Genomic DNA, 142,687 nt, shown 5'->3' on the forward strand with positions numbered 1-142,687 from the left:
GCTATAATGTATCTTAATTAAAACTATATTTAGATAGGTTTTTTTCCCCTCAAAAAGCATTTCATCAAAAAAATCCATTTAAATAAAAAAAATCCAATTTTTTTTATTTAAAAAAATAATAATTGATTTTTATCCACCCTGATTATGTCTTTAAAATGTGTTTGGCAAGCAGTGCATCAGCCAGCCTGCCCTAGCCAAAGGGATGGGTATCTGCTTGTCTGACCAGCCTGGCTGTCGGGCAGAGACAATGAATGGGCATTCACATGAAAGGTAAACAAAGCTATCAAGTTAATGAGGGGAGGGGGTAACAACTCAGCTATCACCAGTCTGCACCAGGCCGCACATTGTCTCTGCCCAGCAGGGGAAAAGGAACTTTATCTGAGACCACGTCCATGGCTTACTGGGCTACAAAGACAGGGGGTCTGAACCTCAAGGATAAGTCATTGAATCAGCTGATTGCCCACAATATTACTGTGCTATAGCTGTGTATTGAGCAAGGTCTTTTATGAAAGCTATTGACACCTTAGTGGTTACTATCCTGGTGAAATGTCTGTATTAACACTAGCTGAAGACTTAGAAAGACTCCCTGAGCTTCTGCTTTCCAGTCTGTGAGCAAAGCAAGGGAGACAGGAGAGAAGGCAGCTAGCTCCCTGTCTCCAAAGAAATGAAGCAAGGTGGGACCAAAACCAATGGAAGCCTTATTTCCATAGGGAACAGCAGGGGGTGGGAGGTCCAGAGGCAGAGAGGACCAGCATGGGGCCATCCTGAGGCTGGGGGAAAAACAGTGAGTTTGGGACGCTATGAGGAAAGAGAAGAAGCCACCTTTGGCATCCAGCACTCGAGGCCAGAGCTCTTGCAAGCTGAGCAGGATGGGCCGTTCCTGCAAGAAGGGAAGCGAAGTGACGTGAGAAGCCTGTTTAGGCAAAGCACTTTCACCTAGGATAGGGTTACCATACGTCCGGATTTTCCCGGACATGTCTGGCTTTTTGGGCTCCAAATCCCCGTCTGGGGGGAAATCCCAAAAAGCCGGACATGTCCGGGAAAATCGGGATATGCGGTGCCTGGCCGGGGGCTCGGGGGCCGGGCCAGCGGTGCGGTGCCGGGGGCTCGGGGGCCGGGCCGGCGGTGCCGGGACGGGGGCTCCAGGGCCGGGCCGGCAGTGCCGGGCCGGGGGCTCGGGGGCTCGGCCGGCGGTGCCGGGGGCCGGGCTGGGGACCGGCGGTGCGGTGCTGGGGCCCGGGGGTGCTCGGCCAGGGGCCCGGGGGCCGGGCCGGGGACCAGCAGTGCTGGGCGGGCCGGGGGTGCTCGGCTGGGCCCGGGGCCGGCACCCCAGGGCCCGAGCCGACCCGGGCTGGAAACGCCGGGGGGGCCAGCCTGGGCCGCGCCTCCTCCCCCCACACCTCCCGTTACCTGCTTCAGGCTTCCCGTGACTCAAATGTTCGCGAGAAGCAGGGGAGGGGGCGGAGACTTTGGGGAGGGGGCGGAGTTGGGGAGTGGGCGGAGTTGGGGAGTGGGCGGGGCTGGGGGCGGGGGCGGGGCCCCGTGGAGTGTCCTCCTTTCGGAGGCACTAAATATGGTAACCCTAACCTAGGAGGAGATGGGAAGCCTGTCCCTTATAGTTCTGTGGAAGGCCTGCCTGAGGGAAAGTCGGCCCCAGCTGGGAAGAAGGAAAATTGGTAAGAAATCTGCCTTGAACCAAGTCTGTAGCTTGTGTCAAAGTTAGACTCCAGACTCACAATTTTGTCAAGACCACTCTGTTTATTAGCACAGCGCTCTGCTAATACATGTGAGCCCCCATGCTAGATTCAAACAGTCTTATTTATACAGGTAAAAGGGTGCAAACTAAACAAAGGGACAGAGAGAGCAAAATTGTAAAATTTGCATGGGGCACAATATGCATATCCTGCTTCCTTATTAACGTTAATCGATCTAAGGCTAATGCTTCACCAATCACCCTTAAGTGGAGCAATTCATTAAGCAGGTAATGTATACTTTCCTGCCACCTGGATTGCAGCATTTGTCACTTAGACTTAAAGGCACATACAGCATTCTTTAACTCATTCTATTTCTTTAATATAATTCATTTCACTTTCACACTTGTTAAGTGTGAGCCACCAGGAAGCGTATTTTACTTTTAGAATCATAGAATCATAGAATATTAGAGTTGGAAGAGACCTCAGGAGGTCATCTAGTCCAATCCCCTGCTCAAAGCAGGACCAACACCAACTAAATCATCTCAGCCAAGGTTTTGTCAAACCTGACCTTTAAAACCTCTAAGGATGGAGATTCCACCACCTCCCTAGGTAACCTATTCCAGTGCTTCACCACCCTCCTAGTGAAATAGTGTTTCCTAATATCCAACCTAGACCCCCCCCACTGCAACTTGAGATCATTGCTCCTTGTTCTGTCATCTGCCACCACTCAGAACAGCCGAGCTCCATCCTCTTTGGAACCCCCCTTCAGGTAGTTGAAGGTGTTATCAAATCCCCCCTCACGCTTTCTTCTGCAGACTAAATAACCCCAGTTCCCTCAGCCTCTCCTCGTAAGTCATGTGCCCCAGTCCCTTAATCATTTCCGCTGCCCTCCACTGGACTCTCTCCAATTTGTCCACATCACTTCTGTAGAGGGGAAACCAAAACGGAACGCAATACTCCAGGTGTGGCCTCACCAGTGCCAAATAGAGGGGAATAATCACTTCCGTCAATCTGCTGGCAATGCCCCTACTAATGCAGCCCAATATGCCATTGGCCTTCTTGGGAACGAGGGAACACTGCTGACTTATATCCAGCTTCTTGTCCACTAAAATCTCCAGGTCCTTTTCTGCAGAACTACTGCTTAGCTAGTTGGTCCCTAGCCTGTAGCAGTGCCTAGGATTCTTCCATCCTAAGTGCAGGACTCTGCACTTGTCCTTGTTGAACCTCATCAGATTTCTTTTGGCACAATCCTCCAATTTGTCTAGGTCACTCTGGACCCTATCCCTACCCTCCAGTGTATCTACCTCCCCCACCCATCTTAGTGTCATCTGCAAGCTTGCTGAGGGTGCAATTAATCCCATCATCCAGATCATTGATAAAGATGTTGAACAAAACCGGCCCCGGGACCAACCCTTGAGGCACTCCGCTTGATACCTTCTATGATTCTATGATTTTACCTGCTGGCTATGAGTGTCCAGACTGTGAGCCTCAGCAGCAGAGCTTTTAAGGCACCCAGAGTTACAGGGCAGGCGGTGACACAACCCCTCACCCCCAGAACGTGACTGAGGCATAAGGGCCTCAGTCTATGTACTGGTTGCTGAGAAAGTTCAGGGGGATATCACAGGGCTGAGGGATCTTTAATCCATAAGACACAGACAAAGCAAGCTGCAGTGGCTGGCGGCTACAGCTGAACACGTTCACAGGGGCATTCGGATATGCAATAGGCCCCAGGAGGCTAGGGCCAAGCTGACTCGGGTGCCTAGTGGGATGAAGGGGTGTGGGAGGTAGTGCTGGCAGAGGGCACTCATGCCAGGCAATGCTCGTGGCACTGGTCCATCCCGCTAGGCTGGAGCCATGCCTTCCCATGGTCTGTGTGAACCACGGCAGACAGTTGTCCCTACTAACTCAGCCCAGCTCCCTGCGGTTCCATGCTCTGCTTTATTCCTGCTGGTCGTTCCTAGCGTGAATCCCATGGGAACGCCTCCATCAGCCCCCCCATCCAGTCCTGGTAGATCCTGTCGAAGGCCTCGCTCTGTGCCACCGTGAAATGGTTCTTCCAGTCCCCACAAATGCCTGTGAAATTGGGAGAGGCATCAACTCAGGATTTGCACTGTGGCCATTGAGGGGGTTGGGTCAGCGTGTCTCTCTCCCCACCCTGTGCATCAAGGGTAGAGTATCAGAGGGGCAGCCATGTTAGTCTGAATCTGTAAAAAGCAACAGAGGGTCCTGTGGACCCTCTGTTGCTTTTATCAAGGGTAGAGTTACCATCCGTCCGTATTTCCCTGGACATATCCGGCTTTTGCGTCTTTAAATAGCCATCCGGGAGGAATTGGTAACAAGGTTAAAAGGTCTGGGATTTTTCCCCCTCCCCTCCCTCCCTCCCTCCCTTCCATGCAGAGTGTGGCGCAGCTGATTGGGTGGCTGGGCCTGATTGCGCCACTCCCATTTGCCTCCAGCAGCCAGAGCCCTTCCCCTGCTCCCCCCCTGCTGCCTGCAGCCGGGTGTAACGACACAAACAGCCCCACCAGGCAGTGTGTTTTGCCTACACGTGGAGCCAGCATCTGACTGGCAAGGGCATGGTAAGGGGAGTCCCAGGGGATAGTCAGGGAGCAGGGGGAGGGTTTGATGGGTCCCCGGCCTCCACCTGCCCCCCTTCCGTGCATACACCCCTGCGGGTCCCTCCCCCGCCTCTCCCGTCCTGGCAGCAACTGCTGTCTGCTGCCCCAGGGTCCTAGTGCCCCCTACCACTAATGGCAAGGCAGGCTGCCCTTATCCTGCCCTTTCACCCTAGCCCTGAGCCTCTCCAACACCCCAAACCCCTCATCCCCGGCCAGAGCCCTCATCCCCCTGCATCCTAATCCTCTGCCCAGCCCTGAGCCCCCTCCTGCATCATGAACCCCTCATCCCCCGCACCCTAATCCTCTGCCCAGCCCTGAGCCCCCTCTTGCATCATGAACCCCTCATCCTCAGCCCCAACCCTCAGCCCCCGCACCCTAATCCTCTGCTCCATCCCTGAGCCCCCTCCTGCATCATGAACCCCTCATCCTCAGACCCACAGCCCTCACCCCTGAACCCCCTCCTATCCCCAAACTCCCTCCCAAACCTCCTCCCCCTTCCCACACACACCCTCCTGCCCTCAAACTCCCTCCCAAAGCCTGCACCCCCTCCCTTTGCACTGCCTCCCACCCCCAAACTCCATCCCAGAGCCTGCACCCCTCACCCCCTCTTTCACACCCACCCCCTGCCCAAGCCCGGAGCCTGCACCCAGCACCCAAACTCTATCCCCGAGCCTGCACCCCTCCTGCACCCTAGTCCCCAGCCCAGGACCTGTACCCCAGACCTCCTCCCCCCACCCAACGCCCCCTCCCAGAGCCTTAGGCAGGTGGAGGGGGGGCGGGTTCTGGGCACCACCAAAATTTCTACAAACCTGCCATCCATGCAAGTGGATAAGGGTCGGGGCAGTCAGGGGACAGGTAGGATCCTAGAGGGGAAGTTAGGTGGGGGGTTCTCAGGAGGGGGGAGTCAGGGACAAGAAGCTGGAGGGTTGGGGGTTCTGAGAGGGCAGTTAGGGTGTGGGAAGAGGGAGGGAGTCGATGGGGGCAGGGCAGGGGCAGGGCAAGGCCGGGGCTCCCCCCCCCAGTGTCCTCTTTTTTGATTGTGGAAATATGGTAACCCTAATCAAGGGGAGCTTGCTCCCAGAAGGAGGGGCTGAGCCCACCCAGCTCCCAGCAAGCACTCCTGGCTCTGCTCCCTGTCTTATCCCACTTGAGGGCTGCAGTGGGCTTACCGGAGCCTGGCTCCCCACAGATGGGGTCAACCTCATTGGGCTGGCTCACAGCAGTTCCCCTCACTGTCACTACTTGGGGGCCCAGACTCACCACACCCAGCAGCTTGGGGGACAGTGCCCCAGGGCACACATTCCTCACCCTTCCTCAAGAACGTGCCCTTCTTCTGATCCATAATGTCCCTGGGGAGCAGCGTCGAGTTGCACATCTTGTTCTCTTTCATGGCCCTGAAGGATGCATTCTCCACCACCGAGTTGATAGCTCTGTCATCCAGCTCCTGCTCCAGGAACTGGCAGAGTTGCCGCACGCTGCCCCTCAGGTCCTGGTGGAAAACAACAGCCTCAGTAACCATGGCACGGCTTGGCAGAGCCCCCATGCTGCCCTGGGCAGGCGGTGACTAGGGTTGTCAATCCTCCCGATTTTGCCGGGACTCTCCCGGAATCGGGCTCTATCTCCCAGAGGCTACAAAAGCCAAACCGGAGATTTTAGGCCACTAAAAGTGCAGTGGCACAGTGGAGTAAGGCAGTCTCCCTGCCTGCCCTGGCCCCACGCCACTCCCGGAAGTGGTGACATGTCCCTGCGCCCCCCGGGGGGGGGGGGGCGGGTGTCTTCGCGTGTTGCCTGTGCCCTGAGCACCAACTCCATAGCTCCCATTGGCTGGGAGCTGTGCCAATGGGAGCTATGAAGGTGGTGCCTGGAAAGTGCAGAGCCTCCTGCCTCCCCAAGAGGCCGCAGAGACATGCTGGCTGCTTCTGGGAGCGGCGCAGGCCAGGGCAGGCAGGGAGCCTGCTTTGCCCTGCTGCCCCCCAACTGGGAGCCACCCGAGGTAAGTGCCGCCTGGCCGAACCCTGCACCCCCTCCTGCACCCCAACCCTCTGCCCCAATCTGGAGCCTCCTCCTGCACCCAACTCCCTCCCAGAGCCCATACTCCTCACCCCACACACCCCAATCCCTTGCCCCATCTCAGAGCCCCATCCCAGAGCCTGCACCCCAACTCCCTCCCCCAGCCCTGAGCTTCCTCCAGCACCCAAATTCTCTCCCAGAGCTTGCACCCTGCATCCCCTCCTGCACCCCAACACTCTGCCCCAGGCACAGTCTGGAGCCCCCTCTCACACTCTGAACCCCTCAGCCCAAGCCCAGAGCCCTCACCCTCTCCCACACTCCAACCCCCTGCCCCAGCCCAGTGAAAGTGAGTGAGGGTGCGGGAGAGCGAGCGACGGAGGGAGGGGGGATGGCGTGAGCAGGGTGGGGCCTCAGAGAAGGGTTGGGGCAGGAGTGGGGCCTTGGGAAAGGGAAGGGGCAAGGGTGTTTGGGTTTGTGTGACAGTAACCATGGCACAGTCTGGCAGAGCCCCGAACGTTGCCCCTAGCAGATGGGGACTGTGACAGTAACTGGGGCAGGGCCTGGCACAGCCCCCCACACTTCCCGGGCAGATGGGGACAATGACAGCAACTGGAACAGGACCCAGCAGAGCCCCTGCCCCCACTGCCCGATCAGACAGAGACCGTGACAGTAAGCAGGACAGGGCCTGGCAGAGTCCCCCATGCAGCCCCCATCAGTGACAGTAATGAGGCAGGGCCCCCCCACACTACCCTAACAGACAGGGATGGTGACAGATACCAGGATGGGGCCCAGAAGAGCCTCCCCGCCCCACTGCCCAGGCAGACAGAGATGGTGACAGTAACTGGGGCAAGGCCGGGAAGAGCCCCTCATGCTATCCGGGCAGACAGTGACTGTAATGAGGCAGGGCCCGGCACATAGGCATGGGGACTAAGGGTGTGGGGGGTGCTGCAGCAGCCCAGGTTCTTGGTTGCCGGCCCTGTGCCTGGGGATCCTGGCTGCTTGCCCCACATGCCCGTGACTCCGCCTGCTGCCCTGTACACCCAGGGCTCTGCTACTGCCCCGCGGCCAGGGTCTCAGTTGCCAACCCTGCACACCCGGGGTACCGGCTACCAGTCCCATGCACCCGGGGTCCCATATGCCATGCCACATGCCCAAGTCTTTGCTCCTGGGCCTGAGCCGCTCCCAGAAGCAGCCAGCATGTCCCTGCGGCCCCTTGGGGAGGCAGGAGGCTCTGCACTTTCCAGGCACCACCTGGGTTGTACAGGGGCAAGGGGGCTGGCTTTCAGCACCCCTACTATTAAAAATGTTCCAGTGCCACTGGCCCAGCAGAGCCCCCCCCCCGCCCTAGCAGACAGGGACGGTGATGGTAACCGGGGCCCAGCCCAGCAGAGCCCCCCCTCCCACTAGCAGACAGGGACAGTGATGGTAACCGGGGCCCAGCCCAGCAGAGCCCTCCCCCACACTGTCTGGGCAGAGAGGACAATTTCCAAACCCTGTGTTGTGTCTGCACTGAAATGCTGTGAAACATGGATGTCAATGGGGCAGCAGGACAGGCATGGAGCCGATTCACCCCCTCACTCCCACTGGTTCACATGGCGCAACCTACTGGACCTTAATGGGGTGACTCCTGATTTACATCATGATGAATTAGGGGAATCAGCCTCATTGACTCCAGTTTAATTACTACTGATTTACCCCAGCCGGGAAGCTGGCTGATTGATTCCAGTCGATCCACGGCCAGTCTACAACGGCGGGGGATGTGGCTGGGTTACTTTACCTGCTGCAGCTCTTCGTAAGTGATGAAGAAGAAATTCTCTTTGCCCTTCATTTCCATCCAGCCTCTGACATGATCAAACCAGGACCCATGGGGCACTGCAGGGGCAGAGAGCAGAGCGGTGTGGGGCTGTGAGTGTCAGCCAGAGAGTCAGCACAGAGGGGACTCTCATGTGGGCAGGGAACACTCCTGCCAGGCTGCGAGGGGACACCCCGATGGAGACTCCTAGAAACGTTGTTCTGGAAGGGCCCTCAAGAGGTCATCACGTCCATCCCTCTGTGCCAAGGCAGGGCCGAGTAACCTCAGATCAGCCTTGGCAGGGGGTTGTTCAACCTGTTCTTGGAAACCTCCAGTGACAGGATCCCACAGCCTCCCTAGGTCACCTGTTCCAGAGTTGAGCTACCCTTAAGAACATAAGAATGGCCATACTGGGTCAGACCAAAGGTCCGTCCAGCCCAGTATCATGTCTTCTGACAGTGGCCAATGTCCGGTGCCCCAGAGGGAATGAACCTAACAGGTAATAATCAAGTGATCTCTCTCCTGCCATCTATCTTCACCCTCTGACAAACAGAGGCTAGGGACACCATTCCTTACCCATCCTGGCTAATTAATGGACTTAACCTCCATGAATTTATCTAGGTCTCTTTTAAACCCTGTTATAGTCCTAGCCTTCACAAGATCCTGAGGCAAGGTGTTCCACAAGTTGACTGTGAGCTGTGTGAAGAAGAATTCCTTTTATTTGTTTTAAACCTGCTGCCCATTAATTTCATTTGGTGGCCCCTAGTTCTTACATTATGGGAACAAGTAAATAGCTTTTCCTTATTCACTTTCCCCACACCCTTGGAAAGTTTGTCCTACTATCTAACCTACATCTCCCTTGCTGCACTTTGAGCAGATTCCTTCTTGTCCTCCCCTGGGTGAACACAGAGAACAGAGAACAATTGATCCCCATCCTCTTTACAGCAACCTTTCCCGTATTTGCAGACTGTTCTCCAGTCCCCCTCGGCTCCCTCCTCTCTGGACTAAACACACCCTATTCTTCCAATCTCTCCTCATAGGTCAGGGTTGCCAAACCTCTTAGAAGTTTTGTTGCTCTTCTCTGGCCTCTCCCCAGTTTCTCCCTGTCTTTCCTGAAGACACAGTCCCCCAGCTGAGGCCTCAACAGTGCTTAGAGTGGGACAATGTCCTGGCAGACCAACACTCCTGTTAACATCCCCCAGAACAATAGCAGCCTTTTGTGCAGCTGTCCCATTGCTGACTCACATTGAATTCATGTGGCACTCTAACCCCCAGACCCTTTGCAGCAGTGCCACCCCCTAGCCAGTTATTCCCCGCTATGTAGCTGTGCAGTTAGTTTGACATGGGTGAGGGACTCGCTGCTCACGTCACCCTAACGGGATGAGACTAAAGAGCCCCAATACCATGAGCCCCACGCCCTGGGACACAAGGACAGACCCCCCAGGGAATGGCTAGGGGCAGGAGCTGGGACCGAAGAGCTCTGGTGAATACCCCCACTCCCAGCACACACACACCACTGCCCAAGGCTGCAGAGTGATGGGATTGTGGAGTCATTGGGATCCGCTCTCTGCCTTGGCAGCAATGTAGGGCAGACTGTGTCTGGGGCTGACCAGGCTTGGATCTGGTATTGCACCTCCCATGTCCTGAGATGTCCCAGGTCCTGAAGCTGCACTCACCGTCCCCACTCAGAAAGTCCTGCAGGAACTGCTCGAAGGACTCAGGGTCCTCGTATGAGCTGCACATCTTGGAGAAATAGAAGTAGGAGACCAGGACATCCTTGGGATTGCGGAGTGTGTAGACCACCTGGAGGGGACCGAGACGTAGGCTGGGGGGGAGAAAGGCAGGGACTGGCACAAGAAATGCTGTTCTGCTATTACCTCTCCTATGGGTCAGGGAGCCCCTGAAGCACTCTGCAGAGCAGAGCTGCCAGCATCACCCTCCTGGCCTGACTGTCCACTGGCATCCAGCCATTGGCTCCAGATCCAGGTAAACACCTGTGGCTCCACGGGGGCAGGGTTAAAGCCCTTGGAATTCAGGCACAATCTTAAGGCTGTCCTTTGTTGCACATGCCCCAAACCTACTCCCTATGCGTGACACTCTGTGCCCCAAAGAGACACTCTGCACCCATATTCACCATGGTGATAGGATTAGGATAGGTTTTGTACAAAGCATGCCTTGTGAGGTGTCATTCTAAAAGCCTTAATCTGTTGAACATTACTATCCTATTAAATTGTATGTGCTATGATTGTATGTGAAGTTATGAAGTTTGGCTATGTACGTGCTTCTGAAACATGTTGTGAGGTTAGGGACACCCACAAGCAGCCTTTGAGGTACAACAATAAAAAGGCCAAACAATGTTGATGGCCTATTGAGGCAATACACACACACACAAGAATTACCCCAGGAACCATGTAGAATAGAAACCTCTCAGAGCTAGCACCACACAATGGAAACTGTTTGACCCAGGTCACAGCAAAAGAGCTTTCCAGCAAGTTGGTAGAAGATATAAAAGGGGGAAATGACATCATGACTGGACCTCACTCTCCCTGCAACACAACACCTGAGAATACCAGAGAAAAAGACTGACTTGGGGGGCAAGTGCTGGTGCCAGGCAGGAAAGAAGAAAGCCCTGTCTCTGTATGAAACATCAGCAAATTGCTTGTACTATGTAACAGGGTGAGACACTGCATGATTCAAATCTTATTTAGTATATTAGGCTTAGATTGCATTTTTGTTTTATTTCTTATGGTAACTATCTTTCAGGTGTACTTGTGGCACCTTAGAGACTAACAAATTTATTAGAGCATAAGCTTTCGTGGACTACAGCCCACTTCTTCGGATGCATATAGAATGGAACATATATTGAGGAGATATATATACACACATACAGAGAGCATAAACAGGTGGGAGTTGTCTTACCAACTCTGAGAGGCCAATTAATTAAGAGAAAAAAACTTTTGAAGTGATAATCAAGCTAGCCCAGTACAGACAGTTAAAGAGTGTGAGAATACTTACAAGAGGAGATAGATTCAATGTTTGTAATGGCTCAGCCATTCCCAGTCCTTATTCAAACCGGAGTTGATTGTGTCTAGTTTGCATATCAATTCTAGCTCAGCAGTCTCTCGTTGGAATCTGTTTTTGAAGTTTTTCTGTTGTAATATAGCCACCCGCAGGTCTGTCACTGAATGACCAGACAGGTTAAAGTGTTCTCCCACTGGTTTTTGAGTATTTTGATTCCTGATGTCAGATTTATGTCCATTAATTCTTTTGCGTAGAGACTGTCCGGTTTGGCCAATGTACATCTACGCAAAAGAATTAATGGACATAAATCTGACATCAGGAATCAAAATACTCAAAAACCAGTGGGAGAACACTTTAACCTGTCTGGTCATTCAGTGACAGACCTGCGGGTGGCTATATTACAACAGAAAAACTTCAAAAACAGATTCCAACGAGAGACTGCTGAGCTAGAATTGATATGCAAACTAGACACAATCAACTCCGGTTTGAATAAGGACTGGGAATGCATCCGAAGAAGTGGGCTGTAGTCCACGAAAGCTTATGCTCTAATAAATTTGTTAGTCTCTAAGGTGCCACAAGTACTCCTGTTCTTCTTTTTCCGGATACAGACTAACACGGCTGCTACTCTGAAACCTATCTTTCAGGTGTTTGCTATCACTTATAATCACTTAAAATCTATCTTTCTGTGGTTAATAAATTGATTTTATATGTTTTACCTAAAACAGTGTGGTTTAAGTGAAGTGCTTGGGGAAAAATCTCAACTCAGTTAACAACGGCTTTGTGCATATTCCTCTCCAAATTGAGGGAGGGGGCAGACTGGGTAAGAACTAATATACTGTTCACATTTTTGACTAGGGCAGGATGGTACAGCTCCGGAGTCCTAGGCTGGGGCATATTTTGGCTGAAGCCTCTCTATTGTTGGCCGGTAGAGCATTCATGAACACAGCTGGGTGTGGCCACTGGCTGTGGATGTTGCTGTGAGTGCAAGCTTGGAGGGCTTTGCAGATGTTGCCACAACATCACTGTGTGAGAGGGAACCCAGATTGGTAAAAAACAGAGGTCTCGGCTGTACTCCAGTTCCAGGTGGCACCCTGTGGGGGACCCCTCACACTATGGATCTGCATCTTAGCCCCTGCCCCCCCCCCCCGGCTCTGTATCATAACCCTGACCCCCCCCCGGCTCTGCACCAGAACCTGACCCTTCCCCCCCGGCTCTGTACTGTAACCCCCATACGCAGCCTGCCTGGCCCACCTTGGCCTTGGAGCCAAAGAAGGATGTGGGGAAGAGCTGGATGGGGAGGTGGCAGGTCAGCAGGCGGGGTCGGGAGTAGCTCAGTGCAGTCTCCAGCCCCAGACGGGTAGTGAACCAGGGCACGCGGTTGGAGATGAGGACGGCTTGGTTCCAGGCTGGGTCCCCGCCGCTGCGAATCAGGCTCAAGATCTCGATCATCCACACTGTGCCTGGGGGACAGGGGGCTCTGTCACAGGTGCCTTGCGGGGTTTGGAGCTGTCTCTGGGCACAGCGTGCCTCCCTGGGCCAGTGGGGCCCACAGGACTGAGCCCCACCACCGCCCCTATAGTCATCTCAGTCTTCTCCTATAGCCCTCCCCTATAGCCATCCTCCCCTATAGGCATCCAAGCCTCATCATCCCATCTCCTATAGCCATCCCAGCCCTCCCTGCCATCCTTCCCTAGAGCCATTTCAGCCTTCTCCTATAGCCCTCCCCACCATCCTCCCTATAGCCATCCAAGCCTCCTCACCCCTCCCCTATAACCATCTCAGTGCCCCCAGCCATCCCCAACTCCCAATAGACACAATCAGCCCTCCCCATCCACTCCCTGATAGCTGCACCGGCCACACCCAGCCCTCCCCATACCCCACATAATGGGGTTCCAGGATAACAAGTTGCCCACCTCCTTTCCAAGACCCTCTCCCACCACCCCAACCCGGGATGATCCCCTGTCCATGCCCGCAGCGCCCTACCTGATTTGGGGTAGGTGACGTTGAAGACATCATCGTCCTGCACCTGGAACTCCTTGTGGGCAAAGTGCAGGCTCTGCTCAGAGTTATACGCAGGGGGGAACTTGATGCCCTGGTATGTGACGTACTCCACTGCCATTGCCTGGCCTCACAGTGCCTGAGATGACCAGCCCTACAGGGAGATGCAGGAGCCTGTCACCACGCGCAAGAGCCTGCATCTACCTGACTGCAGATCTACCTCCCGTCCTCCTCCTGCCCAGCGCTGTGCACCCCACCGAGGGGCATTGGGCCTGCATCTACCTGACTGCAGAACTACTTCCTGCCCTCCTCCCGCCCAGTGCTGTGCACCCTGCCAAGGGGCATTGGGCCTGCGTATACCTAACTGCAGAACTACCTCCCCCCCTCCTCGCACCCAGCGCTGTGCACCCTGCCAAGGGGCATTGGGTCTGCATCTACCTGACTGCAGAACTACCTCCCCCCTCCTCCTGCCCAGAGCTGTGCACCATGCCAAGGGGCATTGGGCCTGCGTCTACTTGACTGCAGATCTACTTCCCGCCCTCCTCCCGCCCAGCACTGTGCACCCCGCCAAGGGGCATTGGGCCTGTGTCTACCTAACTGCAGGCCCATTGCTCCCTCCTGGCCCATTCCCATAATACAAGAACTAGGGGTCACCAAATGAAATTAATAGGCAGCAGGTTTAAAACAAATAAAAGGAAGTTTTTCTTCACACAACGCACAGTCAACGTGTGGAACTCCTTGCCTGAGGAGGTTGTGAAGGCTAGGACTATAACAGCATTTAAAAGAGAACTAGATAAATTCATGGAGGTTAAGTCCATTAATGGCTATTAGCCAGGATGGGTAAGGAATGGTGTCCCTAGCCTCTGTTTGTCAGAGGATGGAGATGGATGGCAGGAGAGAGATCACTTGATCATTACCTGTTAGGTTCACTCCCTCTGGGGCACCTGGCATTGGCCACCGTCGGTAGACATGATACTGGGCTAGATAGACCTTTGGTCTGCCCCAGTATGGCCATTCTTATGTTCTTATGTTCTCCCCCTTCACTGCCTGGGCAGCGCTGGTATGCAGCCCTGTAGTGGGGCAGCTCCCCATTCCTATAGGCAGGGGTTAAAAGCAGCCCTGGAGAAGGCTGTGGCTGGGAACAGGAGTGAAAGCAGCAGAGGGAGTAGCTGATCACAGGTGTGGCCAGCCCAATCAGGCCACAGATGGCCCTATAAAGGGGCTGTGAGCCAGGAGCTTGAGGAATCTGAGGCCTGGTCTACACTACGGGTTTAGGTCGACTTTAGCAGCGTTAAACCGAATTAAGCCTGGACACGTCCACACAACGAAGCCCTTTCTTTCGACTTAAAGGGTCCTTTAAACCGGTTTCTTTACACCACCTCCGACAAGGGGATTAGCGATAAAACCGGCCTTTGCGGGTCGGAATTGGGGTAGTGTGGACGGAATTCGATGTTATTGGCCTCCGGGAGCTATCCCACAGTGCTTCATTGTGACCGCTCTGGACAGCACTCTCAACTCAGATGCACTGACCAGGTAGACAGGAAAAGACCCGCGAATGTTTGAATTTCATTTCCTGTTTGCCCAGCGTGGAGAGCACAGGTGACCACGCAGAGCTCATCAGCACAGGTAACCGTCATGGAGTCCTCCCAGGATCGCAAAAGAGCTCCAGCATGGACCGAACGGGAGGTACGAGATCTGCTCGCCATATGGGGAGATGAAGCAGTGATAGCTGAACTCCGTAGCAGTAAAAGAAATGGAAAAGTATTAGAAAAGATCTCCAAGGCCATGAAGGACCGAGGCCATAACAGGGACACACAGCAGTGCCGCGTGAAAATTAAGGAGCTACGGCAAGCTTACCACAAAGCCAGAGAAGCAAACGGAGGGTCCGTGGCAGAGCCGCAAACTTGCCGCTACTACGCGGAGATGCATGCGATCCTAGGGGGTGCAGCCACCACTACCCCAACCGTGTGCTATGACTCTCTCACTGGAGAAACACACAGGGAAGACGGTTCGGGGAATGAGGAAGATGACGATGGAGGTACTGTAGGTAGCTCACAGCAGCAAGGAAGCGGAGAAACCGGTTTCCCCAACAGCCAGGATATGTTTGTGACCCTGGACCTGGAACCAGTAACCCCCAAACTCACCCAAGACCCTCAGGGCACACAGGAGACCTCTGGTGAGTGTAACTATGTAAATATTTGTAAACATTACAAAAAAAAAAGCAAGCATGTTTAATGATTAATGATTAATTTGCCCTGGCAATCGCGGCCAGTACATCTACTGGAAAAGTCTGTTAACGTGTATGGGGATGGAGCGGAAATCCTCCAGGGACCTCTCCAGAAAGCTCTCCTGGTTGAAATGCGGTGATTTTATTAAGGGGACATTCAGAGGCGCCCGTTCCTGCTCTTCTGACCAGAAATGTTCCCCGCTGGTAACCACGGGGTGGGGGGAGGGGTGAAGTGATCATCCCAGAGAATCGTGTGTGTGTGTGTGTGGGGGGGGGTGGTTTACTTGTGTTTGTGCCGCATGTTAACCGGGAAACTGCAGCCCCTCCTTTTACATTGAAACCCCATTTTAAATGGACAACCCAATTCATCCTTGATATGGGAAATGCGCTGCTGTTTGCAACCTTTCCCGCATGTTAAGAAGGTTAAAAAAGCCAAAACACTGTGGCCTACCATGGCTGCCTGCAAGCCAAAATATGCGTCTTTGTAATGAAAGAGTGTACCCATTGTTCTCTAAAATGTGTCTTTTTTAACCACCTCTCCCTTCTCCTCCACCAGCTGCAAATGTTTCTCCTTCGCAGAGGCTCGTGAACATTAGAAAGAGAAAACGTAGGATGAGGGATGATATGTTCACGGAGCTGCAGATGTCCTCCCACGCTGATAGAGCACAGCAGAATGCGTGGAGGCAGTCAATGTCGGAGATGAGAAAAGCGCAATATGAACGAGAGGAGAGGTGGCGGGCTGAATCGCGGGATGAACAGAGCAAGTGGCGGGCTGAAGATGATAGGTGGCGTCAGATTGCTGACAGAAGGCAAGAGTCAATGCTCCGTCTGCTGGAGCATCAAACTGATATGCTCGAGCGTATGGTTGAGTTGCAGGAAAGGCAGCAGGAGCAGAGACCGCCGCTACAGCCCCTGTGTAACCAACAGCCCTCCTCCCCAAGTTCCATAGCCTCCTCACCAAGACGCCCAAGAACACGGTGGGGGGGCCTCCGTCCACCCAGTCACTCCACCCCAGATGATCGCCCAAGCATCAGAAGGCTGGCCTTCAATAAGAGTTAAAGTTTTAAAATGCAGTGTGTCCTTTTCCATCCCTCCTCCCCCACCCATCCCAGACTACCTTGGCAATTATCCTCCTACTTCTGTGAGGAACTAATAAAGAATGCATGAATGTGAAAAAACAATGACTTTATTGCCACTGCAAGCGGGAGGGGAGGGTGGGGTGGGGTGGTTGGTTTACAGGGAAGTAGAGTGAACTGGGTCGGGGGGGGAGGGTTTGGAGGGTTCATCAAGGAGAAACAAACAGAAGTTTCACACAGTAGCCTGGCCAGTCACAAAACTCGTTTTCAAAGCTTCTCTGATGCGCACCGCGCCCTGCTGTGCTCCTCTAACCGCCCTGGTGTCTGGCTGCGCGTAATCAGCGGCCAGGCGAGTTGCCTCAACCTCCCACCCCGCCATAAAGGTCTCCCCCTTACTCTCACAGATATTGTGGAGCGCACAGCAAGCAGCAATAACAATGGGGATATTCTTTTCGCTGAGGTCTGAGCGAATCAGTAAGCTGCGCCAGCGCGCTTTTAAACGTCCAAATGCACATTCCACCACCATTCGGCACTTGCTCAGCCTGTAGTTGAACAGGTCCTGACTCCTGTCCAGGCTGCCTGTGTACGGCTTCATGAGCCATGGCATTAAGGGGTAGGCTGGGTCCCCAAGGATCACGATAGGCATTTCAACATCCCCAATGGTCACTTTCTGGTCCGGGAAGAAAGTCCCTTCCTCCAGCTTTCGAAACAGACCAGAGTTCCTGAAGACGCGAGCATCATGTACCTTTCCCGGCCATCCCATGTTGATGTTGGTGAAACATCCCTTGTGATCCACCAGGGCTTGCAGCAGCATTGAAAAGTACCCCTTGCGGTTTACGTAGTCGGTGGCTTGGTGCTCCAGTGACAAGATAGGGATATGGGTTCCGTCTATGGCCCTGCCACAGTTTGGGAATCCCATTTCAGCAAAGCCATCCACTATTGACTGCACGTTGCCCAGAGTCACTACCCTTGCTATCACCAGGTCTTTCATTGCCCTGGCAAATTGGATCACAGCAGGCCCCACTGTAGATTTGCCCACTCCAAATTGATTCCCGACTGACCGGTAGCTGTCTGGCGTTGCAAGCTTCCACAGGGCTATTGCCACTCGCTTCTCAACTGTGAGGGCTGCTCTCATCTTGGTATCCTGGCGTTTCAGGGCAGGGGAAAGCAAGTCACAAAGTTCCATGAAAGTGCCCTTATGCATGCGAAAGTTTCGCAGCCACTGGGAATCGTCCCACACCTGCAGCACGATGCGGTCCCACCAGTCTGTGCTTGTTTCCTGGGCCCAGAATCGGCGTTCCACGGCATGAACCTGCCCCAGTGACACCATGATTTCCACATTGCTGGGGCCTGTGCCTTGTGAGAGGTCTATGTCCATGTCAATTTCCTCATCACTCTCGTCGCCGCGCTGCAATCGCCTCCTCGCCTGGTCCGGGTTTCGCCTTGGCATGTTCTGGCTCTGCATATACTCCAGGACAATGCGTGTGGTGTTCATAGTGCTCATAATTGCCGCGGTGATCTGAGCGGGCTCCATGACAATATTGGGCAATTGGCAGTAAATAGTATATTACGACTGGTAGCCATCATCATCGAAACAGTAGCATGTCTGCCCAGGTGGCCATGATTGACAGCCATACCAGTATGACGACGATGGGTACCAGTCACAATATACCATCTCCTGGCAAGGGGCTGGTGCAATGCAGCCCTACGGCTGCCAGCCCCATGCCTATCACTCATGCTACACCGTCTACCGCCAAAAGGCAGTTAGCAGCTGCTGCTGTGTAGCAATGCAGTCCCACATCTGCCGGCACCCAGAGGACATATGGTGACGGTGAGCTCAGCTGAGCTGAGCGGGCTCCATGCTTGCCGTGGTATGCTGTCTGCACAGGTAACCCAGGTAAAAAGGCGCGAATCTATTGTCTGCTGTTGCTGTGACGAGGGGGGAGGGGCCTGACGACATGTACCCAGAACCGCCCGCGACACTGTTTTGCATCATCCGGGCATTGGGATCTCAACCCAGAATTCAAAGAAAAGGCGCGAAAGGCGCTTCTCGGCTCTCTGAGCTGTGGCGCAAACGTAGTATCTGACGGACTAGGGGAAGGAGGGAGGGCGGGCCGAGTGACAACATGGCGTACAGGTACAGGTACAGGGAATTAAAATCAAGAAAGGTGGCTGTGCATCAGGGAGAAACACAAACAACTGTCACACAGAATGGTCCCCCCAAAGATTAAACTGAAAACCCTGGGCTTAGCAGGCCGTTGATTTGACGGAGGGAGGGGGAAGCAAATGAATACAGAGCAAATCTCTTTTTTACATCTTAAGATGATGGTGCAGCGTGACTGATAGCCCTCGGCATCTTTCTGGGTGCTTGGCAGCAAATACGGGGCGGTGTATGACAATGGTCTTCAGGCCTATTGCACAATCGGCTGCTCAGGGAAGACTCTGCTAACGTACGATGACCCGACTTGTAATAGGACGGCTAACAGTCGTAAAACACCATCTACTGCCAAAAGGCAAGCCCCACGGCCGCCAGCACCCAGATCGCCGATGAAGGCTACCAGTCTACTGCACCGTCTACCGCCAAAAGGCAGTTAGCAGCTGCTGCTGTGTAGCAATGCAGTCCCACGTCTGCCGGCACCCAGAGGACATATGGTGACGGTGAGCTCAGCTGAGCTGAGCGGGCTCCATGTTGTCTGCACAGGTAACCCAGGTAACCCAAGTAAAAAGGCGCGAATCTATTGTCTGCCGTTGCTGTGACGGGGGAGGGAGGGGCCTGACGACATGTACCCAGAACCGCCTGCGACACTGTTTTGCATCATCCGGGCATTGGGATCTCAACCCAGAATTCCAAGGGGCGGCGGAGACTGCGGGAACTGTGGGATAGCTGTGGGATAGCTACCCATAGTGCAATGCTCCGGAAGTCAACGCTAGCCTTGTACTGTGGACGCGGTCCGCCGACTAGAGCACCTAGAGCATTTTATGTGTGGACACACACAATCGGCTGTATACAACCGATTTCAATAAAACCGGCTTCTATAAATTCGAACTAATTTCGTAGTGTAGACATACCCTGACTCTAGACCTAGAGGGGAAAGGGTTAGCTGCCTGGGAGCAAGGTATAGCTGCTCCCTGACTTATGCAAGCATTCCGTAAGTCAAATTTTGTGTAAGTTGGGAATGTATACCTGACAATTATGCCAAAAAAAAAAAAGCGTACGGAACTTTTCCCGTAAATCTGGATTTGCGTAACTCGGGGAGTGTCTGTACCTGAAGCAGAGCAGTGCTGGGGAAAGGGAAGGGGAGCTTCAGTCTGATAAAACCCCAGGCTGCAGGCCTTGTTGAAGGCCCACAAAGGTATTGGGGCTGAGAGGGGCAGCCCGGAGATAGACAGAGGCAGCAGATCCAACCCCCTTGCCAATGATGAGTGGCCATTACAGACTGCAGTCTGCCCAAGTGAAAGGGGATTAGATGATGACTGGCAGTGGCCACTGAGGCAAAGTGGGTTTTAGACGGTTGGGTGTTCCCCTGGGAGGGGAGACCCAGAGTGTGGGGGTACTGCTGGAGCAGAACTCTGAGGTAAAGGGCACCAGGGTCTGTGAGGGATATGGGCCTAAGGCAGACGAGACACCGCCAGTAGGAGGTGCTCCAGAGCTGGGAAAGAGCTAATTCCCAGATGACCAGCAGGAGGTGCTGCGCCAGTGAGTTGTTGCTTTGCTACAAATCCCCATGGGCATCTCCTACCCATCCCTGAGCATGCCTCACCACTGCAGTGGTGCCCCAGGCACATCTCCCTGTTGGGGGTCCCTCTCCCCCTGGTTACCCTCTGCCTGGTCCCCTTCCTGCTTGGCCCCCCTCCCCCTGGTTACCCTCTGCCCAGTCCCCTTCCTGCTGGGCACCCCTCCCCCAGGCATCCCCTGCCCTGCCCCTCCCCAGAGAAGAGCTTTCCCCCTCACAGGGATTAATGGCTCACTGCATTGGGGAGTGCTTGCTCCAGCTCTGCCAGGCCCCTGGTTATAGCCTCCCTCCCACCACAAGCCATGTACCCACCTGCCCAGATGGCTCTGCCTGGGGGTATGGGAGGCAGCAGTCAGAGTGTGAGGTCCGTGGGAGCTCAGGGGATTGACATCTGCCAGGGAAGAGAGGCCAGAACAGAAGCTCTCTCTGCAAACCCCTGGCCTGGCACAGCTCTTGGAGATGTGGGTACGAAGGTCTGCCATGGGGAGGGATCAGGGAGCTAGGCCCTGCCCAGTCCCTGAGGCCAATGATTTCCAGGAGAGACAAAGTCCAGGTGGTCAGCCCCTTCCGGAGCACAGAGGTGGAGACACACATAGGGACCGAGTTCCCCACCCCATTCTCTGCCTATGCACCACAGCCTGCCCACTAAACCAGCTGAGGGGGTGGGTGTGTGGGCAGGGGGCGAGAATGAGAAGGTGGATGGGGATAGATAGATAGAAGGGGTGTGTGGGGCGAGAGAGATAAGAAGGAGTGTATGGATACAGTCAGAGGGAGATGGCAATAGACAGACAAACAAACAGGAGTTGCTGTGGCTGTAGTGGAGGTGGTTGCTGTTCCCATTCGGAGCTGGCAGGAAGGGCCGGGAGAAGATGAGTGCAGAGCGTTCTCTGTCTGTGTGCTCAATAAAAGGTTGAAAGGGGTTTCAATGGTGATTCTTCTCAGGGGACTCGGCAGGACATCCCAGACCACACTGAACGGGTTATTGTTGTAACAGTGAGTGACCAAGGATTGGTTACCACTGTAACCCTCCTTGGCCCTGGGACACCCCTGTATCGACAAAGCTGGCTCCCCCTCTCTCAGGCCCCTTTATGCTGCCAGAGGCACTGAGTGTCACCAAGAAGCCGCCCTGGGTGTCCGGTGCTAATTTAGGAAGCCGTCACTTGCTCCCTGGCTGGGGTGAGTCTGGGAGAAACAGAGGAGGATACGGATGCTGCAGAAGCAGGGACAAGCCAGGCATAGCACAAGCAGGTGGCAATGACAAGCCGAAGAGCAGTGAGGCCAGGTAGGGCCCAGACACCTCTGCCCCACTCTCGTCTACACATGCCTCCACCTTCAGCTCCCCTAGTGGGGGTTCGCTGCCAGGGTCAGGACAGCTGTCTGCAGCCATAGAGCAGGGAGAGAGGGGCTAAGGGGTGGATTTTCAAGGGTATTTTGGTGGCCAGAGATGCAGACAGGTGCCTTGCGAGATTTTCAAAAGCACCTTGGCACACCTGGGCACCGCTCTACATCTGCAGGTGCCTAAAAATCAAGCCCAAGGTGCTTTGCTTTGTTTGTGTAAGGTCTTATGTAGGGTCTTGGCCACGTGCAGGTGTGAGTGTGCACATGTCCAGCACCTGGCACCACAGGCACACAGCCGCTAGTGCTACTGCCAGGGAAGTATTAAATAACAATAAATGAGCCTTGCTCAAGGGGTGGATTCAGGAGCGCCGGCCTGAGCATGAAGGCTCCTCCAAGTGTGGAGGAGACAGAGGAAAAGGGGACCCCTGGCTGGGAGCAGTGGTGGATTAATCTCTGGGCTGATGGGGGGTCCCTGGAAATAATCCGCCACCAAGCAGTGGAAGCCTGGAGCCCTGACCACCTGGCAGGCAGGGCAGGGGAAGCCCCACACCCCGACCCCGCTCTGCGGTAGCAGACCAGGGCAGGGGAAGCCCCCACTTTTGGCTCTCCACCCATCCCCAGCAGAAGCCACAGGGTGGCAGGGCAAGCCCCCATGCCCAACCCGCTCTCCGGCAAAAATACCAAGCAGGTGAAGCAGGAGAGGTTCCAGCGCCCCAACCCTGGTCCCCAACGGAAGCCCCAGCACCCAGACCCCCACTGCAGCCCTGGGACTGGAGGAGCTCTCACTCCCTGCTGCGCCCCAGGCCATGGTACAGGGACAGAGCTTCTCCAGTCTTGGGGCCACAGTGGAGGGGGTGGGGCAGAAAGGCGCAAAAGGGGTTGCAAGGCTGCAGTGGGGGGGCGGAATGGGGGTCAGTGTTTCCTCTAATTGTTCCCACACATTTGCGGAATGAATATTGTTACGTGAACACATCACCTCCATATTGGTGCACATAACAAAATTCATGTGGTGGGGCTGGGGCCGAGGGGTTTGGAGTGTGGGAGGGGGCTCATGGCTGGGGCAAAGGGTTGGGGTGCGGGGGGTGAGGGCTCCAGCTGGGGGTGCGGGCTCTGGGGTGGGGTTGAGGATGAGGTGTTTAGGGTGTAGGAAAGGATCCCCCCAGCTCTCTCTCCCCCTCAGCAGCACCTGGGCAGGGGTGAGAGAGGCACCTCTCCCTGCTACGGCAGGTCCAGGCTGGGGCTGGGTTGTGGCTGTGGGAGGGGCACATCTTCGCGCTGTGGCAGGTCCAGGGATGGGGAAGAGGCATCTCTCCCCATCACAGCCCTGAGTGCCTTTGTAACATTTAGTACGCTGCTGTGTGGCCACGCGGCCATGCAGCTTAGAGGGAATTTAGGGGGGAACCCTGGGTGGAACAGGGGCGGGCCTGAGGAAGGGGCAGAAAAGGGTGGGATATGGATAGGACCGCAGGCGGAAGGGGCCGAACTTGGGAAGGGCTGCAGCAGAAGGGGTTGGGAGGGGCCCCCACTTGCTCTGGCCTAGGGCTCCAGGGAAACTTCATCCTCCTCTGGCTGTGAGGGCCAGGATCTCCAGAAGGGCTCAGCACGGAAGGAGCCCTGTGGATAAAGCCATACCTGTGGGTGCTGAGCCCTTCTGGAGACCGGGGTCTCTCTCTCTCGCCAGTTCTGCTCCCCCACCAGCAAACTTGGCTGGCCATGCCCAGGGACCTGTCCGGGAGCCCCAGGGATGAGCTAGCTGCTGCATCTGGAGCACGGCCATTCCCCAGGTTCCGTTCCATCCCACCGCCCGCCTCCCAGGTCCTTGGGAGAACCGGCCCCTTGAGACACTTAGTACAATGCTGGTGATGCCGCAGCTGTGATGGGCAGCCTCTGCTCTCCCTGCAGCCAGAGTCTGAGCATCACCAGAAGCCACTGCCAAAAGTCACGCTTCATACAGCGAGGAAACGAGCACCAGCGACATGGCTCGGCCCCCAGCACAGCGGGGGATGAACTCGGCAAGGGAGAGGGGTTTCACCAGGCACCCAAAGGTGCAGTATCCAGCCCGGATTGTTCTAGTATTGTGCAGAGGAAGCATGTTTCTGTGTGAAACACTCCAGGAAATGCAGCGGGTGGGGTCTTTAAACAGCCTTGTTATTGTTTAATTCTGCTGTTGGCAGCTGTGCAGGAAGCCAGGGGTGGTGCCCGAAAAGCAAGGACTTCACCTAGAGTCTGCTCGGCCCAGCGCAGCAAACCACAGAGCATGCAATAGAACAGCATTGCTCAGGCCTGCTCTGCACTACAATCCCCACACTTCCCGCCATGGACTCAGCTATGCCTGCACACCCCTGTCAGTGTCCTTAATGCTGTAAGGGGCAGGGGTGTAGCTATGGCGGCAGTGGAATGCCCTCTGTCAGCTCACACTGCATCTCCACTGCTGTGTGTTGCTGGCGTAGCTAGAGCATCCAAGGCTGTGTAGTGTAGACGAGCCCTCCGACTGCAAGCAGGGAGGAATACGCCCCCGCCCAACCAACAGAGCCCTGCTGCTGGGGCTAGTGAGTCACGGATGTCGGGATCCACGGAGGGACTTAGGCGCTGTGACGCGGAGGGTTGCAATGCTGGCCTTTTAGGTGCCTAGAAAAATCACAGATGCACACACTGCGATTCCACAAGGCTAGTTCAGCACTTGCACCCCCTGTGCGGTGTGTGGGGAGAGATGGCAGCTGGGAATAGGATCCCCGAAGCCAGCACCCGGAGCGGCTCCCTGCCTACGGCAGCCACAGGGAGATGCTGATGAGAGGGGTGTGAGCTAAGTCCTGACCATCTTCCTGCGTTCAATGCCTGAGTCCTGGCTGCAGGGAGGGGCCTAGTGCAGTGCCCCTTGGCTAGGCTCTGCCCTCCCTCCCTCCCAGTTTCGTCAGGTCCCCTTTCAGGATTTCAAAGGCCCAACAGCATCATGATGGATCCCACAAGACAGTGGGGGCAGCAGCCGTGATGGTGAAGCTTGCTCCTTCCAGTCTGCTGCCCCCTGTCCCTGCACTCCAGTGGTGCCCCCGACGGGCCAAAGGTACACACCAGCCGGCTGTGGGTGGCTGCCACATCCCATTGGCACAAACCAATCAGGCACATTTTGGTGATTTTGAATCCCATTTCCAGAATCTCTGGGCATGTTGGCATGCCAGCCAGGACACCGTATCTCAGCCCTTCTCAGGAACACAAACCAGACCATCTGCCACCCTCCCACCTGGCTGTCTTTCATAAACAGGGGCTGAGCTGGCCTTTCACTCCTCAGACAGCTCAGTGCAGGAGCCTTGGCAAAGCGAGCCTGGCATGAGGGGTGTGCCCTGCCCTGTGCCCAGCCCCTGACTGGGGGGAACACAGGGGCATGGCCAGAATGCATTGCATAGTGGCCTTTCTCTGTCCCTAGCAGCCACATTCACAGACCACAATGTGAATTATTGCCACCCCAAGGCTGCTCTACAGGGAGCAGGCAAGGGAGCACAAAGGTGGCTTAGAGCAGTGGTTCTCAACCAGGGATATGTGTACCCCTGGGGTTACTCGGGTCTCCCGGGGGGTATATCAACTCATCTAGACATTTGTCTAGTTTTACAACAGGCTACGTAAAAAGCACTAGTGAAGTCAGTACAAATTAAAATTTCATACAATGACTTGTTTATACTGTTCTATATACTATACACCAAAATGGGAGTACAATATTTATATTCCAATTGATTTATTTTATAATTATATGGTAAAAATGAGAAAGGAAGCAATTTTCCAGCAATAGTGTGCTGGGCCACTTTTGTATTTCTATGTCTGATTTTGTAAGCAAGTAGTTTTAAAGTGAGATGAAACTTGGGGGTAGGCAAGACAAATCAGACTCCTGAAAGGGGTACAGTAGACTGGAAAGGTTGAGAGACACTGGCTTAGAGCCCCCAACCTTGTGCCATCCCCAAGAGCAGAATCCCTGCGGGTCAAGGCATGGAGCCAGGCTGCCCTTCACCCAAGAGACCTGCCTTCACCGGACCCCATAAGTGCGTGTCCATCAGCAAAGCCCCACTGCGTTCCCTAGCTGTTGGATCAGGCCCTTCCCCATTTCTGACAGCCCAGTCGCTGGGGTATGGGACATTCCCAAGCACTTTCCCCAGTGCTCAGCCCCCTTGCCGTGCCCCAGGGTGGACAGACGCCTTGTCAGAGCCACTCCTCTCAGCAGGCTGCTGATGGCTCCTGCCACACATAACCCAGCCAGGCAGAGGAGCAGCTACAACCATTAAAGGAGCCCCACAGAGATACAGTGCGGTTGTGCCCCTTTTGGGGTGCTGGGCACAGGGGCCTGGCAGTTTTGTTGATGTTTAAAGGTGTCTCTCTCCTTCAGCTTGTTTTTCCCACGAGGGCAGGACTTTTCTACCCGTCTGCATGCCTGGCAAGCTGCAGGGCTGGCAGGGTCCAACCACCACCGCCAGCTTGGAAGTGCCGCCAGGCCAGGGAGAGGGGCGTGGGTGTTACTGGATCCTTTAGAACGCGTTGGTCTGACTGGTGCCTATTTGACTCGTGAAAGACTCAGGGCCCTGCCTTGCAAGTATGGGCTGAGTCAGCTCACGGTCCCCTCCTCAGACTCTCCCAGCCCCACTCTCCAGCAACAGTAGGACAGATGAGTCTTGAGACCCCTGTTATTTCTAAGCTTAAAAAATAAGGAAGGACACCCGCCCCCCACCCCCTTTATAACACAGCAACAAAACCCTGGCAGGCTCCTGGAAGAATGGTCCTGCAGGAGGAAGTGAAAATCATTTCCTTTATTTTTAACCCAACTTTAAACAGGCAGCAGATGTTTCTCTTTGTGGGTCTCTTGGAAGCCTTGTCTCGGCAAAGGGGCATTCTGGGCCACAACCAAATGAAGGGCGACCAGCTTTACACAGATTGGCTGCCTCTCGTCTTCAGTCCCCAACTGTCGGGCTGGGGGCAGGGATTGCCCGGTGCTGTTCCCAGGTCAGACTGGATGGTCACAATAGGCCTTGGGGCCTCACAATTTAGTGATCTGGCTGGGCAAAGGCAGCCAGAACTGGTGAACTAGGGATCTCTGTTTGGGGCCACCTCAGCTCTCCTGCGGGTACGTCCCCAGGCAGCTGTGAGGATGCCTCCCAGCCTGGGTAGACAAACATGTACTAGCACGATAAATGCAGCAGTCCTGGGCAGCGGCTCAGGCTACATACCCAGGGTGGCTGGCTCCTCCTGCAGCATAGGCCTCTGTGGCCACACTGTGGGTAACTCAAGCAGAGCTAGCACGTGTCTGTACACTTGGGATGGGAAAGAGTCACTATTTACTGGAGTTCCCACCCACGGCCCCCTCGTCTGTCGCACTAGGTCATTCCTCTGTGCCCTCCAGGTTGGCTGCATGGGCAGCGTAGGATGGGCAGTGGTCTCTCTGCTCAATCTGCACTTTAATGATGGACTTCTTCTGGTTGGACATGGTGGCCGTCACCTTGATCTCCTGGCTGGTCACCTCCAGCTCACCATCCTTGCCATCAGTGAGCCTCCTTTTCTGGAAGGACTCGCACATGTAGGGACGGTCGAGGCTGTACATGTAGTGGTAGAGGCGCTCCATGCTGTGGAAGTGCTTCCTGCCAGTGAAGAGCTCGAGGGCAAACTCCATGTCATAGAGCAAGCGGTCGAAGGGGTTGGAGAACATGATGGCCAGGGTGAAGGCGTCGGACTTGTAGCTCAACACCCCGACGCTCCCGCGGGCTGTGTATCTTGTTTTCACAAACAGGAAGCTCCCCGAGGAGCCGGGAGGGATCTGGGGCACAAGCTCTATCATGCACCAGCCGCTGAAACAGTAATTCCTGGAGGAAAACACCACGTGGTTCCTTCATTACACAACATCCTGAACAATAATTAATAACTGCATCCCAGCATCAGAGGAATCCTGACCCTAGGGGCTGGGGTGGGTCACAGACCAGCTGCTTTTCTGCAGAGGGGACACACAGGTCACTGGACAAGAGAGCACAGCCCCACCTCGGCCAGTCCCCAGAGCAGAGGGGTCTTTCCTGCATGACCAATGCACAAGATGGTACCGGTTCCTAGCTGGTAAAATGTTATGTGGTCATGCACATTATGTTGTTAATTACAGTTTAGAGGTCATACACAGTCAGACAGACCTACCATACAGCTGCATAGGAGTGTGCGTATGTGGGTATATGTGTGTGTACATGCAGTATGTGGAGTTGGTGAACTAAATACACTGAACACCTTTACAATTAATCACACGCCTATCGCCATGTCACCTGCCCCCAGTCCATCTCCCTGGGACTTACTCGCCAACCTCCCAAGTGGCTTCCAAGAGCCGTTCCCTCTCAAATCAACTGGCCAGGGAAATGTTTCCCCATGCCCTGAAAAAATGTGTTTTTTCCCCCTAAAATAGCCTCAGCCCTAGTCCTGGACACACAAAATATCCTGGCTTGAAGGTCCAATATAATCTTGTGCCCCTGCAGGGATAGACACTTCCAATTTAACCCAGAGGGCAGGGGGATTTGTGGTGACCCAATGGGACATACAGCGCTGACCTAATATACAGGAATGTACGGATGGGGTGTATGGGAACGGATAGACAGATATTCAGTAGCAGACACATACCCCACGCCCTGGCACATCTTTATAGACACTAGTCACGGGCTGACTTGGGAAGCCGTGTGGAGGGGGTTATGGGAACCTGCTTACCTGGGGAATTCAAGGGTCACGTCTCTGGTGTTGTTGGTTATCTGGATGCCCACACACCGGCCTACATCCACCTCCTGAACCAGCCTTTCAACGTTAGTCATCTCGCAGCAATGAGGGATTGTTCAGCAGCAGCTCCCACAGAGCACCCCAGCCCCTCTCTGGGCAGAGCCGACTCACTGAACTCCCAGCCCCTGCCTAGCACCAGGTCCAGCGCTCAGCGTGTGCTTCCTGCTAGCTGAGGTGGAGTCCACGCTTTGCCAGTGGGGGCAGGGCTGTGGACAGGCAGGATGTGGCGGGGAAGGAAGTGTGGGTGGGGGCTAATCTGCAAAAGGAAATCTGGGCTAATCAATCTTGGGGAGAGCAACACAATGGTTGAGGAGGCTTGTTGCCAGTTCTCAATAATCAGTTTGTCCTGCTCCTTACAGGGATCTACGTGACCTGTACCAGTGCAGGCCGGGGACCTGATTGGGCAGCTATGGGCACACAAAGCAAATCTGGTGCTGGAGGGGCATAGGGAATGGGACGGCCGTACCAGGAGCCTGTGTGCAGAAAAGGACAAGAATGGTCCAGGAGTTGGAAAAGCTCTCATACAAAGACAGCTTGGAAAGCCGGGGATTGTTACCTTAGATGGGATGGAGGAGAGAGGACAGGAAAGAAGATCCATATATAATGAAGGGTCAGCAGAGAGATGATTGGGAGCTTCTGGTCTCCCTGTCACATCACAGAGGAAGGGGACTCTCAATGCCACTAAAAGATGGGAAATTCAAAACCAAGAAAAGGAAATCTTTTATCACATGACATGCAATTTGCCAGTGGAACTCACTGCCACATGAAGTCATTGAGGCCAAGAATTTAGCAACATTCAAAACGAGATTAGAGGAAGTGTCACTCAGTGGCTATCACATTGGAGAGGAACTCAGGAGTCCTAGGCTGTGCTCCTGGCTCTGCCACTGGCCTGCTGGGTGACCTTGGGAGAGTCATTTTGCTGCTCTGTTCCTCAGTTTCCTCCACCGTGCAATGGCGAAACTATCCCTCTGTCCATCCCTATATACACCTCTCTACATATCTGCCCATTCCTCCCCATACTGACCCATCTAGAGTCCATCACTGTAACGTGGCGCAGTGGCTCAGCTCTCCACGTGGGCGGTGGGGAGGGTAACTTGGCCCCTCTCTCACCGGGTGCTGTGAGGCTGTAACTCACTGTGGGACCCTGAGGTGGAGCACGCCGTGGCCCTGTGAAGCAGCAGCAGCAGCTGTACAGACTGTTTATCTGCATGTATCGTTTTTCTGGGAATGTTGACCATGTCTCTATTTCCAATGTGCTGCATTAGGTAAGATCAAACAATGTTAGTGGCTTATTGAGGAAATGCACACAAGCATAAGGATTACCCCAGGAACTGTGTGCAATAGAAACCTCTCGGAGATAGCAAACAGTTCCCCTTGTAAAAAGAACAGGAGTACTTGTGGCAGCTTAGAGACTAACAAATTTACTAGAGCATAAGCTTTTGTGGGCTACAACCCACTTCTTCGGATGCATATAGAGTGAAACATATATTGAGGAGATATATATACACACATACAGAGAGCATGAACAGGTGGGAGTTGTCTTACCAACTCAGAGGCCAATTAAGTAAGAGAAAAAAACTTTTGAAGTGATAATCAAGATAGCTCAGTACAGACAGTTTGATAAGAAGCAAGTGTGAGAATACTTACAAGGGGAGATACAAACATTGAATCTAATGGCTCAGCCATTCCCAGTCCTTATTTAATCCTGAGTTGATCGTGTCTAGTTTGCATATCAATTCCAGCTCAGCAGTCTCTCCTTGGAGTCTGTTTTTGAAGTTTTTCTGTTTTAAGATAGCCACATGCAGATCTGTCATAGAATGACCAGACAGGTTAAAGTGTTCTCCCACTGGTTTTTGAGTATTATGATTCCTGATGTCAGATTTGTGTCCATTAATTCTTTTGCATAGAGACTGTCCGGTTTGGCCAACGTACATGGCAGAGGGGCATTGCTGGCACATGATGGCATATATCACATTGGTAGATGTGCAGGTGAACGAGCCCCTGATGGTATGGCTGATGTGATTAGGCCATCACATCAACTCTGATTTTACAGAGATGATTTCTACCTTTTTCTTTAATTAAAAGCCTTCTTTTTAAGAACCTGATTGATTTTTCCTTGTTTTAAGATCCAAGGGGTTTGGATCTTGATTCACCAGGAGTTGGTGGGAGGAAGGAGGGGAATGGTTAATTTCTCCTTGTTTTAAGATCCAAGGGGGTTGGATCTGTATTCACCAGGGAATTGGTGAAAGTTTTTCAAGGCTTCCCAGGGAGGGAATCCATTGGAAATGGTGGCAGCGGAACCAGAGCTAAGCTGGTAGTTAAGCTTAGAAGTTTTCATGCAGGCCCCTACATTTGTACCCTAAAGTTCAAAGTGGGGATACAGCCTTGACATGTTCCCCTTGTGTCGAGCTCCTTGAAAGCTAGGGCAACTTGTGCCTTAAGAATCTGCCAGCCTGTTTATCACTCAGGGAGAGAATTTGCTAATTTGTATCCTACCTATCTAGTGTGTTAAGCTCAGTTTGCCGCTTTTGTTTATTTACTAAGGTAATCTGTTTTGTTCTGTTTGCTATCCCTTTAACCACTTAAAATTTATCTGTGGTAAGAAGAGGGTCTGAAACATAAGGCCATGTATCAGAGGCCTGGTATGGGGCCTGAGGCCTGGGCTAAAGTAGTCAAAACCTTGCTGATAAGAAGGAAAGTTAAATTGGGAACAAGAGGCAGGCCCTGCTCACAGAATTTGGCAAGCACAGGACTGGTATTGCAAAAAAACATATTCCTAAGAAGTGCTAGGCACAAAGCACTCACACAAGCACATTCCAGAAAGGTGGTACCAGAACACCCCGATAAACACAGTCCCCAAAGATAACAGGAACACGCCAACCCATCTTAAGGATAAGGTCAGGATAACAGCATGATGAATAGAGATGTTTTGATCAAACCTACAGGTACAAGGCAATGGGTGGCACCCTGATACATCAAGGGTGATACGTAACTTGTTTATATTGGTGTGTTAAAAATGTATCTCAGAAGGAGTGTCTTTGTCCAGCCAAGGGGGCAGTGGAAAGTCCTGCCACTGACTGAGCTGTGCCCATTGTCATGGGCATACATGTGCTAGTGTATCTATAGACATTGACCCGGAGAGCTAGGATTGTGCTTTGCTGACAATAAACCTGACCAGGCACCTTCGCACCTTAATGGATTTTGTGTCCTTGGGTGGTTTGCTCAAGATCTGATGTTCCAGCTATCTGCACAGAGATGGGACTAGATGGGACCCCCACAAACACACACACACACACACACATCTGACAAAGCTATCTTTCGTAGTTGTTAAACTTATTTTGTTGATTATTAAGCCCAGTTTATGTAATTTCTAACTGGGGGGGGCAAGAAGTCGTGCACATCTCTCTTCACACTGAGGAAGGGGGCAGATTGTTATGAGCTTGCATTTGTGCAAGACAGTATTATTTTGGGTTTATCTCCCAAAAGGGCTGTGCATGTGAGTGCTGGGGGAATCCTCTCACACAGAGCTGACTTCAGCCTCTGCCTAACTGAAAGCCACAGGTCCCCATGGCTGGGGGGCAGGAGGGATGTTTTCAATGTCTGAGGACATTATCCCAAGTATTATCTGTCAGGAATTTGCAGCTAAGCGAAAGACTGACCTGCTCTAGAGAGCATAAGGAAGTGTGTCATAGAGGGAACTCCAGGAAGGTGGGGGGAGGGGAGAAGTTTTTTTGAAGAGGACAGGAAACTGTATAGGGAGGCTCCCATGGGAAGGAACAGTTGGTTGTACCAGCCAGCACTGGGGGGAATTAATACTGCGGGTAACTTGGGGGTACAGAGGATGTATGGCAGGCTAAGCAGGAATTTCTACTGGCCAGGAATACAGAATGATGTGAGCGATTATTTCAGGCCTTGTGTGGTATGTCAGAAGAGCGAAAAACCTGTAGGCCCCCAGAGGGCTCCCCTGATTTATAGAATCATAGAATATCAGGGTTGGAAGGGACCTCAGGAGGTCATCTAGTCCAACCTCCTGCTCAAAGCAGAATCAATCCCCAACCAATCCCCAGTCTTCCCTTACCTGTCATACAGGAGGCATTCCTGAGGGTGCCAATGGACATTGTGGGTCCAATGCCGTGCCCCACTCGGAGAGGGAACAAGTATATCTTAGTGGTGGTGAATTTTACCACTAGATATCCTGAGGTAGACGCTCTGTCCAGTATAGAAGCTGAGACAGTGGCAAGAGCCCTGCTCACTATATTCAGCAGAGTTGGCTTCCCTAAGGACATTTTGTCTGATCTGGGGGCAAACTTTATGTCGCAGTTGTTCAACGAGCTATGGAAGGTGTGTGGTGTGAAACAACTTATGACTGCCCCTTTCAGCCCCCAGGCCAATAGGTTGGTGGAAAGGTTCAATAGGATCCTAAAATCCATGCTGGGAATGTATGCCAAGAAAAGAGGCCACAGTTGGGACGAGTTATTGCCATTCCTGCTTACAGGGAGATACCCCAAGAGTCCATGGGGTTTTCTCCATTTGACCTTCTATATGGAAGAAAAGTGAGGGGACCAAAACACCTCCAAGAAAGTCAGGCCAAACAAAAGGTGTGGTATGATAAAAATACTTGTAAATGCAATTTTGGCATAGGAGACTTGGTGATGGTATTCAACCCTGCGAAAAGGTTCAAAATGCAAAACTCCTAGGAGGGGCCCTACGAGGTGGTAGAAGTTGCAAATGAGGACACGTATCAAGTTAAAAAGCCCCACAATGATACTGTTCCCCAACTTGTACATGTGAACTGGCTCAAAGCCTTCCATAGTAGAGAGGCTGGAGTAAGCATGATCTGTTGAGTCAAAGGGGAAACTGAGGCACACCCACTCACTGATTTGATGAATGAATGACGAGATGGGTCAACTCTGGAAAGTATAGAAATCTGTAATGAATTAACACCAGTCGAAAGGCGGGGAGGTGTTGTAAGTGCTGCAAGGGTAAAGCAAGGTATTTTCCAACTAGCCAGGGAAAATGCACTTGCTGTCCCATAGAACCCTCACAAAAGGGACACAATCCCTTCCCCCCCTTCCAGGCCTTGCAGGGCCACTGGTAAGGTGGAAGATCAAATTCGTACAGAGATACAAAATATGTTGGCCATGGGAGTAATCAGGGAATCTGACCACTCGTGGGCATCCCCTGTGGTCTGGTCCCCAAAAGGGATGGCACTGTAAGATTTTGTGTGGGCTATAGAAAACCTAATGCTGTTACTGTAACAGACGCATACCCCATGCCAAGAATTGAAGATATGCTGGATGTGCTGAGCCAAGCCAAATATCTCAGTACTTTTGATTTAACTAGAGTTACTGGCAGATCCCTCTGGAGGAAAAGGCAGAACAGAAATTTCCTTTTATCACTGATATAGGGCTCTATGAATTCACAGTGTTACCTTTTGGTTTGGTAAATGCTGGTGTAACCTTCCAGAGATTGGTCAACAAAGTGTTAAATGGTTTACAGAACTATGGAAGGGCATACATAGATGACATCGCTGTATTCAGCAACACCTGGGACCACAAGGAGCACCTGGGAGTTCTGCTATCAAAATTCAAGGAGGTTGGTCTAACCATAAAACCCTCCAAGTGCAAGATAGGGGCAGCCAAAGTCCCTTATCTAGGATATTGGGTCAGGGGAGAGGGGCAAATATCCTCCAACTCTCTTAAGGTGGAAGCCATTGTCAAGTGGCCTGTGCCACAAATGAAGGTCCAGTTCTTCATAGGCTTGGCAAACTATTACAGGAGTGTGGTAGTAGAGAAAAGGATAAAGGGAATTTGAACACAGATATCTTAGTTTCTAGAAATAGAGGAAGAGTCAGGCTAACACTAGCTCTAATAACGTGAGATTTCAGGCAAGGCCTGGGCAAGTGGAAAACAAGTGTCTTGTGTTAGATAAGAATGGAACACAGACTGTAGCAGGAACTGCTGAGAAAAGTAAGATATCAGAAGGAATATGTAAACAAGATGCGGCTGTTGATCATTATTGTCTGTAACAGAAGGTATAAATGCTTGCTCTAATTGTTTATCTAACGGAGACCTGCCCGTGTGTACTCTCCCATGCATATTGCAATTGCTGGAAATAAAGCTGCCTCTGGCTTGTTGCTTCAGACTCAGAGTGAGGACTTCGTTTTCCTCCACAGGAGGTTTGGGAGAGTTCAGCAACATTGTATCTCCAATCACAGACTTATCTAAAAAGCACCAACCTACTCAGGTGATTTGGTCAGAGGAGTGCCAGAAGGGTTTTGATAAGGTAAAGGCACCCTTGTCTGCAGAGCCTGTGCTGGCCAGCCCTGACTTTGATAAGATTTTTGAATTGTGCACCGATGCATCTGACACTGGGTTGGGTGCTGTACTGATAGACAGGGCCGGATTAATTTTTTGTAGGTCCGGCACCAAACATATTGGTGGGCCCCCATGTGGTTGTGATGAACCCCTTCCAGATATGGTCCTAGCGTGACAGCATCATTGATGCCATAGTAAATGTGGTATTGCCGGGATGGGAATGAAAACATTTATTCAAACTCAAAAGATATTTGAAGCCAAACCGAGACCTCCACTCAGCCCATAGAGAACAAACTGGGCTAACATCAATGTACTCAGAACACCACTGAATTTGGTTTGTGTGGGAGTGGGGTTGTTTGTTAGTTTTGTCTTTTTTCTTTAAACACTCAGGGCCTGCTTAGGGCCCTGAACACAAGTGCTTAATTAGCACAGTTATGAGCCATATTAAGCCCGGATGCAGCAGTCAGCGTTGTCACACCTGCATCTCCCCACCACCACCTCCTCCATCCAAAGTTATGTTTCCTAAATCCATTTTTTGAAAGCTGCATTTTCTACTTTGGTACAATAAGGTTTACAAAACTTTGGGGCGGGGTGTGGGGAGGAAAATTGCTAGTGCTCATCTTTTGCAGGGAGAAAGGGCCACTGAAACACACACACTTTACCACAAAGGCTACCACAATCCAGCCTCAAGTTCCTACCCCAATCTTCACACCTGGACTCTCCTCCCATCCCTCCTACTGTCCCCATCCCATACAACTAACCCCCTAACAAAGGCTCTCCTCAATCTCCCTGCTACTGCCCACTCCCTACACACTTTCACCCTAGGGCTGTCACCTCCCTCTCTTCTACTACCCCCTTCTACACACACACACACACACTGAGCCAACCCCCACCTTCAACCCAGACTCTCCCCTCCCTCCCCCTGCCACACCAACCCCCGCCTTAACACCCTGCTTCTCCTACGTCCCCCACACGGAGTCACTGCCAGCTTCCCCATCGCACCCAGACTTGCCCCACAACTGCCCCTTTCCCCCAAAACTGGACTGCACCCCCTCCCCTCCCCGGGGTGCAGGGAGGTAGTTTCTGGGCATTCCCACTGGCAGGGGGCAGGGCAGCCAGCACTGACAAATCCCGGTGTCACTGCCCCCCCCTGCTCCCAGGCACCACAGACAATCGGTGTGTGAGGGGGTGCTGAGGAGGTGTGAGGGGAGTGCAGGGTCAGGGCTGGGCCAGGGGCTCAGGGAGCTGGGGGGGTGCAGGGTAAAGGTGGGGCGACAGGTGATAGGGGCGGAATGAGGGAGGGGATCCGGCCAGGGCCAAGAGCTCTGCCGCGGTCCCAGCAGAGGAAAGAGCTAGCTCTCATCCCTCACCCCATGGCCCTGACCAAGCTCTCATCACCTCCCGCCCCGGCCGGAGCCACGGGTCAGGGGCTGAGAGTAGCCAGCAGTGGTGTGGCCTCAGCCGGAAGAGGCTGGGCAGGGTGGGAATCAGGCTGAGCTGGCTGAGGGGTACATGCCTAGGGCGGCAGAAGAGCTGGCGGCACTCCTGTCTAAACCATAATTCATGGCATTGAGGGCTAGCTATTAAAAAAAACCAAACAGTATATTATGCAAAACTTCACAAACATTGGTCTCCCATTGTGTCGTCAGGGCTGGCATGAGTGGGAGGAGAAGTGCCTCTCAGTGCCCACCATGGAGCAGGTTGGCCCACAGCCTGGGTGAGCCTTTGTGTGCTGGGAGACTCTCAGGTTATGTCTACACTGAGCCCTGATTCTGACTCAGGTTTGATCCCAAGCCCACCATCTGTCCACACACAAATCACATCAGCAAGGACTCAGGACCTGGGTCCTAGGACCCCGTTGGGGGATGTGTCAGAGCCCAAGTCCCATCCAAACTCTGTCGTGTCACAGTTTGGATACAGGTCAAGCCACAGACCCAAGGCAGTAGGTCTGCATAGTGCAGTACGGACATATTAGCATGGCTATGAGACATGGATCCAGCAATTGTAAACTCGCACAGCCCACACACCCCTCCCCACTGGCTCCACTCATTCTTATTGTTACTTATTTTCTGATTCCTTGTAACCAGTAAAAGGCCCAGTCATTTCTCAGGAAAGCTTGACCAGCTTGTGTGGGCAGCGTGCCACCCACCCAGCCAGGGGCATGAGATCTCCAGACACTCAGTCTCTACAGACTCCCTTCTCTCCCCTCTCTGTCTCCCCCTTTTTCCACCCTCTCCTCCTGTCCTCCTCAGTACAATCCCCAAGCACCTGCCACTCCTAGCTCTCTAATAATCACAACAACCATGTTGCACCCATGTGAATTGCAGAGGGAACGGCTGTTCAGCTTCCTTGGGGCTCCTCAAGCGAAGTCCCCCCAGGGTCAGTCCTGGGGCCGGTTTTGTTCAATATCTTCATTAATGATCTAGAAGATGGCGTGGATTGCACCCTCAGCAAGTTTGCAGCTGATACTAAACTGGGAGGAGTGGTAGATATGCTGGAGGGTAAGGGTAGGATACAGAAGGACCTAGACAAATTAGAGGATTGGGCCAAAAGAAATATGATGAGGTTCAACAAGGACAAGTGCAGAGTCCTGCACTTAGGACCGAAGAATCCCATGCACTGCTACAGACTAGGTACCGAATGACTGGGCAGCAGTTCTGCAGAAAAGGACCTAGGGGTCACAGTGGACAAGAAGCTGGATATGAGTCAACAGTGTGCTCTTGTTGCCAAGAAGTTTAATGGCATTTTGGGCTGTATAAGTAGGGGCATTGCCAGCAGATCGAGGGACATGATCATTCCCCTCTATTCAACATTGGTGAGGCCTTATCTGGAGTACTGTGTCCAGTTTTGGTCCCCACACTACAAGAAGGATGTGCAAAAGTTGGAGAGTCCAGCAGAGGGCAACAAAAATGATTAGGGGGCTGGAGCACATGACTTATGAGGATAGGCTGAGGGAACTGGGATTATTTAGTCTGCAGAAGAGAAGAATGAGGGGGGATTTGATAGCTGCATTTAACTACCTGAAAGGGGGTTCCAAAGAGGATGGAGCTAGACTGTTCTCAGTGGTAGCAGATGACAAAACAAGGAGTAATGGTCTCAAGTTGCAGTGGGGGAGGTTTAGGTTGGATATTAGGAAAAAAAATTTCACTAGGAGGGTGGTGAAGCACTGGAATAGGTTACCTAGGGAGGTGGTGGAATCTCCTTCCCTAGAGGTTTTTAAGGCCCGGCTTGACAAAGCCTTGGCTGGGATGATTTAGTTGGTGTTGGTCCTGCTTTGAGCAGGGGGTTGGACTAGATGAGCTCCTGAGGTCCCTTCCAACCCTGATATTCTATGATTGCATCCAGCTTCCCTCACTGCTGCACTTTGCACCAGCTGGTAAATGTAGCTACAAATCATGGGCTGCATGTAATGGAGGCTGGGAAAGGCTAAGCCTCACCAAACCTCATGCTGCCAGGGGGAGGGGGCAGAGTGGCAGATTTGGGGCCCTGGAAAAATCTTCCCCCAGCCATGGTCCCAGGGCTGGAGGAGCTCTTGTCCCTGCTGCGGCCCCAGGGCCGCATCAGGGGCACAGAGCTTTTCTGGTCTCGGGGTGCCTGGGGTGAGGGTTGCCAAGTGTCCAGTTTTTGACTGGAACCTCCATTTGAAAAGGAAATTGGGCAGCGTTCAGGCAGCACAGCTGACCTGGTGCTGAAAGTCCGGTTGGCTGCAGTAAGGAAGAGCAGCAGTTGCAGCTGGAACCACATGGAGGAGCTGTTCTCTGCTCAGCTGCTAACGCCTGAAAGCGAGCACTGGCTGGCTTGCGGACCAGGCTCCAAGAGGTAGGTGCTGTCCAGCCCCCCTTCTGTCCCGCCATGCCCTGATTGCCCCGGCCTTGGCCCCTTGACACCTGGACCGACCCCTCCCAAGCCATGCCCCTCGTTCCGGGGACTTACCCCCGCTGTGTCCCGCTGTGCCCTGATTGGGCAGGCTCCGCATCAGCTCCTCCCAGCCTGGTTCTGGAGGCAGCAGGTGAGTCCAGGGAGAGCTGGAAGTCAGCGAGGTGGGGGTGAGGAGTGAGTGGGGGGCAGGGCCTCAGGGGAAGAGGTGGGGCAGGGTGGACAAGGGTGTTCAGTTTTCAGCCATTAGAAAGTTGGCAACATGGAAGGGGGGGGGAAGTAGTGAGCGAGGAGCGGGGCCATGAGGGAAGATGCAGAATGGGGTGGGGCCCTGGGTGGGGCCACAGGTGATAAGGGCGGAATGAGGGAGGGGATCCGGCCAGGGCCAAGAGCTCTGCCACAGTCCCAGCAGAGGCAAGAGCTAGCTCTCATCCCCCCACCCTATGGCCCTGACCAAGCTCTCATCGCCTCTCGCCCTGGCCGGAGCCACGGGTCAGGGGCTGAGACTAGCCAGCAGTGGTGTGGCCTCACCCGGAAGAGGCTGGGCAGGGTGGGAGTCAGGCTGAGCTGGCTGAGGGGTACATGCCTGGGAAAGGCACCGGCACTTTGCACTTCCGCTGAGCCCCGGTAGGAGGCTCCCTTTAATAAATGAAAGGCGGGTAGCTCCCTTTTATGAACACCCAGCTAGCCAGTTAGCTATAAAGTCCCTCTTGGTGGCTGTTTTCTGCTTGCTTTACCTGTAAAGGGTTAACAAAGTTCCCCAGGTAAAGGGCACCTGACCCAAAGAGCCAATGGAAAGACTAGAACTTTTTAAAATGGGAAAGAAACTTTCCCTTTGTCTGTTGTTCTCTGAAGAAGGGGACGTGGAGCAGCAATGCTATACGCAGGAATGCTGTGTAAGGCTTGAACCACGTATGAAAATTTATCAGATCGTATCTAGAATTACTTATTGAAACCCCCCAAATATGTAAGTAAATTAGGAATGTTTAGCTAGACGTGATCAGGTTTATTTTTTTATTTTGACTTTTGGGTCTTCTCTTTGCTAACCCCAGGTGCTTTTGTTTGCTTGTAACTTTTAAGCTGAGCCCCGAAGAAAGCTGTTTTGGGTGCTTAATTTTTGTAATTGTTTCTTTTAAGATCTAACAAAAAGTCTAAGTTCCAGATGTATTTTTTTCCTTTTTATTTTTAATAAAATTTGCCTTTTTTAAGAACAGGATTGGATTGTTGGTGTCCTAAGAGGTTTGTGCATGTTGTTTGATTAGCTGGTAGCCACAGCTAATTTCCTTTGCTTTCTTTCTCAGCTCTTCCCTGGAGGGGGTTGAAAGGGCTTGAGGGTACCCCACAGGGAGGAATTTCCAAGTGCTCCTTCCTGGGTTCAAAGGGGTTTTTTTGCATTTGGGTGGTGGCAGCGTTTACCAAGCCAAGGTCAGAGAGAAGCTGTAACCTTGGGAGTTTAATACAAGCCTAGAGTGGCAAGTATTACATTTTAGAATCCTTGTGGGCCCCACCTTCTGCACTCAGAGTGACAGAGTGGGGATTCAGCTTTGACACGCTCGTAGCAGGAAAAAGAGATGGGGATGGCAGCACAGCTCCACCAGTCAGGGTGTGGGAAGCCCGCTGAGTCCCGTTTCTTCCTTGCCCACAGCCACAGTGACCACTGTTCGGCAGTAGGTGTCTGACTCTGAAGCATGCACAGGACTGCGTTGAATCTGCAGCAGGAGGGGATGGGAGAAGTGAGTGGGGGAGGAGCTGTGAGGGAAGTGGGGACAAGGTGGTGCTGGCTTGGAGTGGGTGTGAAAAAATATACCTATACCATAGAACTGGAAGGGACCTCAAAAGTTCACCAAGTCCAGCCCCCTACTTTCACTAGCAGGACCAAGTACTGATGATTTTGCCCTAGATCCCTAAGGGGTCCCCTCAAGGATTGAACTCACAACCCTGGGTTTAGCAAGCCAATGCTCAAACCACTGAGCTATCCCTTCCCCTGTATGCCATGGTTACCCTGTACATGATTAATTCATCTTAGCTGTCAGGCACAATGAAGTAGCCAGAGCAATGCTTTGTCTTTCAATAATCTACAACCATGGTTCTCAACCTGTTTATCATTGTGGGTCGCATATGCAGACACAAAGTGTTACCTGGGCTGCAGGTTGAGAACCACATTGCCCCCCACCTAACCCACCCTCCCCCAAACCCCTATGCCCAGCTCCCTCTGCCCAGAGACCACTCCACAGAGTGGCACCAGGAGCAGAGGGCTGGGGTGCAGTGTGGGTGGCAGGGACCCCCAAGCCTGGACCCTGCTGCACAGAGACCCCCAGACCCTGCCCCTGCTGCTGTGCGGGGCTAGATGGGAGCCCACAGCCCTGCCCCCAACCCTGCTGTGAGGAGTCAGGTGGCAGCTGGGACCCCAAGCCCACCTTTAACACACAGCTGTGTGGGCCACAATTGAGAACCGCTGATCTACAGCTATGGGCCTAAATAAGCACTGTAGGTGCCTTTAAAAAATACAACTGGCAGCTGCTTAAGCTGACATAAGATCACTATATGGTGATTGATTCCTTGGTGGCATCTTCTTTAGATGCATTCATGCCGGTAATGGACATTGCACTGTGAGAACCCAGTTGCCAGTACAAGTAGATCCAGTGCTTTAGAGGGTCCTGGAAAAGGAAACTTTGTTTTGATTGTTAACCTCCCACAACCTTTACATTGTGGTCCCCAACTATCAAGAGTTACATGCTGCCTCTACCTGAGTTCCCGTCCTGCACTCTACCCACACGGTGACACCTCCTCTAGTCGTGTTTCGAGTCTTGCTAAGTTCTTGGCCTCAATGGCTTCCTGTGGCAGTGCGTTCCCCTTCCCCAGGCAAATTGCACATTGTGCGATACAAGATGCGATTTCAACCAGAAATAGTTGACCACAAGCTAAATATGAGTCAACAGTGTGATGCTGTTGCAAAAAAAGCAAACATCAGGGAGAACAGAAGCTCCTGATCACCTTTCTGCAGACCCTCCATTATATAATTTAGCATGTGCTTAACACCCACCGGCAGCCAAGCTCCCCTCTCTCCCCAGCAGCGCCTCCTGCTCGCTAGCAGCCCCACTGATCAGCTCCTTCCCTCCCTCCCAGTGCCTCCCGCCCACCGTGGATCAGCTGTTCCACAGTGTGCAGGCGTGCTGGGAAGGAGGGGAAGGTGCGTTGATGGGGTACGCTCAGGGGAGGAGGCGGAACTTGGCAGGAAGAGGTGGGATGGGGTGGGGCCTTGGGGGAAGGGATCGAGTTGGAGCGGGGCCTGTGGCTGAGCAGGGGTGGTGCACCTCTGGGGAAAGTTGGAAGCCGGTTCCTGTAGATGGGGATGTTTTGTTTGAACTCGCAGGTACAAGGTCTAGGGTTGGTAACTAGCCACGTCTGGCGTGGCACACGTAACTTGTTGGTACCAATGTATAAAAAGAGGAGTCATAGGAGGGGCGTCTTTGGCCAGCCAAAGGAGCAGTGTCCTGGTGCCTGACTGAGCTGGTACCATGGTCAGGGGCATACGTGTGTTAGTGCACCTGTAACTGCGGAGCCAGGGCGCTGGTACCCTGCTGTTAAGTTGAGAAATCTTGTTGCTGCTCCAACGCTGTCCAGGCTGATAAGCTCTTACAGCTGTTCCGTGCTGCTGTTCGTGGAGCTCCGGTGTCAGCGGCACAAGCAGAGAGCAGCCTGCTAAGTCAGCAGACCACAATGTGAGTTGTTGAGAGACCACAGGCTCGGTTCGGTGGCAAAGGTTTATGGGTCCTAGTGCCCTCGCTCCATGGTTACAGGTATCTTAACGCATGTATGCCCACAACACTGGTACCAGTTCAGTTTCATAGACTCACAGGCTTTAAGGTCAGAGCGGACCATCATGATCCTCTCTGATCTCACCCACCCACTCCTGTACCAGACCCTTAACCTCTGGCTGAGTTACTGAAGTCCTCAGATCATGAATTAAAGACTTCAGGTTACAGAGAATCGACAATTTACACTAGTTTAAACCTGCAAGTGACCCATGCCCGAGTCAATGCACCAGTAGCTGCCCCCTCGGCTGGTCAAAGATGCCTCACCTATGACTTCTCCTTTTTTACATTGATACAAACAAGTTACATATTCCACTCCAGATGTGGCTAGTTACCAACCCTACACCTTGTACCTGTGAGTTCAAACAAAACATCCCCATCCATTGTCCTGTCATCCCATCCTTATTTTATGAGGGGTAGGTGTGTTCCTGTACCATCTTGGAAGGAGGTGTTTGTGTACGTAGTTACGTGAGAACTCTGGGTGTTCCTGTCCATACTCCTCGGTCAGGGACATGCTTACCTGGTTAGCCAATACCTGCTGGGTTGCTATTCTGCCAGGGCCAGGCCTACTCTGGTTCACAGCCTCTGGTTCACACTGCTAGTTATGCCTATGGCACAAGCAAGGACTACCCCGGTCTTTCCAAGCTCTCTTTGTATATGCGTTTTTCCATTTCCTGCATCATTCTTGTCCTTTTCTGCACACAGGACCCAGGTGTAACCATTGATTTTGATAATAGCATGAGCATATTCACCATCCCATTCCCTATGTCCATCCAGGACCGGGTTTGCTTTGTGCCTGCAGCTGCCTATTGATCTGCCTGCAGAGATGCCCGGGCTCCCACCCTGCACTATACGGGTAGTGTAAGGAGCAGGAGAAGTGGATTGCCAGAAAATGATTTCTATTTCTCCAATATGAGGAGCCTCCCCCTCCTTGGTTAGACAGGACTTCCTTTTGCAGAAACCCTGAGGACTAGAGATCTTCACATCCTGACACTGTCGTTTATAGACCCTGCCCCACAGGCAAAGCATTCGCTGCACCTCAGCTAGCAAGAAGCACACACAGCTGGTGCTTATCCTGAATGCTTGGCTGGGGCCTGGGAGGGCAGTGAGTCGGCTTTGCCCAGAGAGGGGCTGGTGGTGCTCTGCAGGAGCTGCTGCTGAACAATCCCTCTTTGCTGTGAGATGAATAACGTTGAAGGGCTGGTCCTGGAGGCGAATGCAGGCCGGTGTGTGGGCATCGAGATAACCAACAACACCAGAGACGTGACCCTTGAGTACCCCAGGTAAGCAGGTTCCCACAGCCCCCTCCACACGGCTTCCCAAGTCATCCTGCGGCTGGTGTCTATACACATGTGCCAGGGTATAGGGTATGTGTCTGCTACTGAATATCATCTGCAAACACTTGGAAGGTGGTAAGGTGATAGGGAATAGCCAGCATGGATTTGTAAAGAACAAATCATGTCAAACCAATATGATAGCTTTCTTTGATAGGATAACGAGCCTTGTGGATAAGGGAGAAGCTGTGGATGTGGTATATCTAGATTTTAGTAAGGCATTTGATATGGTCTCGCATGATATTCTTATCGATAAACTAGGCAAATACAATTTAAATGGGGCTACTATAAGGTGGGTGCATAAATGGCTGGATAACCGTACTCAGAGAGTTGTTATTAATGGTTCCCAATCCTGCTGGAAAGGCATAGCAAATGGGTTTCCACAGAGGTCTATTTTGGGACTGGCTCTGTTCAATATCTTCACTAATGACTTAGATGTTGGCATAGAAAGTACACTTATTAAGTTTGCAGATGATACCAAACTGGGAGGGATTGCAACTGCTTTGGAGGACACAGTCATAATTCAAAATGATCTGGACAAATTGGAGAAATGGTCTGAGGTAAACAGGATGAAGTTTAACAAAGACAAATGCAAAGTGCTCCACTTAGGAAGGAACAATCAGTTTCACACATATAGAATGGGAAGAGACTGTCTAGGAATGAGTACGGCAGAAAGGGATTTAGGGGTTATAGTTGACCACAAGCTAAATATGAGTCAACAGTGTGATGCTGTTGCAAAAAAAGCAAACGTGATTCTGGGATGTATTAACAGGTGCGTTGTGAGCAATACGCGAGAAGTCATTCTTCCGCTCTACTCTGCGCTGGTTAGGCCTCAACTGGAGTATTGTGTCCAGTTCTGGGCACCGCATTTCAAGAAAGATGTGGAGAAATTGGAGAGGGTCCAGAGAAGAGCAACAAGAATGATTAAAGGTCTTGAGAACATGACCTATGAAGGAAGGCTGAAAGAACTGGGTTTGTTTAGTTTGGAAAAGAGAAGACTGAGAGGGGACATGATAGCAGTTTTCAGGTATCTAAAAGGGTGTCATAAGGAGGAGGGAGAAAACTTGTTCACCTTAGCCTCTAAGGATAGAACAAGAAAGCAATGGGCTTAAACTGCAGCAAGGGAGGTTTAGGTTGGACATTAGGAAAAAGTTCCTAAATGTCAGGGTGGTTAAACACTGGAATAAATTGCCTAAGGAGGTTGTGGAATCTCCATCTCTGGAGATATTTAAGAGTAGGTTAGATAAATGTCTATCAGGGATGGTCTAGGCAGTATTTGGTCCTTCCATGAGGGCACGGGACTGGACTTGATGACCTTTCCAGGTCCCTTACAGTCCTAGAATCTATGAATCTGTCTGTCTGTCTGTCCCCATACACTCTATCTATCTATCTATCTATCTATCTATCTATCTATCTATCTATCTATCTATCTATCTATCTATCTATCTATCCCCATATACCTCCTCTCTCTCTCCCCTACATATTGAGTGAGTGATATATGTCCCTTTGGGTCACTGCAAATCCTGCTGCCCTCTGGGCTGAATTTGCTGTTACTAGCCCTGTAGAGGCACAAGATTGTAATGGACCCTTGAGCCAGGACATTTTATGTGATGTGTCCAGGACTAGGGTTGGGGGTGTTCGGAGGGAAATCACACTTTTGTTGGGGGAAGGGAGAAGAAGGAAATGTTTCCCTGGCCCATTGATTTGAGAGGAAACAACTGCTGGAAGCCTCTTGAGAGGTTGGAAAGTCTAAGTCCCAGGGAGATGGACGGGGGATAGGTGACATGGCGATAGGCCTCTGATGTAATGTAAAGATGTCCAGTGTATTTATTTCACATTGATTCCACCTCCACAAATGTGTCTGTATGTGTCTGTCATGTACACTCACACATATACAGCCACACAGACATGTACACACACGTACACGTGTACTCACTCATACACAGCGGTATGATGTGTGTGTGTGTGTCTGAGTAATGTCCTGAACTCTTTAGTTAATAACATAATGTGCAGGACCATGTAACATTTTCAGGGTTACCAGATTTCTACTGCATTAATAGCCCAAAGTCATTTAAATACTAGCCCCAACGTATCCCAATATATTTATTGAAACAAAGGTGATTTTTTATTAACCATTGGTCTGTACATCAAATAACAAAGGAAAGCAGCTGGCGTTCATCCACATTAGCAACAAAGCTGTGAGAAAACAACCAAATTCAAAATCAAACCCCTGAGGGGAATTTTGACAGGAAGGTCACTTCACCAACCGGCCCCCACCTCAACCATATTAAATTCCCCTTGACAGTCAGATCATTACACACCCAGCCCAGATGAGACCCCCTACAAAAACCATGTCAGCCAGTGACCCCCACTAAAAATCCTTCCACCCAGAGTCCCCTACACCCTAGGGAAACCCAGAACTACAATATAAGCTCTGTCATCCAGACTCCCCCTTCTTTCCCCCCAAGTCAACATCTTGATGCCCAGAGCTTCCTGCCACCCAGTAAAAACCCAGAGCTCCCCAAGAGAGACCCTGCCACCTAGAGCCCCCACTCGCCCAGCCCTGGCATGTGCAGCCCCAGAGGGGCAGCTCTGGCTCCTCCCCCTGCCTTAGATCCAGCCTGGCTGCTGCTAACTCTGAGGCCGGAGGTCTCCTCCTTGCCCAGTCCCGGAACCTGCAGGAAGCTGCTGGGCTCCAGCCCCTCAGCTCAGAATCTGCAGCGGGCACTCCCACCAGGCAGCAGTAGCAGATTTACCATGGCACCACTGGTGCCTTGGCACCGGACCCACACTCCAGGGGGGGCCCCGGCCAGGCCCACTCTTCTCCGCCCCCCGCTCTCTCCTGCAGAAGTTTGGTGCGCCTGGCAATTAGGCTCCTGCTGCACTAGGGCAGCCAAACTCCCTCTCCCCTGCCTCTTCTCACAGCTTGCTGCTTTCCTGCCCTCCCCTTCCCTGCCACCAATCAGCTGTTTGCCGATCAGCTGTTTGCTGGCAGGAGCAGGGGGGTGGGAAGAGCGGAGCCGCAGCATGGGGGCAGGGCCTTGGGGAAAGGGGTGGAATGAGCATATCTATTCTGTGAATGCAGAGCTGCACAGCCCGACTGAAAAAAAGGTGCTGCTCAGCTCCCTGGACACCACCTTCTGGGTCCTAGTGCTGGTTGAGCTCCCTTCTGTGTGCTGGGAGCCATCCTTCATCTTGTACAACAGTGAGTGCCTGCAGTGGGGCAGGCAGGGCATGGGGACAGAGGCAGTGGGGAAGGAAGGGGGTGGGATGGGGAGGAGATGGAGTGGTGGGGAAGGGGCATGGGATGGGGAAGAGAAGGGGATAGGGCAGGGATCGGCAACCTTTGGCACGCGGCCTGCCAGGGTAAGCCCCCTGGTGGACCGGGCCGATTTGTTTACCTGCCGCGTCTGCAGGTTTGTCTGATTGCGGCTCCCACTGGCCGTGGTTCACTGCTCCAGGCCAATGGGGGCTGCAGGAAGTGGTGCAGGCCAAGGGATCCCTGGGATAGAGGAAACAGGGGCCCAGCATGCAGATCCCCTTGGCAGCAGCAGGGGCTCCCCTGTTAAGCAGGCCCATCAAACCCTCACCCTGACAAGCCCAACCTCCCCTGCCTCTGTACCACCCCGATGTCCCGCCCCCAGACAACCTCCCCACTGAGCCCTAACCACCTGCACCTGGACCCCCACCCAAATGAACCCCACCTCCCCTGCACCCAGACACACCCACCCCCCACCCCTGCTGAGCTCCAACCACTTTCACTTGGTCCCCCTTGCAGACTCCCATTGCCCCTGGACCTGGAACCTCCCTGTGCATCCAGATCCCCCACTGAGCTGCCTGCCCCGAGACTGACCCCACAGAACCCTCTTACCCCCCCCCACAGAACCTTCTTATCCCCATCTGGATACCCCCACACTAAGTCCCTCTGCACTTGGATCCTGCTGCCGGGCTAAGCCTCCCTGCCCACATCTGGTGCGCCTGGCACAAAACGGGCAGGGCCCCAGGGTGTTTCTGTGGCAGGCCTGGCCCTTGTGCTGTTTCAGGGTCAGGTTCAGCCTCACTGCCAAGTCCCTGTCCCAGGGGGTGGGGGAAGCTGCAGGGTGATCTCCCACCTCCATGCAGCCAGTGGCCTGTGATCCCCACTGCCATGGTGGAGCTTCCACATTTATTTATTGTAAAAAAAAATAATTCAGAATTTTAAAATATTATACACAGAATTTGATGCAGAATTCGCTCAGGAATATGGGGCGCTGCACAGCTGTGATGGTGGGACTGTGAAGGCAGTGCTGGACAGTAGGGGATAGAATCATAGAATCATAGAATATCAGAGTTGGAAGGGACCTCAAGAGGTCATCTAGTCCAACCCCCTGCTCAAAGCAGGACCAATTCCCAGCTAAATCATCCCAGCCAGGGCTTTGTCAAGCCGGGCCTTAAAAACCTCCAAGGAAGGAGACTCCACCACCTCCCTAGGTAACGCATTCCAGTGTTTCACCACCCTCCTAGTGAAATAGTTTTTCCTAATATCCAACCTGGACCTCCCCCACTGCAACTTGAGACCATTGCTCCTTGTTCTGTCATCTGCCACCACTGAGAACAGCCGATCTCCATCCTCTTTGGAGCCCCCCTTCAGGTAGTTGAAGGCTACTATCAAATCCCCCCTCATTCTTCTCTTCTGGAGACTAAACAATCCCAGTTCCCTCAGCCTCTCCTCATAAGTCATGTGCTCCAGACCCCTAATCATTTTTGTTGCCCTCCGCTGGACTCTTTCCAATTTTTCCACATCCTTCTTGTAGTGTGGGGACCAAAACAGGACACAGTATTCCAGATGAGGCCTCACCAATGTCGAATAAAGGGGAACGATCACATTCCTCGATCTGCTGGCAATGCCCCTACTTATACAGCCCAAAATGCCATTAGCCTTCTTGGCAACAAGAGCACACTGTTGACTCATATCCAGCTTCTCGTCCACTGTGACCCCTAGGTCCTTTTCTGCAGAACTGCTACCTAGCCATTTGGTCCCTAGTCTGTAGCAGTGCATGGGATTCTTCCGTCCTAAGTGCAGGACTCTGCACTTGTCCTTGTTGAACCTCATCAGGTTTTTTTCTGCCCAATCCTCTAATTTGTCTAGGTCCCTCTGTATCCGATCCCTACCCTCTAGTGTATCTACCACGCCTCCTAGTTTAGTGTCATCTGCAAACTTGCTGAGAGTGCAGTCCACACCATCCTCCAGATCATTAATAAAGATATTAAACAAAACCGGCCCCAGGACCGACCCTTGGGGCACTCCGCTTGAAACCGGCTGCCAACTAGACATGGAGCCATTGATCACTACCCGTTGAGCCCGACGATCTAGCCAGCTTTCTATCCACCTTACAGTCCATTCATCCAGCCCATACTTCTTTAACTTGGCGGCAAGAATACTGTGGGAGACCGTATCAAAAGCTTTGCTAAAGTCAAGGAATAACACATCCACTGCTTTCCCCTCATCCACAGAGCCAGTTATCTCATCATAGAAGGCAATTAGGTTAGTCAGGCACGACTTCCCCTTGGTGAATCCATGCTGACTGTTCCTGATCACTTTCCTCTCCTCTAAATGTTTCATAATTGATTCCTTGAGGACCTGCTCCATGATTTTTCCAGGGACAGAGGTGAGGCTGACTGGCCTGTAGTTCCCCGGATCCTCCTTCTTCCCTTTTTTAAAGATGGGCACTACATTAGCCTTTTTCCAGTCATCTGGGACCTCCCCCGATCACCATGAGTTTTCAAAAATAATGGCTAATGGCTCTGCAATCTCACCCGCCAACTCCTTTAGCACCCTCGGATGCAGCGCATCCGGCCCCATGGACTTGTGCACGTCCAGTTTTTCTAAATAGTCCCGAACCACTTCTTTCTCCACAGAGGGTTGGTCACCTTCTCCCCATGCTGTACTGCCCAGTGCAGCAATCTGGGAGCTGACCTTGTGCGTGAAGACAGAGGCAAAAAAATCATTGAGTACATTAGCTTTTTCCACATCCTCGGTCACTAGGTTGCCTCCCTTATTCAGTAAGGGGCCCACACTTTCCTTGATTTTCTTCTTGTTGCTAACATACCTGAAGAAACCCTTCTTGTTACTCTTAACATCTCTTGCTAACTGCAACTCCAAGTGTGATTTGGCCTTCCTGATTTCACTCCTGCACGCTTGAGCAATATTTTTATACTCCTCCCTGGTCATTTGTCCAATCTTCCACTTCTTGTAAGCTTCTTTTTTGCGTTTAAGATCAGCAAGGATTTCACTGTTTAGCCAAGCTGGTCGCCTGCCATATTTACTATTCTTTCTACACATCGGGATGGTTTGTTCCTGCAACCTCAATAAGGATTCTTTAAAATACAGCCAGCTCTCCTGGACCCCTTTGCCCTTCATGTTATTCTCCCAGGGGATCCTGCCCATCTGTTCCCTGAGGGAGTCAAAGTCTGCTTTTCTGAAGTCCAGGGTCCGTATTCTGCTGCTCTCCTTTCTTCCTTGTGTCAGGATCCTGAACTCGACCATCTCATGGTCACTGCCTCCCAGGTTCCCATCCACTTTTGCTTCCCCTACTAGTTCTTCCCTGTTTGTGAGCAGCAGGTCAAGAAAAGCTTTGCCCCTAGTTGGTTCCTCCAGTACTTGCACCAGGAAATTGTCCCCACACTTTCCAAAAATTTCCTGGATTGCCTGTGCACCGCTGTATTGCTCTCCCAGCAGATATCAGGGTGATTAAAGTCTCCCATGAGAACCAGGGCCTGCGATCTAGCAACTTCTGCTAGTTGCCAGAAGAAAGCCTCGTCCACCTCATCCCCCTGGTCTGGTGGTCTATAGCAGACTCCAACCACGACATCACCCTTGTTGCTCCCACTTCTCAACTTTATCCAGAGACTCTCAGGTTTTTCTGCAGTTTCATACCGGAGCTCTGAGCAGTCATACTCCTCTCTTATATACAACGCAACTCCCCCACCTTTTCTGCCCTGCCTGTCCTTCCTGAACAGTTTATATCCATCCACGACAGTACTCCAGTCATGTGAGTTGTCCCACCAAGTCTCTGTTATTCCAATCACATCATAGTTCCCTGACTGTGCCAGGACTTCCAGTTCTCCCTGCTTGTTTCCCAGGCTTCTTGCATTTGTGTATAGGCACTTAAGATAACTCATGGATCGTCCCTCTTTCTCAGCATGAGACAGGAGTCCTCCCCTCTTGCGCTCTCCTGCTTGTGCTTCCTCCCAGGATCCCATTTCCCCACTTACCTCAGGGCTTTGGTCTCCTTCCCCCGGTGAACCTAGTTTAAAGCCCTCCTCACTAGGTTAGCCAGCCTGCTGGCGAAGATGCTCTTCCCTCTCTTCGTTAGGTGGAGCCCGTCTCTGCCTAGCACTCCTTCCTCTTGGAATACCATCCCATGGTCGAAGAATCCAAAGCCTTCTCTCCGACACCACCTGCGTAGCCATTCGTTGACTTCCACGATTCGACGGTCTCTACCCCGGCCTTTTCCTTGCACAGGGAGGATGGACGAGAACACCACTTGCGCCTCAAACTCCTTTATCCTTCTTCCCAGAGCCACGTAGTCTGCAGTGATCCGCTCAAGGTCATTCTTGGCAGTATCATTGGTGCCCACGTGGAGAAGCAGGAAGGGGTAGCGATCCGAGGGCTTGATGAGTCTCGGCAGTCTCTCAGTCACATCGTGTATCCTAGCTCCTGGCAAGCAGCAGACCTCTCGGTTTTCCCAGTCGGGGCGGCAGATAGATGACTCAGTCCCCCTGAGGAGGGAATCCCCGACCACCACCACCCTCCTCCTCCTCTTGGGAGTGGTGGTCGTGGAACCCCCATCCCTAGGACAGTGCATCTTTTGCCTTCCAATCGGTGGAGTCTCCTTCTGCTCCCTTCCCTCAGATGGGTCATCTAGTCCACTCTCCGCATTAGTACCTGTAGAGAGAACATGGAAACGATTGCTCACCTGTATCTCCATTGCTGGTGCATGGACGCTCCTCTTTCTCCTTCTGGAGGTCACATGCTGCCAAACCTCCTCACAATCCTTCTGTCCCTGCTGCGCCTGCTCTGAATCTTCAGAACATTGCGGCCGTAGAAGCATCTCCTGACGTCTGTCCAGGAAATCTTCATTTTCCCTTATGCAACGCAGAGTCGACACTCGTTTCTCCAGCCCTCGAACCTTCTCTTCCAACATGGAGACCAGCTTGCACTTTGTACAGACAAAGTCGCTTCTGTCCTGTGGAAGAAAGACAAACATGGCACAACCTGTGCAGGTTACAACAGCTGATCGCTCACCTTCCATATCACCGTCCTCTTAAGAGCTTCCTCAACTGTTGCAGGAACTACTCAGAGAAACCTGCAGATGAAAGCCTTAGTGCGCTCTCCCCACGCGAACTCCCAGGCAAACTCCCGCTGTTAGCCTCTGCTGTTCACCGCTCAGCTGGTTCGCTGTTGACTGCCCTTATACACCAGTCAGGCCCACTCAAGGCCCACCTGGAACAAAGCACTCCCAATTCACACTTTTCAAACAAACAAGCAAGCAATCAAGCACACGGTCAAACTGACCAACTGTCCCAGCAGCAGGCACTCAGATACTCACCAACACAGCCCCCCTAATGCAGCACTTAGCGTACCTCCTCTTGGACAGCTCCCAGGCAAACTCCCGCTGTTAGCCTCTGCTGTTCACCGCTCAGCTGGTTCGCTGTTGACTGCCCTTATATACCAGTCAGGCCCACTCAAGGCCCACCAACACAGCCCCCCTAATGCAGCACTTAGCGTACCTCCTCTTGGACAGCTCCCAGGCAAACTCCCGCTGTTAGCCTCTGCTGTTCGCCGCAGATCTGTGGGTGGTGGAGCTGGACAGGGGGTATGGTGTGCAGGGTGCTGTGCAGTTGTGGTGGGAGGACAGCAGGAGGGGTCTCTAGGCAGGGGGTACTGGGCATAGGGATCTGTGGGGGAAGTCTCTGGGTGAGGGGACACTGGCATAAGGGCAAGGCACTGGGTAGGGGGCACTGAGTGGAAGGGGCACGCAGGTAGCGCAGGGCTGGGCAGGCCAGTGTGCGTCTAGCAGTTTTGGGTTTGTAAACAGTGCCCTTGTGCTGGGCTGAGAGGGGCCACGCCCGCTGCGCTGTACCTCATTGCCCCCAACCAGCCCCTCGCTCTGTGGACCGCCCCCCCTCACATGCCCTATTTCCCCAATGGGGGCCCACAAATATGTTTGGCGCCGGGCCCACAAAAATTTAATCCGGCCCTGCCAGACAGGCCGCAGCTGTGTGGATGAGGAGTAGGGCAGTGTGGGAGGCAGAGCCCAGCCGAGATCAGGTCGGAGGGTGGGGGCCAGCCCTGCCCCATTTACCTTATCTCCACTACCTTGTTCCTTGATCATGCAGGAAAGACCCCTCTGCCCTGGCCGAGGTGGGGCTGTGCTCTCTTGTCCAGTTACCTGTTGTGCATCCCCTCTGCAGAAGAGCGACTGGGCTTTGACCCACCCCATCCCCTAGGGTCAGGATTTGCCTGCTGCTGGGATGCAGTTATTAATTATTGTTAGGGATGTTGTGTAATGAAGGAACCCTGTGTTGATTTCCTCCAGGACTTACTGTTTCAGCGGCCATGCCATGATAGACCCTGAGCCCCAAATCCCCCCCGGCTCTTCGGGGAGCAGCGTGTTTGTGAAAACAAGCTACACGGCCCGTGGGAGTGTCGGGGTGCTGAGCTATGAGTCCAATGCCTTCACCCTGGCCATCATGTTCTCCAACCCCTTCGACCGCTTCCTCTACAACACTGAGTTTGCCATCGAGCTCTTTGCTGGCAGGAAGCACTTTGACAGCATGGAGAGCCTGTACCACTATATGTACAGCCACAACCCTCCCTACAAGTGCGAGTCCTACAGGAAAGTGAAGCTCGAGGTCAAGAATGACAAGCTGAAGGTGACCAATGCGGAGTTCCAGGTGACAGCCAGCATGTCCAACGAGGATAAGTCCATCATTAAAGTGCAGATTGAGCAAAAAGATCCCTGCCCGCCCTACTCAGCCGACCCAGGCAGCCCAGGGATATGCCCCAATGTGACAGACAAGGGGGCTGCTGGTGGGAAATAGTGACTCTCTTTATCCCAGCTTGAGAAGACAGCGATGTGCTAGCTTTTCTCGGGTTAGTGCACTAAGAATGGCCAGAGTGGTGTGGGTGGTGGGAACAGCTAGCCACCCAAGTGCACTATCCCCTGACGTCCTGGGTACATACTTGGGCAGCTAGCCTGAGCTGCTGCCCATGCCACAGTGTTCACACTGATATTTTTAGTACACTAGTGCATGTCTGTCTACCCAGGCTGGGCAGTATCCAGGCCTCCAGGGTTTTGTCATCATTTTATAAAAATGTTTGTTTCTTGCTTATTTTTAACCTCCAAAATAACAGGTGTTGGCATATGAAGTTTAAGCATTTATCATGGTGATAAAACTCCCAGAAAGCTTTGCAAAAAGTAATGCTAAAAACGATAACATAGAATTATTAGCAAATAAGAGCTAAACTTCTTGTAAGTGGAAATATGTTTAAGAGCATGACCTTTTGGTATAGCTGTATAAGGTTGTTTTTAATCGCATGTGTGCTTGCTAGGTAAAATATAATTGGCTAAGAAACTTAAATAAAAGTTATAAATTGTGATGGAAACCAAAAGAAAGGGATAAGTAGATAAGATCATAAGATAAGAATAGCCATACTGGATCTGCCCAATGGTCCATCTAGCCCAATGCCAGATGCGTCAGAGGGAATGAACAGAACAGGGCAATTTCGAGTGATACATCCCCTGTTGTCCAGTCCCAGCTTCTGGCAGTCAGAAGTTTAGGGATTCCTGGAGCATGGGGTTGTGTCCCTGACCATCTTGACTAGTAGCTATGATGGGTTCCCCACAGGGTGCAACCTGGAACTGGGGTACCATTGAGCCTGCCTGACCCACCAACCTGGGCTCCCTTACACTGTCCTGCTGAGACAGGCCCCCAAGTCCCCTCCAGCACACATACAGGTAGGGTCACACCCAGCTGCAGCAACACAGAGACGCTGAGATCAGCTCTGAATGGGAAGGCTTAAACTAAGGAACTGCCCAGCACTCAAGTGAACACCTCGCTCTGGAAGGTAAACCCAAAATTATACCATCTTGCGCTGCACAGGGAACTGTACAGAGTAAGCTCATGAAATTCATCCCCTCCTTCAATGTGGAGAGGCATATACACAGCTTTCTGCTCCCGGTTATGATTTCCACACGCTGGTTTTAGATAAAACAAAATAAGTTTATTAACTGGAAAAGATAGATTTTAAGTGATTATAAGGGATAGCAAACAGATCAAAGCAGATTACCAAGCAAATACACAAAAACACAATCAAAACTTAATAAACTAAAGAGATGGGATATGAGTAGCAAATTCTCACCCTAATTGTTGATTTAGGCAGTTTGTAGAGATTGTTGAGCGCAAGCTGCACTTGCTTGCAGCTTAAAACTGCAGGTATTTCTCTCTCAGGCCAGAAATGCCTCTAGGCTGGGTCCAATACTTCTCCCCCAGTTCAGTCCTTGTTTCTCAGGTGTTTCCAAGCATTTCCTTTGGGCAGGGAGTCAGTGAAGAACCACGATGATGTCGCTCCTCTGCCTTAAATAGCTTTTGCATATGGCAGGAACCCTTTGTCTCCCAGTTTTGTTCCCACGCCTGGCAGTGGAAAAACACTGGTATTCCAAGATGGAGTCCAGTACCAGGTGACCTGGTTGTGTCAAAGCAGCCATGAGTCAGAGGCTGTTTGTAGCATCCTCAGGAAGGCTCCCAGTGGGAGATTAGCTTCTTCTAAGACCTATTCTTCATAATGGCCCTTCCCAGCCAGCCATTTAGATTGACTGCATTGTGTCTAGTGGGCATTCCCAGGTGAAAACACATTTGTAATATTCCTAACTTTAGATACCACAATGATACATACATACAAATAGGATAATCATATTCAGAATTATAACATTTTCAATTATATCTTACATGACCTATCTTGCATAAAATACATTATAGTTATTCTAAAATTATATCATAACAATATTGCTATTAAGAATAGGGGGTGTAATGCCACAGTAGCCATTTATCCTCCATGAACTTATGTAATTCTTTCTTGAACCCCATTATAATTTTAGCCTTCACAAAATTGCCTGGCAATGAGTTTCACAGGTTGCGTGTATGTTGTGTGAAGAAGTATTTCCTTTTGTTTATTTTAAACCTGCTGCCTACTAATTTCATTGGGTGACCCCTACTTCTTGTATTAGGAAAATGATAACCCTTCCCTATTTGATAAATAACACTTCCCTATTTGATTTCTCTGCACCATTCATGATTTTATAAACCTCTATGATACCCCAGTGGCGGTCTGTACCCTGTATTCACCACTTTCACACTGTTGTAATAATCTTTCTACAAAGTTTGAAAACTCATAACTCACTGGCAGGCGACCTGGCTGGAGCGAACCCAGCCCCTGTGCTGGGCAGGCGGGTGTCACGACCAGAGCACTTCCAGCCCTGGAGCACTGGGTAGGCACTACGGTCCCAGCACCAGGAGGATGGGCGGCATGGTGGGGTGTGGCCTCAGCCCAGGGGTCTGGTGTGCACCGTGGCCCCCAGCCTGCCACAGAAGGGAACAGCAGGCAGGGGGGAGCCTGGGGGTGGAGCATGGGTGGGGCCACACCAGCCTGTTTGGGGAGGCACAGCCTTCCCCTGCCTATGAGACCTGCCACCCATGACTGTCCTGATAAAATGTGAGTAGCAACATTGCATGTAAAGTTATAAGATTCCATTGTGTGGTGTTAATAAGAAATATTCCAAGTCTGGGGAGCAGCCAAAAAATTCTACATCTTAAAAAGAAATAGCTTGGCATGTCCGTCTACACACTCTTTTTGTCTCCTGAACCTCAGCTGGAGATGTTTCTCAGAGAAGGGAAAGGACAATAAGAAGGAAGGGCAGATGCCCCAAATCATTCCTCCCTTTCTCTGTGCCCATGGTACCCACGATGCCTGGAGAACAAAGGGAGCAGCATTGGACCAGGGGAGGGATCTTGACTGTAAGTTCAGCCAGTAGAACTGCTGGAACATGTGGTGAGAGAGAGCTTGCTTTGAATTCATTTGAGTTTGTTAAGTTAGGCATTAGTTGCATTTTACTTTTATTTTTCTTGTAACCAATTCTGACTTGTGTCTCATTACTTGTGTTCACTTAAAGTTTATCCTTTTGTGGCTAATAAACTTGTTTTCTTGTTTTATCTAAACCAGTGTGTTTGCATTGAAGTGTTTGGGGAAACTCCATTTGGGATAACAGGATTTGTGCATATCATTTTCTATTAATAAATGCCAGATTTTCTATGAGCTTGAATTGTCCAGAAGGGTGCGGGACAGTACAAGACGCACATACCTGGGGAAAGTCTGGGACTGGGAGTTTCCTTGTGTCCCTCTGCAGTGTAATTCATGAGTGGCTGGCTACAGCACTCACACAATAGCAGTGTAAAAGGCACTGTAGGTTAGAGAGGTGAGGGGACACGGCTGTTCATCAGTCCAGAGTGTATCCTGGGTATGTCACAATTCCCCCTTACTTGTCTCTTTTCTTTTTATCCTGAGTATACCCTCAGTTATCTCTTTTCCTTTCACTGAAGCTGTTCCATACCCCTAATCATTTTTGTTGCCCTTTTCTGAACCTTTTCCATTTCCAACATATGTTTTTTGAAATGGGATGACCACATCTGCATGCAGTAGTCTAGATGTGGGCATACCATGGATTTATAGAGAGGTAATGTGATATTTTTTGTCTTATTATCTATCCCTTTGTTAATGATTCCCAACATTCTGTTACCTTTTTTGACTGCAGCTGCACATTGAGCGGATGCTTTCAGAGAATTATCCAGGAGGACTCCAAGTTCTCTTTTTTGAGTGGTAAAAGCTAATTTAGACCCCACCTTTTTTTTGTATTTGTGGGATTAGGCTTTCCAATGTGCATGACTTTTCACTTATCAACACTGAATTATGTTTGCCATTTTATTGCCTAGTCACCCAGTTCTCTGAGATTCCTTTGGAACTCTTTGCAGTCCGCTTTGGATTTAACTATCTTGAATAATTTAGTATCAACTGCAAACTTTGCCATCTCACTTGCACCCCTTTGTCTATATCAGAGGTTCTCATACTTCCTTGCACCATGAGGTGCAACAAAAAGTACCACATGACCCCAGGAGCGGGGACCAAAACCTGAACCCACCTGAGCCCTGCCACACCTGGTGGGGGGCCAAAGGGCTCAGGTGAGCTGTCAGAGGGCTGAAGCACTTGCCAGAGTTTATGCTTCTTTCTATCTTTCTTAGTAGGATTTGACTTCTAATTTTTAAAGGATGCCTTTTTGTCTCTAACCATTTCTTGTACATTGTTGTTTACTCCTGGTGGCATTTTTTTGGTCCTCTTATTGTGTTTTTTTATTTGGAGTATACATTTTGTTGAGCCTCTATTATGGCATTTTAAAATAGTCTACGTGCAGTTTGCAGGCATTTATCCCTTGTGACTGTTCCTTTTAATTTCCCTTTAATTAGCTTCCTCATTTTTGTGTAGTTCCCCTTTCTGATATTAAATGCTACTGCTATGGGATCCTTTCATACCCCCCCCCCCCCCCATAGGGATGTTAAATTTAAATATATTATGGTTGCTATTACTGAGTGATATATTGACCTCTTGGAGCAGATCTTGTGCTCTACTTAGCACTAAATCAAGAATTGCTTTTCTCCTTGTGGGATCCAGGACTAGTTGTTCTACGAAGCAGTCATTAATGGTGCCAAGAAATGTTATCCCTGCATCCCGTCCTGAGGTGACATGTACCCAGTCAATATGGAGATAGTTGAAATCCCCCATTATTATTGGGTTTTCTGTTTTTGTACACTCTCTAATCTCCCTGAGCCTTTCACAGTCACTTTCACCTTCTGGTCAGGTGGATGAAAGTAGATTCCAGTTGCTATTCTCTTATCATTAGATCATGGAATTTCTCTCCATAGAGATTTTATGATACAGTTTGATTCATTTAAGATTTTACTATATTTGACTCTGATTTCTTTCACATATTCTGCCATTCCCCCACCAGGGAGACCTACTCTGTCATTCGTACATATTTTGTACACTGATATTACCATGTCCCATTCATTGTCATTGTTCCACCAAGTTTTTGTGATGCCTATTGTACCAGTATCCTCATTTCATACCAGACACTCAAGTTCACCCATCCTAGTATTTAAACTTCTAGCATTTGTACACAAGCAGTTATAAAATTTGTCAATATTTAGTTGTCTGCCTTCCCGTGATATAATTGGATGGGTCTCTTTTTAATTTGACTTGTTTTTCTTCAGTTCCTGCCTGCACTTTGTCAACTTCTTTCGTCTCCTCCTTACTGGGATATAGAAAGTCTCCTTTAATAAATCCTCCCCTAAGGGATATCTCTGTCCAAACCATGTGCTTCTCTGCACCTGTCTGCTTTCCCCCAGCCCTTAGTGTAAAAGCTCCTCTACGACCTTTTTAATTTTACATACCGACTGTCTTGTTCCATATTGGTTTAGGTGGAGCCCATCCTTCCTGTATAGGCTCCTCCTTTTTCAAAAGGTTCCCTAGTTCCTAATAAACCCCAACCCCTCCTCCCTATGCCATTGTCTCATCCACACATTGATATCCTGCAGATCCGCCCGTCTAACTGGCCCTGCGCGTGGAAATGAAAGATTTCAGAGAATGCAACCGTGGAGGTCCTGGACTTTAATCTCTCAACTACCAGCCTAAATTTGGCCTCCAGGACTTCTCTCCTACTTTTCCCTATGTTACTGGTACCTACCATGTACCATGACATTATAAAAACATTACAAAAGGGGGAAAACAATAAAAAGGCAGACCAGGTTGGGCTGATAATGTGAAATCACAAAACAAGTAAAGCAGAGGCAAAGCAGAGGTTTATTTTAGCTGCTTACAGACATAAGTGGATCTTGCAACACACCCAGCACATCTGTCAGCCGGCACTTTTGGGGGAAATATATATACATAAGAAATAGATATGAGATTCAAAACCGTACTGATAGTGGAATGCTAAGGAATGGGAAGCACCGGAACACCTGATTATAAAGAAATAGAAATAAAGTTGGCCAGTGAGAATGGGATGATGGAGTCCTTTGTAGTAAGTATAAATTGACCATAGGAGCATTTTATTTGTGTGGGACACAAAGTCTGAGAAATGCTTCTGGGGTTATGCTTGTTCTTTGTATAACTCAGAGGCAGAAGACAAAAGTAAACAGGAAAAGAAAACAAAAGCGTTCAAGCAGCTGCTTGATAGTTCTAGAAACAGAAAAAGTTTCCTCTCTTGCAGTTTATAAAACGCAGGAGATAAGATCAGTACAAATTTCAGCTACAGCATACTCAGAAAACCCAGTAGAATGTTTGAGAGGTCAAAGAGAGGTCGAGACAGTCATGAAACAAACAGCTGTGGTAAAGCAAGACGCTTCTGCAAATTATGCAAAATGTGGACAGGTAACCTCTTATGAAAATAACTGAAATATTGTGCTGCTGTATGTAGTGTATTAAAATGCTTTGCTTTTTCTCTTTCTATTTTTATGAATTCCTTCTTTTTTGACATTTCCTTAATGGGTACTTGCTTGTTTTCTTTCTTTTCTTTAATTCTGCATGTGCAAAGCAGACATGAGCACAAACTTTTTTTCCTAAAATTTATAATTGGACTAAGTAATAGGATTTCAGTCTGACACCTCATTATTATGTATTTGTGTCTAACTTCAGTCATTTATTTTTACTTAGAGACCACTGTAATTTTGGATTTTTTTTGTATTAAGACTAATTTAGCAATTACCAGCTACTAAAACTATTCTGCTGTTTTCTAAAAGGAACTGACCTTAGGGTTATAATTATCTTGTAGTGTATTTTTCAAAATGTGGAATTGTACAGTGTGCTGTTAAACCTCTGTGAAAATGTATTATGTAATGGTTAACCTTGTTCTGTTGTTTCAATGTACATGCTTCTTAAAACTAACAATTATGTTAAATCTACTCTGTACGTGTTACACACTAAGTTCCTGTAGTTGAATTGTCTGAGTGAAAATCACCACCTGATATGAAAAAGACTTTTTTTATGTAACATTATACTATGTTAAATAATTTGATTGTCACTTCAAAGACTAAAAAACTATTAATTTGGCTATCTATATTTCAAGTATAAATGTGTTTTATTCACAGCAATCTGTATCTAAGTGTTTCTTTTTTTCCACCCCTTCTTTTGGTCTAAAAAAAAAGTCAATTCTTTTGCAAAACCAAATGTGCAAAAGAGGGAGGATGGTGACAGAAACGACCCTTTAAGTGTAAAAAATCTGCAGTACTAGCAAATCACAGTGGTAAAAAACACAATACATAAAAAGCAGGTGCAGAAAGAAAAAAAATACCCTGCTACAAGACTCACTTTTAAAATCTTACAAATCAAATCAATCTCGACAAGGAAGAAACGGGAGGGGGGGGGGGGAAGCACCAAAAGAACTAACAATATGCTAAAGTTAAAAAAACAGTTACTGTAAACAAGTTCAGTAAAACTAATTATTTTAACCTTGCAAAATCCAAATGTCAATCTTTTTGAATCTCAGGGTATGTCTACACTATGAAATTAGGTTGAATTTATAGAAGCCGGTTTTATAGATACCGGTTTTATACAGTCGATTGTGTGTGTCTCCACATAAAATGCTCTAAGTGCATGAAGTCGGCAGACCGCGTCCACAGTACCGAGGCTAGCGTCGACTTCCGGAGCGTTGCACTGTGGGTAGGTATCCCACAGTTCCCGCAGTCTCCACCGCCCATTGGAATTCTGGGTTGAGATCCCAATGCCTGATCATGCAAACCAGTGTCACGGGGGGTTCTGGGTACATGTCGTGAGGCCCCTCCCCCTCCGTCAGAGCAACGGCAGACAATCAATTCGCGCCTTTTTACCTGGGTTACCTGTGTAGATGACATACCACGGCAAGCATGGAGCCCACTCAGCTCAGCTCAGCTCAGCTCACCGTCACCATATGTCATCTGGGTGCCGGGAGACGTGGTACTGCATTGCTACACAGCAGCAGCTAATTGCCTTTTGGCAGTAGATGGTGCAGTATGACTGGTAGCCTTCATTGCCTATCTGGGTGCTGGCAGATGTGGGGCTGCATTGCTACACAGCAACAGCCCCTTGCCTTTTGGCAGTAGATGTGTATTACGACTGGTATCCGTCATCGTCGTATTCCAGTTCAATCAGAGACACCTGGGCAGACATGCTTTGTCTCCTGGAGACTCAGTCCTGCCGGCAGTCCTATTGAACGGTCTTGACCATGATGGCTAGCAGTTGTAGTACAGTATCTTCTGCCAAGCACTCAGAAGATGCCGATGGCTATCAGTCATGCTGCTCCGTCTGCTGCCAGCTTAAGATGTAAAAAATAGATGTATTCATTTGCTTCCCCCTCCCTCTGTGAAATCAACGGCCTGCTAAACCCAGGGTTTTGAGTTCAATCTTTGGGGGGGCCATTCTGTGTGTTTCTTCCTGATGCACAGCCACCTTTGTTGATTTTAATACCCTGTACCTGTACACCATGTCATCAGTCACCCATCCCTCCCTCCATCAGTTTTGCCCCTTTTTTCAGACCAGACACCATAGCACTGGGATCATGGAGCCTGCTCAGATCACCGCGGCAATTATGAGCACTATGAACAGCACGCCCATTGTCCTGGAGTATGTGCAGAGCCAGGACATGCCAAAGCAAAATCAGGACCAGACAATGAAGTGATTGCAGCACGGCGACTAGAGTGATGAGGAAATTGACATAGACATAGCCCTCACACAAGGTACGGGCCCCAGCAATGTGCAAATCATGGTGTTACTGGGGCAGGTTCATGCCATGGAATGCCAATGCTGGGCCCGAGAAACAAGCACAGACTGGTGGGACCGCATTGTGTTGCAGGTATGGGATGATTCCCAGTGGCTGCGAAACTTTTGCATGCGTAAGGGCACTTTCATGGAACTTTGTGACTTGCTTTCCCCTGCCCTGAAGCACCAGAATACCAGGATGAGAGCAGCCCTCACAGTTGAGAAGCGAGTGGCGATAGCCCTGTGGAAGCTTGCAACGCCAGACAGCTACCGGTCAGTCGGGAATCAATTTGGAGTGGGCAAGTCTACTGTGGGGGCTGCTGTGATGCAAGTTGCCAGGGCAATGAAAGACCTGGTGATATCAAGGGTAGTGACTCTGGGAAATGTGCAGGCCATAGTGGATGGCTTTGCTGCAATGGGATTCCCAAACTGTGGTGGGGCGATAGACGGAACCCATATCCCTATCTTGGCACCGGAGCACCAAGCCACCAAGTACATAAACCGCAAGGGGTACTTTTCCATGGTGCTGCAAGCCCTGGTGGATCACAAGGGACATTTCACCAATATCAACGTGGGATGGCTGGGAAAGATACATGATGCTCGCGTCTTCAGGCACTCTGGTCTGTTTCGAAAGCTGGAGGAAGGGACTTTCTTCCCGGACCAGAAAATAACTGCTGGGGATGTTGAAATGCCTATCGTGATCCTTGGGGACCCAGCCTACCCCTTAATGCCATGGCTCATGAAGCCGTACACAGGCAGCCTGGACAGGAGTCAGGACCTGTTCAACTATAGGCTGAGCAAGTGCCAAATGGTGGTGGAATGTGCATTTGGACGTTTAAAAGCGCGCTGGCGCAGCTTACTGACTCGCTCAGACCTCAGCGAAAACAATATCCCCATTGTTATTGCTGCTTGCTGTGCGCTCCACAATTTCTGTGAGTGTAAGGGGGAGACATTTATGGAGGGGTGGGAGGTTGAGGCAAATCGCCTAGCCGCTGATTACGCAGAGCCAGACACCAGGGCGGTTAGAAGAGCACAGCAGGGCTCGGTGCGCCTCAGAGAAGCTTTGAAAATGACTTTTGTGACTGGCCAGGCTACGGTGTGAAATTTCTGTTTGTTTCTCCTTGATGAACCCTCTGCCTCCCCCACTCGGTTCACTCTACTTCCCTGTAAACCAACCACTCCCCCCTCCCCTCCCCCCTTCGAGCACTGCTTGCAGAGGCAATAAAGTCATTGTTACTTCACATTCATGCATTCTTTATTAATTCATCATAAAACTAGGGGGATAATGGCCAAGGTAGCCCGGGAGGAGTGGGGGAGGAGGGAAGGAAAAGGACACACTGCAATTTAAAACTTTAAAACTTTAACACTTATTGAAGGCCAGCCTTCCGATGCTCGGGCAATCATGTGGGGTGGAGTGACTGGGTGGCCAGAGGCCCCCCAACCGTGTTCTTGGGCATCTGGGTGAGGCAGCAATGGGACTTGGGGAGGGGGGCTGTTGGTTACACAGGAGCTGTAGCAGCGGTCTCTGCTCCTGGCTGCTGGAGCAAATCAGTTTGATGCTCCAGCAGCCGGAGTATTGACTCTTGCCTTCTGTCTGCAACCTGATGCAACCTATCATCTTCAGCCCGCCACTTGCTCTGTTCATCCCGCGATTCAGCCCGCCACCTCTCCTCTCGTTCATATTGTGCTTTTCTGTAGTCTGACATTGACTGCCTCCACGCATTCTGCTGTGCTCTTTCAGCGTGAGAGGACATCTGGAGAGCTGTGAACATATCATCCCGAGTCCACCATTTTCTTCTTCTAATCTTCGCTAGCCTCTGCGAAGGAGAAACATTTGCAGCTGGTGGAGGAGAAGGGAGAGGTGGTTAAAAAAGACACATTTTAGAGAACGAGTACACTCTTTCATGTTAAATTTTGCTGTTCACATTACACAGCACATATGCTTTCGTTAAAAGGTCGCATTTCTCCTCTTATATTGAGGGCCTGCCGGTTTGGTGTGAGAGATCACTCACACAGTGCCAGGCAACAGAATTCGGCTTGCAGGCAGCCATGGTAAGCCACAATCTTTTTCCTTTTTTAACCTTCATAACATGTGGGAATGAGCAGCGCCCTCATTTCCCATACCAAGGACCCATTGGGTTGGCCATTTAAAATGGGTTTGCAATGTAAAAGGAGGGGCTGGGGTTTCTGGGTTAACATGCAGCACAAACTCAACTACACCCCCCCACACACACACCCAATTCTCTGGGATGATCACTTCAATCACTTCACCCCGCCCCCCCCCCCCCCCCCACCGCGTGGCTAACAGTGGGGAACATTTTTGTTCAGCCGAACAGGAACGTGCACCACTAAATGTCCCCTTAATAAAATCACCCCATTTCAACCAGGTGACCGTGAACGATATCACTCTCCTGAGGATAACAAAGAGAGATAAGAAATGGATGTTGTCTGCATGCCAGCAAACACCGGGACCATACACTGCCATGCTTTGTTATGCAATGATTCCAGACTACGTGCTACTGGCCTGGTGTCGTAAAGTGTCGTACCATGGAGGACGGGATAAGGCAGCCCTCCCCAGAAAGCTTTTGCAAAGGCTTTGGGAGTACATGAAGGAGAGCTTTCTGGAGATGTCCCTGGAGGATTTCCGCTCCATCCCCATACACGTTAACAGACTTTTCCAGTAGCTGTACTGGCTGCGATTGCCAGCGCAAATTAATCATTAATCATTAAACACACTTGCTTTTAAACCATGTATAATATTTACAAAGGTACACTCACCAGAGGTCCCTTGTGTGCCCTCAGGGTCTGGGAGCATGCCTTGGGTGAGTTCGGGGGTTACTGGTTCCAGGTCCAGGGTGATAAACATATCCTGGCTGTTGGGGAAACCAGTTTCTCCGCTTCCTTGCTGTGAGCTATCTTCATTGTCTTCATCATCATCATCTTCCGCATACCCCGAACCCACTTCCCTGTTGCGTGTTTCTCCATTGACGGAGTCAAAGCACATGGTTGGGGTAGTGGTAGCTGCACCTCCTAGAATGGCATGCAGCTCCGCTTAGAAGCGGCATGTTTGCGGCTCTGCCCTAGACCTTCCGTTTGCCTCTCTGGCTTTGTGGTAGGCTTGCCGTAGCTCCTTAATTTTCACGCGGAACTGCTGTGCATGCCTGTTATGGCCTCTGTCCTTCATGGCCTTTGAGACTTTTTCTAATAGTTTGCCATTTCATTTACTGCTACGGAGTTCAGCTAGCACTGATTTGCCTCCCCATATGGCAAGCAGATCCCGTACCTCACGTTCTGTCCATGCTGGAGCTCTTTTGCGATCCTGGGACTCCATCATGGTTACCTGTGCTGATGAGCTCTGCGTGGTCACCTGTGCTCTCCATGCTGGGCAAACAGGAAATGAAATTCAAAAGTTCGGGGGGTTTTCCTGTCTACCTGGTCAGTGGATATGAGAGTTGAGAGTGCTGTCCAGAGCGGTCACAATGAAGTACTGTGGGATAGCTCCCGGAGGCCAATAATGTCGAATTCCGTCCACAGTACCCCAAATCCGAGCCGCAAAGGCCAATTTTAGTGCTAATCCCCTCGTCGGAGGTGGAGTAAAGAAACCGGTTTAAAGGGCCCTTTAAGTCGAAAGAAAAGGCTTTGTCGTGTGGATGTGTCCAGGCTTAATTGGATTTAACGCTGCTAAAGTCGACCTAAACTCGTAGTGTAGACCAGGCCTCAGTCTCAACTGTTGTTAAATAATTATTGTCTGATACCTCCCAAATTTCCTGCAATTGTGAAAATTTAAATTGATAAAAACAGAGAAAAAATGCTTAAAAATAAACATCGATATTATCCATCAAAATTAAAAGAAATCCTGGAATGCTACCAAGTCTATCTATGTAGCATTTCTGTCTCTCCAGCTACACAGTCTCCACAGTAGCTAGGCTCTGTCCTACGGAGTAACAACCCTGTAAGGGCAGCTTGAATGGCCGATGTGAAGTCCCCAGTAACCTCTTCATCGGAAACATCAGAGTGTTCCTAGAGACCAGCCCTGCCGCTCGCATTCCCTGGGGTTCTTATAATGTGACGTTCTCTGTGTGCGGCTTTCCACTGGGCTCCCTGGCTGCTCCCAGGAGACTGGTAACTAGCCAAGCGCAGGGAGCAGTCTGTGTGTCTGAGCACAGGCACTGCCGTCCGTGGAGCAGCTTTTCCCAGATGGGCTGAATTCCTGCCCCCCATTGCAACTCACTGTGACTGCACTGGGCCAGGATTCCACCCCAGGGAGATGATGTATTGGAGAGTATAAAATGGGGCTCCCTTTAGCACCCCCAGGTACCCCCAGCAAGACCTATCCTCACATCCCCGGCTCTCCCCCTAACACTTCCTGCCCCCCATCCCCAGACCTCCCCCTAACACCTGCACACACCCTGCCCCCCACATCCCCGGGCCTCCCCCAACACCCGCTCACCCCCTGTCTCCCACATCCCCAGGCCTCCCCCTAGCTCCCATTCACTCCCTGCCCCCCACATCCCTAGGCCTCCCCCAACATCCTCTGTCCCCTGCCCCCATCCCCAGACCATGTTGTGTTTCTTCTTAAGCCCCTACCTTATTTGTTGTACATGATGCTGTTCTTGTTTCCTGACATCTTTAGTAGGTGCCTCCATTGATGTATAAATTTCCAGTGCACATTTTAGGGTCAAATCAGCCTTGGTCAATAATCATTCTTGGGTTGCTTCATTTTCTTTAGGAGTGTCCTGGAGTCACCAGGAGTTAAAGATTAATCATTATTTAAAGATTATGTCATGTGATGAAAACTGCAGGAATATGTCCAGTCAAAACTGGCAACCCTACGATCTCATAATCTACCATTTAAACCTTCTCCACACTCACAATGCTCTGTTAATTTTCTTGGTCCAGCTACAAATTCAGGAATGATTTCATTTTCTTTTGGACTCCATGTATAAAAGCAGAAATTCTCCCAGTGGCTTTGGGGAGAGGCGACTTGATAGAATTTCCAGAATTTCAATGAATGTTTTGTCTGCTGGTTCAATGGGGGGCGCTCAGGCTCCACAGCAAGTTTTAACGCCTGTTTCACTCAGTATAACAACCACCGTGTTCTCATCATTGATCCCATGACCCATTCTACACACTTCCAGCCTCTCTAGTTCGGTGGGCCTTGCCTCTGCTGAGCTCGGAGATGAGCTCATTTTCCCCAAACAGCCTTGTTTTCCCCTAGCTGAGCAGGTCCCTCAGAGGGAGGGGCTGCAGGCTGCAGTTTCATTCCCAGAGGCGTATGTACTTCCCCCATTTTCCTGGATTAGGATTCCATCCCCTTCATCAATTCTCGTGTCTTTTGCTCTTTAGTGCAAGGGAACAACACAGGCATGGTGGGCCCCAAGTAACTGGGTTTACTAATTATACGTGTAAGCAGAGTCAGGATGAGCTCTACCCTGACATCTGGTGGTGAATTGTGGTGAGTGTGGAAAAGAACTTCAGGGGCTGATCTTGTTTGCATAGGCACACCCACCCCACCTAACATTAGCCCACAGCAGCCCAAAATGGTCACTTTGGCTGCTGTCGGACCCCCAGTTTCTCTGTTATTGGGGCAGGAGGAATAAAGTGTTGTTACCCCGATTATGTGAATCAAGGACAATTAAACTGTTTTATGACAGAGGGTTTCACCATCACCTAAGTATCACTCGCTAGACAAGGGTCATGGATTACAACTCCCAGTGAAGAGGGAGTAGCTGGGGACAGGTAATTGTATTGGATGGGCCTGTCCTGTTGAGAGCCTGAGATACCAATTGCACCTTTTTCTCTCTCTACTGTAGACTATCAGAGCTCATTTTAATTCTGTTAGGAGTCTAGTTACAGGCTGCTGAGCTGAATGCATTTTGGGCTAATAGTGTACCTGCACTGAGGCTACTCTGCTACAAGCTGAAATCACTAAAGAGCTAAAATTGCTAAGAGCTGAAATCACTGAGTGCTGTGGGGGGCCTGAAGATATGTTGCTGAGCTGCTGGTGCAGTGGAGTAGTTTGTGGGATGACTGGAGTGCCTCACAGGACCGCTAGCGGAGCAGCTGGTGGAGTGGAGCAGTTCGCGGAATGACTGGAGCAGCTTATAGGATGGCTGGTAGAGCAGAGCAGAGCAGCTGGTGGAGTGGCTCGCGGTGAAGGCTGCAGCAGAACCCCATGGAGAGGTGGGGCATTCTGCCTCAGACCACGTAAGTGCCCCTTAATACTGCTGTGCCCCCCCTCAGGGTGGGAAGTAAAACTCTGCAGATAAATGTTTGAACTCTGGGGCTGCACTGACCAGGGAGAGAGACTTTTTGGTTTGTTGTTCTCTTGGGTGATTTTTGGGGTGCTGGACCCAAGAGACTTTTGGGGTGTTGGACTTCTGGGACTTTGGGTGATTTCTTGGGTTGCTGGACTTAAGACCCTGAGGGGAAAAGGACGCTGCCAAACGTACTTGGGGGTGGGTCTTTTGCTCATAGTTTCTGCTATGAACCCTGTTTGTGGTGTTTTCCCAACATAATGCCGCATTGTCTCCCTCCTTTATTAAAAGGATTTTGCTACACTCAAACTCCATGCTTGTGAGACGGGAAGTATTGCCTCCTAGAAGCGCCCAGAGTGGTGGTATGTAATTGTCCCAGGTCACTGGGTGGGGACTCGATCCGTTTTTGCATTATGTTATTGAAACGAAACCCCTAGACACTAAACCCGGCCCGTGCTGCTGCCAACTCAGACTGGCAGAAGGGTTACATAGGCAACAGGCCAAGCCTGCTGCTCCGGTTGGGTTCTGGAAAGCAGAACACAGTGAATGCCCCAGTGAATGCCTCACGCTATTCCTGGGCAGTGCAGCTAGCCTATTAAACCCGTTTGCTAATATGCTTCACCGGAACACGTTTCACACTTTGTGAAAGCTGAGGAGCTCTGACTCTGTGCTAGATTCCTGGCCAAACGGGGCTCTCCACAGCAGGAACGGACAGGAGCAGGATACCGGGTGGAGATATCATTGCACAGGGCAGTCCTGTACCTCTCATTAGCACACATGGTATGTGGGCATTCATTACTCTGGTCTGCCCAGATGTGCCTTGTGAGAGGCTCAGCTGGAGCTCACTGACGATCTGCTCGATAATTTTTTTTCCTCAGAGCTGCTGCAGTCATCTGAGATGGAAAGGGGCAAAGACATTGAAGAGATTCTTAGAGGTGTGACGCATTCTAGATGTGTGGGAGTCGAGATAACCAACAAAACTAGAGTGGCCCTCCGCTCCCCAAGGTTTGGAGTTTGTCCATTACACCTGTTTCTAATAGGCTGACTTTTTCTCCTTTTTACCATGTAATTTTAAAATAAAATATTTATTGTACTTACATTTCAGTGTATAACACATAGAGAAGTATAAACAAGTAATTGTCTGTATGAAATTTTAGTTTGTACTGACTTTGCTAGTGCTTTTTATGTAGCCTGTTGTAAAACTAGGCAAATAGCTAGATGTACCCCCTGGAAGACCTCTGCGTACCCCTGGGGTACACGTACCCTTGGTTGAGAATCACTGCTTTATGGCCGCTGTGCCGTGGGTTTTTCATGTCCTGTTTTCAGGATCTGGTTTCATCTCACACAGCTTTTTTATCAATTCCCTTTTTCAAAAATTAAATTTCTTTCAGGTTTTTTTCCCTTGATATTCATTCTCTGGTACGTCTGTAGATTTTATTTCCCTCTACTTCCCTCCTCTAATAGAATCTCCTCACATACCTAGGTCTCTTCCCCCCCCCCCAATTCTCCTGACCTAAAACCTTTCCTATTTACCTTCTTTCCTCCTGCTCACTTCCCTGTTCTCTCCTTCTATTCTTCTTTTATATTGTCACCTTCCACCTACCCCAGTTCCGGTTCTTCCGCTAGCTCACCATCTCGATTCTTCTCCTTCTCTAACAGCTTTTTCCAGCTGCCCCTTCGGGTGGATCCCAAACCCCCTCCCCAGCTTGAGCTGCCTAATCTCTCTCACCAGATGTGACCTTGTTTGTTCACAATAAATCTACAAAGTCCCGTTTCCCTGAATACATTAGAGACAAACACAGCAGGCATTACAGGCAAACAGAGGACAATCCCAACCAGTAATATATATATACATGATGCTTCAGATTTAGTGTGTGTGGTGTTTCAAAAGCCTAACTTTCCAAAATTAGACAAATTATGAGCTAAATTAACACATCAGCACTATACAATACCAGTAAAACATTGTCATAACTATAAAGGGAAGGGTAACAGCTCTCCTGTGTACAGTAGTATAAAATCCCTCCTGGCCAGAGACTCCAAAATCCTTTTACCTGTAAAGGGTTAAGAAGCTCAGGTAACCCGGCTGATACCTGACCCAAAGGACCAATAAGGGGACAAGATACTTTCAAATCTTGGGGGCGGGGAAAGCTTTTGTTTGTGCTCTTTGTTTTGGGGGTTGTTCGCTCTTGGGACTAAGAGGGAACAAACATTAATCCAGGCTCTCCACATCTTTCTGAACAAGTCTCTCATATTTCAAACTTGTAAGTAAACAGCCAGGCAAGTCGTGTTAGTTTACCTTTGTTTTCTCAACTTGTAAATGTACCTTTTACTAGGGTGTTTACCTCTGTTTGCTATAACTTTGAACCTAAGGCTAGAGGGGGGGTCCTCTGGGCTCTTTAAGTTTGATTACCCTGTGAAGTTATTTTCCATCCTGATTTTACAGAGATGATTTTTACCTTTTTCTTTCATTAAAAACCTTCTTTTTAAGAACCTGATTGATTTTCCTTGTTTTTAGATCCAAGGGGGTTGGATCTTGATCCACCAGGAGTTGGTGGAAGGGAGGAAGGGGGATGGTTAATTTCTCCTTGTTTTAAGATCCAAGGGGTTTGGATCTGTATTCACCAGGGAATTGGTGAAGAGTCTCTCAAGGCTACCCAGGGAAGGGAATTAGCATCGAGAGTGGTGGCAGCGGACCAGATCTAAGCTGGTAGTTAAGCTTAGAAGTTTTCATGCAGGCCCCCACATCTGTATCCTAAAGTTCAGAGTGGGGAAGCAGCCTTGACAAACATATAAATGGACTAAGAGCTGGCTAACTGACCGATCTCAAAAAGTAGTTGTCAAGTGAGGAATCAACACTGAATAGGGGTGTTTCTGGTGGATGACACAAAAATTGACAAAGCGGTAACTAATGATGAGGACAGGGCAGCCATAGAGAGGGATCTGGATTGCTTGGTAAACTGAGCCCATTCAGGTTACTTCTGTATTGAGACCTGTGCTGTTCAACATATTCATAAATGTTCTGGAAAAGGGGGTGAACAGTGAGGTGGCAAAATTTTCGGATGATACCTAATTAAGCTGACTGTGAAGAGTTAAAAAAGGATCCCACAAAACTTGGTGATTGGGCAACCAAATAGCAGATGAAATTCAATGTTGATAAATGCAAAGTAATGCTCATTGGAAAACATAATCCCAACTGGGTCTAAATTAGTTGTTACCACTCAAAAAGGAGATTTGGGAGTCATCAATTGTTCTCTGAAAACTTCCACTAAATATGCAGTGACAGTCAAAAAAGTGAAGAGAATTTTAGGAGCCATTAGGAAAGGGATAGATAACAATACAGAAAATATCATAATGATGTAGGAAGATGAGGTCCTGAAACATAAACCCTTGGTATCAGAGGCCCGGTATGAGGCCTGAACTAAAGTAATGGTCAAGACTTTGCTAACATCAAGAAGAGTTAAGCTGTGATCCAGCGGCAGGTTCTGCTCAGAGAAGTTGGCAAGAAGAAGGCTGCTAATTGCAAGTATATACATATCTAAAAGGTATCAAGTACTAACAGGATGAACAGCAGAACATTCTGGTACGAACACATTCCACAGAGATAATGGGGAACAGACTGACCCATCCTAAAGATATGGTAAAAAGGATAATATGATGGATAGACTTGTTTGTTTGAACCAACATGTACCAGGAGAGAGTCAGCACCCTAACGCGTAATGGGGTTGTACCTCAATGCATCAGGCATGATGTATAACTTGTTTGTACCTGTGTATAAGAATGCATCCCTGAGTGGACGTCTTTGTCCAGCCTAGGGGGCAGTAGAGTGTCCCACCACTGACTGCATAGGCGCCAACTTTTCCAGACGCCAGTGGGTGCTTGCCTCTGGCCCCGCCCTGCCTCCATCCCACCCCCTTCTGCCCCGTCCCTGACCTTGCCCCCATCTCAATCCCTTCCCCAAAGTCCCTGCCCCAACTCCACCCCCTCCCTGCCCCTATTGGACCCCCTTCCCCAAATCCCCGGCCCGGCCCTGCCTCTTCCCGGAGCGCACCACATTCCTCCTCCTCCCCACTCCCTCCCAGTGCTTGCCGCAATGAATCAGCTGTTTTGCGGTGGGAAGCTCTGGGACGGGGGGAGAAGCAGAGCCCCGGTGCGCTCAGGGGAGGAAGTGGAGGCGGAGCAGAGGTCAGCTAGGGCCGGGGGTTGGGGCGGGGAGGGAAGCTGCTGGTGGGTGCTTTGCACCCACCAATTTTTCCCTCTGAGTGTTCCAGCCCCGGAGCACCCACAGAGTCGGCGCCTTTGACTGACTGAGCTGTGTCCATTATCAGGGGGCTCATATTCATAGTATGTCCTGTAGAGTCTGCTGGAAACTATTACTGTGCTTCGTTTGACAATAAACCTGTCCGGGTGCCTTCGTACCTTATTGGAGTCTGTGGTCACTGGGGGTTCTCTCGGCATCAGCTGCGTCAGCAATCTGAGCAGAACCGGGGCAGCACACAGAGGGAACACATGCACACAGTTGACTGTTATCAACATTGGATAGCCAATCAGAGGCAGTGTCCCCTGAGCCAGACACTCGGGGGAACCTATATATAAGAACCTATTTAGAATAGAATGGAATAGAATAGCATGAGTGTTTCACATCATCGTCAGATGGGTGCCCACAGGGGCCAAACCCACCTCGCTGCCAGGGAATTGCCAGACATGGAAACACTGAAAGAATGAATGTTGGGAGCTTTATCTTTGGTTTTCTGGTGATGTTTCCCAGCTTTTGTCTTCACCCCAGAGGCTAGTGCTGTGTCTATGTGCCTTGCCCAATAGTAAAAATACAAAGAAACCACAGATCAGCTGAGTCCCTGATAACTCTGTTTAGCAACTCTGTTTGCCAGCTTTACAGGCTCAGCTACCCACCAACTACAGCTCTGACTAGTTTGGGGTGACTTCTAAAATACCAAACACAGTGAGCACCACAAGAGGGCTCACAAACTATTTAAAGGGATACCACCCAATCCCACTACAATTAGACTTTTTTGTAAACAAATGAAAGCTGAGATTCCAGCAGCTGAGCTTGAAGAGAGACACCCAGATTCATAAAACTGATGATAAAATTGAGAGTTGGCAACACTGTCAATGCTGCAATCAGGTGACTAAACGCCATCTCTGCTTTGTTAACTCATGGTTGATTCTAATGACCTCCTGCTGAGGATGCACTGTCACAAACAGAATTCTTGTCTCCCCACAGCATTTTCTGTTACAGTGGTCACACCTTCATCCCCCCTGTACCAGCCATCAGCCCTGGCTGCAAGGAGACCTGTGTGTTTGTGAAAAGGAACCTCAGTGCCTGGGGAGTTGCAGGGGCTCTCACCTATGAGTGGGCCGGTTTCTCATTTATCCTCATGTTCTCCAACCCCTTTGACAACAACCTGCACCACCTCCAGTATGCACTGGAAATCCGCGAAGGCAGAATGAGCTGCAGGGAATTGGAGAGTCTCTAGCACATGATGTGTGGCCACAGGCCTCTGTCCAGAACCTATCGAAAGGACCAACTTGGGAGAAACACAACTGCCCTTGTTGTAACATTACATAGCTTTCAGATTTCTGCCACTATGTCCAATCATAGCAAACTGCCCTTAGAGTATTAATTGAAGAGAGAGGTTCTCCTCCCAGCTACACTCCACAGCCACCTCGCTCCAAGCAGCCGTCTTCTCCTTTCTGCCACTTCTCTCACAAGCTGACCCAGTAACATGCCTGCAAATGGGTGTTCCTGTCTCAGTAATCCCAAACGAGAGGGAGACACCACCCTGACTTGGAATGCTCTTCATGCAGAATCCAGGACCCGCAGACGGCAATTATTCAGTGGATTTTCCCCCCCATCTTTTCCGTTCAGATTATTATTTTGTTTTATCCAGGGGAAAAACAATCAACTTGTATAGCTGTTCCTGAGCAAAGCAAATAATGGGCTCAGGGCCACAGAAAGATGGTCACCAGAGAACCCAAAGGAAACAATCACCGCTCGGTCCCTGGGCTGTGCCAAGAACCTGAGTAGTAACAAAGCTCAGCAGCAGAACCATTCCAAAGCCAGCTGACAAGTAGTAAAGATGACTAGTGGGAAGACCAGAGGGCCTGATTCTGCATTTGGGCCTGATCTGACCACTCTTAGCCACATTGGATGAAATTCCCCTTGTGCACAGAGTCAGTATGAGTCCCAAGAACCGCACTGAAGCTCCCAAAATTTGATTTAGTTGGGGTTGGTCCTGCTTTGAGCAGGGGGTTGGACTAGATGACCTCCTGATGTCCCTTCCAACCCTAATCTTCTATGATTCTATGAAATATAACCTATATGGTATTTTGGCCTCTGAGGAGGGGACTTCACCTCCTGAGTGACTAGATCCTCAGCATCACAATTCCAGGGGCCCAGCATCCATAGATGGAGCTATTTTTCCAAATAGGTTCAGCACCCAACATGCTCCCAGCTGTTCTCTCAAACTGGCCCTGACTGTGGGTTCTGGGCTTCTCTGGTCATTCTGGCCACACTCTGAAAGTTACTCCCAATGGGGGCCTTTGCAGAGCAAGGTGCTGCTGAGGTTGAGTCAAGGGGCCAAAGCTGAGTCCTGCTGTTGACAGTCTGGTCATAGGCACATGCAGGAAAATTCCCATACCCCACAGCTGCTCCAAGTGTCCCATTCCCGGGAGCTGGAGCCAGGCGTTTGCATATATCAACATGGGAGGGGTCAGGAAGGCCTCTGGCAGGGTTTTGAGCACCAGTTGCCAGCCCTGGATCTGGGAATATGCAGCCCTGTTCTGGAGCTGATCGGAAACATAAGAACGTAAGAACGGCCGTACTGGGTCAGACCAAAGGTCCATCTAGCCCAGTATCCTGTCTTATAACAGTGGCCAATGCCAGGTGCCCCAGAGGGAATGAACAGAATAAGTCGTCACATGATCCATCCAATGTGTGTTGTGTGAAAAAAGCATTGCTTTTGTTTGTTTTAAACCTGCAGTGCACCATTCAGACAGCCTGAGACCTACACCAGCTAAACCCCCGCAATGCACCATCCCCACAGCCTGAGACCTACACCAGCTAAACCCCCGCAATGCACCATCCCCACAGCCTGAGACCTACACCAGCTAGAGGGACAGAACCACACTGGAAATAGCAGCAGGGATGGAGTTAAGGAGGGGTAAAGTTTGATATTTCTGCTGTCTGCAGCAATGTTGGTTGGCCCCTGCCCATTCTTCCCACATCATCTGTCATGTCTATAAGAAGACACTAAGTCCCTGGGTGCATGGACTGTACCCTTATGTCTGTCCCAGACAAAGGCATGTACATTTTGGGTGCTGTGAAATCTAATAAAACTTCATAATACTAAAAACTGTCCTGAGGAGAGTCACTTCTAAACAAAGAACAGAATTAATTCTTTTGTTCACATAAATACAGAGGGTCCAGGTCACCACTGATATCAACTGGCCATAGCTCCATTGTAGTCAAAGGGCTGTATCCCCAGCTGCAGTAAACTGTTCCTGCTTCATTGGAGTCAATGGGCCAATTTACATCAGCTAGAGGTCTGGCCCAGAGGTCAGCCCAAACATATTGCCCTGGACTCCACGGGCTGTCTGAGTGTCTCACCTGCAGCTGGACTCTCACTTCAACCCAGCTCTACTCAAACATAATAGGAACAATGCATGCTGGGAAAGCTACTCACTTTTCTACCAACTCCTCTTTATGGCAGAGGCTTAAGGTAATAAGCTCACAGCAATCTTATATCCCCAGCAGCAAGATGTTCCACCGGGAAGATGACATATCCCCAAATACCACCTGTGCAAGGGTGGGCTGTATCTGTATCAAATGACAAGCTCCATTTTGTATTCAGTGGTGAACACAACTTGCCAAGGCAACCTATTGTGTTGTGTTAACCTTTGACCCCTGACCTGAGCTCAGGTGGTCATTTATATCTTCGAAAGTGTTAAGATGCTTGCTCAATTAGCGTAAATGAAATTAAAGCAATAAACGCAAGCAGGAGTCAGGAAAGAAACATAACGATTGTTTTAAAATAGGCTTTGCAGTGGGCCTGATGGCTAGTATTTAGCTAGCAGTAGTAATAGCTAGCACAAGGCCACATTATGCCAAGGTTAGTAAGTAACCTTCGCTTACCAGATTTAACAATATATAACTTGTGATAGACTGTCTAGACCAGGGGTCATCAATTACTTTTTGTCAAGGTCCACATTTATTGGTCAAGGTATAGTCAAGGTCCAGACTCCAGAGAAAATACAACAACAACAGTAATAATAATCATAATAATAATAAAATAAAAAGATTTTGGGGTCCATTCAAAAGCGTCTGGCGGTCCAAATTTGCCCGCAGTCCTCCTATTGACTACCCCTGGTCTGTGCAACTGCGTACAACCATAACTGTAACCCCAAATGGGCAGCAGGAATGACACATGTGGCCAAGATGCCAAGACTTAATCGAATGTGGTCCCTGAAATAGGTGAGTGTAAGGAATAGGGGCATAAAAAGGTAACAAACCTCAACTTCTGGGGCAACCTCAGAATGGCAATACGATGACAACCTTAATGCCTATCTCACCTTAAGGCAAACCCGCAGCCCTGGGGATTGGTTAGTACACATGTGCGGATTCTGCTGTTGTTCTTCTCGTGTTTTTCAAGTGTAAGCAGAGTTTGAATGAGCTCTCCCCTGACATCTAGTGGTGAGCTGTGGAAAAGGACTTCAGGAGATGATCTCGTTTGCCTGGGCACACCCACCCTGTCTAAAGGTGCTCAGCCTTGGGACAGCTCCCATCTTTTCATGTGCTGTGTATTTATACCTGCCTACCGTATTTTCCACTCCATGCATCTGATGAAGTGGGTTGAAGCCCATGAAACCTTATGTCCAAAAAGATTTGTTAGACTCTAAAGTGCTACAAGGACTCCTCGTTATTTTTACAAGACACAGTTTGGCTACATATTCTGACAATGATGTTTTGACTGTCTTTGCCAGTTGGCATAAAGGGGTTCTTGGGATTACGCTGCCATGGCATTACGAGGTTTACAGGGTCAGTATGTTCAGTTTTGCCTGGGAAAAGGACCTGGTATGTAACCTCACCCCTCTGCTTATCACAGTCAGGTTGAACTGAGCCCTGGGCTGATATCTCACAGTGTGCCTGGGCCAGGGGGAGAGGCAGCAGTAGGTGGCTAGGCCCCTTTTGACACGCTCCACAAAGCCAGTGTTGTGAGGAAGTGTAACACAGAGCCAAAGGAAGGGCAGGAGGCAGAGCTCAGTGTATCTGAACCGAGAGCTCCCACACTGCCTTGGGAGGGGAGAGAGTTGTGATAGCAACAGACCAAAGCATGTCTAAGATGAGACTGTGCGATGATGTGGGATTTGTGATGACCCCGAGAAGGAATGGCAGAAGGTCCCTAAAGGCGGCGCCCGAACCCCTGTGCCTCCCCTTCTCCCTGAGCTCCTGCCCCCACACCACCCCTTCCCCTGAGGCCCCGCCCTCATGCCACCCCTTCTCCCAAAGGCCCCGCCTCCATGCACTGCCCCTCCACTCATTCTTCTCTTCCCCCTCCCCACCCCGGTCTCCTTATGGCCAGTAAAAAGTGCGAGGGCCCTAGCCCCCTGGCAACCCCTGTTCCAGTGCCCCTGACCCCGAGTCCCTCCAGCACCACCCAGGCCAGCTCTCCTGTCTTCCGGAAGACCTTCCCTGCCCTGCTACATTGGACCAGGGCATGGTGGGTACTGCAGCTGCTGAGCTCCGGGTAATCCCTCGTGCAGTGCAGCCCCCATGGTGCAGAGGTGCAGGTGAACCCAGCCCTGGGCTCTGACAGGCAGAATGTCCAACAGCTGCTTCCTCACAGCAACACCCAGCATGCCCTGCCGTATTCAGGCCTCAGGTTTCAGCCTACATGGTGTATTGCACATATGAGCTGCAGTGCTTGCAACTGTATGCACGTTAAGAACAGTACATATTATTGACAGCAGGGCCACTGGGGGGCAGGGGCAAAAGGGCAGTTTGTTCCATATCCTTGTTTCAGAGGGCCCCCACACCAAGTGGCATCGTGACCTGGTACATGGAGGTTGCGGTGCCACTCAGGATGGACCCATCCAGCTTGCTCTGCTACCCAGCAGGGGCTAAGAGTACTGTGGACTCGGTGGGGTGATGTGTGGGGCCCAGCAACTGAAGCAGGGATGGCCCCATAGGGGTTGGTGATGACGCCTGGGATCTCCCTGACTCACACCATACATGTGCATACCCTGGGAAACATTTGTAGGAGAATCCCTAACCTGAGCAGAGCAGCCTCTGTGTCCAGGAGAGAATAAACTGAAAGTAAAAGAGGTTTGTGACAGTTACAGGAATCCAGTTACGCTGCTGTGAAAATATTTTGTCATCCTTGAAAATCTATCACTTCTCTGCAATCTGTGTCAGCAGGGTCTGAGGCCTGGTCTACACTACGAGTTTAGGTCAAATTTCGCAGCGTTAAATCGAATTAAGCCTGGACACGTCCACACAAAGAAGCCCTTTTTTTTCGACTTAAAGTGCCCTCTTAACCGGTTTCTTTACTCCACCTCCGACGAGGGGAGTAGCGGCAAAATCGATATAGCCATTTCAAATTATGATTAGTGTGAACGGAATTCGACGGTATAGGCCTCCGGGAGCTATCTCAGAGTGCTTCATTGTGGCCGCTCTGGACAGCACTCTCAACTCAGATGCACTGACCAGGTAGACAGGAAAAGCCCCGCGAACTTTTGAATTTCATTTCCTGTTTGCCCAGCGTGGAGAGCACAGGTGGCCACGCAGAGCTTATCAGCACACGTAACCATGATGGAGTCCCAGGATCGCAAAAGAGCTCCAGCATGGACCGAACGGGAGGTATTGGATCTGCTTGCCATATGGGGAGATGAATCAGTGCTAGCTGAACTCCGTTGCAGTAAACGAAATTTCAAAATATTAGAAAAAGTCTCAAAGGCCATGAAGGACAGAGGCCATAACAAGGACGCACAGCAGTGCCGTGTGAAAATTAAGGAGCTAAGGCAAGCCTACCACAAAGCCAGAGAGGCAAACGGAAGGTCCGGGGCAGAGCCGCAGACATGCCGCTTCTACACGGAGCTGCATGCCATGCTAGGAGGTGCAGCCACCACTACCCCAACCCTGTGCTTTGACTCCATCAATGGATAATCACACAACAGGGAAGCGGGTTTGGGGGACGAGGAAGATGATGATGAAGTCAATGAAGATAGCTCACAGCAAGGAAGCAGAGAAACCGGTTTCCCCAACAGCCAGGATATGTTCATCACCCTGGACCTGGAACCAGTGACCCCCAAACTCACCCAAGGCGTGCTCCCAGACCCTGAGGGCACACAAGGGACCTCTCGTGAGTGTACCTTTGTAAATATTACTCATGGTTTAAAAGCAAGCGTGTTTAATGATTAATGATTAATTTGCCCTGGCAATCCTGGTCAGTACAGCTACTGGAAAAGTCTGTTAACGTGTATGGGGATGGAATGGAAATCCTCCAGGGACATCTCCAGAAAGCTCTCCTTCATGTACTCCCAAAGCCTTTGCAAAAGGTTTCTGGGGAGTGCTGCCTTATCCCGTCCGCCATGGTAGGACCCTTTACAACGCCAGGCCAGTAGCACGTAGTCTGGAATCATTGCATAACAAAGCATGGCAGCGTATGGTTCCGGTTTTTGCTGGCATGGAGACAACATCCATTCCTTATCTCTCTTTGTTATCCTCAGGAAAGTGATACCATTCACAGTCACCTGGTTGAAATGGGGTGATTTTAGTAAGGGGACATTGAGAGGTGCCCGTTCCTGCTCGGCTGAACAGAAATATTCCCCGCTGTTAGCCACGCGGTGGGGGGGAGGGGTGAAGTGATCATCCCAGAGATTTGGGTGTGGGGTGGGGGATGGGGGCTAGTTGGGTTTGTGCTGTATGTTAACCTGGAAACCGCAGCCCCTCCTTTTACATTGCAAACCCATTTTAAATGGCCAACCCAACGGGTGCTTGGTATGGGAAATGAGGGCGCTGCTGTTTGAAACCATTCCTTATTGTTATGAAGGTTAAAAAAGCCAAAAGACTGTGGCTTACCATGGCTGCCTGCAAGCCGAATTCTGTTGCCTGGCACTGCGTGAGTGATCTCTCACACCAAACGGGCAGGCCCTCAATATAAGAGGGAAAATGCGACCTTGTAACGAAAGCACATGTGCTGTGTAATGTGAACAGCAACATTTAACGAATTTAATGTGAAAGATTGTACCCATTGTTCTCTAAAATATGTCTTCTTAACCACGTCTCCCTTTTCCTCCACCAAGTGCAAATGTTTCTCCTTCGCAGAGGCTAGTGAAGATTAGAAGGAAAAAATGGCGGACTCGGGATGATATGTTCTCGGAGCTCCAAGTGTCGGCCCAAGCTGACAGAACACAGCAGAATGCGTGGAGGCATTCAATGTCAGAGTGCAAAAAAGCACAATATGAACAAGAGGAGAGGTGGTGGGCTGAATCGCGGGCTGAAGAGAGCAAGTGGCGGGCTGAAGAGGATAGGTGGCGTCAGATTGCTGACAGAAGGCAAGAGTCAATGCTGTGGCTGCTGGAGCATCAAACTGAAATGCTCCAGCATATAGTTGAGCTGCAAGAAAGGCAGTAGGAGCAGAGACCACCGCTACAGCCCCTGTGTAACCAATAACCATCCTCCCCAAGTTCCATAGTCTTCTCACCCAGACACCCAAGAACTCGGTGGGGGGGCCTCCGGCCACCCAGCCACTCCACTCCAGAGGATTGCCCAAGCGTCAGAAGGTTGGCCTTCAATAAGACTTAAAGTTTTAAAGTTTTAAACTGCAGTGTTTCTTTTCCTTCCCTCCTCCCCCACCCCACCCGGCGCTTCCCTCCTCCCCCACCCCTCCCGGGCTACCTTGGCAGTTATCCCCCTAGTTGTGTGATGACTTAATAAAGAATGCATGAATGTGAAGTAATAATGACTTTATTGCCTCTGCAAGTGGTGCTTGAAGGGGGGAGCGGCAGGTGGTTAGCTTACAGGGAAGTAGAGTGAACCGGGTGGGAGTGGGGTTCATCAAGGAGAAAGAAACAGAAGCTCTACACCGTAGCCTTTCCAGTCACAAAACTGGTTTTCAAAGCTTCTCTGATGCGCACCACGCCCTACTGTACTCTTCTAACTGCCTTGGTGTCTGGCTGCGCATAATCACCGGCCAGGTGATTTGCCCCCACCTCCCACCCCGCCATAAATGTCTCCCCCTTATTCTCACAGATATTGTGGAGAGCACGGCAAGCAGCAATAACAATTGGAATATTGGTTTCGCTGAGGTCTAACCGAGTCAGTAAACTGTGCCAGAGCACTTTTAAACATCCAAATGCACATTCTACCACCATTCTGCACTTGCTCAGCCTATAGTTGAACAGGTCCTGACTACTGTCCAGGCTGCCTGTGTATGGCTTTATGAGCCATGGCATTAAGGGGTAGGCTGGGTTCCCAAGGATAACTATAGGCATTTCAACATCCCCAACAGTTATTTTCTGGTCCGTGAAGAAAGTCCCTATCTCCAGCTTTCAAAACAGACCAGAGTTCCTGAAGACGCGAGCATCATGTACCTTTCCCGGCCATCCCACGTTGATGTTAGTGAAACGTCCCTTGTGATCCACTAGGGCTAACAGCACTATGGAAAAGTATTCCTTGCAATTTATGTACTCTGTGGCTTGGTGCTCCGGTGCCAAGATAGGGATATGGGTTCTGTCTATCGCCCCACCAGAGTTTGGGAATCCCATTGCAGCAAAGCCATCCACTATGACCTGCACGTTTCCCAGAGTCACTACCCTTGATATCAGCAGGTCTTTCATTGCCCTGGCTACTTGGATCACAGCAGCCCCCACAGTAGATTTGCCCACTCCAAATTGATTCCCGACTGACCAGTAGCTGTCTGACGTTGCAAGCTTCCACAGTGCTATCGCCACTCGCTTCTCAACTGTGAGGGCTGCTCTCATCTTGGTATTCTGGCGCTTCAGGGAAGGCGAAAGCAAGTCACAAAGTTCCATGAAAGTGCCCTTATGCATGCAAAAGTTTCGCAGCCACTGGGAATCGTCCCACACCTGCAACACGATGCAGTCCCACCAGTCTGTGCTTGTTTCCCGGGCCCAGAATCAACATTCCACGGCATCAATATGCCCCAGTAACACCATGATTTGCACATTGCTGGAGAGGTCTATGTACATGTCAATGTCTTCATCACTCTTGTAGCCACGCTGCAATCGCCTTCTTGCCTGGTTTTGCTTTGGCATGTTCTGGCTCTGCATATACTCCAGGACAATGCTTCTAGTGTTCATAGTGCTCATAATTGCCACGGTGATCTGAGCGGGCTCTATGATCCCAGTGCTATTGTGTCTGGGCTTGAAAAACAGTGAGAAACTATTGTCTGACGGAGGAAGGGAGGCCGTTGATTTCACGAAGGTGGGGGCTGAGGACGTGTACCCAGCAGGTGGGGCTGCTTTGCCCTGGTGACCTATTTTGGCTGGCGTTGGGATACCAGTCGCTCTAGTGCAGGGCTAATGACAAGTTGTTATTCCTACTGCATGAGTAAAGGGCAGCAGAACCACGCTTAGCTGGCCCTGTGTCAGGCAGTCACCCTCAACTGAACTGCACTTGCTCAGCAGGAGGTAGGGATGCTACATGCTAGTGATAGAGAAAGAAGATAGTGACAAGTGTTTTTTCTAGTGATGTGGCTTTTTGTTGTAGTTCTCTTTTTTCTTGCTGTGTTAAAGCACATGTGATTACGCTCAGTTGAGCGTCCTTGTTTGGTTTGATGATTGCTAGAGCTGACAAAACTGATAACTGCATTTTTAAGTGCTGAGCCTTAGATGTCCCCGGGGCAGTGTTTCAGTGAATGAGATTGTCTAGCCTATGCTAGTGGTGAGGTTCTGCGCTAACTACTGAAATCACTGAGAGCTCGGTTAAGTGGTGGGACCTCAAGACATAGCCTTGCCGAGGGTGCGACAGAGCAGCAATGGCCCAGTGGCTAATGGCAGCGGAGCAAATGGTGGATCAGGTGCTATGATGGCAGGAGCTGGCAGCAAGACTGGCTGAATGTTACACAGCAGCTGAGGTGTTGCTTGATGCCTCTGGGGTTGGAGGTTAACTCATGTGAATTTGCCTCTGAACTTTGGGTCCTCGCTGAGCATGGGCAGGAACTGTGAGGTGGATGCAACGGAGGGAGAGGGAACTGATGTGTTAAAGGAACATTTGTTTGTCAGACTTTCACACCACAAGGTGAGAAACTGAGGCAAAGAACACTGCCACATGTACTCTGGGCAGGGGGTGTGGGCTCAGGGGTCACATGCTTTTGAATGGTGGTTGTGGTGTTTTCCAGATTAATGCTGTGTTCCTTTCCCCATTCAGTGCTTGCAAGAGGGGAAGCATTACCTCTTGGAGGCCCCCAAGGTGGGGGCTTGAGCCAGTTCTGTTTTGTATTGTTAAGAGGATCCCTGAACCTAGCCTTCGTTGCTGCCGTCTCCTGGCAGAAGGGTTACATCCGGTTACATCCAGTTTCTTCTCCTGTGTTTGTTTTGGTTTAACAAAACGTTCTTGCTGTTTGCCAGGGCTGACAAGAAGGGAGGAAATGGAGGAGAACTGTATTGGGGCTGCGAGATCAGGGCCACCCAAAACCTCTGTGTAAATAAAGTTAGATGGAAAGGCCTGGGGCCCCAGCAAACATGAATGTACCAGGCTCCATATTTCTCTCGATGGACCTGCCTATCTCCGACCCAGAGACTTTGGGGAAGAATGGTGCAGGACGGGCGGCAAAACATGACTCAGCAATAAGAAAATCATTCAAGGGTAGGGGATAAATATTGGTTACCAGCCAGTCACAACGTTCACTGTAATGGCCCAAAGTCAAGCGTGACAGTGCTGCCTCTTCTCACCTAGTCCTCTCTGAGGTGATGGGGAAATGGGGAAAACCTCCTTCAGTGAGAGACCTTTGCACGGGAGCTGCATTTGGGGAATAGCGACATTCTGAGTCTACAAAAAGAACAGGAGTACTTGTGGCACCTTAGTGATTAACAAATTTATTTCAGCATAAGCTTTCATGGGCTACAGCTCACTTCTTCGGATGCATAGAATGGAACACACAGAAAGAAGGTATTTATACATACAGAGAACATGAAAAGGTGGAAGTACGCATACCAACTGTAAGAGGCCAATCAATTGAGATGAGCTATCAGCAGCAGAGGAAAAAAAACCTTTGAAGTGATAATCGAGATGACCCATAGAAGGTGTGAGGAGAACTTAACATGGGGAAAAAAATTCAATTAGTGTAATGACCCAACCATTCCCAGTCTCTGTTTAATTGTATCTAATTTGCATATTCATTCAAATTCTGTGGTGCCTCTCAGCTGATGACTATCGAGTGGAGTGGGGTGACTGGCCAATAACCCTCTAGAGGGCAAGAAGGGGTCATCCCGAATGGCTTCCAGCTTCCATGCCTGTGGAAGGGCAACAGTGGAAAATTGCCCCTATAACAGAGGTCCCCAAACTGTGGCAGTGCCTTCCTGGGGGTGGCGTGGAGGACCATGTGGGGGGGGGGAGGGGCGTGGCAGGGTCCAGGACAGCCCACATGGAGGGGAGGAAATACTACCCATCCCTGCTCCTATCCCAGCTCTGCTCTGGTCCCAACCCCAGGCACGGCCAGGTTCGCAGTCCTGGCCCCCTTCCCCAGCCTCAGGTTTGGCCACGGCTCCATTCCTGGCTCCAGTCCTGGCTCCAGACCTGGCCCAACTCCCACCCCTCAGCCTTGGCCCCCTTACTTCTGTACGTGTCCCTTCCCCCACCCCCCGGGAGCTGGGACCCTGCTCCCAGCCCCGGATCAAGGGGTGTGCGGACCAGAGTAAAGGGGGGCGTGACCCTGAAAGGACACTGCCCTATAGCTACAGTACTTGTTACATTTGGGGGAGGAGCACGGCCCAGTGGAGCTTGGTAGGGTTCGAAACAAACTCACTAACTTAGCTCACAGACAGGGCCAGCTCTGGCTTTTTTGCCGCCCAAGGCAAAAAAACCTCCCGCCGCCCCCCCTCCCCAGCGCGGCAGGGGAGGGCGCTGAGCCTGGCCGTGGGCCGCTCTCCCCGACCGGCTGGAGTGCTGGAGGGAGGGTGGCGAGCCCGCCGCGGCTCCCCTGGCGGCCAGAGCGCTGGGGGGAGGGCGGAGAGCCCACTGCGGCTCCCCTCTCCCCGACGGCCGGAGCCGGAGCACCGCGCCGCATTGCCCCACTCCAGGTGCTACCCCAAGCACAAGCTTGGTGGGCTGGTGCCTGGAGCCGGCCCTGCTCACAAAGGCCAGGAAGGCCTATTACAGACCCTGAATTGACCTAGACAACAGGATGAGTTGTTCTGTAAGCACTTGTCTGTAATGTGGGGAAAGAAAAATTGTGTTGTTATGGGGGGCTTCAGTTTGGGAGATGTGCTAGAGTCCTCATTCAGTCAGCCATAAAATGATAGGTGATACATTTTTACACACATGGTATTGCACCCAACGCAAAGTGACTCTAGCTGGCCCTCACTACGATGAATAAAGCTCGACTCTTCACTGGACAGTGAGGTGTATTGAGGACTGTGTTTGAATTGTGAACTTAAGGGTTTCCTGGGAGGTGGCTAATGTCCAGAAGGACTGGGAGGCACTCGTCTAACGCAAAGGCGGATTAAGGTTTCCTGGAGCTCTGAGCCTGAGCAAGTGGGGGGCCCTTCCCTATCCCTTCTGCTTGCAGTCCTGCTCCCATTCTGCCCCTTCTGCCTGCGCCTCTTCCCACAGCCCCACCAATTTCTGCATCTTCTCTGGGCCCGCCCTATTCCACACAGGGTCCCCCCAATTTCACCCCCCCCACACACTGCAGCCCTGCAACCCCTTTTCTTCCTTTCTGCCCCACCCCCAACTGTGACCCCAAGACTGGAGAAGTTCTGTCCCATGCCACAGCCTGGGGCGCAGCAGGGAGTGAGAGCTCCTCCAGTCCCAGGTCTGGAGGAGCTCTGTCCCAGCCGCAGCCAAGGTCTGGGTGCTGGGGCTTCCCACCCCCGACCCCCCGCGCTTCAGCCAGGGACGGGGTCAGGTGGCTCAGGGAGGGGACTTCCCCTGCCCAGTGGCTTCTGCCAGGGATGATCTTGGGGGGCACTGAGACTTCACCCACGCTGCCCACCTGGAACTGCTGCCAGGGAGCGGGGTCGGGGCACGGGGGCTTCCCCCCTGGCAGCCAGGGCTCTGGGCTTCGGCTGCCCAGTGGAAGATTTTTTCCGCGCTGTCATAACTATAAAGGGAAGGGTAACAGCTGTCCTGTGTACAGTACTATAAAATCCCTCCTGGCCAGAGACTCCAAAATCCTTTTCCCTGTAAAGGGTTAAGAAGCTCAGGTAACCTGGCTGGCATCTGACCTAAAGGACCAATAAGGGGACAAGATACTTTCAAATCTTGGGGGGGGAAGGCTTTTGTTTGTGTTCTTTGTTTGTGAGGTGTTCGTTCTCGGGACTGAGAGGGACCAGACATCAATCCAGGTTCTCCACATCTTTCTAAACAAGTCTCTCCTATTTCCTATTTCAAACTTGTAAGTAAATAGCCAGGCAAGGCGTGTTAGTTTTCCTTTGTTTTCTCAACTTGTAAATGTACCTTTTACTAGAGTGTTTATCTTTGTTTGCTCTACTTGAACCTGAGACTAGAGGGGAGTCCTCTGAGCTCTTTAAGTTTGATTACCCTGTAAGGTTATTTCCATACTGATTTTACAGAGATGATTTTTACCTTTTTCTTTTTAGAACCTGATTGATTTTTCCTTGTTTTAAGATCCAAGGGGTTTGGATCTTGACTCACCAGGAGTTGGTGGGAGGAAGGAGGGGGGATGGTTAATTTCTCCCTGTTGTAGATCCCAGGGGGGTTGGAACTGTATTCACCGGGAGTTGGTGGAGGAAGGAGGGGGAATGGTTAATTTCTCCTTGTTTTAAAATCCAAGGGGTTTGGATCTGTATTCACCAGGGAATTGGTGAAGGTTTTTCAAGGTTTCCCAGGAATGGAATCCATTGAAATGGTGGCAGCGGAACCAGAGCTAAGCTGGTAGTTAAGCTTAGAAGTTTTCATGCAGACCCCTACATTTGTACCCTAAAGTTCAAAGTGGGGATCCAGCCTTGACATGGTGGTAGAGCGGTGGGATCATTTTAAACCCAAAAGCCAGTGAGATTTTTTTTTCCTTCTAGCTGCTTGGAAAGCCAGGAGCTGGAGGTAGATAGATGCATATCTTATCTCTCCTTGCCTGAAGGCAGAGGTGTTAAGTTTTTTTAACAGGTCCTTTGTTAAGAGAAGGGTTCAAATGAGAAAACAAAGGTAAAAAGAATTTACAAGCTGAATTGGTTTTTTTTTCTTTTTACATCCTCGGGAGTAGCTAGTTAGAAAGTCTCTGTTAACTCAGCAGCAGCCAGAGCTGAGAGCTTCCCAGTTTCAGTCAACTGCAGAGGGGGTGACCCAGCACAAGAAAACAGGAAAATGACTACAAAAGAAGAAAAAGCCAAAGAGGAGGCCCACAAGAGAGCTATGGAGCTGAAAGAAAAAGAGATAGAGCTGAGAGACAGAGAAGAGAAAGCCAAAGAGGGGGCCCACAAGAGAGAGATAGAGCTGAAAGAAAGAGAAGAAAAGGTCAAAAAGGAGGCCTATGAAAGAGAGATGGAGCTGGAAAAAGCCAAAGACGAGGCTCACAAGAGAACTATGGAGCTGAAAGAAAAAGAGATGGAGGAGAGAGAAAAAGAAAGGAAGCATGAACTGGAAGTAGCAAAGGCTAAGCAGGATGCACCAGCCAATGCTAACAACCCCCCTCCAGGTACCACTTCCCATCCCAGCAAATTCCCCACCTACAAGGCAGGCGATGATACTGAGGCCTTCTTAGAAAATTTTGAAAGGGCCTGCCTTGGATACAGCATCGCTGCAGACCAGTACATGGTAGAGCTGAGGCCGCAGCTCAGTGGACCCTTAGCAGAGGTGGCGGCTGAAATGCCTAAGGAACACATGAACAGTTATGAACTTTTTAAAAACAAGGCCAGACTCAGAATGGGGCTAACACCCGAGCATGCCCGTCGGCGGTTCAGAGCCCTAAAGTGGAAACCCGATGTGTCATTTACCCGTCATGCCTACCACATTGACAAAAATTGTGATGCCTGGGTATCAGGAGCAAATGTTCAATCTCTGGAAGATCTGCTTTCCCTAGTAAAAATGGAGCAGTTTTTAGAGGGTGTTCCTGAGGAAATAGAAAGGTACATCCTAGATAGGAAGCCCAAAACTGTAACTGAGGCGGGGGAGATTGGAGCCCAATGGGTGGAGGTGGCAGAAAAGAAAAAAACTAGTAGCAGTTGGAGCGAATATCAGAAGGGGCAAGCCGAAACAAAACCTTACCACCGGGGACAACCAAAGGCCCCACCCACATCCCAAGGGAAACCCCAGACGCCTTCTCACCCCACCACACCAGTCTCCACCAACCAACGTCGTCCCGGTGATACCTTAGCAGGGCGATGTTTTAAATGTAATGAACTGGGACATATAAAGGCTCACTGCCCCAAGAACCCCAACCGATTACAGTTCATTACACCCCAATCACACCAAAGATCCCCAAACCCAGATGCCTCTCTCATACCCTCGGAGCGAAGGGAAACCTTGAGAGTGGGCGGAAAGAAGGTTACCGCTTGGAGGGACACTGGGGCTCAAGTGTCAACTATCCACCAATCCCTAGTGGACCCCAAACTCATCAACCCGGAGGCTCCAGTGACAATTCAACCCTTCGTGTCACAGTCTGTAACCTTGCCTACAGCCACGTTGCATGTCCAGTACAAGGGCTGGTCAGGAATGTGGACTTTTGCAGTCTATGACAATTATCCCATTCCCATGCTGCTGAGGGAAGATTTGGCCAACCATGTGAAGCTAGCCAAGAGGGTGGGAATAGTCACCCGCAGCCAGGCTAAGCAAGCTTTCACCCCCATCCCTGTTCCTGAGCCGTCCACCAGGGCCCCGTCTGTGTTACCAGAGACCCAGACAAAGGTGGTGGAACAGGATCCCCTGCCAACGACTGCAACAACCGTAGTGGATCCAATCCCAGAGACCCAGCCAAAGCTAGTCCCAGAACCGGAACTGGCAACGCAACCAGCACCAGAACCATTGCGAGCCCTGAGTCCAGCGCTTGCAAACCCGTCTACAACTCCAATGCCAGAGGGCACCAGCGAGCCTGACCTGGCGGAAGCAGCAGATAACCCTACCCAAGAGGCTCAGCCAGAGCCTGAGATACCACATAGTGCACCAGCGGACAGCGGTTCACAGTCAGTGGAAACAGCCCCAGCACCTGCATCGCTTCCAGAGGGACCAAGCCCCAGTCCACAGTCCAAGGAGGAACTGATGTCTCCAGCATCAAGGGAACAGTTCCAGGCCGAGCAGGAAGCAGATGACAGCCTTCAGAAAGCTTGAGCGGCGGCGCGGAGCACCCCACCGCCTCTCAGCTCTTCGAACCGATCCCGGTTTGTTGTAGAACAAGGACTTTTATACAAGGAGACTCTTTCTGGTGGGCACCAGGAAGACTGGCATCCTCAAAGACAGTTGGTAGTTCCCACTAAGTATCGGGTAAAGCTCTTGAGCTTAGCCCATGATCATCCCAGTGGCCATTCTGGGGTGAACAGAACCAAGGACCGGTTGGGGAAGTCCTTCCACTGGAAGGGAATGGGCAAGGACGTTGCTAAATATGTCCGGTCTTGTGAGGTGTGCCAACGAGTGGGAAAGCCCCAAGACCAGTTTAAAGCCCCTCTCCAGCCACTACCCATAATTGAGGTCCCATTTCAGCGCGTAGCTGTGGATATTCTGGGTCCTTTCCCAAAGAAGACACCCAGAGGAAAGCAGTACGTACTGACTTTCATGGATTTTGCTACCCGATGGCCGGAAGCAGTACCCTTAAGCAACACCAGGGCTAAAAGTGTGTGCCAGGCATTAACAGACATTTTTGCCAGGGTAGGTTGGCCCTCTGACATCCTTACAGATTCGGGAACTAATTTCCTGGCAGGGACCATGGAAAACCTGTGGGAAGCTCATGGGGTGAATCACTTGGTTGCCACCCCTTACCACCATGAAACCAATGGTCTGGTGGAGAGGTTTAATGGAACTTTGGGGGCCATGATACGTAAATTTGTAAATGAACACTCCAATGATTGGTACCTAGTGTTGCAGCAGTTGCTTTTTGCCTACAGTTCTGTACCACATCCCAGTTTAGGGTTTTCACCATTTGAACTTGTGTATGGCCGCGAGGTTAAGGGGCCATTACAGTTGGTGAAGCAGCAATGGGAGGGGTTTACGCCTTCTCCAGGAACTAACATTCTAGACTTTGTAAGCAACCTACAAAGCACCCTCCGACACTCTTTAGCCCTTGCTAAAGAAAACCTAAAGAATGCTCAGGAAGAGCAAAAGGCCTGGTATGATAAACATTCCAGAGAACGGTCCTTCAAAGTAGGAGACCAAGTCATGGTCTTAAAGGCGCTCCAGGCCCATAAAATGGAAGCGTCGTGGGAAGGACCATTCACGGTCCAGGAGCGCCTAGGAGCTGTTAACTATCTCATAGCCTCCCCCACCTCCAACATAAAGCCTAAGGTATACCATGTTAATTCCCTTAAGCCCTTTTATTCCAGAGAATTAAACGTTTGCCAGTTTACAGCCCAGGAAACAGATGACGCGGAGTGGCCTGAAGGTGTCTACTACGAAGGAAAAAAGGATGGTGGCGTGGAAGAGGTGAACCTCTCCACGACCCTTGGACGTCTGCAGCGACAGCAGATCAAGGAGCTGTGCACAAGCTTTGCACCAATTTTCTCAGCCACTCCAGGATGGACCGAACGGGCATACCACTCCATTGACACAGGTAATGCTCACCCAATTAGAACCCTACCCTACCGGGAGTCACCTCATGCCAAAACTGCTATACAAAGGGAGATCCAGGACATGCTACAGATGGGTATAATCCGCCCTCTAAGAGTGCATGGGCATCTCCAGTGGTTCTAGTTCCCAAACCAGATGGGGAAATACGCTTTTGTGTGGACTACTGTAAGCTAAATGCTGTAACTCGTCCTGACAACTATCCAATGCCATGCACAGATGAGCTATTGGAGAAATTGGGACATGCCCAATTCATCTCTACTTTAGACTTAACCAAGGGGTACTGGCAAGTACCACTAGATGAACCCGCTAAGGAAAGGTCAGCCTTCGTCACCCAGGCAGGGGTGTATGAATTCAATGTACTCCCTTTCGGGTTGCGAAATGCACCCGCCACCTTCCAAAGACTTGTAGATGGTCTCCTAGCGGGATTGGGAGAATCTGCAGTTGCCTACCTCGATGATGTGGCCATTTTTTCTGATTCATGGGCAGAGCACATGGAGCACCTGGAAAAAGTTTTCGAGCGCATCCAGCAGGCAGGACTAACTGTTAAGGCTAAAAAGTGTCAAATAGGCCAAAACAGAGTGACTTACCTGGGGCACCAGGTGGGTCAAGGAACTATAAATCCTCTACAGGCCAAAGTGGATGCTATCCAAAAGTGGCCGGTTCCAAAGTCTAAGAAACAGGTCCAATCCTTCTTAGGCTTGGCCGGATATTATAGGCGATTTGTACCCCACTACAGTCAAATCGCCGCCCCGCTGACAGACCTAACCAGAAAGAAACAGCCAAATGCAGTTCAGTGGACTGATGAGTGTCAAAAGGCCTTTAACCAGCTTAAGGCAACACTCATGTCTGACCCTGTGCTAAGGGCCCCAGACTTTGACAAACCGTTCCTAGTAACCACAGATGCGTCCGAACGAGGCGTGGGAGCAGTTTTAATGCAGGAAGGACCGGATCAAGAATTCCATCCTGTCGTGTTTCTCAGTAAGAAACTGTCTGAGAGGGAAAGCCATTGGTCAATCAGCGAAAAGGAATGCTATGCCATTGTGTACGTGCTGGAAAAGCTACGCCCATATGTTTGGGGAAGGCGTTTCCAACTGCAAACAGACCATGCTGCGCTACAGTGGCTTCATACCGCCAAGGGAAATAACAAAAAACTTCTTCGGTGGAGTTTAGCTCTCCAAGATTTTGATTTTGAAATACAACATATTTCGGGAGCTTCTAACAAAGTGGCTGATGCACTCTCCCGGGAAAGTTTCCCAGAGTTAACTGGTTAACAATTGTTCTTTGAATGAAACATATTGTTAGTTTTTATATAATCAGTAGTATGTCTAAAGGTACATGTGTCTTATTAACTCTGTTTTCTCCTAGAACTCCAGGAAGAAATCACAGCCAGTGTGGAACCAAACGTCAAACACTATCTGTGATTTGGGGGGCGTGTCATAACTATAAAGGGAAGGGTAACAGCTGTCCTGTGTACAGTACTATAAAATCCCTCCTGGCCAGAGACTCCAAAATCCTTTTCCCTGTAAAGGGTTAAGAAGCTCAGGTAACCTGGCTGGCATCTGACCTAAAGGACCAATAAGGGGACAAGATACTTTCAAATCTTGGGGGGGGGAAGGCTTTTGTTTGTGTTCTTTGTTTGTGAGGTGTTCGTTCTCGGGACTGAGAGGGACCAGACATCAATCCAGGTTCTCCACATCTTTCTAAACAAGTCTCTCCTATTTCAAACTTGTAAGTAAATAGCCAGGCAAGGCGTGTTAGTTTTCCTTTGTTTTCTCAACTTGTAAATGTACCTTTTACTAGAGTGTTTATCTTTGTTTGCTGTACTTTGAACCTGAGACTAGAGGGGAGTCCTCTGAGCTCTTTAAGTTTGATTACCCTGTAAGGTTATTTCCATACTGATTTTACAGAGATGATTTTTACCTTTTTCTTTAATTAAAAAGCTTTCTTTTTAGAACCTGATTGATTTTTCCTTGTTTTAAGATCCAAGGGGTTTGGATCTTGACTCACCAGGAGTTGGTGGGAGGAAGGAGGGGGGATGGTTAATTTCTCCCTGTTGTAGATCCCAGGGGGGTTGGAACTGTATTCACCGGGAGTTGGTGGGAGGAAGAAGGGGGAATGGTTAATTTCTCCCTGTTTTAAAATCCAAGGGGTTTGGATCTGTATTCACCAGGGAATTGGTGAAGGTTTTTCAAGGTTTCCCAGGAATGGAATCCATTGAAATGGTGGCAGCAGAACCAGAGCTAAGCTGGTAGTTAAGCTTAGAAGTTTTCATGCAGGCCCCTACATTTGTACCCTAAAGTTCAAAGTGGGGATCCAGCCTTGACACGGGCCCCTAAGCACGGGCCCTGTTTGCTCACTGGCTAATCCACCACTGGTCTGACCGAAAACCTGGCCGTGCAGCAAGCAGGGCGCCTCCTCTTCACTATTTAGGGTTATTGTGTAACTCATTGGGCAGTGTGTCCCAGCTGCTGCTCCGTCCCATGCCGACCCACGGGGCGAGGAGCTTATGCAGTAGCAGCTTTTGCTTTACAAGCCCCTTGTTCAGTCTCTGGTGCATTAGCCATGAGGGCTAAAAGCTTGAGCCAAAGGCTGAGGGCTGGTGGCAATGGCTGAGGCTGGTGGCAATGTGACAGTTCTTAGAGCGCCCAGGCATATGCACCACCTTATTGCCCCTCTACCTCACCACCCACACCACAGCCCTCTGGGTCCTTTCAGCATCCAGTCCCTTTTCCACGGAGCACTCGCAATAATACCAGGGCTGCTGTCCCCAAGGGACCGGGGCACACATCCACTCAAATAATTTGACTCAGGATCAGCCCCTTATACTACAGCCCAGCCCTGAGATCGACAGAGATTAAAAACAATCATAAGTCTATTGTGATGAGAATTAAAGAGTCAGTGAGTAAGGACAATGGGAAAAAAAGGGTTGAAACAAACTCTGAACATGCTTTCTGGCAAGTAAATGTCACAGGCTAAGCTCTTGTATAGAGCTGGCTTATCTCACCCGAAACCTTTTGCAGTGTTTCCAAACAAGACTGGTTGTGATCCGTTTTCATGAATGTTCTGCCATCTACTGCTAACAGGCAGGATAACAGGGCCCTTTCTGTGTCCCCCAGTTACAGTCCAGGAAACCTTTGCAGTGCACCCCCAGATAAGACTCTTTCCCCCTTGCTGTTCTTCCCTTCCTGTTAAATCTCAAAATCCTTCATCTGCATTTGGTGCAGACTGGTGACTGTGAACGAGACACCACTTAATTTACATTGCACCAGACGGATAAATGTCTCTGGTCTGGCAGGAGACTAGTGTTTCAACTCTGCTGGAGCTCAATCCCTTCTTGATACAAAGGCTAAGAAGATAGTTCCAGTATATAGACATAGACATAACTCCTTATATAGTAGCCGTATATATATTTTATGACAATATTCACAACCAGTGTGACATCAGCCTTCCTTTCATACCGGATACAACACTCTTCAGTGAACCAAAATGTACAGAATTTTACCAGATGGCATTGAGGGGAGTAGGCAACTCATCTCCTCTGTGGATTGGCACGGAGGGGCACCTTTGACACACACTCCCCACTGGGTTACAGGGGCACCTGGGAAGCAACAGGAGGACTGAAAGGGAACAAGAACTGAGTGGCTGGGAGGATCCTCTTTGGGATGCGGCTTCAGGACAAGGTCAGAAAAGGCAAATTATGTTCACATTGACAACTACTTAGTTTAATGATGGCATCGGGATGTACCCACCCACCCAAGGCTTAAAAGGAAAGACTTGTGTATTTGCACATTACCCACAATGCTGTGGGTCATGGCCTCTACCCTCCAAAAAACCCACACGTCCCCAAATTCTATCCCACTTGCTCGCTGGCACAAACCCTTAATGGGGCCCAGAGAAGCTCAGACACACAGATCTGCCCACCTGGCTGTCAGCTCTGGGCAGTGGGGAAGCTACTCTGCCTTAACACTGCTCAGGGGCCCCGTGACAGGTTTGCACCAGAGAGCAAGTTGGATGGCATTGCAGGATGTGTTGCTGTTTGGTCTCTGTTAGAGAGGACAGTGAGAGCCGGAGGGCAGCCCCTTTGGGCCTGAGATGTTCAGCTGATATTCAGGGCTTTGCAGGGCATTTCTGTTAGGATGAAAATCTGTGAGACGAGTCAGGGAGATTCTCAGTGTCATCCTGGTCATTCACACACGGGCGTGTTCCCTGCGCACCTCAAAGTCTAACAGCAGCAGGCAGCTTCTTCTCTTTGCAATCCCCATGTCTACCCCTCCAGCGAGCTCTGTGCCCAAGAAGCTCTGTGTCACGAAGCAGAGCCTGCATCAGAGCCAGTCTCTGGGCAATGTAATGAGTGCAGCTGGCCTGTAGCAGGTTGCCTGTCTGGCTACGCCACCTGACTGATTGGAAGAGTCAGCAGCCCGGTTCCTGAGCCCAGCAACAGCAGCTGCTCAAAACATTCACCCAGGGCTGTGATAGGCACTGCTCCTGCTTGTTCCCAGCTGTACTCCTGCCTTGTTCGAGTCCTCCTCCCGCCAGGCCCCACATCAGGTAGCCTCGTCCTGACCCTCGGCTCCAGTTTCCTGGGCTCTGGCATCTGGACTCTGACTCCTCCTCTGATCCTGGACCTTGATTCCTAATGTCAGGGGGCTGTTGGCCTCTCACTGGAACGTAGTGGGTTTTTTCAGTGGGTTCTTTTCTAATGCCAAGCGAAAGTGGGCTTAGGAGACTGACAGTCTCCAGGGCCAATGGGGAGAGGCCAACACTGCAGGTCATCTGGATTGATAGGGCAGGCAGGCCAATGAGGGAGTCAGGAGCCTGGGGGCCCATCCTCGTGTGAGCTGCAGTTGACTGAGCCAGAGCAGGGCAGAGCTAAGAGGAGAGCAGCAGCCTGAGCTGAGCTGGAGGCAGAGCTGGGGAGCTGGAGGTGGAGCAGCCCCGAGCCCAGAGCTGGAGCTGGAGCTGAAGCAGGAGCAATGCAGACCAGTCGTGCTGACTGGAAGCAAGGGATGAGCTGCGGGGCCAGAGCCGGGATGGCAGACACTGGCCAGGACATGAGTAGCACAGGAGCTGGATGCAAGAAGTGGCTGAGGCCAAGTAGGGGGCCCTGGGCAGAGGACACAATGCAGGGACATGTCAGAGAAGGGGACCATGAAGGCCAGACTCGAAGGGGGGCGTGACCCTGACAGGAGGCACAATGCTGGGGGAAGTGTCCTACCACCTAGCACCTGAGGGCATGTGGCCACCACCAGAGCAAATGTCTGACCCACAATATCACCACAGTGCAGCCAGGGCCTGGGAGGGAGGCCTGGGACACGGGAGGAACAGAGTAAGACCTTGTCTCCTGTCCCAGCGATGGCTGTTTGTGGTGTTCACCATGCCCACAGGGTGGGGTCCCCTGTTCCTTTAACCTCTTCCATTTTCCCTTTTTTTTTTTACAATTGCTGTTTAAGAAATTGTACTTGCTTTGAACTGTATGCAATGATTAGTGGGTCAGGGAAGCATCCAGTGCAGAGAGAGCCCCATGGAGTGGGGACACAGCCCCTGTCCTAAATGACCACGGCAAGGTTGGGGGTCGAGCCCCGCAGGAATCCTGGGCCCAGCCTTGTCGGGGTTTTGACGACTGTGCGACACAGGAGAGTGGAAGGGGACCCCTCAAGGTCAGGCAGACCTCTGCGGGAAGAGAGTGGGAGCGAGGACTCAGATCCTTTCACTATCCAATTCCACTGGGGTATTTCAAAAGCCAGGAAACTGCCCCACAATAACAGGACCATTCCCCCGCTTACACTGGCTACTGACTCCTGCTCTAACCAGTGGCACAACCACCCATGTACTGGTCACTTCATCTCTCTGATCTCCTCCTGGTTGTGTAGTGGGGGTGCTGTGAGCCATTGAACCAAATGGTAAATTGTATTTGATGGAAAGCACTGCAAGCCAAGGGGTGCTGCCACAGCCCCAGCACCCCTAGTTCCATCACCCATCAGAGGGTCTCTGTGTAGATGGTGGAGGTTTGGGCAAAAACTTGGGTAAGAGCCAGGAGTAACTGTGTAGTGAATACAGGACTTCTGAGAGCTCCTCCAAAAAAGTTTTCACTGACACTAGGTTACCTGTCTGCATTTGGGGTGCAAACGGCTTGATCATAGGATTTCGACTGCGTTAATATTCTAAAGTCATTTAAATACTAGCCCCAAAGTAGCCCAATATATTTATTGAAACAAAGGTGATTTTTTATTAACCCATTGGTCTGTACATCAAATAACAAAGGAAAGCTTTCGTTAGATACCCAGTACAGATTTGATTTAAAAAAAAAGCTACAAGCCCCAGCTGGCATTCGTCCATAGAATCATAGAAGATTAGGGTTGGAAGAGTCCAATCCCCTGCTCAAAGCAGGACCAACCCCAACTAAATCATCCCAGCAAAGGCTTTGTCAAACTGGGCCTTAAAAACCTCTAAGGATGGAGATTCCACCACCTCCCTTGGTCCCCAGACTGTAGCAGTGCATGGGATTCTTTCATCCTAAGTGCAGTACTCTGCACTCGTCTTTGTTGAACCTCATCAGATTTCTTTTGGCCCAATCCTCCAATTTCTCTAGGTCACCCTGGACCCGATCTCTACTAGAGCCGGCTCTAGGCACCAGCAAACAAGTAGGTGCTTTGGGCAGCACATTTGCACGGGGCAGCATTCCGGCCATCCTTTTTTTTTTGTTTCTTTTTTTTAAACTCACTTCCTCCCCTCTCACAGCCCTGCAGAAGCGGAGCCACAGAGCAGCTGGGGATCCAGCATGGAAGCTGAGAACCCACGGGACCCTAGGAACTGTAGTTCCTTGCCTCGCTCCTGCCTAGAGAGCCAGCCCTGGAGCAGGGAAAGAACTACATTTCCCAGCAATCCCTCGGCAGCTATCAACAGGAAAGGGAGGGGTAGGGAGTGAGGTAGCTGAGCCATGCTGCAGCTTGCTGTGAGTCAAAAGGGGTGGCACTGTGAATGGGGGACAAGTGTGCCCAAGGAGTAGGTGGCTTTGCCCCAGATATCCCCTTCAGAAGACTTCCCCAGACTGGATTAGGGATACTTGTGTGACCTCACCTTTTAGCCCCCAAAGAAGAAATTGGGTGGACTAAATGGACAATGCTCCTGTCTATGTGAAGCCTAGCAAGGGAGGCATGTGGATCCCACTAGAATTTAAAATAAAAAGTAAGGGAGGGGAGGCTGTGCAAGAGGATTTGGGAAGCTTTAGATACAGTACCCAGCACTTAGGAGGATTTCCATTCTGAGCCATGGGAGCAGAAATTGACTTTTCCTTTCCAGATTTAGCTAATATTCAGAAAGGGAATCTAGCCCCTGCCTTCCAGATTTGAACACCTCAAAATACAGGAGTGCTCAAGCTCAATTTGGGCAGCTGTTACTTCATTTCCCCCAAATCAAATATACTGATCCACTGTAACTTGCTGTAGAAAAAGTAGGATAAAATTGAGCAAGAAATGCTTCCCAGTGGTTTTTAAGACTGGAATTGCTATTTTCAACAGCCATAGAATCAAAGAGTGGAACAAAAGAATAATAAAGGCACCTCAACTTTTCCTCATTTATGTAGGACAGTCTTATAATATGCATCCAGATATCCTTCAATCATACAAGCTTAAAATTGTTCCACTTTACTACAGTTCTGTAACCATATGGGAACCAATCCTGTCTGTGTTCTGTGCACATCTAAAATTCCTGCTGAATGACCTGCCCTGGGAGTGAGTTACCAGTAACCCAGGGCTGGGACAGCAAGATAGTGCAGGTTGTGGGGGGGAGAGGCCAGGGCTGGGGTGGCAGGGGGTGGGAGGAGGGTACTAGTGGGGGGAAAGGGGCAGCAGGGGGTGTGGGTGGGTGGGTGTGGGGAGAACCCTGGGCTGGGGAAGAAGAGGGGTGCGGGCGGGGGAGCCCAGGACTGGGGTGAGGGGGCAGCCACAAATTTTTTTGCTTGGGCAGCAAAAAACCTAGAGATAGCCCTGATTCCAAACCTCCAGAGTATTTACCTCTCCCCCCAGCTTAATGTCATCTGTGAACTTGCTGAGGGTGCAATTAATCCCATCATCCAGATCATTAATAAAGATGTTGAACAAAATCGGCCGCAGGACCGACCCCTGGGGCACTCTGCTTTATATCAGCGGTCAACTAGATATCGAATCATTGATCACTAGCTGTTGAGCCCGACAATCTAGTCAGATTTCTATTCACCCTATAGTCCATTCATCCAATCCATACTTTTTTAACTTGCTGGCAAGAATACTGTGGGAGACCATATCAAAAGCTTTGCTAAAATCAAGATATATCACATCCACCGCTTTCCCCAAATCCACAGAGCCAGTTATGTCATCATAGAAGGCAATCAGGTTGGTGAGACATGACTTGACCTTGGTGAGTCCATGTTGACTGTTCCTGATCACCTTCCTCTCCTCCAAGTGCTTGAAAATGGATTCCTTGAGTACCTGCTCCATGATTTTGCCGGGGACTGAAGTGAGGCTGACCGGTTTGTAGTTCCCGGGTTCTCTTTCTTCCCTTTTTTAAATATGGGCACTATATTTGTCTTTTTCCAAACGTCTGGGACCTCCCCTGATCGCCACGAATTTTCAAAGATAATGGCCAGTGGCTCTGCAATCACATCAGCCTACTCCCTCAGCACCCTTGGATGCATTAGATCTGGACCCATGGACTTGTGCACATCCAGCTTTTCTAAATAGTCCTTAACCTGTTCTTTTACTACTGAGGGCTGCTCACCTCCTCCCCATACTGTGTTGCCCAGTGTAGCAGTCTGGGAGCTGACCTTGTCTGTGAAGACCAAGGCAAAAAAAGCATTGAGTACTTCAGCTTTTTCCATCTGTCACAGGTTGCTTCCCCATTCAGTAAGGGTCCCACACTTTTCCTGACCTTCTTGTTGCTAACATAACTGTAGAAACCCTTCTTGTTACCCTTCACATTCCTTGCTAGCTGCAACTACAATTGTGCTTTGGCCTTCCTGATTACACCCCTGCATGCGCTAGCAATATTTTTATACTCCTCCCTAGTCATCTGTCCAAATTTCCACTTCTTGTAAGCTTCCTTTCTGAGTTTAAGCTCACTGAAGATTTCCCTGTTAAGCCAAGCGATTCTTTCTGCACTTTGGGATGATTTGTTCCTGAGCCCTCAATAAGGTTTCTTTAAAATACAGCCAGCTCTCCTGGACTCCTTTCCCCCTCATATTAGCTTACCAGGGGATCCTGCCCATCAGTTCCCTAAGGGAGTCTAAGTCTGCTTTTCTGAAGTCCAGAGTCCGTATTTTCCTACTCTCCTTTCTTCCTTTTGTCAAGATCCTGAAGTAAACCATCTCATGGTCACTGCTGCCTAGGTTGCCACCCACTTCTACTTTGCCTACCAATTCTTCCCTGTTTCTAAGCAGCTGGTCAAGAGAAGCACGGCCCCTAGTCAGTTCCTCCAGCACTTGTACCAGGAAGTTGTCCCCAACACTCTTCGAAAACCTCTTAGATTGTCTGTGTACTTCTGTATTTCTCTCCCAGCAGATGTCCACATTAGCAACAAAGCTGTGAGAAAACAATCAAATTCAAAATCAAAACCCCAAGGGGAATTTTGACACCGGACCCCACCTCAACCACATTAAATTCCCATTGACCATCAGATCATTACACACCCAGTCCCCTACAAAAACCATTACAGCCAGTAACCCCCACTAAAAATCCTTCCATCCAGAGTCCCCTACCCCCTAGGGAAATCCAGAACTGCAATATAAGCTCTGTCACCAAGACTCCCCGTTCTTTCCCCCCAAGTCAACATCCTGATGCCCAGAGCTTCCTGTCACCCAGTAAAAACCCAGAAACCCCCAAGAGACACCCTGCCACCTAGAGCCCCCCCTCGCCCAGCCCTGTCATGTGCAACCCCAGAGGGGCAGCTCTGGCTCCTCCCCCGCCTTAGAACCAGCCTGGCTGCTGCTATCTCCCAGGCCGAAGGGCTCCTCCTTGCCCAATCCCGGAGCCTGCAGGAAGCTGCTGGGCTCCAGCCCCTCAGCCCAGGCTCTGCAGCAGGCACTCCCACCAGGCGGGCTGCAGCTGTGTGAGCGGGGAGTGTTAGGATATAGATATTCAAGCCTGTCTGGCCTATACTTTAAGAATTTAGGTGTATTCTTATCACTTAGCTAGTTAGAGAGGTATAAAAGAAAGAATCAAAATCATTGTCTTTCTGTGTCTCTCACTGTGATAGTCTGAGGCCCTGTTTAGCCAAATTGAAATAAGGCAATCTGGGGCTGTTAGGAAGGTGATCCGATCTCTCACCTCCAGATAAAGGGAAGAGCCTAGAACATGTAAAAGGAAATTTAGGTTGATAGTTTTCTGTCCAGTAAGAACTCACTTATCAATAGACACAACTGGAAAACCCTTATGTCTGTATAGATGTAGTTGTAAAACCCTTATATCTGTATACATGTAGTTGTGAAATCCTCACTTCTGTATTGTTTTGTATGTTTATTTGCATGGTCTCTGTCTGGTTCTGTAATTGTTTCTGTCTGCTGTATAATTAATTTTGCTGCGTGTAAACTAATTAAGCTGGTGGGATATAATTGGTTAGCTAATCATGTTACAATATGTTAGGATTGGTTAGGTAAATTTTAGTAGAATGAGGAAGTAATTTGGGATTTGAAAATAAGGAAAAAGGAACTTGGATTTAAGCTTGCTGGAAGCTCACCCCAATAAACATGGAATTGTTTGCACCTTCGGACTTCGGGTATTGTTGCTCTCTGTTCATGCAAGAAGGACCAGGAAAGTGTGAGAGTGAAAGAATAAGCTCTCTATAGGGAGTAGGGCAGTGCGGGAGGCAGAGCCCAGCACAGGGCAGGTCGGAGGGTGGGGACCAGCCCTGCCCCGCTTACCTTATCTCCACTACCTAGTGCCTTGATCATGCAGGAAAGACTCCTCTGCCCTGGGGGCTGGTCAAGGTGGCGCTGTTCTCTCTTGTCCAGCGACCTGTGTGTCCCCTCTGCAGAAGAGCAGCTGGGCTGTGACCCACTCCAGACCCAAGTGTCAGGATTCCTCTGCTGCTGGGATGCAGTTATTAATTATTGTTAGGGATGTTTTGTAATGAAGAAACCCCGTGGTGTTTTCCTCCAGGATTTACTGTTTCAGCAGCCGTGCCATGATAGACCCTGTGCCCCAGATCCCCCGGCTCTTCGGGGAGCAGCGTGTTTGTGAAAACAAGCTACGCATCCCGTGGGAGTGTCAAGGTGCTGAGCTATGAGTCTAACGCCTTCACCCTGGCCATCATGTTCTCCAACCCCTTCAACTGCGTACTCTACAGCTCTGAGTTTGCCATCAAGCTCTTCACTGGCAGGAAGGACTTTAACAGCGTGGAGCGCCTCTACCATTATATGTACAGCCACAACCCTCCCTATAAGTGCAAGTCCTAGAGGAAAGTGAAGCTCGAGGTCCAGGATGGCCAGCTGGAGGTGACCAATGCGGAGTTCCAGGTGACAGCCACCATGTTCAAAAAGGATAAGTCCATCATTACAGCGCAGATTGAGCAGAAAGATCCCTGCCTGCCCTACACTGCCCACTCAGCCAACCCAGGCAGCCCCAATGTGCCAGACAAGGAGGCTGCTGGTGGGAAATAGTGACTCTCTTTATCCCAGCTTGAGTAGACCCTTAAGCTAGCTCTACTCGAGTTAGTGCACTAAGAATGGCCAGAGCGCTGTGGGTGGTGGGAAGAGCTAGCCACCCAAGTGCACTCTCCCCTGACCTCCTGCTTACGTACTCGGGCGGCTAGCCTGAGCTACGGCCCTTGCCACAGTATCCACACTGCTATTTTTAGTGCACTAGTGCATGTCTGTCTGCCCCAGGCTGGGCAGTATCCAGGCCTCCAGGGTTTTGTCATCATTTTATAAAAAAGTTTTCTTTCTTGCTTATTTTTTAACCTCTGAAATAACAGGTTTGGGCATTTGAAGACCTGAAGCTTAAGCATTTACAAAGCTTTGGAAAAAGTAATGCTAAAAAAGATAACATAGAATTATTTGCAAATAAGAGCTAAACTTCTTGTAAGTGGAAATTTGTTTAGGAGCATGACCTTTCGGTATAGCTGTATATGGTTGTTTTTAATTGCATATGTGCTTGCTAGGTAAAATATAGTTGGCTAAGCAGCTTAAATAAAAGTTATAAATTGTAATGGAAACTAAAAGAAAGGGATAAGTCAATAAGATCATAACATAAGAATATAAGAATAGCCATATTGGATTTGCACAATGGTCCATCTAGCCCAATGCCAGATGCTTCAGAGGGAATGAACAGAACAGGGCAATTTCGAGTGATGCATCCCCCGTTGTCCAGTCCCAGCCTCTGGCAACCAGAGGTTTGGGATACCCGGAGCATGGGGTTGTGTCCCTGACCATCTTGACTAGTAGCTATAATGGGTTCCCCCCGGGGTGCAGCCTGGAACTGAGATACCACTGAGCCTGCCTGACTCACCAGCCTGGGCTCCCTTACACTGTCCTGCTGAGATAGGCCCCCAAGCCTCCTCCAGCACACACACAGGTAGGGTCACACCCAGCTGCAGCAACACACAGACGCTGAGATCAGCTCTGCATGGGAAGGCTTAAGCTAAGGAACTACCCAGCACTCAAGTGAACACCCCGCTCTGGACGCTAAACCCAAAATTATACCCTCTTGCGCTGCACAGGGAACTGTACAGAGTAAGCTCATGGAATTTGTCCCCTCCTTCAACGTGGAGAGGAGTATGTCTAGTTTTCTGCTCCCAGTTATGATTTCCACACACTGGTTTTAGAGAAAACAAAATAAGTTTATTAACTACAAAAGATAGATTTAAAGTAATTATAAGGGATAGCGCAACAGATCAAAGCAGATAACCTAGCAAATACACAAAAACCAATCGAAGCTTAATATACTAAAGAGATGGGATATGAGTAGCAAATTCTCACCTAGTTGTTGATTTAGGTAGTTTGTTGAGATTTTTGAGAGCAAGCTGCACTTGCTTGCAGCTTAAAACCACAGGTATTTCTCTCACAGGCCAGAAATGTCTCTAGCCTGGGTCCAACACTTCTCTCCCAGTTCAGTCCTTGTTTCTCAGGTGTTTCCAAGCATCTCCTTTGGCCAGGGAGTAGTGAAGAACCACAATGATGTCATTCCTCTGCCTTAAATAGCTTTTGCATATGGTGGGAACCCTTTGTCTCCCAGTTTTGCTCCCATGCCAGTCAGTGGAAAAACAGTGGTATTCCAAGAGTCCAGTACCAGGTGACCTGGTCGTGTCAAAGCAGCCATGAGTCAGAGGCTGTTTGTAGCATCCTCAGGAAGGCTCTCCAGGAAGGCTCCCAGTGGGAGATTAGCTTCTTCTAAGACCTAGTCTTCCTAATGGCCCTTCCCAGCCAGCCATTTAGGCTGATTTCATTCTGTCTAGTGGGCATTCCCAGGTGAAAACACATTTGTAATATTCCTAATTTTAGATACCACAATGATACATACATACAAATAGGATAATGGTATTCAGAATGATACATTTTCAATTATATTTTACATGACCTATCTTGCACATAATACATTATAGTTATTCCAAAATCATATCATAACAATATTGCTATTAAGAATACGGGGTGTAATGCCACAGTAGCCATTTATCCTCCGTGAACTTATGTAATTCTTTCTTGAACCCCATTATAATTTTAGCCTTCACAACATTGCCTGGCAACGAGTTTCACAGGTTGCGTGTATGTTGTGTGAAGAAGTATTTCCTTTTGTTTATTTTAAACCTCCTGCCTATTAATTTCATTTGGTGACCCCTAGTTCTTGTGTTAGGAAAAAGATAACCCTTCCCTATTTGATAAATAACACTTCTCTATTTGCTTTCCCTGCGCCACTCATGATTTTATAGACCTCTATCATACCCCAGTGGCAGTCTGTACTCTGTATTCACACCTTTCACACTATTGTAATAACCTTTGTACAAAGTTTGAAAACTCATAACTCGCAGGTCAATATTGTCCTCATGGGTGAACATGTCATTGGGGAAGGCTAGCCTCCAGCCGCTCCCCCTCTGTCTGGGGCCCTTCTTCTCCACTGGAGCTTGGAGCACCCACCCCCACAGCACCCCCAGACCCAGCACACTGGGCAGGCAGGCAGCCTGGCTGGAGCATTCCCAGCCCCAGTTCTGGAAGATGGGTGGCATGACCGGGGCACCCCCAGCCCTGGAGCAGTTCCCGTCCTAGCGCCGGGAAGACAGGCGGCATGGTGCGCTGTGGCCCCAGCCTGCCACAGAAGAGAACAGCAAGCAGAAGGGAGCCTGAGGATGGAGCGTTGGTGGGACCACACCAGGCTGTTTCTGCAGACACAGCTTTCCCCGTCTATGATACCTACTGCCCAGGATTGTCCTGATAATATGTGTGTAGCAACATTCTATGAAAAGTTATAAGATTCCATTGCATGGTGTTAGTAAGAAATATTCCAATTCTGGGGAGCTGCCAAAAAAAATCTGCATCTTAAAAAGAAAGAGCTTGGCATTTCCATCCACACAGACTTTTTGTCTCCTAAATCTCAGCTGGAGATGCTTCTCAAAGAAGGGAAAGGACAATAGAAAGGAAGGGCAGATGCCCCAACTCATTCCTCACTTTCATAGAATATCAGGGTTGGAAGGGACTTCAGGAGATCATCTAGTCCAACCTCTTGCTCAAAGCAGGACTAAACCCCAAAACAGGTCCCCTCAAAGATTGAGCTCATAACCCTGGGTTTAGCAGGCCAATGCTCAAACCACTGAGCTATCCCTCCTCTCTGTCTGTGTGCCCATGTCACACACAGAGCACCTGGAGAGCAAAGGGAGGAGCATTGGACCAGGGGAGGGATCTTGACTGAAAGTTCAGCCAGTAGAACTGCAGGAACATGTGGTGAGAGAGAGCTTGCTTTGCATTCATTTGAGTTTGTTAAGTTAGTCATTAGTTGCATTTTACTTTTATTTTTCTTGTAACCAATTCTGACTTGTGTCTCATTACTTGTGTTCACTTAAAGTCTATCCTTTCGTAGCTAATAATAGTTTTATTGTTTTATCTAAACCAGTGTGTTTGCATTGAAGGGTTTGGCTGCAACACTCACCCAATAGCAGTGTAAAAGGCACCGCAGGTTAGCGGGTGAGGGGAGACACCTCTTCATGAGTCCAGATTGTATCCTGGGTATAACCTCAGTTGTCTCTTTTCTTTTTATCCTGGGTATATCGTCAGTTGTCTCTTTTCCATGCACTGAAGCTGTTCCATACCCCTAATCATTTTTGTTGCCCTTTTCTGAACCTTTTCCATTTCCAACATATGTTTTCTGAGATGGGATGATCACATCTGCACGCAGAATTCAAGATGTGGGTGTACCATGGATTTATATAGAAGCAATGTGATATTTTCTGTCTTATTATCTAGCCCTTTCTTGATGATTCCCAACATTCTGTTACCTTTTTTGATTGCAGCTGCACATTGAGCAGATGCTTTCAGCGAATTATCCAGGAGGATTCCAAGATCTCTTTCAGAGAGGTAACAGCTAATTTAGACCCCATCTTTTTTTTGTATATTTGGGATTAGGCTTTCCAATGTGCATGACTTTTCACTTATCAACACTAAATGATGTTTGCCATTTTGTTGCCTAGTCACCCAGTTCTCTGAGATTCCTTTGGAACTCTTTGCAGTCCACTTTGGATTTAACTATCTTGAATAATTTAGTATCAACTGCAAACTTTGCCATCTCACTTTCACCCCTTTGTCGAGATCAGGGGTTCTTAAACGTTATTGCACCGTAACCCCCTTCTGACAATAAAAATTACCACATGACCCCAGGAGCGGGAACCAAAGCTTGAATCCACCACAGCCCTGCCACCCAGGTGGGGGGCCAAAGCCCAAGTCCCGCCGCCCAGGGTGGAGGGGGGCCCAAAATCAAAGCCTGAGCCCACTGCCTTAAGAGCTTTAGCCCCAGCTGGGGGGGGGGTCTATAACCTGAGCCCCGCCATGCAGGGCTGAAGCTCTCGTCTTCAGCCCCGGGCACTGAGGCTTAGGCTTCAGTTTCAGCCCTGGGCTATGGTGTTCAGTGTAACACCAGCTCCAGCGACCACATTAAAACAGGGACATGACCCACTTTGGGGTCCTGACCACAGTTGCCAACTTTCACGCACTAAATAAGCACCCTGACTTTCACAATAATGCAAAAATCAAGCTAATCCCTTTTCAAAACAAGGCCTAAACAAGCCAATCCCTAAGAACCCCAACACTATGTGAATGGATCCCCCCGGCGTGCAGTCTGGGACTGTAGTCAGCCCACTGTGCACCCCTGACTCTCTCTCCCCCCGGCCCCTGCTTGCCCCCCCGCTCCTGCAACAAGCTATAAGCAGAACAAGCAAAAAGCTACAAACCAAAAACTAGCCAACAAACAACTCACAAGCCAATTAAGCCAAAAAGAAGCCCAATTTCTGTGTTTTTTTCATGGGTTTGGCATGTCTGGTCCTGACCCACAGTTTGAGAACCACTGGTCTAGATAATTTAGGAATATGTTGAATAGCAGTGGTCTAAGTACAGATCCTTGTGGGACCCTGGTATTTACCTCTCTTCTGTGTGAAAACTGATAATTTATTCCTACCCTTTGTTTCGTATCTTTTAATCAGTTACAAGTCCATGAGAGGACATTTCCATTACTTTGTTTAGGAGCTTTTGTTGAGGGACCTTCTCAAAGGCTTTCTAAAAGTCCAAGTATACTATACCTATTAGATCACCCTTGTCTACGTATTTGTTGGTCCCCTCAATGAATTCTTATAGATTGGTGAGGCACGATTGCCCTTCAAAAAGTTTTGTTGACTCTTCCCCAACATATTGTGTTTATCTCTGCGTCTGACAATTTTGTTCTTTACTATAGTTTCCAACCACATTGCCTGGTACTCAAGTTAGGCTTACTGGCCTGTAATTGCCAGGCTCACCTCTGGAGCCATTTTAAAAGATAGGTGTTACATTAGCTACCCTCTAGTCATCTGGACAGAGGCTGATTTAAGGGGTAGGTTACATACCACAGTCAGTAGTTCTGGAATTTCATATTTCAGTTCCTTCAGCATTCTGGGACAGTTCCAGAGATCTGTGACCTAAAAAGAATGGCTGAAGTGTTGGAATCTCCCTCACATCCTCTGCAGTGAAGAACAATGCAAAAAAAAAAATCATTTAGCTTCACCGCAATGGACTTTTTCTTCTTTGAGTGCTCCTCTACCATCCAATGGCCCCACTGATTGTTTGGCTAGCTCCCCACTTCGGATGTAACTAACAAAAAATTTGTTCTTAGTTTTTGTGACTTTAGCTGGTTGCCCTACATGTTCTTTTTTGGACTGCCTAATTATATATTTACACTTGACTTGCCAGAGTTTATGTTCCTTTCTATTTTTCTCAGTAGGATTTGACTTCTAATTTTTAAAGGATGCCTTTTTGCCTCTAACCATTTCTTGTTAATTGTTGTTTACTCCTGGTGGCATTTTTTTTTTGGTCCTCTTATTGTATTTTTTTATTTGGAGTATACACTTTGTTGAGCCTCTATTATGGCATTTTAAAATAGTCTACATGCAGTTTGCAGGCATTTATACCTTGTGAGTGTTCCTTTTAAGTTCCCTTTAACTAGCTTCCTCATTTTTGTGTAGTTCTTCTTTTTGAAGTTAAATGCTACTGCTATGGGATCCTTTCATATTTCCCCCCCTACAGGGATGTTAAATTTAAATATATTAGGTTGGTATTACTGAGTGATATAGTGGCCTCTTGGACCAGATTCTGTGCTCTACTTAGCACTAAATCAAGAATTGCCTCTTTCCTTGTGAGATCCAGGACTAATTGCTCTAAGAAGCAGTCATTAACGGTGCCAAGAAATTTTATCACTGCATCCTGTCCTGAGGTGACATGTACCCAGTCAATATGCTGAGAGCTGAAATCCCCCATGATTATTGGGTTTTCTGTTTTTGTAGACTCTCTAATCTCCCTGAGCCTTTCATAGTCACTTTCACCATCCTGGTCAGGTGGTTGGAAGTAGATTCCAGTTGCTATTCTCTTATTATTGAAGCATGGAATTTCTCTCCATAGAGATTTTATGGTACTCTTTGATTCATTTAAGATTTTTACTATAGTTGATTCTATGATTTCTTTCACATATTCTGCCATTCCCCCAGCAGGGCGACCTACTCTGTCATTCCTATATATTTTGTACGCTGATATTACCATGTCCCATTCATTATCATTGTTCCACCAAGTTTTTGTGATCCCTATTGTATCAATATCCTCATTTCATACCAGGAACTCAAGTCACCCATTTAGTATTTAAACTTCTAGCATTTGTACACAAGCACTTATAAAATTTGTCAGCATTTAGTTGTCTGCCTTCCCGTGATGTAATTGGATGGGACTCTTTTCATTTGACTTGTTTTTCTTCAGTTACTGCCTGTTCTTTGTCAACTTCTATCCTCTCCTCTTTACTGGGATACAGAGAGTCCCCTTTAATAAATCCCCCCAAGGGATGTCTGTGTCTGAACCGTGTGCTTCTCTGTACCTGCAACCATGGAGTTCCGGGACTTTAATCTCTCACTAAGCAGCCTAAATTTGGCCTCCAGAACTTTTCTCCGATGTCAGCTGCACAAGCAGGGAGCAGCCTGCTAAGTCAGCAGACCACAATGTGACTCATTAAGAGAAACCACAGGCTTGGTTTGGCGGCAAAGGTTTATTGTCGATGAAGTACGGTCCTAGTGCCCTCACTCTATGGTTACAGGTACCTGAACATGTGTATGCCCATGACAATGGTACCTGCTCGGTCTCATAACCTCATAGGCTTTAAGGTCAGAGTGGACCATCATGATCATCTCTGACCTCACCCACCCACTCCTGTACCAGACCCCTAACCTCTGTTTGAGTTACTGAAGTCTTCAGATCATGAATTAAAGACTTCAAAATACAGAGAATCCACCATTTACACTAGTTTAAACCTGCAAGTGACCCATGCCCCAGTCAATGCACCAGTAGCTGCCCTCTCAGCTGGCCAAAGATGCCCCTCCTATGACTTTTCCTTTTCCACATTGGTACAAACAAGTTACGTGTTCCACTCCAGACGTGGTTAATTACAAACCCTACACCTTGTACCTGTGAGTTCAAACAAAACATCCCCATCCATTGTCCTGTCATCCCATCCTTATCTTATGAGGGGTAGGTGCGTTCCTGTACCATCTCTGAAGGAGGGGTTTATGTACGTAGTTACTTGAGAACTCTGGGTGTTCCTCTACCATACTCCTCGGTCAGGGACATGCTTACCTGGTTAGCCAATACCTGCTGGGTTGCTATTCTGCCAGGGCCAGGCCTACTCTGGTTCACAGCCTCTGGTTCACACTGCTAGTTATGCCTATGGCACAAGCAAGGACTACCCCGTCTTTCCAAGCTCTCTTTGTACGTGAGTTTTCCTGTTTCCTGCATCATTCTTGTCCTTTTCTGCACACAGGACCCAGGTGTAACCATTGATTTTGATAATAGCATGAGCATATTCACCATCCCATTCCCTATGTCCATCCAGGACCAGTTTTGCTTTGTGCCTGCAGCTGCTATTGATCTGCCTGCAGAGATGCCCGGGCTCCCACCCTGCACTATACGGGTAGTGTAAGGAGCAGGAGAAGTGGATTGCCAGAACATGATTTCTATTTCTCCAATATGAGGACCCTCCCCCTCCTTGGTTAGACAGGACTTCCTTTTGCAGAAACCCTGAGGACTAGAGATCTTCACATCCTGACACTGTCGTTTATAGACCCTGCCCCACAGGCAAAGCACGCACTGCACCTCAGCTAGCAAGATAGATAGATAGCACACACAGCTGGTGCTGGTCCTGCATGCTTAGCTGGGGCCTGGGAGGGCAGTGAGTTGTCTCTGCCTAGAGAGGGGCTGGTTGTGCTCTGCTGGAGCTGCTGCTGAACAATCCCTCATTGCTGCGAGATGAATAACGTTGGAGAGCTGATTGCGCCAGTGGATGCAGGCCGGTGTGTGGGCATCGAGATAATCAACAACACCAGAAATGTGACCCTCGAGAACCCCAGGTGAGCAGGTTCCCATAGCCCCCTCCATGTGGCTTCCCAAGTCAGCCTGCAGCTGCTGTCTATACAGATGTGCCAGGGTATAGCATATGTGTCTGCTACTGAATATCCGTCAGTCTGTCTATCCGTCCCCATACACCCCCTCTATCTATCTATTCCCATTCACTTCTCTCTCTCCCCCCTACATGTTGGGTGAGTGATATATGTCCCTTTGGGTCACTACAAATTCCGCTGCCCTCTGGGATGAATTTGCTGTTTCTAGCCCTGCAGCGGCACAAGATTGTAATGGGCCTTTGAGACAGGACATTTTATGTAATGTGTCCAGGACGAGGGTTGGGGGAGTTTGGCGGGAAATCACACTTTTGTGGGGGAGGGAGGGGATTTGAGAGCTTCTGGAAGCCAGTTGGGAGATTGGAAACTCTGAGTAAAATTAATGGAGATATCCTATCTCCTAGAACTGGAAGGGACCTTGAAAGGTCATTGAGTCCAGCCCCCTGCCTTCACTAGCAGGACCAAGTAATGATTGTGCCCTAGATCCCTAAATGGCTCCCTCAAGGATTGAATTCACAACCCTGGGTTTAGCAGGCCAATGCTCAAACCGCTGAGCTATCCCTGCCCCCCCCGGTTTAACTTCCAGGGAGATGGACTGGGGGCAGGTGACATGGCGATAGGCCTGTGATGTATTGTAAAGGTGATCAGTGTATTTATTTCACATTGATACCACCTCCACAACTGTGTATGTATGTGTCTGTCATGTACACTCACACATATACACCCACACAGTCACACAGACATACACTCATGTACACGTGTACTCACACACTCATACACAGCCGTATGACGTGTGTGTCTGTCTATGTATGGCTCTGAATGCTTTAGTTAATAACATAATGTGCAGGACCATGTAACGCTTTCAGGATTGCCAGATTTATACAGCATTAATAGCCCAAAGTCATTTAAATACTAGCCCCGAAGTAGCCCAACATATTTATTGAAACAAAGGTGATTTTTTATTAACCCATTGGTCCGTACATCAAATAACAGAGGAAAGCTATTGTTAAATCCCCATACAGATTTGATTAAAAAAAAAAAAATCTACAAGCCCCAGCTGGCGTTCATCCACATTAGCAACAAAGCTGTGTGAGAACAAACAAATTTAAAATCAAACCCCCAAGGGGAATTTTGACAGGAAGGCCACTCCACCAACTGGCAACCACCTCAACCATATTAAATTCCCCGTGACAGTCTGATTGCTACACACCCAGCCCAGATGAGACCCCTACAAAAACCATGACAGCCAGTGACCCCCACTAAAAATCCTTCCACCAAAGTCCCCTACACCCTAGGGAAACCCAGAACTGCAATATAAGCTCTGTCACCCAGACTCCCCCTTCTTTCCCCCCAAGTCAACACCCTGATGCCCAGAGCTTCCTGCCACTCAGTAAAAACCCAGAGCTCCCCAAGAGACACCCTGCCACCTAGAGCCACCCCTCGCCCAGCCCTGTCATGTGCAACCCCAGAGGGGCAGCTCTGACTCCTCCCCCTGCCTTAGATCCAGCCTGGCTGCTGCTCTCTCTGAGGCCGGAGGTCTCCTCCTTGCCCAGTCCCGGAGCCTGCAGGAAGCTGCTGGGCTCCGGCCCCTCAGCCCAGGCTCTGCAGCAGGCACTCCCACCAGGCAGGCTGCAGCTGTGTGAGCGGGGAGCAGGGCAGTGGGGGAGGCAGAGCCCAGCCAGGTCAGGTAAGAGGGTGGGGGCCAGCCCTGCCCCGCTTACCTTATCTCCACTACCTTGTGCCTTGATCATGCAGGAAAGACCCCTCTGCCCTGGGGAATGGCCAAGGTGGGGCTGTGGTCTCTTGTCCAACAACCTGTGGGTCTCCTCTGCAGAAGAGCGGCTAGGCTGTGACCCACCCCAGCCCCTAGGGTCAGGATTCCCCTGCTGCTGGGACACAGTTATTAATTATTGTTAGGGATGTTGTGTAATGATGGAACCTCATGGTGTTTTCCTCCAGGACTTACTGTTTCAGCGGCCGTTCTGCAATAGACCCTGTGTCCCGCATCCCCCCGGGCTCTTCCGGGAGCAGCGTGTTTGTGAAAACAAGCTACACAGCCCGCGGGAGCGTCGGGGTGCTGAGCTACGAGTCCAACGCGTTCACTCTGGCCATCATGTTCTCCAACCCCTTTGACCGTGTACTCTACAGCTCAGAGTTTGCCATCCAGATCTTCACTGGCAGGAAGCACTTCCACAGCATGGAGCACCTCTACAACTATATGTACAGTGACGGCCCTCCCTATACGTGTGAGTCCTACAGGAAAGTGAAACTCGAAGTCATGGAAGGCAAGCTGGAGGTGACCAATGAGGAGATCCAGGTGACGGCCAGCATGTCCAGCAAGGATAAATCCATCATTAAAGTGCAGATTGAGCAAAAAGATCGCTGCCCATCCTAGCTGCCCACTCAGCCAACCCAGGCGGCTCATGGAAATGCCCCAGTGTGACAGACTGGGGGGCTGCTGGTTGGAAATAGTGACTCTCTTTCTCCCAGCTTGAGTGGGCAGTGATGTGCTAGCTCTGCTCGAATTAGTGCACTAAGAATGGCCAGAGCGGTGTGGGTGGTGGGAAGAGCTAGCTACCCAAGTGCACTCTCAGCTGACCTCCTGGGTACGTTCTTGGATGGCTAACCTGAGCTGCTGCCCATGCCACAGTGTCCACACTGCTATTTTTAGTGCACTAGTGCATGTCTGTCTACCCAGGCTGGGCAGTATCCAGGCCTCCAGGGTTTTGTCATCATTTTATAAAAAAGTTTTCTTTCTTGCTTATTTTTTAACCTCCGAAATAACAGGTATTGGCATATGAAGACCGGAACCTGAAGCATTTATCGTGGTGATTAAACTCCCAGAAGCTTTGCAAAAAATAAGGCTAAAAAAGATAACATAGAATTATTAGCAAATAAGAGCTAAACTTCTTGTAAGTGGAAATATGTTTAAGAGCATGACCTTTTGGTATAGCTGTATATGGTTGTTTTTAATTGCACGTGTGCTTGCTAGGTAAAATATAATTGGCTAAGCAGCTTAAATAAAAGTTATAAATTGTAATGGAAACCAAAAGAAAGGGATAAGTAGATAAGATCATAACAGAAGAATATAAGAATGGCCATACTGGATCTGCCCAATGGTCCATCTAGCCCAGTGCCAGATGCATCAGAGGGAATGAACAGAACAGGGCAATTTCGAGTGATCCATCCCCTGTTTTCCAGTCCCAGCTTCTGGCAGTCAGAGGTTTAGGGATACCCAGAGCATGCGGTTGTGTCCCTGACCATCTTGACTTGTAGCTGTGATGTGTTCTCCCCAGGGTGCAACCTGGAACTGGGGGACCACTGAGCCCACCTGACCCACCAGCCTAGGCTCCCTTACACTGTCCTGCTGAGACAGGCCCCCCAAGCTCCCTCCAGCACACATACAGGTAGGGACACACCCAGCTGCAGCAACACACAGATGCGGAGATCAGCTCTGCATGGGAAGGCTTAAACTAAAGAACTGCCCAGCACTCAAGTTAACACCCCTCTCTGGATTATACCATCGTGCGCTGCACAGCGAACTGTACAGCATAAGCTCATGAAATTCATCCCCTCCTTCAATGTGGAGAGGCATATACACATCTTTCTGCCCCTGCTTATGTTTTCCACATGCTGGTTTTAGACAAAACAAAATAAGTTTATTAAGTACAAAAGACTGATTCTATCCCTTATAATCACTTCAAATCTTAGAATATCAGGGTTGGACGGGACCTCAGGAGGTCATCTAGTCCAACCCCCTGCTCAAAGCAGGACCAATTCCCAACTAAATCATCCCAGGCAGGGCTTTGTCAAGCTGGGCCTTAAAAACCTCCAACGAAGGAGATTCCACCACCTCCCTAGGCAACGCATTCCAGTGCTTCACCCCCCTCCTAGTGAAATAGTGTTTCCTAATATCCAACCTAGACCTCCCCCACTGCAACTTGAGACCATTGCTCCTTGTTCTGTCATCTGCCACCACTGAGAACAGCCGAGCTCCATTCTCTTTGGAACCCCCTCTTCAGGTAGTTGAAGGCTGCTATCAAATCCCCCCTCATTCTTCTCTTCTGGAGACTAAACAATCCCAGTTCCCTCAGCCTCTCCTCATAAGTCATGTGCTCCAGCCCCCTAATCATTTTTGTTGCCCTCCGCTGGACTCTTTCCAATTTTTCCACATCCTTCTTGTAGTGTGGGGCCCAAAACTGGACACAGTACTCCAGATGAGGCCTCACCAATGTCGAATAAAGGGGAACCATCACGTTCTTTGATCTGCTGGCAATGCCCCTGCTTATACAGCCCAAAACACTGTTAGCCTTCTTGGCAACAAGAGCACACTGTTGACTCATATCCAGCTTCTCATCCACTGTGACCCCTAGGTCCTTTTCTGCAGAACTGCTACCTAGCCATTCGGTCCCTAGTTTGTAGCAGTGCATAGGATTCTTCCATCCTAAGTGCAGGACTCTGCGCTTGCCCTTGTTGAACCTCATCAGGTTTTTTTTGGCCCAATCCTCTAATTTGTCTAGGTCCCTCTGTATCCAATCCCTACCCTCCAGTGTATCTACCACACCTCCCAGTTTAGTGTCATCTGCAAACTTGCTGAGTGTTCAGTCCACACCATCCTCCAGATCATTAATAAAGATATTAAACAAAACCAGCCACAGGACCAACCCTTGGGGCACTCCGCTTGAAGACCCAAAGCAGATTATCTAGCAAATACACAAAAAACAAAAAACACAGTCTATGCTTAATAAACTAAAGAGATGGGATATGAGTAGCAAATTCTCACCCTAATTGTTGATTTAGGCAGTTTGTAGAGATTCTTGAGGACAAACTGCACTTGCTTGCAGCTTAAAACTGCAGGTATTTCTTACACAGGCCAGAAATGTCCCTTGCCTGGGTCCAACACTTCTCCCCCAGTTCAGTCCTTGTTTCTCAGGTGTTTCCAAGCATCTCCTTTGGGCAGGGAGTCAGTGAAGAACGCATGTTAGTAGAATGCATCCACGGGGATAGGGAATATTGTCCTGTGGCCCAGGTACCCCTTGAAGTGCAAGGGCGGTTTACCTGGAAGCGGGTGGGGGTAATAGAGGGGTTGGCCTACCCCGTGGTCCTGGAGCTGGACTGGCACCCTACCCAGAAGGTGAGAGAGACCACAGAGAAAGGACCGTTGAGGAAAGGGGGAAGAGAACCCTGGAAAGAGAGGGCAAGACCCTGGTGGAGGTGGACCCAGGGTAAGGGGAGGCCCCACGACCCCCAGGGGGCCGACTCAGGGCAGAGGGCTCTGAACCGTCAACCCCACTAGAAAAGGAAGGGGAGCCTCTGGGGCAGCCAGCCCAACCATGTGACTGGTGTGAGGACCTCTGGGTGACTGTAGACAGGTGGGGTGCCCCGCCTCCTACCCAATACACCTTTTGTGGGTGGGGCATGCCAAAGGCCCATGGGGTGGTGCCTGGGGATCCTTCAGCTGGGCAGGAGGCCCAACCCCAGAGTAAAATCCCCAGACGAGGAAGGCGAGGCCGAGGAAGACCAGGCCTGGCAGCAGCTTAAGGGGGGAGGGGGGAAAAGCCGTGCAGCCTAGACAACCCTGTCTCGGATCCAGGCCCTCTGTCCCTTTGATGTTGGGCCTCCCCCTGTTGGGTTTCTTCCACCCTCCCCGGGGGTCCCACCCCCAGGCACTCTTGCTCGGAAAGCTCACTTTGCTCCTCAGTGACTCCCTCAGGCTCCCTAATTTGGCTGGATAAGGGAGCGAGTGGAGGCTGTATCCACCAGACCCCTCTGGGGCCTTTTCCCAACCCGCACCGGGATAGTGGCCAATCCACGCCTCTTTTTCCGCCTCCCAGTCTTAATCCATCCACAAAATTCAGCTGCCCCACACTCCATCACTGGGCAATCCCGGCTTTTATGTCCCAGCTGTCCACACCACCAGCATACGAGCTACCCCGGGCGGCTAGGGGTCCCCTTGGGCTCCTCCCGTCGCCTGTCTACCGGCTTCACCCCGGCGTGCTCATGGGGTTTCCTGCCCCCCTCTGTGTCCCACGGGGCTCGATGCTCCCTTGGTGGGAAGTCAGCCTCTGCATACTCCTCCGTTCTTTGCACGGCGGCTTCTACGGTGGCCGGCTGATGTCGCCACACCCAAACCCGCACGCTATCGGGAAGGCACTGGATAAACTGTTCAAGGATCACTTGATCCATTACCTGTCCCATGGTGTGGGCATCGGGTCTCAACCACTGTGTTGCCCAGTCTGTTAATTTTTGAGCAAAGGCCCGGGGTCGCACGCCCCCCCGGGCTGCCCGAAACTTCTGCCGATATTTCTCAGCCAAAAGCCCGAGGCGGTCCAAAAGCGCTGCCTTCACAGCATCATAGTCCCTGGCTTGGGCATCCATCAGGGCCATATATGCAGCCTGTGCCTCCCCCCACAAAATAGGGGGCCAGCCACAGGGCCCAGAAGTCTAGTCCCATCCCACACCTTTTTGGGTCCGCTCAAAGGGACCCAAAAAGGCATCAGGGTCATCTGCTGGGGCCATCTTACAGAGGCTGAAGCCCAGGTGCCATCTCCCCCAGCAGGACTCACCAGCTTTAGCAGGAGCTGCTGCTGCACTGTCAGCTGCTCCTTGATGAAGTCCTGTAGGGCCCTCTGTTGCTCTGCCTGCCAAGCAAGTAGAGCTTGCTTCTCCACCTGGTGGGACTGCTGGTATGACTGTAGTGCTTTCTGCATCTCCGTCTGTTGCTCGGTGAGTCACTGCAGGGTGCTCTCCATTGCTGGGTCACTAAACTGTGTCTTTGGCACTAGATCCCGGACAAGCCCCCACTTGTAACAAGTCCTCTGCCCGGCCTTCTTCCTGGGGCCCACTGGCTGCCCCAATAAAGCACAGAGAGGCTTTTCCTTCTGCAGTACCCGTGGCTTTATTTACAGACTTCTCCCACCACCAGTGACATACTATAAACAGTTTGCAGGCCCTACAATCTCCACTTCCACCCAGAGCCTGCCCTCTGCCCTGAGACTGACCTTCCCCTGGCCATCCCCCCTTCCTGCTGGCTGCCAGCCAGCCTTTATAGCCCTCAGGCCCACAGGTGCAGCCAGTTCTAAAGGCCAGGCACCAGACTTCTCCCCAGCCCCAATCTATTTCCCCTGATTGGGGCTGGCTGAGTAGGGGCTAATTAGGTGCCTCTGCGCCAGCACCCTGCTACAGGCTGATTTAAAGGTAGGTTACATACCATAGTTAGTAGTTCTGGAATTTCATATTTGAGTTCCTTCAGCATTCTGGGACAGTTCCAGAGATCTGTCACCTAAAAAAATGGCTGAAGTGTTGGACTCTCCCTCAGATCCTCTGCAGTGAAGACCAATGCAAATAATAACAATAATAATAATTTAGCTTCACCACAACAGACTTTTTCTTCCTTGAATGCTCCTTTAGCATCTCAATAATCCAGTGGCCCCACTGATTGTTTGCTTGCTGCTTCTGATGTACTTAACAAAACAAATTGTTCTTAGTTTTTGTGTCTTTAGCTGGTTACCCTACACATTCTTTTTCGTACTGCTTATTTATACTTTTCCACTTGACTTGCCAGAGTTTATGTTCCTTTCTATTTTTCTCAGTAGGATTTGACTTCCAATTTTTAAAGGATGCCTTTTTGCCTCTATCCATTTCTTGTTAATTGTTGTACTCCTGGTGGCATTTTTTTTTGTCCTCTTATTATATTTTTTTATTTGTAGTATACACTTTGTTGAGCCTCTATTATGGCATTTTAGAATAGTCTACATGCAGTTTGCAAACATTTATCCCTTGTGATTGTTCCTTTTAATTTCCCTTTTTTGTGTAGTTCCCCTGTTTGAAGTTAAGTACTACTGGTATGGGATACTTTCATATCCCCCCAGCTGTGGTAAAGCAGGAAGCTTCCATAAATTATGCAAAATGTGGACAGGTAACCGCTTATGAAAACAACTGAAATATCGTGCTGCTGTATGTAGTGTATTAAAATGCTTTGCTTTTTCTCTTTCTATTTTTATGAATTCCTTCTTTTTTGACATTTCCTTAATGGGTATTTACTTGTTTTCTTTCTTTTCTTTAATTCTGCATATGCAAAGCAGACATAAGGACAAATTTTTTCCCTAAAATTTATATTTGGACTAAGTAATAGGATTTCAGTCTAACACCTCATTATTATGTATCTGTGTCTAAATTCAGTCAATTATTTTTACTTAGAGACCACTGTAATTTTGGATTTTTGTGTATTAAGACTAATTTAGCAATTACCAGCTACTAAACTATTCTGCTGTTTTTTAAAAGGAAGTGACCTTAGGGTTATAATTATCTTGTAGTGTATTTTTCAAAATGTGGAATTGTACTGTGTGCTGTTAAACCTCTGTGAAAATGTATTATGTAATGGTTAACCTTGTTCTGTTCATTCAATTTAAATGCTGCTTAAAACTAATAAATATGTTAAATCTACTCTGTGTTTGTTACACACTGAGGTCCTGTAGCTGAATTGTCTCTCTGAGTGATAATCACCACCTGATATGAAAAAGGGACTTTTTTAATGTAACGTTATACTATGTTAAATATCTTGATTCTCTCTTCAAAGACCAAAATAACTACTAATTTGGCTATCTATATTTCAAGTATAAATGTGTTTTATTCATAGCAATCTGTATCTAAATGTTTCTTTTTCTCTACCCCTTCTTTTGGTCTAAAAAAAAGAGTCAATTCTTTTGCAAAACCAAATGTGCAAAAGAGGGAGGATGGTGACAGAAACTACCCTTTAAGTGTGAACAGTCTGCAGTACTAGCAAATCACAGTGGTAAAAAACACAATACATAAAAAGCAGGTGCAGAAAGAAAAAAGAAATCTTGCTACAAGACTCACTTTTAAAATCTTACAAATCAAATCAATCTCAACAAGGAAGAAACTTTTAAAAAAAAGCACCAAAGGAATTACCAATATGCTAAACTTAAGGTAAAGAAACTTTACTGTAAACACGTTCAGTAAAACTAATTATTTTAACCTTGCAAAATCCAAACATCAATCTTGTAATATCATTTCTAAGCAACAAAATGTTAACTTTGTTTCTAAGCCTAAGCTCTTGCCTTCTTTCTATATATACAGCAGTGCTCATGAGGTGAGGAAAACAACAGTAAAATGATAATAAAGTTTTGTTTCATTTTAAATTTGCTTAATTTCTTTTTTGGGAGAGAGGGTTCTTCCTCGTTCTCTCACTTTTTAAAAAAAAATTTCCTGCCTTTTCCAGTGAAGAAGGGGGGAAAAGAAAGTAAAATTAAAAAAAAAAAGTATTTTCACACTTTCCCATGGGAAAAAGTCAGAAAGCAGAAGGGTAGAAGAAACCAAAAACCAGACAGAAAAAGAAACACTCCCTTACCTCCAAGCAAGAATGAATTTTTCTGAAAGGAAATTAATATTCTCATTTCATGTTTTTTTTTCTTTTGGTCGCAAAAACACACGTCGACAGTGAACATTTCTCCTTTTTCAAAGATCTTCCTCAAAAGCTGTTTTTTTCTTTAAGATACAACTTTGCGCAGTTCTCCTGGTAACACTGTGGCTCTGAGAACAATTCTCCATTCAGCCCGTGGTCTCACCCTGATGCTGCCCAGCCGCAGGCTCCATTCGTCCCACTTCCTTTGTGAGCAGATGGGGCAGAGACTGTGAAGCCCGTTTTCCAGCGTGAGGAGCTGCTGAGCAGCCATCGGACACTGTGGTGCAACATGGACACAAGAAGTGCTTCTTTTTATGAGACAACCAGCCCCGAGGTGCTGGGACCCTGCAGCTCCTGTTGCCTCTAGCTGGAGCAGAGGGATCTGAGCCTCCCGAGAACCCAGGTGTCTTGGGCACAGCCACATCAAAGCAGGACTTCGGCTCCAAGAGTCCATGATAAATAGAAATGCCACCATGGCCGAAGCAGTTCTGCAGCAAGGCTAACCTAGCAGCATCGGAGAGTTGCAGGCTCTACAAATAGCTCTGCAAATTTCAAACATAGCCGAAGGATGCGCAGGTGGCCTGAAACACATTGCACCCTCAGCAGTCCCAACACACACAGACACACAAATGAAGCAAGACACACAGGTAAGTTGTCCATCATCATGATATCTGAACACCTCTCAACATCAAATCTCTTTACCCTCACACAGCCCAGGGTACACTGGAAGGTGTTGTATCCTTGGGGGCCACAGGCTTACGAAGAAATCACTTGAGACCAGAGATCTGTAAGCCTTAAAAAGCAACCATTTATTTTCACACATTGAACTAACCAAACCAGACAAAGCTGGCTGGGCTATTACCACCACAACAAAATACACAACATATTCCTTCACCCTTAATAAGAACATCCCCTAAATAAAACAAGCACTAAACTAGAGAAGGAGGGTAGACTGCCTCCATTCCCGGCTAAACCCTGGGGATTATTTTGCCCCATAACCGTGGATTCGCCCTAGCTAAAGGTCCAGCCATTGAGGAGGTCTTCTGTCTCTAGGTGGATTACGGCAAACTTCTGGTGTTGTTGCACCCGAAAGTACCTTGGGCGCAGGCCTGACAATGGGGTCAGGGTTCGTAGCATGAATGGGTGAGGAGGTGGTATCAGCTTGTTCCGGGCAAGGGGGTGTCTCAACGACTGGCAGTAATGGAGGTGAACAGTCAGGAACAGGTGATTCTTGATTCGGTGTCTCGCCAGAAGAGGTGAAATCAGACAACTCAAGTGAAGATGTGTCCTGAGGACTGGCATGACATGGCAACAGCTGATCTACATGTTGCCACCAGGTGAGATTCTCTGCAGTCCAGATTGTGTAGGAAACAGGTCCTGATTATAGCAGGGATCCATTTAGCTCCAGAAGAATAATTCTGAGCCAAAACTGGCTGTTCCGAGCTAAAGGTTCGGTCTTTTGCTCTGGGTGCCCATCTGGTGACTTGATATTGCTGCTGACGTTGCACAATTTGTCGGGGTTCAGAAGGTTTCAGCAGATCAATAGCATTGTCCAATCCATCCCACCAAAAATAGTTTTGTGCAATTTCTTTCATGCGCACTATTCCACAGTGACCGGAATGTATCTGTCCTAACATCTGTGATCTCAGTGGTGGTGGGATAATGACACGTCTCCCCCACAACAAACAACCAGACTGGATCGATAACTCCATCCTCGTGGACATGTAGGTAACAAGGTTGGTTGAGACCAGACAGGTTCATCAAGATGTTCCATACATCACCAGGTCCATAACTTGGGACAATACTGGGTCAACGCGAGTTGCCTTCTTTACCTGAGTAGCGGTGAGAGGTGTGTTCTCTACCTGTTCAAAGTAAAAGATTTCCTTCTGGGCAATATTTTGATGTTTGACTGGCAAAGGCAGCCTTGAGAGACCATCTGCATTGCCGTGCAGAATAGATTTCCGATATTTGATTTCATAGGTGTGCATGGAAAGCAACAATGTCCAATGCTGCATACGACTAGCAGCTAATGGGGGGAATGTCTGTGTGGGGTCCAAAAATTGAAGTCAAAGGTTGAAGATCTGTGAGAAGAGTAAACTTCCGTCCGAACAGGTACTGATGAAACTTCAGAATTCCAAAAATGATTCCCAACGCCTCACGTTCGATTTGGGCATAGTTAGTTTCTGCTTTGTTTAGAGTGCGTGAAGCAAAAGCAATAGGTCTCTTTTCTCCCGAAGGCATAATGTGTGACACGACTGCTCCCACTCCATAAGGGGAGGCTTTGCAGGCCAACTGTAGGGGTAAGGATGGATCAAAGTGCATCAGAACTTCAGAATTTAGCAATGGACCCTTAGCTATGTTAAATGCAACATCACAGGCTTCAGTGCACTTCCAGGCCTTGTTCTGCCCAAGGAGTTCGTGAAGTGATTTTAGCCATGTGGCTAACTGTGAGATGAACTTTCCATAATAGTTTAATAGTCCTAGAAAAGAGCAAAGTTGGCTAACATTTTGAGGAGGGGGAGCCTCCACAATAGCCTTAACTTTTGCATGGGCCTTACGAAGACCCATAACATCAATGATGTGTCCCAAATATTCAACAGAGGGCTGGAAGAATTCACACTTGTCTTTGCAGACTGGTAGGCCATACTCTTCCAGTCTTTGTAGGGTAACCTCTAAATTTGTTAGGTGACCACGCACTGGACTCCTGGCAAGCCACACAAGATCTGGTCCATAGCCCTCTGGGAACAGGGCAGGAGTAGATGTTATTCCAAAGGGTAGGTGACAGTATCGATAAAGCCCCTTATGAGTCACAATAGTCAACAGCTCTTAGGACTTTTCATCGACATGCATCTGTAAATATGCTTGACTCAAATCAATCATACTGAACTTGTGTCCCCCAGCCAGACCTGCTAAGAGGTTATTGATGCAGGGAAGCGAGTATTACTCTGCACACAACACTGGATTGACAGTGACTTTAAAATCACCACAAATCCAGAGGGAGCCATCTTCCTACACTATTGGAATGATAGGAGTTGCCCATGGGCTATGGGTAACTGGTATTAGGACTCCATTGGTGACCAGGCGCTCCAGATCCGCTTCAACTTTCGGCCTGATGGCATATGGCACATTTCTGGCTTTCAGATATTTTGGTGGACTGTCAGGTTTAATGTTCAATGTCACCGTGATTCCCTTCATGCTTCCCAGATCCTCTCCAAAAATAGCAGCATGTTTCCTTAGTATAGCAGTCAGACCGGTTTCTTCTTTAGTCATCCGGTGCCCAGTTCAGCTGAATCTTCCTAAGCCAAGACCTACCCATTAAGGCTGGGTAATTACTTCTTACCACAAACAGTGACAATTTAGCAGCCTGTCCATTGAGCTCCACCTTAACATCAATAGTGCCCAACATGGGCACCGCTTTTCCCGTATACATCTTCAGAACAGTTTTTGTTGCCTTAAGCGGAAGATGCTGTAGCTTTTCTTCATATACAGTTTTAGATACCAGTGAGATGGCTGCACTGGTGTCCAGTTCCATGCGTATAGGTTTGACGTCCAACAATGGGGTTACCCAGTATTCATGTGAGCCCACTGCCAAAGACAAAACATGCAGTGGCACTTCTTCTTGTGATGAGGTGTCTCCTTGGTCATCCTGGGTCTTCTCTAGGGTATGCAGATTTCCCTTTTCGGTTGGCCAGACCGCAGGCCTCTTTTTCTTTTGTTTACAAGCACACTCAATGTGTCCCTTTCTGCCACAGTGTTGATGCCACCAGGTCCTTACACCAGCATTCTGATGCATGGTGACCCGTTCTGACTCCCCACAATTTTGTGGGTAGGTTCTTGTGACACCTTATGCACCCTCGGGCAGGGGTGGGCAAACTCTTTGGGCCGAGGGCCACATCTGTGTGGGAAAATTGTATGCAGGGCCAGGGCAGGGGGTTGGGGTGCCGGAAGGAGTGCAGGGTGCAGGAGGGGGTGCAGTGTGCAGGAAGGGGCTCAGGGCAAGGGATTGGGGCAGAGGAGGGGTGCGGGTGTATGAAGGGGCTCAAGGAAGGGGTTTGGGGTGCAGGAGGGGTGCGGAGTGCAGGAGGGGCTCAGGGCACGGGTGCAGGAGAGGTGCAGAATGTGGGAGGGGGCTCAGGGCAGAGGGTTGGGGTGAAGGAGGGGTGCAGGGTGTACGAGGGGGCTCAGGGCAGGGGGTTGGGGTACAGGAGGGGTGCAAGGTGCAGGCAGGGGGCTTAGGGCAGGGAGTTGGGGGGCGGGGTGCAGGAGGGAGTCAGGCTCTGGCCCGGCACCACTTACCTAAAGCGGCTCCGGGGTGGCAGCAACGCGCACTGGGGCCAGGGCAGGCTCCCTGCACACCTGCCCTGGCCCCATGCTGCGCCGATCCAGGAAGCGCTGTGGCTCCTGGGAGAGAGGGGGTGGAGGGCTCCGTATGTGCTGCCCTTGCCGCACCACCAGGCACCTCCCATTGGCCGCAGTTCCCCATTCCCGGCCAATGGGAGCTGCGGGGGACAGTGCCTGGAGTCAAGGGCAACACACAGAGCACTCTGTTCCCCCACCCATGGGGCCACAGGGAGGTGGTGTTGGCCGCTTCTGAGAGCAGCGCGGGGCCCACGGCGGCACAGGGGGCAATCCCGCAGGCCGGATCCAAAACCCTGAGGGGCCGGATCCGGCCCGCAGGCTGCAGTTCGCCCACCCCTGCCCTAGGGGATGCTCCGATGTATTGCACCTCCTTTGTAGCCAGTTCCATGGAGACCACAATATCAACAGTCTTCTGTAAGGTAAGCTGAGCCTCTGTCAATAAGCGCTTCCCTATAGCTTCACTGAGCAGGCCACACACTAACCTGTCACATGAGGGGTCATTTAACATCTCCTTAAATTCACAGTGTTCTGCAAGCTTTTTCAAAGTAGCTACAAATTGTACAACGGTTTCATCTTCTTTTTGGTTTCTTTTGTGGAACCTATATCTTTCAGCAATTACCAGTGGTTTTGGAGCAAAATTGGACACTTAAGAATATTGGCACCTTCTTTTCTTCTATAATGTCATTTGCAAGAACAAAAAGCTCAAAACGCTCAGTATATATGGGCCATTGCACTATATTCTCCTCAAAAGGTTCCAGCAGCCCTGTGAGTGTAGCCATGGTTTTAGTTCCAGTTTGCACAGTCAGTGCAAACAAGCCAGTTCTCACCCCCTTTCAACAGCAAAAAGGTTGTTTTTTTTTTTTAACCTTGACTTCTACTTCCTTCTGTTGCTGGGGCAGCACAGAGATCCGACCTATTATCTGAAATTGGGCCAGCTAGTCAGCTTAGGGAGGACTAATGACTCACCAGAGTTTGGCAGAAAGCAGCATGTTTATTATATTGATAGCTAAACTCAAAAGAAGGGAGTGGGGTCACACTCACACTCGCATCCTCACATTCCCAGGACAGGTAAGTCTTCCCGGGGCACGATGGAATGCAATGCAGTGAACCACTGGCCAGGTGGTCCGGGCGAAGGGCCGTCACAGGAGGTACAAGCTTGTGAGTGCACTCCCGAGCACATGGCCCCTTCCCCTTTTAAGAACCTGCTCCTCATGGCCTGCAACTAGAGATGACTTGGCTGCATTTGGTTGGTCACACTCCACCTCGGGTACTGTCCACGCAGCATCCACGCATTGGGTATGTGATCGCTGCCTAATTAGAGTCCCAGACACCCTGTCTACCTGGGAGCTCTTCGGATCTTCCAGCTGTTTAATCAGCCCATTCATCCCACAAGCATTCCAGGAGGGAGGGGGAGGGGGAAAGCCACTTCACAGGTATATAGAGAGGGAGAAGAGACAAAAGTGGAGGGGAAGTGTAACAGACCTTTTGAGTATACAGTTTATACATAGCATACAGATCACTGCTGCTCCTACAACACTCGCCCCTTGATCTATGAACATTTACAGTAGTTGTTGTCATTGTAGGGCACAGGTGATCTGTTGCAAACAAACCAAACAATCATAACCTGGTGAATATAACTCAAACCATTACAATTGACTAAACACCAAATATAACATACACAAATGCAAACAACCACAATCATAATAATTGGGAATACAATAAAACCATCACCATTATAATAATTGGGTACATTGACAAACAAAATGAGTCCCAAGTTTGATGCTGCAATAGCCATCAAACAATAAAAGTCACTGAGGTCAGGACCTCCTTAAGAACACACAACAAATAAGATTTGTATGAGTACCACAGTTGTCATGCAAGGTTAAATTGATTTGGACTTAAACTAACATTTAGTTGCTAAAATATTGCAGAATCCCCTATTACTAGCAGTTGTTCTCAAGAGGTCTCCTGTGGGGAACAAATCCAAGACCTGAAAGATGGGGCCCTACAATCACAAACCAAGGTCCTACAGGTTATGGGGGCCCATGAACTACCCTTCAGGGCTTGGGGAAGTAGAACCTGGGTGCATAGAGGAAAGTGTGGAATTAACAATACAAGAAAATGTAACTAACACTACAAACGTATCAATAACAAAAATCAACAACAAAATGATTATTAAAGAACCTAACAAAAAATAAACATGATGCATTGGGGACCAAAGTCTTTTGGACAGAGGTGGATGTGATTGATAATTTAGTTGGAGATGAGGGAAGTAGAGAGAGGAAAAGGCATTTACCCTGTCTAGTGTAGTATCCCCTCTCTCTAATGCTAGCACAGAACACCCACTAGAAACAGACACAGAACATGGAACATAGAACATACAATACAGAACGCTGAACACAGGCTTTGTTGTGACACGATAACCATGGTATTTTTATAACTCTTCAGCTGGTACCAGCTCTCCTGATGTTCTGGTTTGGAGGTTGAAAGATAGAAGCTTAGAAACAAATGAGCACCGTGCTCCCACCACAGCAGACCCTGCTCATTTGAGTTATCCATGGTGTCGGGTCCGGCCATCCAGGGTCTGGATCCAGGAGATCCAGATCATACCAGATATTCCCATCCCAATTACACTGGTCTACAATTTTTGAGAAGTCGTCTGCTTCAAAGATAAAATGTGCTATTTATTATGTATTTTGATATGCTGAATTCAAATATGACAATTAAAACAACTGATTGGCTACTGTTTCTAAGATATTTAAGTTTTTACATTTTATGTCTATGTATATTGTGTAGATAGTAGAGTTTTAATCATAAATTGTAAACCTAGGTCTTTTCATGTGTTTATGGTTGCTTTACATGATAATATTTCACCTGTCCTGTTTATGTAACACTTTAAAAATCAGCAAAAGGGTTATATCAATAAAATTTATTATGAAACAAAAGGCAAAAAACTATTATGTACATAGTTTAGTCCTATTCGGTGTCTACTCGGCACTTCTTGGCTTGTCTCTTGTATTCATTAAATGGAGCATCTCTTGTCACTGTCCAGCAATAGTCTGCAAGCATTGATGGTCTCCATTTGCCCTGATAGCATTTCTCCATTGTTGCAATGTCCTGGTGAAATCGCTCGCCGTGCTCGTCGCTCACTGCACCGCAGTTCGGTGAAAAAAAATCTAGATGCGAGTGCAAAAAATGTATCTTTAGTGACATGTTGCAACCAAGGCTTTTGTATGCCTTGAGGAGGTTTTCCACCAACAACCTGTAGTTGTCTGCCTTTTTGCTTCCCAGAAAATTTATTGCCACTAACTGGAAGGCTTTCCATGCCGTCTTTTCCTTGCCACGCAGTGCATGATCAAATGCATCATCTCGAAGAAGTTCACGAATCTGAGGACCAACAAAGACACCTTCCTTTATCTTAGCTTCACTTAACCTTGGAAATTTTCCACGGAGGTACTTGAAAGCTGCTTGTGTTTTGTCAATGGATTTGACAAAGTTCTTCATCAGACCCAACTTGATGTGTAAGGGTGGTAACAAAATCTTCCTTGATTCAACAAGTGGTGGATGCTGAACACTTTTCCCCCCAGGCTCCAATGACTGTCGGAGTGGCCAATCTTTCTTGATGTAGTGGGAATCTCTTGCACGACTATCGCATTTGCAGAGAAAACAGCAGTACTTTGTGTATCCAGTCTGCAGACCAAGCAAGAGAGCAACAACCTTCAAATGGGGGGAGTGTAACAGATCTTTTGAGGGTACAGGTTATACATAGCATACAGATTACTGCTGATCCTACAACACCACCCTCATCACCACATTGTTATATCCTGGGGCAAAAGTTTTAGGAAGAAATCACTTGAGACACAGAGAGCTGTAAACCTTAAAAGCTGCCATTTACACACTGAACTAACCAAAAACCAGGCAAAACTGGCTGGGCTATCCCCTGATAATCTAACTCATTTACCGTAGCAACAACAAGATTCTATTACTATGACAACCAAATACACAACAGCCAGCACAGTACAGGTCACACCAACATAATGTCAATGTACCCTGCACCTCTCCCACCCTCTCATTTCCCGTAAATGCTGGCCGAGGTTCCTCCCTTTCTCTTGTGATTTGGATAGACAGGCCTAGAGCTGATTAAACACCAGGGCTGGGCTCTGCCTTCCAATAAAAACAGCAACAGCCACAACCTCTGAGGCACAGATTGAATCTGGAAACTCCCCAAGTAACTCACAAGAAGGAGGCTGTTGATCTGCCACAGTCCCAGGTAAGTAGGTTCCCATTGCCCCTCAGCAATGCTTTCCGAGTGAGTCCACAGCTGCTGTCTTTGTATAGGTTGGAAGGATGAGATTTTAATCAGGGAATGTCAACAAATGTCGATTTCATTGTGTGCACGCAGAAACCGACAAAACAATATTTCCCTCAATAATAATCAACATTTACTGCTAGGCAGACTAAGAAAATGCTGCTTGAGAAATAGTTGGAATTCAATTAGAGGCAATTGACTTTGTATATTTTGGTAGCTAATGTTGACAATTTGTGTGATAGAGGCTACGGAGCTTTAACTTTTTGAAACTCAGTCTCTACTGTCGTTAAATAATTATTGGCTGACACCTCCACAATTTCCTGCAACTGTGAAAATTTTAATTGATAAAAATAGGAAAAAAACGCTTAAAAATAAACATCGATATTATCCATCTAAATTAAAAGAAAACCTCAAATTCTGCCAAGTCTATCTATGTACCATTTCTGTCTCTCTAGCTACGCAGTCACCACAGTAGCTAGGCTCTGTCCTACGGGGGTGCTGCTAGTGACTCCATCCTTATTGTTCCACTTAAATCATAGCTAAAATCCCCACTGCTACAACTGAAGTTAGGCTCCAAACGTGGCCCAGTAACAACCCTGTAAGGGCAGCTTGAATGGCCGATGTGAAGTCCCCGGTAACCTCTTCATGGGAAACATCAGAGTGCTCCTAGAGACCAACCCTGCCACTCGCATTCCCCGGGGTTCTTATAATGTGCTGTTCTCTGTGTGATCCAGCCAAGCGCAGGGAGCAGTCTGTGTATCTGAGCACGGGCACTGCCGTCCGTGGAGCAGCTTTTCCCAGATGGGCTTATCCTGGCCCCATCAGGAGCAGCTTTTCCTGGTCCCATTGCAACCAGAGGCAAAACTCACCGTGACTGCACTGGGCCATAATTCCACCTCAGAGGGGTAATGTACTGGAGAGTATAAAATGGGGCTCCCTTTAGCACCCCCAGTTACCCCCAGTGAGACCTATTCTCACATCCCTGTCCCTCCCCCCAACATCCCCTTCCCCCATCCCCAGACCTCCCCCTAACACCCACTCACCCCTTGCCCCCCATGTTCCCAGACCTCCCCCTAGCACTCACTCACTCCCTGCCCTCCACATCTCCAGGTCTCTCCCTAGGAGCACAATGGGCTGGATAGTGAGTGCAGAGGCCTAGTGAAGCTGAAATTGAAACTTCAGGTACTGGGCCGACCAGCTCTAGGGTTGCCACCTTTCTAATGGCTGGTAACCTGACTCCTGAGGCCTCGCCCCTGCTTCACCTCTTCCCCTAAGGCCCCACCCTTGCTCCTCCTCTTCCCACCTAAATAAAAAAACAGACATCAGGGCTTCTTAAGTGGCACCCGGACACACAAGCAAAAACTGGTATCAGAGGGATAGCCGTGTTAGTCTGAATCTGTAAAAAGCAACAGAGGGTCCTGTGGCACCTTTGAGACTAACAGAAGTATTGGGAGCATAAGCTTTCGTGGGTAAGAACCTCACTTCTTCAGATGCAAGTAATGGAAATCTCCAGAGGCAGGTATAAATCAGTATGGAGATAACGAGGTTAGTTCAATCAGGGAGGGTGAGGTGCTCTGCTAGCAGTTGAGGTGTGAACACCAAGGGAGGAGAAACTGCTTCTGTAGTTGGATAGCCATTCACAGTCTTTGTTTAATCCTGATCTGATGGTGTCAAATTTGCAAATGAACTGGAGCTCAGCAGTTTCTCTTTGGAGTCTGGTCCTGAAGTTTTTTTGCTGTAAGATCTGTTATTGTGTGGCCAGGGAGGTTGAAGTGTTCTCCTACAGCTTTCTGTATACTGCCATTCCTGATATCTGACTTGTGTCCATTTATCCTCTTGCGTAGTGACTGTCCAGTTTGGCCAATGTACATAGCAGAGGGGCATTGCTGGCATATGATGGCAATTATAACATTGGTGGACGTGCAGGTGAATGAGCCGGTGATGTTGTAGCTGATCTGGTTAGGTCCTGTGATGGTGTGGCTGGTGTAGATATGTGGGCAGAGTTGGCATCGAGGTTTGTTGCATGGGTTGGTTCCTGAGTTAGAGTTGTTATGGTGCGGTGCGTGGTTGTTGGTGAGAATATGCTTAAGGTTGGCAGGTTGTCTGTGGGCGAGGACTGGCCTGCCTCCCAAGGTCTGTGAAAGTGAGGGATCATTGTCCAGGATGGATTGTAGATCACTGATGATGCATTGGAGAGGTTTGAGCTGAGGACTGTAGGTGATGGCCAGTGGAGTTCTGTTGGTTTCTCTTCTGGGCCTGTCTTGTAGCAGGAGGCTTATGGGTACACGTCTGGCTCTGTTGAGGTGAAAACTGGGCTGGTGGCATCACTAACTGGCTCATTCCGGAGAAAATCAAACCTGGGTTAACTGTGGGGAGTTGTTTGAGGCTGGAGTTCATCAGTTATGTTTCGGAAGCCTGTCAGAATGTGAGGCTTTGCCAGGGCATCTGAAGGTCTCTGAGCCACCCTCTCCCAAGGGATGCAGGAACTGCTCGCGTCACGACAGGGAGGTTTAGCAGATGTCACATACAGTCCCGGGTTACCTCCACTGTAGTAGCGTGAGGAGTTCCCCATGTGTGTTTTTAGCAGCAGTGAGGTGTTGTGGAACTTCACCTCCTTAAATCATCTCTGATCATCCTGCTTGGAGAGCACAGACCCAGCAGCGTGTCTTTTAAAAGCTATTTTCAGTCTTTCTCCTTCTGCTTGCAAGGGAATCCAAAAAACACCTTTTTATTGTCTTCTAAATGAAACAGATGCATAGAGAGGCTGCTAGGACTGGTCAGAAAATGTATTTTACATCCTAAGAAAAAAAATTGAGATTTCAAAATCAAACAAAATAAAAACTTGTCCTGAATTGGGGCAACATTTTAATTTTTTTTTTGCTAAACAAAACTCTGAAAATAACATTCAGAATTTGGATCAATCAAAATGTTTCATTTTGATACATTCAGAAGCTGTCATTTCAGTTATCACCATTTTTTTTACTTTTTTAATATAAAATGAAATAGATTTAGAAAGGAAAAGTCATTTTACAAGGAAAAATCAAAATGATTTATTATGAAAATGTTGAAACTGGGTGTTTTGAATTTTTTCCTCAATTTTTTTTTTCAAAATGAAATTTAACCAAAATCTAACCTGAGTTTGTGCGAAATGTTGGTTTTGTCCAAATGGCACTTTCTGAGAGAACACTGGTTTGACATAAACTTCCCAGCCATCTGCAACAGCATTCTGTGTAGGTGACACATAGAATATCAAGGTTGGAAGGGACCTCATCTAGTCTAACCCCCTGCTCAAAGCAGAGCCAATCCCCAGACAGATTTTTGCCCCAATTCCCTCCTCAAGAATTGAACTCACAACCCTGGGTTTAGCAGACTAATGCTCAAACCACTGAGCTATTCCTCCCCCTGACACTAATTAATCTAAAATCCTCTGGAGTGCCCTCATGAGACAGGGATTGTGCATTTTGCACTATCCTCCACATTTGTAGTGTCTGCCCCAATTAGTTGCACTTTCCACAGCTTGTGATCTTGAACCAACAGTCGTTTGCATCATGAGACTGTTTGCTACAAGGAAAGCAGTCGTTGAGTGTTCGCCATGTTGTGCTTTCTTCTTAAGCCCCTACTTTATTTGTTGTACATGATACTGTTGCCGCTTCCTGGCATCTTTAGTAGGTGCCTCCATTGATGCATCAATTTCCAGTGCACATTTTAGGGTCAATCAGCCTCGGTCAATAATCATTCTTGGTTTGCTTCATTTTCCTTAGGATTGCCCTGGAGTCACCAGGAGTTAAAGATTAATCATTAATTAAAGATTATGTCATGTGATTAAAGCTCCAGGAATACGTCCAGTCAAAATTGGCAACCCTGCGGTCTCATAATCCATCATTTAACCTTCTTCACACTCGCAATGCTCTGTTAATTTCCTTGGTCCAGCTACAAATTCAGGGATGATTTCAGTTCTTTTTGACTCCATGTATAAAAGTGGAAATTCTCTGCAACTCCCAGTGGCTTTGGGGAGAGGTGACTTGATAGAATTTCCAGAATTTCGATGAATGTTTTGTCTGCTGGTTCAATGGGGGGCTCTCAGGCTCCACAGCAGGTTCAAGGTTTTAAAGCCTCTTTTACTTAGTATAACAACCACCGTGTTCTCATCACTGATCCCATGAGCCATTCTACACACTTCCAGCCTCTCTAGTTGGGTGGGCCTGGCCTCTGCTGAGCTCGGAGATGAGCTCATTTTCCCCAAACAGCCTTGTTTTCCCCTAGCTGAGCAGGTCCCTCAGAGGGAGGGGCTGCAGGCTGCAGTTTCACTCCCAGAGGCGTATGTACTTGCCCTGTGTTCCTGGATTAGGATCCCATCCTCATCATCAATTACTGTGTCTTTTGCTCTTTAGTGCAAGGGAACAACACAGGTACGGTGGGCCCCAAGTAACTGGGTTTGCTAATGATATGCAATAGGCCAAGCCTGTCACATACACCCTGCTGCTCCGGTTGGGTTCTGGAACGCAGAACACAGTGAGTGCCTCACGCTATTCCTGGGCAGTACAGCTAGTCTATTAAATCCATTTGCTAATATGCTTCACCAGAACATGTTTCACACCTTGTGAAAGCTGAGGAGCTCTGTCTCTGTGCTAGATTCCTGGCCAAACGGGGCTCTCCACAGCAAAAACAGACGAGAGTTGGATACAGGGTGGAGATGTCGTTGCACAGCGCCATCCTGTACCTCTCATTAGTACACATGGTACTCTGGTCTGGCCAGATGTGCATTGTGAGAGGCTCAGCTGGTGCTCACTGATGATCTGCTCAATAATTTTTTTGTCTCAGAGCCGCTGCAATCACCCGAGATGGAAAGGGGCAAAGACATCGAAGAGATTCTTAGAGGTGTGACGCATTCCAGATGTGTGGGAGTCGAGATAACCAACAAAACTACAGTGGCCATCCGCTCCCCAAGGTTTGGAGTTTGTCCATTACACCTGTTTCTAATGGGCTCTTTCAGATGCTTTCAATATAAATGTAGAGAGAAGTGAGTTCTCTTCTCTACCTGCTGCATTGGGCACCTGCTCTCATGACTGCAGCCCCCCTGTGTTTTCATTTCAACCTCATTTTCATGGGTCGCATTCTACCAAAGGCTGAATACTGAGCTTCAAGCTGGGAACCTCCCAGGCCCTACGCATTGGTGGGAGAGTTCTGTTAGCAGGACCCTCAGTGCCTTTCCCTCACCCAGAGCAGAGTAAATGAGAGCAAACGCTGGGATGCCCTGAATGCTGAAGAGAAAAGCGCTCTCCAGTCCAAGTGTCTCTAGATTCTTCCAAGCAGTGAGGCAAAGAGGAGGTTGGGGGACAGGTGTGATGACCTGGCCAGGCAAAGCTTTGCTAACTGTGAGGGGAGGCAGAGATAAATCAAGATCAAGGGGATCATTTTATCTTTTTAGAACCTTATAATGGAAAACCCCAAAACTGTACCAGGAGCATAAATAATCCAGAACATTACCACAGACTTATTATTTATAATAATTGGTTCCCAACTCACTAACCTTTGTGAACTTGTATACGCTGTGCAGTTTGTACCAAATGCATTGTATTAACAAGAACAAAAGAGATTACTTAATAATATACTGTGTCACTTCAGAGAAGAATCGGCTTTTCCTCTCCTTGCTGTAAATCCAGCTCCACTCTTGCTGTCCTGTTCTTTGCTTCTCTTTGGCTCAAAGGGCTCCTTAGATTCGATGTTTCTGGGCTGGACCTCTTCTCACTGAGTTTATCCACAAGCTAGTTTATCCCTCACCTAGTGGACCCTCATTTTTTCCATTAGGCCCCTTTGACCTGTATTCTGTCAATAAATGGTCAGACAGTCATTCTCTCTGTTCATGTACTTTAGGGCAGTGATACTCAACCTTTCCAGACTAGTGTACCCATTTCAGGAGTCTGCTCTGTCTTGTGTACCCCCAAGTTTCACCTCACTTAAAAATAGGGTGACCATATTTCCCTATGCCGAATACCGGACACCTGGTAAAATTGCTCATATTCAAGCGCGTTCAATGGCAATCAATCAATCAGAATTATGTAGTACAAATGTTCAAAATAACATTAAGTTGACTGAGCACCCATTAAAAAGAAATACTGCATTATTATAACATTAATAATAGGTAAAAATTATAAGTATATACTTACAATTAAGTGGTTACTGCTCTGACTTTTATTTTGGGGGGGTACGGGCTTGCAGGGCTCAAGCCAGCTCCACATGGCAGGATCTGGGGAGGCAGTGCCACCTCCACCCCCTGATTCACCTCAGCAGGCCACCCAGCCTTTCTTGGTTGCTGGGGGTGGGCGGAGGCGTAACCAAAAAATTGTAACTCAAAGGTGGAGGGGTCAGCTGAAAAAGTTTGAAAACAGCTCAGGATGCAGGGAAGGGGTAGCTAGGGGCTGTGAATGGGCAGGGGGTAGGTCAGGGTACATGGGGGTAGGTCATGGTGCAGCAAGGGGGTAGCTAGGGGCTGTGTGTGGGCAGGGGGGGCTAGCTCAGGATGCAGGGAAGGGATAGCTAGGGGCTGTGCATGGGCAGAGGGTAGCTCAGGGTGTAGGGAGAGGGTATCTAGGGGCTGTGCGTAGGCAGGGAGCAGCTCAGGGTGCAGGGAGGGGGTAGCTAGGGGCTGTGCATGGGCAGGGGGTAGGTCAGGGTACAGGGGGGTAGGTCATGGTGCAGGGAGGGGGTAGCTCAGGGTGCAGGGAGGGGGTAGCTGGTGCTTTGGGCAGGCAGGAGATAGGTCAGGGTGCAGGAAGGGGGTAGCTAAGTGCTGTGTGTAGGCAGGGGATAGCTCAGGGTGCAGAGAGAGGTACCTAGGGGCTGTGTACAGGCAGGGGGGCTACCTCGGGATGCAGGGAGTAGCTAGGAGCTGTGTGTGGGTAGCTGGTAGCTGGTAGCTCAGGGTGCAGGAAGTGGGTAGCTAGAGGCTGTGTTCCGGGAGGGCTCCCCCGATGTCCCTGTTCCCTCAGGGCTTTGCCAGCCACGGCGTGGGTCCCCCACCCCTGCAGCTCTTACCAGCTGCGTAAGCAAATTGGGCTGGGAGTTGAGGAGCAGCTTCAACCCCCTGCACCAGCAGCAGAGGAGAGGACACCACGGCTGCCTGCCCCATGGCACCAGCCAGAGAAGCAGCTGCCCTGCATGCACAGCCCGGATCCAGCTTCCTGCCTCCAGCTTGGCGTGGGGGAGAGAAGGAGCTGTGGGGGGTGTGGAGCTTCCCTCTGGATTGCCCTGCACCTGCACTGCAGTTTGGAGGGACAACACCCCCGGTACCCACCCAACTCTGCCCATTGGCTCAGGAGGCTTCACCCACAAGGGGAGCACCGGGGATCCAGGATTCAGCCCTGGCCCTCAGCTTCAGTCCCACCACTCATAGCTTGTGGCGGGGGGAGTGCCAGGGATCGAGGATTTCAGTCCCGTGGCTCCCGCCTTCAGCTCCAGGATCCAGGCTTCAGTGAGGGGGAGGGGCTGCCGGGGCTTCAGCATGGGGTTGGTGCTGGGGATGGGGATTCAGCCCAGGTAGGGAGAAGGGGCACCAGGCCTTCAGTCCTGTGGCTCCTGCCTTCAGCCCCATGGAGGGCGCCAGGGATGGAGGCTTCAGCCTGAGGAGGGGGCTGCCAGGGTTTCAGTGGGGGCGGGGGCGGCACCGGGGACAGGGTTTCAGCCGGGGGGGTGCCAGGGCTTCAGTCCCATGCAGGGCCGGCTCCAGCATTTCTGCCGCCCCAAGCAAAAAAAAAAAAAAAAGCCGCGATCGGCGGCGGCAGTTCAGCGGCAGGTCCTTCTCTCCTAGAGGGAGTGAGGGACCTGCCGCTCCCGAATTGCCACAGGTGCCGCCCCTCTCCCTTGGCCGCCCCAAGCACCTGCTTGTTAAGCTGGTGCCTGGAGCTGGTCCCATGGCATGTGCTGGGGATCGGGGCTTCAACCCCGTGGTTCCTGGCTTCTGTTCTGCAGCAGGCGCCAGGAATTAGGGCTTCAGCATGTGTGTGTGTGTGTGTGTGTGTGTCAGGACTTCAGCACGGAGTGGCACCTAGGACGAGCCTTCAGCCGGGGGGCACCAGAACTTCAGCCCCATGGCAGGTGCTGGGGATCAAGGCTTCGGCCCTGCAGCTTCCGGCTTCAGTCCTATGGGGGTCACCAGTGTTCAGGGCTTCAGCCCACAAGGGGGAAGCAGCTCCAGGGGTCGGGGCTTCAGCCTCACGGCTTGAAATGGCTGGCGGACCCCCATTGAGAAACCCTTCTTTAGGTTTCACGTGGGGAGAGGTGATACACACCCTACCCCCCAACCGCATACACACACATCCTTACCCCTTTATCACACAGGGATGCCTCTTCTTCTACCTGGTGTCCTGTCTTCCTGCCTCTGCACATGGCCTGAAGACACCACATGCTCACCGCATGCCTGCACTCACCCGCCAAACAACCACAAACAGGAGGCGGCTGGGGCTTTGCGGACTGCTGATTAACCAGTAGGGGGAGCAGAAAATATGGGACAATTTGCCTGTTTTTTTTAAAAAGGCGGGACACTTGCAAGAGGGCTTAAATAAGGGACTATATAAAAAACTGGGAAGGATGGTCACCTACTTAAAAACTACTTGCTTACAAAATCAGACATAAAAATACAAAAGTGTCCCAGCACACTATTACTGAAATATTGCTGACTTTCTCCTTTTTACCATATAATTATAAAATAAATCAATTGGAATATAAATATTGTACTTACATTTCAGTGTATAGTATATAGAGCAGTATAAACAAGTCATTGTCTATATGAAATGTTAGTTTGTACTGACTTCGCTAGTGCTTTTTATGTAGCCGGTTGTAAAACTAGGCAAATAGCTAGATGTACCCCCTGGCAGACCTTTGCATACCCCCAGGGGTACACGTACCCTTGGTTGAGAATCACTGCTTTATGGCCTTTGTGGGGTGGGCCTCTCATGTACTGTTTTCAGGATCTGGTTTCATCTCACACAGCTTTTTCATCAATTTCCTTTTCATGAATTAATTTCCTTTCAGGTTTTTTTCCCTTGATACTCACTCTCTGGTACATCTGTAGATTTTATTTCCCTCTACTTCCCTCCTCTAATAGAACCTGCTCATGTACCTAGGTCTCATTTTTCCCCCTGCTTCTCCTGACCTAAGACCTTTCCTATTTACCTTCTTTCCTCCTTCTCACTTCCCTGTCCCCTCCTTCTATTCTCCTGTTCTTCTTTTATTTTGTCACCTTCCCACCTACCCCAGTTCTGGTTCATCCGCTAGCTCACCATCTCAATTCTTCTCCTTCTCTAACAGCTTTTTTCCAACTGCCCCTTTGGGTGGATCCCAAACCCCCTTCCCAGCTTGAGCTGCCTTCTCACCGGCTAATCACTCTCACCAGATGTGAATTTGTTTGTTCACAATAAATCTACAAAGTCCTTTTCCCCTGAATACAGTAGAGACAAACAACAGCAGGCATTAGAGGAAAATTGGGAGTTTTCTAATAAAAGTTTATTAGATGGCCAAAATCCAGAATTCCACAATCAAGAAAGAACAACTTTAGATAAAAGCCCATCCTGATTTCAGTGGCAAAATAAGGCAGCAATTATAAATAAAAAAACAATATATAATTTTTTTAAGACGGGGAAATAGCTAGCAATCAATATAAATTAGAAATTATGAAGCGCAGAACATTGATAAGGGAAGCTAAAGACATTAGGGGAAACTGCTGTGGCTGGCAGGACTGGAGGCATTTTAAAAGTATATTAGTAACAAAAGAAATCTTAGCAATGGTATAATCCCATTAGTAGGTGGAAATGGTAAAATTGTTACTAATGTTTAAGAACAGACATAAGTGTTCAATAAATATTTTGGTTCTGTAGTCAGAAAGAAGCAGGATGATGTCCTTGCATCATATAAGGAAGATGAAATACTGTCATGACTGCGACATGGGTGGTCTGACCTAGTGGAGCCAGGCTGATACCAGGAGATCAGAGTCAGAGACAGGCCAAAAGGCAAACCAAGAGACAGGTGGGTCACGTTATCAAGAGACCAGAGTCAGGTAGTGCAAGGGAAGCAACCCTAAGCAGGGGAAACCCAGCTACATAGACAACTTCCTGTTCCTGTGCTTGGTTTAAATAGAAGCAGGGAACCAGTCAGGAACCCCAGAGTTCTATTAATTAGATCCCAGCACTGGAGTGCTCTGTCAGAGGTGAGCTTCCAGTTCTGGCAACTGTTAGTAGGCTGAAATTTGCTAGCTTCTAAGACCCCTGTACGCTGGGGTTTAAGACCTTTGGTCCCTGATAAGTACTTTTTAATCCATTGGTATCTGAGGAGGATGTTAAACAACAGGCCTGAATAACTTGTACACAAAAGTCCTAAAGAGTTGGCCCAGGAGATCTCTAGCCCCATGATGTTCACTTTTAATACATCTTTGAACACCAGGGAAATTCCAGATACTAGACGAGAGCTTAGTACAAATTTTCAAAAAGGGCAGGCAGGATGACATGGGTAATTACAGAGCAGTTAGCCTGTCATCAATCCTGGGCAAAATGATGGAAAAACTGATACAGGATTCAGGCAATAAAGAATTAGGGGATCAGAATATAATTAATGCCAGTCAATATGGTTTTGTGAAAAGTAGATCTTGTCAGACAAACCTGATTTCATTCTTTGAGGAAATTACAAGTTTGGATGATATGGATAACTGTGTAGATACTTGTAAGGTGTTTGAGTCAGTACCACATGACATTCTAATTAACACATCAGCACTATACAATACCAATAAAACACACAAATGGACTAAGAGCTGGCTAACTGACAGATCTCAAAAAGTAGTTGTCAATGAGGAATCAACATTGAATAGGGGTGTTTCTGGTGGGGTTCCTCAGGGCTCAGTACTGTGACCAATGTTATTCAACATTTTCATATTCAGCTACTGATAAAATTTGTGGATGACACAAAAATTGACAGAGCGGTAACTAATGATGAGGACAGGGCAGCCATAGAGAGGGATCTGGATTGCTTGGTAACCTGAGCCCATTCAGGTTACTTCTGTATTGAGACCTGTGCTGTTCAACATATTCATAAATGATCTGGAAAAGGGGGTGAACAGTGAGGTGGCAAAATTTGCAGACAATACATAATTAAGCTGACTGTGAAGAGTTACAAAGGGATTCCACAAAACTGGGTGACTGGGCAACCAAATGGCAGATGAAATTCAATGTTGACAAATGCAAAGTAATGCTCATTGGAAAACATAATCCCAACTGTACATGCAAAATGATGGGGTCTAAATTAGCTGTTACCACTCAAGAAAGAGATTTGGGAGTCATCAATTGTTCTCTGAAAACTTCCACTAAATATTCAGTGACAGTTAAAAAAGTTAAGAGAATTTTAGGAGCCATTAGGAAAGGGATAGATAACAAGAGAGAAAATATCATAACGCCATGATATAAATCCATGGTACGCCCACATCTTGAATTCTTCCTGCAGTTCTGATCACCATATCTCAAAAAAGATATATTAGAATTGGAAAAATTTCAGAGAAGGGCAACAAAAAATATTAAGGGTATGGAACAGCTTCTATAAGAGGAGGGATTAAAAAGATTGGGACTGTTCAGCTTAGAAAAGAGACAGCTAAAAGGGCTTATAATAGAAGTTTATAAAATCCTGACTGGTGTGGAGAAAGGGAGTAAGGAAATATTATTTACTCTTTCAATAACACAAGAACCAGGGCTCACCCCATGAAATTAATAGGCAGCAGGTTTAAAACAAACAGAAGGAACTATTTCATCATACAATGCACAGTCAACCTGTTGCACTTGTTGCCAGGGGATGTTGTGAAAGCCAAATCTATACTGGGTTCAAAAAGAATTAGATAAGTTCATGGAGGACAGGTCCATCAATGGCTATTAGCCAAGATGGTCAGGGAAGGATCACTTGATAATTGTCCTATTCTGTTCATTCCTTCTGGGGCACATGGCATTGGTCACTGTTGGCAGACAGGATACTGGGTCTAGATGGACCATTGGTCTGATCCAGTATGGCCATTCTTATGTTCTTAAACAAAATCTCTTTTAGTACAGCCAAATGCAAGGTTATACATTTAAGAACAAGAAATGCAGGCCACACCTACACAATGGGGAATTTTATCATCAGTGATTTTATATTTATTTCCAGCTCATTGATGAAAATGATGAAAATTGATCCCTGCAGAACCCCCCTAGAAACACCCTATTTGATGATGAGTTTCCACAGATGACTGCTTTCTGAGATCTGTCAGCCAGTTCTTACTCCCTTTAATGTATGCTGTGTGATAGGGCATGGCCAGAGGGCAGCAGGAGAGTGATCGATGGGAGATATGTAAGCCCCAGGATGATGCGAACCTTATTCCCTGTAGAGAGAAGAGAGGCTGCTACAGATTAATTAGAGCACCTGAAACCAATTAAGCCAATTAGAGCACCTGAAGCCAGTCCCTGATAAAAAAACTCTGCTTCAATCAGACAGTTGGAGGAGTTGAAGCAGAGTGGTTTGGTGTTGGGGCAGAGAGCAGTTTGGAGAAGTGCTGTGGCGGACCAGAAGACCAAGACCCTAGGTAAAGGGAAACCCGGCTCGTGCAGAGCAGAGGGACTCTACAGACACAAGGGGTTGGGAGAAACTTGGTCCAAGTGGAGAGAGGGCAGGAAGCCCCACAAGCTGAAGGGCCAGATAGGGAAGTAGCCCAGGGGAAGGAATCACTAGTTCAAGTGGTTCGCTGCTATCCTTAGGGTCCCTGGGCTGGGACATGGA

The 142,687-nt window shown here is 49.4% G+C and overlaps 4 protein-coding genes across 7 annotated transcripts in view; 3 read left to right on the forward strand and 1 right to left on the reverse strand.

The window, feature by feature from the left end:
* Positions 1-1,738: 1,738 nt before the first annotated feature.
* On the reverse strand, positions 1,739-28,495 carry LOC101931482 (sulfotransferase 2B1-like). 3 transcript variants are annotated; one of them, XM_005294770.3, is made up of 7 exons: positions 28,217-28,495; positions 13,119-13,287; positions 12,387-12,595; positions 9,791-9,917; positions 8,100-8,194; positions 5,621-5,801; positions 1,739-3,767 (listed from the first exon to the last, which is right to left on the reverse strand). In XM_005294770.3, exons 2-7 carry the CDS (start codon positions 13,252-13,254, stop codon positions 3,652-3,654), a joined length of 864 nt encoding a protein of 287 aa, XP_005294827.2. In that variant the 5' UTR covers positions 13,255-13,287; positions 28,217-28,495; the 3' UTR covers positions 1,739-3,651. The 3 variants fall into 3 exon arrangements, with proteins under 3 accessions (XP_005294827.2, XP_065426831.1, XP_065426832.1); XM_065570759.1 differs by lacking the exon at positions 28,217-28,495 and adding an exon at positions 20,483-22,571; XM_065570760.1 differs by lacking the exon at positions 12,387-12,595.
* A 14,545-nt stretch (positions 28,496-43,040) lies between these two features.
* LOC135976161 (uncharacterized) lies at positions 43,041-60,865 on the forward strand. Its single transcript, XM_065570762.1, has 2 exons — positions 43,041-43,573; positions 53,206-60,865. Exons 1-2 carry the CDS (start codon positions 43,473-43,475, stop codon positions 53,708-53,710), a joined length of 606 nt encoding a protein of 201 aa, XP_065426834.1. The 5' UTR covers positions 43,041-43,472; the 3' UTR covers positions 53,711-60,865.
* A 50,337-nt stretch (positions 60,866-111,202) lies between these two features.
* Positions 111,203-114,871, forward strand: LOC112061193 (deep sea actinoporin Cjtox II-like). Its single transcript, XM_024113939.3, has 2 exons — positions 111,203-111,767; positions 113,775-114,871. The coding sequence occupies exons 1-2, from the start codon at positions 111,667-111,669 to the stop codon at positions 114,208-114,210; spliced, it is 537 nt and encodes a 178-aa protein (XP_023969707.2). The 5' UTR covers positions 111,203-111,666; the 3' UTR covers positions 114,211-114,871.
* Positions 114,872-129,670: 14,799 nt separating this feature from the next.
* The window catches only part of LOC101954174 (deep sea actinoporin Cjtox II-like), a 69,899-nt gene continuing 56,882 nt past the window's right edge, over positions 129,671-142,687 (forward strand). The window contains exons 1-2 of one of the 2 annotated variants that reach the window (XM_065570763.1): positions 129,671-129,868; positions 134,729-134,855. The gene's annotated coding sequence lies outside the window, so the exon portion shown is untranslated. The remainder of the gene's footprint in view (positions 129,869-134,728; positions 134,856-142,687) is intronic. The other variant, XR_006173555.2, reaches the window with a different exon arrangement.

Source organism: Chrysemys picta, chromosome 17 (genome assembly GCF_011386835.1).
Source record: "Chrysemys picta bellii isolate R12L10 chromosome 17, ASM1138683v2, whole genome shotgun sequence".
NCBI classification, from domain to species: domain Eukaryota; kingdom Metazoa; phylum Chordata; order Testudines; family Emydidae; genus Chrysemys; species Chrysemys picta.

What these genes read in the sequence shown, in the direction of transcription:
- LOC101931482 (XM_005294770.3), bottom strand. Translation starts at nt 13,254, where the DNA reads ATGGCAGTGGAGTACGTCACATACCAGGGCATCAAGTTCCCCCCTGCG. An exon ending in CGTCACCTACCCCAAATCAG is followed by an intron (nt 12,596 to 13,118) that starts GTAGGGCGCTGC and finishes CCTGTCCCCCAG; the next exon opens with GCACAGTGTGGATGATCGAG. An exon ending in TCTTTGGCTCCAAGGCCAAG is followed by an intron (nt 9,918 to 12,386) that starts GTGGGCCAGGCA and finishes GGTCCCCTCCAG; the next exon opens with GTGGTCTACACACTCCGCAA.
- LOC135976161 (XM_065570762.1), top strand. Translation starts at nt 43,473, where the DNA reads ATGAATAACGTTGAAGGGCTGGTCCTGGAGGCGAATGCAGGCCGGTGT. An exon ending in GTGACCCTTGAGTACCCCAG is followed by an intron (nt 43,574 to 53,205) that starts GTAAGCAGGTTC and finishes GATTTCCTCCAG; the next exon opens with GACTTACTGTTTCAGCGGCC.
- LOC112061193 (XM_024113939.3), top strand. Translation starts at nt 111,667, where the DNA reads ATGAATAACGTTGGAGAGCTGATTGCGCCAGTGGATGCAGGCCGGTGT. An exon ending in GTGACCCTCGAGAACCCCAG is followed by an intron (nt 111,768 to 113,774) that starts GTGAGCAGGTTC and finishes GTTTTCCTCCAG; the next exon opens with GACTTACTGTTTCAGCGGCC.